The 125,161-nt window shown below is 36.5% G+C and overlaps 3 protein-coding genes and 1 long non-coding RNA gene across 7 annotated transcripts in view; all 4 read right to left on the reverse strand.

Moving 5' to 3' along the window:
* The window catches only part of LOC114459348 (mortality factor 4-like protein 1), a 15,629-nt gene extending 202 nt beyond the window's left edge, over window positions 1–15,427 (reverse strand). The window contains exons 1-12 of one of the 2 annotated variants that reach the window (XM_028441637.1): window positions 15,226–15,427; window positions 11,329–11,375; window positions 11,177–11,244; window positions 8,757–8,843; window positions 8,486–8,566; window positions 8,158–8,183; window positions 7,232–7,320; window positions 5,450–5,551; window positions 5,270–5,358; window positions 4,746–4,918; window positions 3,772–3,856; window positions 1–340 (exon numbers count right to left, since the gene is read on the reverse strand). The exon at window positions 1–340 is cut by the window's left edge and continues 202 nt beyond it. In XM_028441637.1, coding sequence (XP_028297438.1) covers window positions 256–340; window positions 3,772–3,856; window positions 4,746–4,918; window positions 5,270–5,358; window positions 5,450–5,551; window positions 7,232–7,320; window positions 8,158–8,183; window positions 8,486–8,566; window positions 8,757–8,843; window positions 11,177–11,244; window positions 11,329–11,375; window positions 15,226–15,265 — 972 coding nt within the window. In that variant the 5' untranslated portion in view covers window positions 15,266–15,427 and the 3' untranslated portion in view covers window positions 1–255. Of the gene's footprint in view, window positions 341–3,771; window positions 3,857–4,745; window positions 4,919–5,269; window positions 5,359–5,449; window positions 5,552–7,231; window positions 7,342–8,157; window positions 8,184–8,485; window positions 8,567–8,756; window positions 8,844–11,176; window positions 11,245–11,328; window positions 11,376–15,225 lie in introns of both variants that reach the window. The other variant, XM_028441634.1, reaches the window with a different exon arrangement.
* Window positions 15,428–19,332: 3,905 nt separating this feature from the next.
* Window positions 19,333–21,469, reverse strand: LOC114460559 (uncharacterized). 2 transcript variants are annotated; one of them, XR_003673673.1, is made up of 4 exons: window positions 20,164–21,469; window positions 19,755–20,091; window positions 19,441–19,537; window positions 19,333–19,372 (listed from the first exon to the last, which is right to left on the reverse strand). It is a non-coding gene; the product is annotated as an uncharacterized LOC114460559 (long non-coding RNA). The 2 variants fall into 2 exon arrangements; XR_003673671.1 differs by having other exon boundaries at window positions 19,755–21,469.
* Window positions 21,470–32,994: 11,525 nt separating this feature from the next.
* rxfp3.3a1 (relaxin family peptide receptor 3.3a1) lies at window positions 32,995–34,365 on the reverse strand. The gene has a single exon (XM_028440791.1). The coding sequence runs from the start codon at window positions 34,080–34,082 to the stop codon at window positions 33,093–33,095; it is 990 nt and encodes a 329-aa protein (XP_028296592.1). The 5' UTR covers window positions 34,083–34,365; the 3' UTR covers window positions 32,995–33,092.
* A 7,469-nt stretch (window positions 34,366–41,834) lies between these two features.
* LOC114461199 (E3 SUMO-protein ligase PIAS1-like) lies at window positions 41,835–119,659 on the reverse strand. 2 transcript variants are annotated; one of them, XM_028443105.1, is made up of 14 exons: window positions 119,610–119,632; window positions 83,813–83,907; window positions 81,289–81,787; window positions 60,594–60,678; window positions 60,365–60,503; window positions 60,135–60,269; window positions 58,237–58,342; window positions 57,527–57,600; window positions 57,100–57,260; window positions 52,512–52,651; window positions 49,921–50,161; window positions 46,948–47,087; window positions 45,859–45,899; window positions 41,835–43,764 (listed from the first exon to the last, which is right to left on the reverse strand). In XM_028443105.1, the coding sequence occupies exons 2-14, from the start codon at window positions 83,864–83,866 to the stop codon at window positions 43,435–43,437; spliced, it is 2,145 nt and encodes a 714-aa protein (XP_028298906.1). In that variant the 5' UTR covers window positions 83,867–83,907; window positions 119,610–119,632; the 3' UTR covers window positions 41,835–43,434. The 2 variants fall into 2 exon arrangements, with proteins under 2 accessions (XP_028298906.1, XP_028298907.1); XM_028443106.1 differs by lacking the exon at window positions 83,813–83,907 and having other exon boundaries at window positions 119,610–119,659.
* Between the last annotated feature and the right edge of the window lie 5,502 nt (window positions 119,660–125,161).

The following is a 125,161-nucleotide window of genomic DNA, read 5'->3' on the forward strand; positions in this document are numbered from 1 at the left end:
AACTTTTCAATGGATTTCTTTTTTTTTTTTTTTTTTTTAAAGTGATGTAATAGAGAAAACCTTAGAGGGAAAAGAGAACAAGGTTCTGCTAAAAGGAATTTCCTATTTTATTTTCTCTCTGCTGGGACTTCTGTGGAAGGAAGCGTATCAGTTGAAGTGTAAAATCTCATCCAAGTGTGCACTCAGATAAGCTTTGATGGGTCTTTTACATGTGGGGTGGGAACAGTCTGATGGAACTCTGTGTCCTTACGGCTCTCACACAGCTTTGCGGTGATACTCTGGGGGTGCAACCTCATAGTCGCCGGCACTGAAGAGGCTGGAGGAATTCTTTACCAGGTACCTGCACAAAACATGCAATCTATAATCAGCGTGGACCCAAACAGAAACACTTCTTAGAACAAAAAAACATGTCTGTGGACCGAGCTGCTAACATCTTCAGTCACAAGACAAAAGGTTAACCCTTCATCTTTGAGTGTTTCAAATAGGAACTGTACAACAAGGCAAGGCAAATTTATTTGTATAGCACATTTCATACACAAGGCAACTCAATGTGCTTTACATGATCAAACAGTGCAACAGTAAACATTCAACAGTTTAAAAATCAATAACATTAAAATCAGAAGTAAAAACATTTAAAATCATCAACAAACAACAACATGACAAAAAATCTCTTTCTCAATCATACGCTGTAGAGAAAAAAGTGCCTTTAACTTCGATTTAAAAATGTTAACATTGGATGCTGACTTCAGCTCTGCTGCAGTTTGTTCCACTTCTTTGCAGCATAACAACTAAAAGCAGCATCACCATGTTTACTGTGATTTTTTGGGGGATTTTGGGGGAAGACCATTACAATAGTCCAGTCTGCTGGAGATAAAAGCATGGACCAGTTTCTCCTGATCTTTCTGAGTCATTAAACCCTTCACTCTGGAGATGTTCTTTAGGTCAGTAGTTCCCAAACTTTTTGTGCCCAAGGCACACCAAAGGACAAGTAAAAATTTGAAGGCACACCAATTGTGCAAAATAACACGTATCACTCATATGTACGATATCACGGGCGACAGTACAAGAAAGCGCTCTATTTTCTCTCTCACTGTTGCTCTGTATTAATGTTGTCCTACAGCCTTGGTCACAGTCTTATAATTCCCGCCTGCGCAACCGTGGGAACAGTGAAATATTGCGTTCTCTTTTTTTTTTTTTAGGGTTAGGGTTAGTGATCGGATGCGACATCAGCACAAATCATACATACTTTTATTACTTATTTTGTAGTGTGGAATGTTAGAAAAAAATTGATCATTACAAAAAACAGACCCATTTATTCTAAACCAATGAATTACATATAATTAACCTTTTAGAATTAGAATATTCTATGATTCAATGAAATAAATTAACAAATAAAAGATATGGAAATCCAAAATCCCAATATATATTATATCGTAGATTTCAGATGCAGTCCGATAAAATCCGATATTTGTTTTCTGGCTGATATTGGACCCACAACAATACCAAGTCGGGACACCCCTAGCACATACCAATATATAAATCGGGCCATTACTCTATACGTGTCACGGGGGCGCGAGGGTTCCCCATATTTCAAATAACTACTCCTCCTAGTTCTCGTTAGATCGAAATGCAGTTTGGTATGAATACTCTAGGAATGTATATGATGAGATGCTAGAAGCCATTTTTTTTTTTTTTTTTTTAAATGGGGCCTGGGGGCCAACCTCCCATTACTGGTCATTTCCAAATTTATGGGAACATAGTGGTGTGATATATTGTTCCAAAGGTAATTCAACGTAGATTACGATTATGCCCCGCACAATTCGGGCCCACCCCCATTAGCCACGGGGGCCCCATTTTTCAAATAGAAAACGATCAACAAACCAGGTCAAACAGCGGACTCGGATGTCGCGGAGGAGCAGGAAGTGGTGTGTGGGGGATCTGAGAGGGGAGGGAGACCTGGATGAACACCAAAATACAGTGAGAAATCCATAAAACTCTGACCCAGATAAAATAATAATTTTTCCATCAAAAGCCTGGTCTGTGTTGTTTTTGTTTTATAGAAGGAAACCAATTTTGAGGTGTCCCTAAAGCAAAAAAATTGGCTTCAAAGTCCACTCAGGATTTTTCAGAAAAAGCCCGTTTTCTTAGCTTTTTGCTCAGAAACTGGCGATTTGTGTGAAACTTGCCTCTATTCAACTGGTGATCACGGAAAAATGAAACAAGCTAAAAACAAAAAAACTAATCTTTCAGAATTCGATTTCAGATTGTCGTAGTGCAAAATATTCTGTGGGTCTTTAAAAATTAGTCAAAATGCTCTAAAATGGCGAGCAGTGAGGGGGGTAGCTTTTCTGAAAATGGTTGGCAGCCAATGAGCTTGTTGAATCGAGCCATGATCCACACGGATCTCTCTCCACGGTTCGGCACGCACGTGGTCGGATTGGTTGACAGAAAAAAAAATAAAAAACTTTTTATAATGATCTGCACATCATTAGTAATGCCTTGATGGAGCCTGTTCTGTTTGCGACGTCCGTGTGTGTGTGTGTGTGCGTGACAGAGCGAGCATACTTGGGCATGTGTGGTTCGCACTTCTGGTTGTGTATCTGAGTGTGATGTGATTGCGTGAGAGTTGAAGACACACGCGCGCACACACACACACACACACACACACACACACACACACACACACACACACACACACACACACACACACACACACACACACACACACACACACACACACACACACACACACACACACACACACACACACACACACACACACACACACACACACACACACGGAGGGAGAGGAAGATAGAAAGGAACAGCTGTGTGTGCGTAATAGGTTCGTGTGAATGTCATGTTTATGCCTCTGTCCATCCATGTTTTTCATTGTGCGAATTTGAAATTATAAACTCAGACCTGCTTTCTTTTCCTTCTTTCATTCTTTTTTGATGATGTGGGCATAGGCTAATTTTTAATTCACTCTCCATGTTTAAAAAAAAAAGTGTCATGCTTTAATTTTTTTCCCCATACACACCTGTTTAAAGGATGAAGGTGTCATGCCTTATTTTGCACTTGTTTTTATACGATTCAAATGTTTATTTAAGCATTGGATTGACACCTCAAGTTAAATGTTGTTTGTATTTAATGAGCAGAAAAATGTTGCACTAAGTGTTCTACAAAATAATATTTGTCTGGTCTTTTTCTTTTTTTTCTGCTGATCCGAAAACCTTGACTCAAAACCGTGATACGATCCGAACCGTGAGTTTTTTTTATCCGTTGCACCAATAGTATGGGACAGATGTGAACACGGCTAAAGATGGAAAGTCATCTCCTCATGATGATTAAATGTAAGATAATACTGAGGAATAAAAGTTTTCACTGATCACCAATGTTTGCATTCTAGACAGACAATTTACTTCATTATGTGCTCATATTTTTTCTGCATTTCTTCAGCTGAACATTTTTTCAAAGCAGAAACTTTTTTTTGCACATGTCTTTTTCACACATTTGGAGTGTAGGGAACCATGCCTGAATGTCTCATTGTGATACCAACTCAACAGAAACCTGAAACAAAACAAAAAGCTCCATCGTTTGATGCGATGCTGCAACACGTCTGAAATTTCCTAGTGCAGAAAATCAATTTCATGCTACAGTTGTGTGAATGTGTATGAGGTAAATTGGCTGCACGTGGATGAAACATGACATCTGAGTGTTTAGCAGACATGGTGTCTGGTCTGTGATGATGTGCTGTGAGGCGAAACCTACTTGAGAAAATCTTGGAGGTAACTAAGCAGCAAAGCCAGACTCTTTTCATCTAGTGGAGTGTAGGCCAGCATCGCTCCAATACGAACTGATGGAAGACAAAAACACACAAATGAGGAGTAAACGCACAGTGAGGGGCATTCTTTGATTGTTTGAACTCATCTTAGAAAATAAGACTGCTGGGCACTACCATCAAAAGTGTGTGTCTGAAGCTGCTTGACCACATAACTTTCATTGTTGTCTCATAAATCCTCTGGTTGGCATTTACTCAAAAACAAATATTGAAAGTTGAAATTTCAGTTTGAAAGTTTGTTTTTGACCCCATCAAAGGGGTCTGTTGAAAAATGGTCACATGACTGGAACTTGACTCAAAAACAACTTTTTAAATTTTTTTAAGTTAAGTCCTGCCCTATGCTCCTTTAAGACACGCCTAGCCTATACTATGAAATCCCCAAAGAACAATATATGCTATGCTAACGAGCTAATTAATACTCAATATACCTCTATTCACAATTCTCTCAGTCCAACCTACTCATCACAGATTGCGAAGTCCACAGGTGAGATAGTTCTTAGAGGAGGGGCGGAGCCAACAGTGCGTGTTTATGACGCACAATGGCCTAATGACGTTGAAGAATCTCATTTCCAGCACAACTGCAAACTCCAATTGTAATTGCCAGGTTTCAACCCATAGAGGGCACTCACACTTAAATTTTACAACAAAATACACCAAATTTAAATATTTTGACTAAAATTTGTTTTTAGCAGAAAAATTTGGTTTTTGGGTTGTAGTTACTCTTCAAAGAGAGGAGGGAAAAAGAAAAACTAATTTAAGCCAGGATGTTAAATACAAATTCTCCTGCCATGCTAAAATAAATGCGTTTTAAAATGAGTGTATCAGTAGTAGTAAAGAAAGTTCAACGAAAAGTCAGATAAGAAAACAATAATCAGCTCAGGCGTTACACAGTGGTGGTTCATACCAAACAGACGCAGTAGGTGTGGAGCTCCGTACACCTGAGACATTGGCACGTCCGGGTGTTCAGCCAGGATCTCTGCATACTGAGGCCTCTCAAACTTGTACAGGAGCTGAGTGCCGAGCATCACGTTGAAGTATTCCCGAATCCCCGACACCACCTCGTTTACGGCATATTCCCTGAAAGGATGAACACGTTGGCAGTAGAAAATGGTCAGAATAGTCCTAGACTTTTGACAGCCAGCGCTGATAGTTCATGTGATTTCTTGCATTTCTTCTCCAGACAGGAGGACAGTGATTGGCTTGACATTTTTTTGTTATAGCTTGTTTCCAGTATTCCCTGGGATATCACCTCACTCCGGCAGATTCCGTGTAAGCCCCAAAATAAACATCCACTATTCTTTTGCCACAGCTTTCAGTCAGTCAAAAAAACACCAGAAATGTGGAAATATTGATGCATTACAATTTAAAACAAATGACAGACAGCCAGGAAAAAAACACACCAATATTTCAGAGTGTTTTCAATCCTACTTATTATCAGAGGTTCCTTTCGATCTCTTGTAGTTTGCATAGTCCTCCAAAACCGTCTCTACGTTCTTCTTAGCAGGCAGGTGAAACAACTGGAACACAAAACATGGAAAGACTCTTTATTCTGAATAAACCACATGTTTTGTGACATTAACGATAAACTGTGCATGTCTTGTCTTTCACCTGTTTTTGCCGTGTGATGAGGTCCCAGTCGTCCACCAGCCAAGGTTTCAACTCCTCTGGGATCTTAACCTTTACCTCCACACGGTTAGTGAACATCTCCTCCTAAAGATGCAGAAACACAAACCCACACACTTTATGTGGTCACTTTGGTCTTGGTGTTGTATTTGTTTTTTTTTTTTCTTGCTTAGTTTTTCAAAATGTATTACTGTTCAATTGTAATTAATGCTTTGCTCAAACCTACCATACATTGCTCTGATAATTTAAATGCTTGCACTTTTGTGTAATTTTTTGACAAAACTTACATATCACATACCAACTCAATTCCTTTGTCATTTGCACATTTTTATTTATTTTTTATTCTTTTTATTTTAATTTACAGTATGTCCCTCGTACAGTTTTATATTTTTCCACTATCATCTATGTGGGTGTTTATTTTTGTGTCTTACTTTTGTTTGTCGTATTGAATTTTCCCTCTAGGGATCAATAAAGGTCTATTCTTTAAGTTCTTTTAACATCATTTTTCGCAGAAACGTCCTTCCTGAGGTCCATCATTCAACATTCAAATGAGTTTATTGGCGAACATCTTTGCATTTTGTTGGTTCCTTTGTGTGTCTGTGGTTTGACTTTAAAAATCTGTCCTTGGCTTTTCGAAATAAAGAGATATTCTTGTTGTGTAAGTTAAAAGTATTGATACAAAGATGCCATTTTTCCCATTAAACAGCAGTGTACGTTATAAGACAGTTGACCAATGTGGCATCTTGAAATCTTGATATATTTTTTTTACCAACATATTCTATGGAGTGGTCGATTTTTTTTAATTTTAGCATATATATTTTTGAAAGTATGAGAGCAGCAAAGCATTTTTCTCTTCTCCTGTGGATCTATATGTTGATTTTTTTTTAATTAATTTTGGTTCCTTAACTCCACTCGATATTTTAGTAAGATTTTTGTTTTTGCTTTAAATGAAAATGACAATTTGTTTTGAATTTCACAATATTCTGTTTATTGAACGAATATAAGAAATAGACATTTAACTAATTGAAAAATGTCTGTGTGGACCTTTAAGATTTGTATTTAAGCACCCCTGATTTAGAGCTACAAATAAACACAATGCACTTATTTGTTTGTCTGTGTTTATGTGTATGTGTTATGAAGCCAACCTAATCAAGCACTCCAAGGACTGAAAAAGCAGCCTAATTTGCGGAAAACCTTAAATTACAATAAAAGCAACAGTTTTCACAAAGCAGCAGAATATCCTGATCTTTGAAAAGTGTCAATCCTTACGATTTGCATGCAGCATGACAAACAAAGTGACTTTAATAATTAATATAAATGTATTTTGTCGATGTATTTGTAGATCAGAAAGTGGACACTTTGGTGCTCGGAGTTAAAAATTGACAGAGATAAAGCAGTTTAAAGAAAAAGCATAAAACCTAATATTACATTAAAAGCAAAAGAGTTAGCATGCTCTGCAACCCCACAATTACTAAGTGTTTGAGTAAAAATAACGAGCACCAGAAAGAAGCGATTTAACAGGCAACCCTTCCCCTTCTCTTTCAATTGAACTAAACTAGATTAAAGTAAAGAGCTTCTCTGTAGTAGAGGCACACTCTGGTATCAGCGCTGAGCATAAAACATGTGTGTGTGAACGTGTCTAACAGGTAAATGTGACTTACAGTGTGCAGCGCTTTAACAATAAATCATTCTATAGGAGAAGTCCATTTACTCAAACGTCAGTCAACATTATCAAAGCTGTGAACAGCTTCCCCTGCTGATACTAACACTCTCCACTGTAGGATCGACACGAGCCCTCTTCTTACGAGGCCCCAGAGGCGGCTCTGCACTGCTGGTGCCCTCGCCCGGCCCCGGGGCTGAAGGAGACAGCATCACATCTTTAAAAAAAAAAAAAAAAAAAAGGTCTCAAAACAGAAAGGATCTACAGTAAAAAGTGTGAGATTATAACAGCAGGTATAGTTTTTTTCTCTGGTATTTTAGAGATGGATAATGATTGCTTTTAAGAGGTGCTTTTAGTCCTAACAATGGAGCCAGATGAGGGAAAACATCCTTTGTCAGGGCTACATTTACTCCATTACATTTATCTATCCATCCATCCATCCATTTTCTGACCCGTTTCTTCCTGTTTTCCAGGGTCACGGTGGTCTGCTGGTGCCCATCTCCAGCACTCAATGGGCATTAGGCGGGGGTACACCCTGGACAGGGCGCCAGTCTATTGCAGGGCAACACAGACATGTGTTGACATGGATTTAAAGAATCCAATCAACAGTCATGTTTTTTGGATTGTGGGAGGAAGCCGGCGTACCCAGAGGAAATCCACGCAGCACAGGGAGAACATGCAAACTCCACACAGAACAGACCCATTGGAGAGTTCTATTATTTTTTGTGTTATGAAAACAAAATGCGCGTATGATATCGTGATCCAGTGCCACTTGAACATAATGTTTGCTCCTCAGCAAAGAATTAGTTTTTGTAAGCACCTGGTAAATGATCTGACAGAATGAGATAACACAATCAAGGTAAAGATGAATCGGATTGATTATATTATTGTGAAAATGTTGTTGCAATCATAGTTTGTATAAAGGTGATAAAATTAGAGCCAACACTTTTTCACAAAATAATATAATCTTTTACATGACTTTGGGAGAATAATGTGACAAGTTATGTTTGCAAAAAAAATAAATAGTACTCACTTTTTTGTTTTGCCTTTTTGACTTTCCTAGGATAAAGAACAAATCAATGTGAGCAACATGAAACTTTTCTTCTATTATTGCCATCGACTGTGTTGCACATCCACCAAAGACTCCTCTGGTTTATCCCACCTTCTTTGTTTTGTTTACAACAGTGTGCTCACATAGTATAGCGTCTACACCTGCTCATAGAGAGCAACTCTGATAAAAACAACTCTGTCAGCTCAAAACACTGCAATCAACATGCACGGCTTACACCCCCGCTATGCAATGATGCCAGGGTTAAGAATGAATCATGATCCGATATGAGAGAGGAAGAGGAAGCACTTACAAATCAACATTTTTCTGCTGCACAGCAGCAATCTTCTTGCTTGGTGCTAAACCCCTCATCTTTCCTTCAACATAATGGTCCCTGGAAAAAGAAAAACAAGCCAGTGAGTCACCTGTCAAAGATTCTTATACCGACCAATGCTGCATGCTTGATGTTTGCAGGTAATAACAATGAGATTGAGAACAGACATCACTCTTTTGTGACAATCTTACAGAGAGTCTGTAGAGTGGGCTCATTACTGTCACAACAAAATGCTGAGATAGAAACTCACTGATTGGCCTTTTGAAGCTCTTTTTGTTTTGCAAGGTTGCTGTCCACATATTTGAGAACTCTGCTTTCAGGAACCCATTCATCCCAGCTGCAAGAGAAAGAAACGTGAAGCACTAAAAGTCCAACGTGCACATCAAAACAGAGCAGGAGCCACAGGAGTGATGAGGAAATACTGTCAGATACATTAAATTTAACATAGAGAACATAAACTAGAGGTCGACCATTGTGGGATTTTCAAAGGCCAGTGCCGATACTGATTTTTCAAACAAAAAAAATAAAATCAGTCGATGGCCGATATCTAAAGCCGATTTTGGAAGCCAATATTTGAGGTCGATTTACTTTTTTTTTTCAAGCACATTGATGATGAAAGACAATTGAAACACTCATATGATATAAATGTGTATATTAGAATTTTAATTAAATGCACCAATAGAACTCTTAACATTTATTGAACTTTAAATATACCCGTACACAACCAAGTAAAACAAAAAGTACAGGACAACAATATACAATGTACAAGTAGTCGGTTTAAACTAAATACCTGTTTTAGGTATAACCACTCACTCCTTCCCTCTGTTCACAGCCAATACCATTATACCTAAGCTTCACACTTGTCACCATATGCACAACCACATCACATCTCACTCTCACTTTAAAATAATCAACTCTTCCCCACCCTTTCCATTTCCTACCTTGAGTCTCTCCTCCCTGTTCCCTTCCCCCTCACCTAGGTGTAACACTGCCCTCTCTTTTTATATCCACCCTATAATAAAGTGTTTCTTACCCTTCCTTAGGGAGGGCTGGTGATTGTCAAAAATGAATAAATAATATATATATATATATATATATATTTATTTCATGGCCGACCTTGAAAAAAGTCCATATATTGGCTGGCTGATATAATGGTCGACCTCTAACATAAACAAACACAAAATAGCAAAACAGATTTCCTCAAACCATTAAATAGAGTGAATAATAACCACTAAACCAGTGGTTCTCAAACTTTTTTAGCACAAGTACCCCCTCTCTTTTATTTCTGAATCCAAGTACCCTCTTTGTCCAGAATCAACATTTTGCTTAGATTACTATAAAAACATTATTTCTAAATGTTATAATTTCCGCTCATCTCCCACCTGTTGTGGGACCAAGACTGACCTTTGTATTCTAATAAAGATCATTTTCATCATCATTATATTTTTTTTTATCATTTTTAATAAAAAAATCAAAATCAAAATCAAAAAAACATTAGAAATACCCATATTTCAAATGTTATTTTTCTACTTTCTCTCTCGAGTGCCATCTCGTACCCCTAGGGTTACACATACCCCCATTTGAGAAACACTGCACTAAGAGACACAAAGATTGATCCAGAGATCAAACTGGAAACCACGAGTGGAGCCCCAACAAATAATTATGAATGGTGTGCACCACATTTTCCTCCCAACTTGTGAAGACGGGCAACAATTATTATAGCAAAGGACACAATATAAACATTCATGTTAGCTATAAATTATTAACCAATCCAAGCATTAATACAGGAAAGAACAAAGGGTTGGTGAATTTTGAAGCCACATGGATGTCACTTTCTTTTCTTTGTCATTTTTGTATATTTTTGTTGTCCTTTTGTGTTTTTTCCTGTCATTTCAGCTGCCAAAGAAGTAATATTTTCTATAGCACTTGTTGCTTTGTTTGTCTGTTAGTAGGATTACACCAAAAACTACAAAACAAATTTTGACAAAGTTGTAACCAAAGATAGACCAATTTTGGAGGGGATCAGGATTAATATACTGATTCTGGATCAGTTTCCAAAATAAAAAAAAAAAATCCTACTCTTTTTCAATTTTTTTTTTTTTTTTAAATTTCAGTTTGTAATCGACTAATCTTCATAGAATTTTATTCAGTTATGTCGTGTTCATTCCTCAATCAAATTCATCGAGACCACATCAAGATTGCTCATTTTATTCTGACTTTTCAAAAGAAATGGGGGTGCCCATATATTTGGACCTAGTGTATCGTTATTCAAAGCCTTTAAAGTGTGAATGATTAAGGTACAAAGATCAGGATTATTGATCCAGATAACTGCCAGTACTTGTCGGTGGTTTGCGCTCTTTAAATGCTCTTATTTTTATGTATTTATGTTGTCATTTTGCATATTTTTGTTGTTGCTTGTGTGTTTTTCTCATTTTTTTCCAAATTGTTCAGATCATTTCGTGTGTTTTTGGAGAAATGTGGCCCCCGGCCTGCCAGTGTGCTATTCACGCTCAGTCAAACGTATCCAAGGAACACTCCAACATTAAATATGTCATAATAATGTCATATTGTGTCATTTTGACATGATAAGTGGTCATAATGTTATGGAAGAGGTCAGTGTATACTGAGGCTATAAACAGCCTGAGAGAACAAATCATAATATTAGCTCACTTTTTGTTCCATCCACTGTAATGAATAAAGTATTTGATCTGCTTCTCCTTTATGCTGATCTTGACACACTGAAAAGACAAGAAAACACACAGGGATGTTTGAGAGTACGTACATACACACACACACGCGCGCACACACACGCAAACACACACCTTAGCCTCATAAAGCAACGGCCCATGAAAGCACAGGACTCTTTCACCTGCAGAAAAACACAAAGCACACAAAAAGGTCAGCAGGTTTATCACATTTGTGCATCAAAGACAAGAAATTTTCTCTTTATAAAATTATGTTTTCGTAGAGATCGTATTCACGTCTAAGCACAGGAACAGAATCAGCCAAACCGGAAGTTATTGACACTGCTTAAACGTAACCAAATACGCAGCGTTTCGTTCTATTCTAGTAGGTTTGCAGTTAAACAGATCATTCATAGCAAGATGGCGCCACGGATGGCTGCTGTGGTGTGTTGGTGCGCACTTTTTTGTCTTGTTTTTGTCGTAAAATCCGCAACTGGCTGCTCTTATTCAAGAGAAGAGCTCTTGAACGTCAGGGCAACAATCCCCAAAGATTTATTTCCCACTTTCATCGCTTCCTCTGTGGATTTACTGGACATTTTACTCAAAGGTGCGCTCACCTTTGCTCACGCAGTGAAGCGCCGGAGGAGAGGAAAAAGAGCTGGTGCGCTTGTGCGCCTCCGCCAGCGCGGCCGACGCACACCGTTACCGGGGATATTCCTCTCTAACGTGCGCTCACTGTGTAACAAAGTGGACGAACTCCAGCTGCTGTTGGGTAGAAACAGAGACTTCTCATCTTCTGTTCTGTGCTTCACAGAAACGTGGCCGTGTGGAGCGGTACCGGACTCTGCGCTGCAGTTGGCCGGCTTCCAACTTCACAGAGCGGACCGAGACGCGGAGCTCACCGGGAAGAGGAAAGGTGGAGGAATCTGCTTTTATGTGAACAGCAACTGGTGTAACGACGTGACAGTGATCCTCCAGCACTGCTCTCCTCACCTGGAATCCTTGATTATCAACAGCAAACCCTTCTATTCCCCCCCGTGAGTTCGCTTCATTCATCCTGGTTGGTGTGTACATCCCACCGTCAGCTGATGTGCGCGAGGCACAGCGCACACTCACCGACCAGATCCTGTGCATGGAGAGGACCTACCCGGACTCTTTTATCATTGTGCTTGGTGACTTTAATAAAGGGGACCTCTCACACCAGCTCCCCAAATATAGACAATTAATTAAATGTCCGACCAGAGAGGAGAAGACACTGGATCACTGTTACACCACACTAAGCAGTGCTTATCACGCCGTTTCCCGTGCTGCACTGGGACTATCGGACCATGTGATGGTCCACCTGATTCCTTCATACAGACAGAGGCTGAAGCTCTGTAAACCTGTGGTGAAGGAATCTAAACAGTGGACCAGTGAAGCAGTAGAGAAACTCCAGGAGTGTTTGGACTGTTGACTGGGATGTTTTCAGGTCTGCGAACAGTTCTCTGGATGAGTTTACAGATGCTGTGACATCCTACATCAGCTTCTGTGAGGACAGCTGCATTCCATCAAAGACCAGGGTGAGTTATAACAATGACAAACCCTGGTTCACAGCTAAGCTCATAGGGCTGAGGGCAGACAAAGAGGTCGCTTTCAGGAGTGGAGACAGAGCCAGGTACAGAGAGTCGAAGTACAAGTTTGGAAAGGAGGTGAGAAAAGCCAAACGTTTGTACTCAGAGAAGCTACAACATCAGTTCTCTGAGAATGACTCGGCTTCTGTCTGGAGAGGGCTCAGGCAAATTACAAACTACAAGCCCAGAGCCCCTGCTGCTGCTAACGACCTCTGCCTGGCCAACAGTCTGAATAACTTCTATTGTAGATGGGACAGACCCGACTCCAACCCCTCTCACACCTCTGACCAGCCTCACTCCAACACCTTCACCCCCCACATCAAAGCTAGAGTTTCACCACAGCTGCTTACAGAGGTTCTCTCCCCTATCTTACCCCCCTCCTCCCCCCCCCTCCCACAGAGACACCTTTCTCCATCAAAGAGAGAGATGTAAATAGACTTTTCAGGAGACAAAACCCCTGTAAGGCTTGTGGACCGGACTCTGTCTCTCCTTCCACCTTAAAGCACTGTGCTGATCAGCTGTCTCCAGTGTTCACAGACATTTTTTAACACCTCACTGGAGACATGCACTGTACCAGCCTGTTTTAAGGCCTCCACCATCGTTCCTGTCCCTAAAAAGCTGAGGATCACAGGACTTAATGACTACAGACCCATCGCTCTGACATCTGTGGTCATGAAGTCCTTTGAACGGCTCATGCTCTCCCACATCAAGGACATCACCGACCCCCACCTGGACCCCCTGCAGTTTGCTTATAGATCCAACAGGTCTGTAGACGATGCTGTAAACCTGGCTCTCCACTTCATCCTCCAGCACCTGGACTCCCCAGGCTCCTACGCCAGGATCCTGTTTGTGGACTTCAGCTCTGCTTTCAACACTATAATCCCAGCTCTCCTTCAGGACAAGCTTTCCCAGCTGAACGTGCCAGACTCCACCTGCAAGTGGATCACAGACTTCCTGTCTGACAGGAAGCAGCACGTGAAGCTGGGAAAAACCATCTCTGCTCCCCGGACCATCAGCACTAAATCTCCTCAGGGCTGTGTTCTTTCTCCTCTGCTCTTCTCCGTGTACACCAACAGCTGCACCTCCTCTCACCAGTCGGGCAAACTCCTGAAGTTTGCAGACGACACGACCATCATCGGTCTCATCTCTGATGGAGACGAGTCTGACTACAGGTGGGAGACAGAACAACCTGGAGCTCAACGCTTTAAAGACAGTGGAGATGATAGACTTCAGGAAGAACCCAGCCCCCTCACCCTGGGAGACTCTACAGTGAGCTCTGTGGAGCGCTTCTGCTTCCTGGGGACCATCATCAGTCATGACCTCAAGTGGGAGCTGAACATCAGCTCCCTTATCAAAAAAGCTCAGCAGAGGATGTACTTCCTGCGGCAGCTGAAGAAGTTCAGTCTGCCAACAAAGATGATGATGAACTTCTACAGCTCCATCATCCAGTCCATCCTCTGCTCCTCCATCACCATCTGGTACGCTGCAGCTACGGCCAAGGACAAGGCCAGACTGCTGCGTATCATCCACTCTGCAGAGAAGGTCATCGGCTGCAATCTGCCCTCCCTCCAGGACCTGTACGCCTCCAGGATTTTGAGGCGTGCAGGAAAGATTGTGGCCGACCCCTCCCACCCCGGCCATAAACTGTTTCAATCTCTCCCTTCTGGAAGAAGGTTTCGGTCCATCAGGACCAGAACCTCCAGACACAAAAACAGCTTCTTTCCCTCTGCCACCATCCACATGAACACACCCCAAATCACCCACTGAACCCCCACCCACCCAATCACCACCTCCATGACATTATCTGCTGCACTGTATATATATATATGTATATATATATATATATATATCCCTTATTCTCTATCTATCCTTTATTTACCCCTCATCCTTTATATTTATCATTATTATTATTATTATTGTTGTGGGGTTGTTCTTTGTTTTTTTCTTTATTTCTTTATTTTTTTGTTTGTTTTGTGCACCAACTACCAAGACAAATTCCTTGTACTGTCCTTAAAACTGTACATGGCCATTAAAAACATTTCTGATTCTGATTACTGTCATCAGGGCTCTGACCACCATTGATCGTTGTTAAAGATCTACTGGTTTTACATTTAACTTGTGACCGACTTCCGTTTTTATAGGCAGTCCTACTGACTTTAAGTATTTTTTTTTAATCTATTATTTAAATTTTTTTTTATATCTATCGTTAGGCTCCATATATTTTATTTTAACGAACGTAAATAATGTTTTGTTTTCAAGAACATAAAGGTTTATTTTATATAAACGTGCATGGTAACCAGTAGCAACCTCTGACGAAGCCGGAAGCCGTTCATCAGTCAACATGGAAACAAAGCGATTGGAAACACCACCAACAGCAGCGACAACAACAAACCCGCCCCGGAGCTTTTTATATCTCCGTACTGACCTTCTTGAAATTTAGGTTTAGGGTCCTGTTTTGGCGCCATTCACAGACTCAGCTGAGCGGACCTCCGAGTGATCAAATCCGAGCATTTCCAGAGTCCATCTCTTCCGGGCGAAAACACCTCCGACATCGGAGCCAGAGCCGAGAGAAGCCGAGGAGAGCCGAAGATGGGCTGACTGCCGTCAGTCACGTGACCCCGACTGGAGAAACACAAGCTTCAACGGTAGCTCGGAAAATACAGTGTTCACCGAGCGCCCTTTTATAACCTTTGATATTTTTGATAACAGATAAACAAGTGACTCAACGTTCACATTTAAAGGGTCGCTTGGTGCCTTAATTAGTGCTGCCTCTAAAATCACTGAGTGTGAGATTTATCATTATTTTTTAATCAAGCGGCTAAAAAACAAAAAACAAAAAAAAACTTAAAAATCAGCAGCAGCTGGTTTCTTTATTTCTTTATTTGTGAGTCGACACTGAGAGCCTGTGACAAAGGATGGTTCTAAAATGTTTCTATTTTATTCTGGGGGCTAAACAAACATCGATATGTGCAGATATCACTGTTCTATTAACTGTTGGATTAATTTCAAAGTGTCAATGTGTGATAAAGTCTCCAAGCACCAACAGATAACCTTTATCATCATAACCTCTGCATGTTCAACCTTTCTGCTCTTGTGATTAAAACTGATTAAGATTCAGGAAATAAATCAGGCCCACAGGAAGTCCATGATTTTAATTTCAAATTCAAACCAGTTTGAATGACTTAACTGTTGAAATGTCTTAGTTTTTTTCTTTCTTTTGCTTTTTTTTTTTTTTTTAAAAAAAAAACATTTGTTTGTAAATAAAAGAATCACGTATTCAGATCAGTGATGTTGAGAGAAGGAATGAGGGAAGAAAGGAAGGATGAACAGAGATATGACCAATAGGAAGGATGGAAAGAATAGAGAAAGAAAGGAAGGATGGAGGGAAAGAAAAAGGGAAGAAAGGATGAACAGAATGGAGGAAAGGATGACCAATAGGAAGAAAGGAATGGAAGAATTAAGAAAGGATGGGTGGCAGGAAGAAATAAAGGAAGAAAGAAAGGACAAAACAGATGGAAAGAATGAGGGAAGACAGGAAGGACAAATGGAAGGAAGGAATTAAGGATGAAAGTTAAGATAGGATGACTGATAAAGAAGTTAAGAATGAAGAAAGAAATGAAGGACGGATAGAAGAAAGGATGAACAGAAGGAAGGAATGAGGGAAGAAAGGAAAGAAGGGGGGGTGGTGTGTAGATCAGTGGGTTGAGCGCCCGCCCCATGAACAGAGGCTATAGTTCCTCACCTGCAGCGGGTCCAGGTTCGATTCCCGGCCTGGGACCCTTTCCTGCGTGTCATTCCCTGCTCTCTCTAACCCCCTTCCTGTCAAGCAACTGTCATATAAAGGCCACTAGAGCCCAAAAAATCCTTTAAAAAAAAAAAAAAAAAGAAAGGAAAGAAGGATGACCGATGAGAAGGAAAAAGGGAAGGAAGTGAATTTGGAAGGCAGAAAAAATGAATGAAGAAAGAAGGGAATGAGGGAAGGAAGAGAGGATGAATGGAATGATGGGAAAGATGGAAGGAAAGACGACCAATAGGAATGAAAGCAGGGAAGGAAGGAAGAAAAGAATGAGGAAGGAGGGAAAAAATTAAATGGGTGGAAGTATGGGACGAAGTGAATTTAGTTTAGTGATCAGCGGCTCTGCAGATGTACGAGCACCAGCTCTATTTCCTGCTGATGGAAGGAGTAGCTGTGCCTGAATCTGAAGGTTATAAAATTAGCGAGTAATGAATATATTTCACAGGTTTGTTCGGTGGTTCAAATCAGTCGATCAGCAGTCCAATCACATCGCCTGTTACGTGTGAGCACTGCCTGATTTAACAATACTTTTATATCTACAGGAATGATTACCAAGTAGTTTCATTGTTTGTGTCCATGGGGAATCTACTTCTCTGGATTTGGTTGTGTGAATAAAAAAATAGTAATAAAAACTTAATTAAATTTCATTTAGTTATTCTTGTTATCTGTTAGGCAAGCATTCCAACATTATGGTGCCCTAGCATTACTTATTCCAAATGTTAACACTGTTTGCCAACTATCAAGTGTTCAGTTACATCTTGATCTGATCTATGTTGTGTGTTCTATCTTATGGATTCCCTGTAATCTTCATTGGCAGAGGAAGGAAGCTACAGTATGAGTTTAGGTGATGTTATACTAAGTAAAATTGACACGTGCCAAATTATCCATGGTGCATGCAGGTTTACCTCACTATTTACATAATAGAAAAACTAATGATAGTTTAGAACACCTTTTTTCAGGAATCAAACTTTCAACCCTTTGCAAACTAAAAGTAATACCTTTATGTCTTGTTAATCTAGGGATCCCAGATTGTTACAAATGATCTGTTAAAGTGATGCATTACGTATCAGTCAATTGATATACAGTAAATATGGGACAATATATCGTAGGATGATTAAAACATCACAAGATGTATCGTCAAGGGTACGAGTGGTTTTGCAAGTGGGTTTTTTTAAAAAAAATTTCATGTTCCTATCGAGTTGAAAAGGTCCTATCCAGAGCAAGTATGTACAGAGTTAAAGTGAAATAAAAGCGAGGTAATTTTTCCAATGTATTTTGTGTTTTTTTTCCTTTCCAAAAATATCGTATAATTGAGCTTATTGTATCGTATCGTGAACCGTTTATCGTCCCATCTTTAATAAATACATTTATACTCTAGCAGAAGTCTGCTATATTTCAATGCAGGAAAAAGCTAAAATACAGTAGTAGAAATAACTAGAATATTGCATGCAGGTGCTGGCTCATGTCACATTGCATTAGCTTCAGTCTAGTCAAATCCCTGATCATGGCAAGCAAAAAAATAATCCTTGAAAATAACTATAGCGTATAAATAAATAGCAATAATGTTAGGTTTAATTCTACAGGTTTTAGACTTTAGCTTCTTGTATTTCCAAAATAAGTTTGAAACAGTTTATATGCACTTCCTCTTTTTTAGTTATATTGAGAATGTAGTTTTTTTTAAAATGTAAATGTTTTTTTTTTAACTCTCAAAGCTTGTATCTAAATATTTTTCATTGGTTTTCTGCATGTTAAGTTTTATATTTAAAAATTTTCTAGAAGGCGTTTAGGAGTCTGTCATCTTTGGTTTACGTGGTTTGTTATTTTTGGGGGGTTTGTATAATCATTTGAAGGTTAGGAAGGTACTTGTAGGCCAACCTTTTTACATCATTTTATATATTTTAGTGTATAAGTGCAGCTAAGTCATTTTTCATCCAGTTTACAGCTGTAACTTGATAATTTTTCATTTTCATGCTTTATTTTTTTTATCTTAAACTACGAAAAACCAAACATGTATAAAACATCTTTCTATAATTTTAGAATACAGATTTAATTATTTGTGTTTTTTAAACATCAAAAAAATTCACAATTGCACTCAAAATATTGAGGGAAAAGAAAAATATATTTCGACTTTCCAAAATAGTTGTATTTTTGTTAAGATAAACATTAAAGTTCAAAATAAAAACTGTTGTTGTAAATTAACATTAACATACTAAAGTGATATTGAAGATTCTAAACCAAAGATTTTGAATTTTTTCTTCTGGTGAAAAATAAGTTGAGAAAATACTTTTTGTTGGCATAAAATTCTGCTGAATACACAAAAAGGGAGAACTACTACAAGAATGAGCAAACTCCTTAATCCAGGTTTCAAACCACAATTAATAGGTTAAAACTAACTAATTTTATGGGATATGAATGCATGCGTTTTTGGGAGCCAAACGATCTTTACGTTAGGTTTAGCTGATATCAGATAATGTCCAACACTTAATCTTTCAAAATGAAGAGATGGAGATCATAAGTATGAAATACAATCAATTTATTCATTTTTTACAAGTTGGTCAGGATGAGCACGGACACCAACACAAGGCACCAGACAAGTTCTACTGCCAGGATCCATTTGTGAAGAGTTGTCCTAGTATAGATGCTGAAATGTAATGTCTACATATTTTTGAAGTTAGGTTTATTGCTTTTCGCTGCAACAGTGTTGATGAATCAATCAATATGTCTAACTTACATCATCGTCGTGAGCCTCAACCCCAGTCATCACAGCTTCATCCAGCTAAGGAAGGTTAGATTAATTTAACAATGTAAATTTGCACACTCAATTTATTTTTTATGATCACTTACTTCTCTCTGCTACCTCCAAACACTCAGACTTTTTTTTCTCAATTTTCTCCAGGTCCATGGTGGTGGCCTCTTCCGAAAACAGTGTCAAATCATCATCCTATTTACGTAAACAAAAAAACAGTTACACAAAATGTAACCTTAGCAAGAGTAAAAACTGCTAGCAAAACAAAGTTCTTTTTAGCATCTAACCACAAGTACAAAGGAGCAGCAAAACAGTGCAATACAATGTACATTTTGTACAACATCATTACTTGTAAGTGTCCTAGATAGACAGTATGAATAAAAATGTATATAAATGCATATACAATTTGTACCTGATAATTTGAGAGGTCACCCCAGGCTTTCTCCTTAATGGCCACAAACGTAGAGTTGTCATTTTGATGTGGTTCTCAAATTTGGTAAGTATTGGTAGGATGAGGATTTATTTGACTTGTTTGTCAGTTGACATGGTCAAAGTGGACGTGTACCATTATTCACAGCACACTGACATTTCTTGGCTTTTTTGTAGTCATCCTTCAATGTCATTTGGTTGTAGTCACGTAGGAACAAATTAACCTGTGAGCATACATCAGCTAGGACTTACACATGAGAAAAAGGACCTGGATTAAGTAACAGCACAATTAGGTGCTCATCATAATGCAAAAATGGGACCTGGTTAGTTAATCATCAAAACGATGCAAAAAGGACCTGGTTAGTTAATCATCAAAACGATGCAAAAAGGACCTGGTTAGTTAATCATCAAAACGATGCAAAAAGGACCTGGTTAGTTAATCATCAAAACGATGCAAAAAGGACCTGGTTAGTTAATCATCAAAACGATGCAAAAAGGACCTGGTTAGTTGGTCATCAGAACAATGACCTGGTTAGTTGGTCATCAGAACAATGACCTGGTTAGTTGGTCATCAGAACAATGACCTGGTTAGTTGGTCATCAGAACAATGACCTGGTTAGTTGGTCATCAGAACAATGACCTGGTTAGTTGGTCATCAGAACAATGACCTGGTTAGTTGATCAGAACAATGCAAAAAGGACCTGGTTAGTATGTCATCAGAACAATGACCTGGTTAGTTGATCAGAACAATGACCTGGTTAGTTGATCAGAACAATGCAAAAAGGACCAGGTTAGTTGATCAGAACAATGCAAAAAGGACCAGGTTAGTTGATCAGAACAATGCAAAAAAACCAGGTTAGTTGATCAGAACAATGCAAAAAGGACCTGGGTTTAAAGCAATGCAAAACAGGAGAAGGTGATGGCAAAGGCAAGACCTTTTTCAGCAACATATTTAAAGAGATCAGGGTTAGCAAGGGGCACATCAGTCAAAACTGTGGCTGTACAGTCATGTACACATGAGAAAAAGGACCTGGATTAAGTAACAGAACAATTAGGTGCTCATCATAATGCAAAATCGGGACCTGGTTGGTCGGTCCATCAGAACAACGACCTGGTTGGTCGGTCCATCAGAACAACGACCTGGTTGGTCGGTCCATCAGAACAACGACCTGGTTGGTCGGTCATCAGAACAATGACCTGGTTAGTCGGTCATCAGAACAATGACCTGGTTAGTCGGTCATCAGAACAATGCAAAAAGGACCTGGTTAGTTGATCAGAACAATGGAAAAAGGACCAGGTTAGTTGATCAGAACAATGCAAAAAAGGACTTGGTTTAAAGCAATGCAAAACGGGAGATATTGATGGCTAAGACAAGACCCGTTTCAGCAACATATTTAAAGAGAAGATCAGGGTTAGCAAGGGGAACATCAGTCAAAACTGTGGCTGTACAGTCATGTTTGAGTAACAAGGTTTAAGGTTGTGCACCTTCCCCTTCTACTCAAGTCTCAACCACTTACTACTTTTGTTAAGTAATGGCCTCAGGTCAAAGGGATGGAGGATCTATTCAAAACCAGCAATCAGCACAGCCAACACTATGGGACAAATAAGCATCACTTAACTATAAAGAAACATGGGTATAGGCCACTTGCAAGGAGAAAATGGGTTTAAATGAAGACTATTTTACTTGTAAACTGAGGTATTAACCTCAGTTAAAATAGGGTTTAACATTAGCAGACAAGTTGCAACAATAGCTGGAACAAATTGCAACACTAGTCATCAAAATAAAAATATTTAACATTAAATGAGAAACTGTAATTTTAGCTGGAAAATTAAAAAATATTTAACATGAGCTAAGACAAAAATTAGCCGGCAAAAAATAAAAAACAAAATTAGCTGAGAAATTATAACATTAGCCGGCAAAATAAAAATCTTTAACATTAGCTGAGAAAAATTATAGCTTTAGCCAGCAAAATAAAAATAATAAACATTAGCTTAAACAAATTATAACAGCCAGCAAAAAAAAAATAATAACATGAACTGAAACAAATTATAAGAGGCAGCAAAACAAATAATTAGCTGAGAAATAACATTAGCAGCCAAAATAAAAATGATTTAACGTTAGCTGACAAAATGCAAAGTTAGCCGGCAAAAAAAATAAATCTTTAATTACATTAGCTGAGACAAATTATAACATTAGCCGACAAAATAAATATACTTAACATTATCATACACCAAAAAAATAGCCGGCAAAAAAAATAAAATTAGCTGAGAAATGATAACATTAGCTGGCAAAATAAAAATCTTTAACATTAGCTGAAACAAATTATAACATTAGCCGGCAAAATAAAAATCATTTAATATTAGCTGAGATAAATTATAGCTTTAGCCAGCAAAATAAAAATATTAAACATTAGCTTAAACAAATTATAACAGCCTGCAAAATAAAAATAATAAACATTTGCTGAAAAATTGTGACATTAGTAGGCAAAACAATTTTTTTAAATTACATTAGCTGAAACAAAATATAACAGCTGGCAAAATAAAAAAATATTCAAACATTAGCTGCCACAAAATGTAAAATTAACCATCAAAAAAGAAATATTTAACATTAGCTGCAACAAAATGTAAAATTAACCATCAAAATAAAAATGATTTAACATTAGCTGAGAAATTATAGTTTTAGCCGGCAAAACAAAAATATTTTACATTAGCCGAGAAATTATAACATTAGCCGGCAAAATAAAAATATTAAACATTAGCTTAAACAAATTATAACATTAGCCTGCAAAATTAAAATATTTAATATTAGCTGTGACAAATCACATTAGCCGGCAAAATAAAAATATTTAACATTAGCTGAGGCAAATTGTAACATTAACGAGCAAAATAAAAATGATTTAACATTAGATGAGACAATGCAACATTAGCTGGCAAAAAATGTTCATTTAACTTTAGCTGAAACAAGTTGAAAATTTAGCCGGGAAAAAAACATTTTTACATTAGCAGAGAAATTTTAACATTAGAAGGCAAAATAAAAAAATATTTAACATTAGCTGCAACAAAATGTAAAATTAACCAAAATAAAAATTATTTAACAATAGCTGAAACAAATAGCTTTAGCCTGCAAAATTAAAATTTTACACATTAGCTGAGACAAATTACAACAATTGCGGCAAAATAAAAATATTTAACATTAGCTGAGAAATTGTGACATGAGCCGGCAAAATAAAAGTACTTAACATTAGCTGAAACAAGTTAGAACAGCCAGCAAAATAAAAATATTTAATATTAGCTGAGGCAAATTGTAACATTAACCAGCAAAATATAAATGACTTAACATTAGCTGAGACAGAACGCAACATTAGCCAGCAAAAAAAAAAAAAAAAAAAAAAAAAAAAAAAAAAAAAAAAAAAAAAATCACATTAGCTGAGACGTAACATTGACTGGCAAAATAAAAAAAATTTAACTTTAGCTGAAACAAGTTGTAAAATTAGCCTGCAAAAAAAAAAATTCCATTAGCAGAGAAATTAGCTGGCAAAACAAAAATATTTAACATTAGCTGAGAAATTGTGACACGAGCCGGCAAAATAAAGTACTTAACATTAGCTGAAACAAGTTAGAACAGCCAGCAAAATAAAGAAATATTTAACATTAGCTGCAACAAAATGTAAAATTAACCATCAAAATAAAAATGATTTAACATTAGCTGAGAAATTATAGTTTTAGACGGCAAAACAAAAATATTTTACATTAGCTGAGACAAATTTTAACATTAGCCTGCAAAATTAAAATATTTAATATTAGCTGAGACAAATAACATTAGCCGGCAAAATAAAAATATTTAACATTAGCTGAAACAAATTATAACAGCCAGCAAAATAAAAAATATTTCACATTAGCTGAGACAGAAGCTAGATTAGCCAACCAAAAAAAAAAAAAAAAAAAAAAAAAAAATTAGCTGAGAAAAATTATAACAGTCGGCAAAAAAAAAAAATTTACATTAGCAGAGAAATTGTAACAGACGGCAAAATAAAAATATCTAGCACTAGCTGAGAAATTAGAATATTAGCAGGCAAAATAAAAAAGTAACATTAGCTGAGACAAATTGTGACATTAGCAGGCAAAATAAAAAAATATTTAACATTAGCTGAGACAAATTATAACATTAGCCGGCAAAATAAAAGATTTAACATTAGCAGAGAAATTGTAACAGCTGGCAAAATAAAAATATTTAACATTAGCTGAGACAAATTATAACAGCCGGCAAAATAAAAATATTCAACTTTAGCTTTAACAAATTGTAACATTAACCAGCAAAAAAAATATTTTACTTTAGCTGAAACAAAATATAACGGCAAAATAAAAATATCTAGCATTAGCTGAGAAATTAGAATATTAGCAGGCAAAATAAAAAAGTAACATTAGCTGAGAGAAATTGTGACATTAGCAGGCAAAATAAAAAAATATTTAACATTAGCTGAGACAAATTATAACATTAGCCGGCAAAATAAAAGATTTAACATTAGCAGAGAAATTGTAACAGCCGGCAAAATAAAAATATTCAACTTTAGCTTTAACAAATTGTAACATTAACCAGCAAAATAAAAATATTTAACATTAGCTGAAACAAATTATAACAGCCATCAAAATAAAAAATATTTAACATTAGCTGAGACAGAACCCAACAATAGCCGGCAAAACAAAAAAAAAAAAAAAAAATCACATTAGCTGAGAAAAATTATAACAGTCGGCGAAAAAAGAAAAAATTACATTAGCAGAGAAATTGTAACAGCCGGCAAAATAAAAATATTTAACATTAGCTGAAACAAACTAACATTAACTGGCAAAATAAAAATATTTTACTTTAGCTGAAACAAAATATAACGGCAAAATAAAAATATCTAGCATTAGCTGAGAAATTAGAATATTAGTCAGCAAAATAAAAAAAATTAACATTAGCTGAGACAAATTGTGACATTAGCAGGCAAAATAAAAAAATATTTAACATTAGCTGAGACATTGTGACATTAGCCGGCAAAAAAAAGTACTTAACATTAGCTGAAACAAATTGTAACAGCCGGCAAAATAAAAATATTTAACATTAGCTGAGACAAATTATAACATTAGCCGGCAAAATAAGATTTAACATTAGCAGAGAAATTGTAACAGCCGGCAAAATAAAAATATTCAACTTTAGCTTTAACAAATTGTAACATTAACCAGCAAAATAAAAATATTTAACATTAGCTGAAACAGAACCCAACAATAGCCGGCAAAAAAAAAAAAAAAAAAAAAAAAAATCACATTAGCTGAGAAAAATTATAACAGTCGGCGAAAAAAGAAAAATTACATTAGCAGAGAAATTGTAACAGCCGGCAAAATAAAAATATTTAACATTAGCTGAAACAAACTAACATTAACTAGCAAAATAAAAATATTTTACTTTAGCTGAAACAAAATATAACGGCAAAATAAAAATATCTAGCATTAGCTGAGAAATTAGAATATTAGTCAGCAAAATAAAAAAATTAACATTAGCTGAGACAAATTGTGACATTAGCAGGCAAAATAAAAAAATATTTAACATTAGCTGAGACATTGTGACATTAGCCGGCAAAATAAAAAGTATTTTACATTAGCTGAGACAAATTATAGCAGCCGGCAAAATTAAAATATTTTATATTAGCTGAGAAATTATAACATTAGCCGGCAAAATAAAAATATTCAACTTTAGCTGAAACAAATTGTAACATTAACCAGCAAAATAAAAATATTTAATATTAGCTGAAACAAATTATAACAGCCAGCAAAATAAAAAATTTAACATTAGCTGAGACAGAATGCAACATTAGCCAGCAAAAAAAAAAAAAAAAAAAAAGAAAAATTTACATTAGCAGAGACATTGTAACAGCCGGCAAAATAAAAATATTTAACAATAGCTGAAACAAATGTAATATTAACCGGCAAAATAAAAATATTTAACATTAGCTGAAACAAACTAACATTAACAGGCAAAAATAAAAATATTTAACTTTAACTGAAACAAAATATAACGGCAAAATAGAAAGATCTAGCATTAGCTTAGAATTTAGAATATTAGCCAGCAAAATAAAAAATTTAACATTAGCTGAGACAAATTGTGACATTAGCAGGCAAAATAAAAAAATATTTAACATTAGCTGAAACAAGATGTAAAATTTACCAGCAAAATTAAAAATACTTAACATTAGCTGAGACATTGTGACATTTGCTGGCAAAATAAAAGTACATAACATTAGCTGAAACAAATTGTAACATTAACCGGCAAAATAAAAACATTTAACTTTAGCTGAGACAAATTATAACATTAGCTGGCAAAATAAAAATATTTAACATTAGCTAAAACAAATTATAACATTAGCCGGCAAAATAAAAAAATATTTAACATTAGCTGAGAAATTGTGACATTAGCCAGCAAAAAATATATATATATTTATCAGCTGAGACAGAATGCAACATTAGTCAGCGTAATAAATATATTTAACCTTAGCTGAGACAGAATGCAACATTAGTCAGCAAAATGGTGATTTTTTAACCTTAGCTGGAAAATATACAATGGACATTTTAACATACATAATGGCTCATTTTAGATCCACAATGAATCTTACAATACAATAGATACTTCAACGTATGTATAACAGATCATTTTTACATAAGTACAATGGTCAATTATAACTTTTACAATGGATCATTTTTTTTACATACAATTAATATATTAACATGTGAACAATAGATAATTTTAACATAGGTACAATAGATGAATCCACAGCCTATGTGATGAAGGTACTGGAGAGGTTAGTCCTGGTTTTTCTTAGATTGCAGGTGAGTTCTCTTCGAGTCTTGTCAGTCAGTGTGGGTGAGATCTCCGGGCACTTTTTAGGATGCCACTTTCTTAATTTTGACTAGTCACATTTGTAGTCTTCATCCATGGTTCTTTACAGTTTCTTCTTAAAATTAGCACTTTTTTAAATACGCAATTCTTCTGAAAATGTACGATTTACAATTTCTTAATTCTTCTGAAAATTTGCAATTTCAAAGTTATTATTCTTCTGAAAACTCGCAATTTCAAAATATAATTCTTTGTAAAATTCGCAATTTCAAAATTATAATTCTTTTTAAAATTCGCATTTTTGAAAATTTAATATTTTTTTTTTGGTTTTTCATAGCATTGAAAATCGATCGCCATGAACTTTATTAACGACATGGGAAAGGAGTATAGGAGGTAACTTAAAACGAGAGGGGAAAGCTTTAAAACAGTTTTTTGCTTATTTCAGAACTCTGAATTAACAAATAATGACTCTGCTAGTTGGCGCTCAATTAAAAAATGTAAGTTTTGGTGGCAAAATTCGTCAAGTTTTGGTGGCAAAATTCGTCAAGTTTCGGTGGCAAAATTCGTCAAGTTTCGGTGGCAAAATTCGTCAAGTTTCGGTGGCAAAATTCGTCAAACCTAGTTTATATTAAGACAATATACAATATATAGTATAACAATATACAGATGCTTAAACTATGACCTGTGAAAACCTGTGAAAGCAAAAACAGCAGAAACATTTGGGCGGGTTGTGGTGTGTGTACCACAACACCAATTGTAGATTAGCGATGTTAAGTCAGTTTAAACACAAAGCATGACTCTGCAACTATTGTGTTAATGAAACCATATGGTTGTATTAAAACTGTTATTTATGATCAAAAATAAAAGCTATGACTTAACAACAGTGTGCCACTAAAACTAGCATGTGTGCACTACTTAATATCATGTGAATGGGGTCGTAAGGTGCCGGTTGTTAAACCAGAGTGTCAAACATTTAGCAGAAAACATAAATATGAATTTAGGTTTCCTTTGTATGTTGTAAAAGGTCAGTTTAATAAATTAAAAACACTTTAGTGTGTGAATACTGTTCACTAAAAAAGACAAGTGTATTTACAAATAATTTTAATGTTAGTTAATTTTGCTGTGTCTAGCTTTGAAGTGAAATGAGTTGGACACCCCTGGTTTAATAAATAGATTTTCGTACTATGCGGCGATTTGAGAACGACGACCAGGGTTGGCTCACGACCAGGATTGAGCAACGACGTCCAGGGTAGACCGGCGACGCCTCCAGGGTAGACCGGCGACGCCTCCAGGGTAGACCGGCGACGCCTCCAGGGTAGACCGGCGACGCCTCCAGGGTAGACCGGCGACGCCTCCAGGGTAGACCGGCGACGCCTCCAGGGTAGACCGGCGACGCCTCCAGGGTAGACCGGCGACGCCTCCAGGGAAGACCGGCGAAGCCTCCAGGGAAGACCGGCGAAGCCTCCAGGGAAGACCGGCGAAGCCTCCAGGGAAGACCGGCGACGTCCAGAGTTAACTGACAAGTCCAGTTGATCGACGACTAGAGTTAAACGACATTCAGGGTTAAAGACGTCTAGAGTCTACCTTAGTCTAGAGTTAAACGACGTCCAGAGTAGACCGACGTCCAGGGTTAACGACGTCTAGAGTCTACCTTAGTCTAGAGTTAACCGACATCCAGAGTGAACAGACGTACAGCGGCCGTTGGAGATCAGAAAGAGCGACCGTCTGCGCATCCACAGTTTAAATTAGTTTGTCTCATCAGGATAATGAGCTACACCTGTGAGAGGTGCTGCTGCGGAACCGCAATCTAAACCGTTCACTCTCATGCTGCATTCAAGGACCCTTGGAACTCTCCGACCTCATCCAACTCAAAACTGTCTCAATGATATATAAAGCAAGCAAAGCTAAGCGAAGTTAACAAATAATCAATACTTGTATGGAGGTAGCTTTGTGTCTTTATTGTTCAATTAAAAAAAAAAAAAAGCTTTCAATCAAGAAGAAAAAAAAACTTCAATAAAAAAAAACCTTTTCAATCGAAAAACGTTTATTTCAATAAAATATTTTCAAAGAAAAAAAGTGTTCAAATGCAAAAACAAAATTGAGACCCACATAACATATTTAAAATGTTTTTTTCTAAATTTAATTTTTTTTATTTAATTTTTTAATTGAAGACATCTTTTTTTATTTGAGCCATATTATGGGTAGTAGATGTGTCTTTATTATTCAATCAAATAATAATAATAATAATTCAACCAAAAAACAAAACACTTGAACACTTTTTTTTTATTGAAAAAAAAATATATATATATATATATATATATATATATATTTTTTTTTTTTTTTCAATTAAAAAAAGTGTTCAAATGCAATTATTTGGGTCTCAACTTTTTTTCTGTAAAGTAAACTTTTTTTGATTGAAGTTTTTTTTTTTTTGATTGAATAATAAAGACAAATCTACCTCTTATACATTCCTGCGGAAGTTGAAGTGTTTCGATGTACTTAATGAAGTCTTTTTAATGTACTGTAATGTACTTTAAGACTACGATACGGTGGCTGAGAAGTGCAGAACACATTTACAAATACCAAAACAAATTTGCATTTTTGAGTCAAACACTTTTAGAAATGCCACAACAAATGTACAAATTAAAAAAAAAATAATTTACATGAATAGCTGAAAAACAAAATTACAAATAGCAAAACACTTTTACAAATGTTGAAACAGATTTACAATGGCGCATTATAAGTGTGAAAGTGTTTCCGTATTTGTTCATTTATTTTGACCAAAGTATTGTACTGGTGTTCATTATTTTGCACTGTCCTCTCCACATAAACAAATACAGTAAAGTAATGTCTGTAACAAAATGCCGTGTCTTTTATTGACGGTCTTTTGATATTTTCCTTTGATTTGATGGTTTGATGGTCCATCTGTCAAAGACAAAAAATAGTTTCCACAGAATTGTTCAAATCTGCTCCAAAATAAGTGGAGTTCAGCAGAGATCTGAATTATTTTTGGGAGAAACAGGTGGTCAAAAAAGCTAAAGGAATGATGTCCCAACATGATCACATACTGTACTCTAAGTTTATTTTAATGTCCTCAGGCCGTCGCTTTATCGCACCCTGTATAGGACTGGTGTCAAACTCATGGCCCGGCAGCCAAATCAGGCCCTTTGGAGCAACCAATTTGGCCCGCAGGAGAAAGTAAAAATTACAGAGAAAACATTAATCATTGTGTAAATGAAACGCAACAATATTTGCAGGGGCTCACAGTTTTCCCGGTCATCATGCTTATGTCGCATGATTGTAGTCATTTTTATTGATGGAACGGTTGAAAAAAACTCTTAACCCTTAATTAAATAGAAATTGGTCACAAAATCTAGGAAATTTAAAGTGAAGATCCTGTTGGGATTCATATATGTCATATATTGCTTGGATATTGTTAGTATTTTTTTTTTTTTTACATATTTTGGATTTTATGTGTACGTAGAAGTGCAAACTAGGGCACAATAATCTGTTGCAATAACTTGTTTTCTTGTAGAAAACCTGTGGCCCCCCTGAGATCAAACTACGCTGGTTTTGGTCCCTGAACTAAAATGAGTTTGACACCCCTGGTAGGAGAACAAATCTACTGTATATGCAAAGTCTTTTATTCCTTTTGCCATCAGGCTGTTAAACCTGGACAGGAATCTCATGGACTGATATATTTGTATTATTTATTTTGTTTTTCCCCTGTGGATGCTGAACTACATGGTGGTTAAAAACTGATGTGGAAATGAGGATCTCTGTCAATGTACTGACGTTTATTTTTGTCTTTGTCTGCTGTTTTAAATGTATGTATGGCCTGGTAAACTGCAAAACTGAAATGCCATTTGGGATAAATAAAGTTGTCTAAATCTAGAAGAGGAATATAATTTAAGAGGGAAAACTACATTTCAAGACGCAACATACCAGAACAACACAACAATAGCAGGGGTTAAATTATGGAACTGCCCAATGAATGAAATACAACAAAACAGCAACATAAACCAATTAAAAAAGCTTTTTAAATCATATATTGTTAATAAATTTAAGAGCGAAGAACAACAATTTTGCAGACGACAGCAATAATATATAATATGTATTTATAATGGTAAAAAATATATATTAATACTTACTCAATAAACATAATAAAATGTATATATTGGGGTAGAGTATATTATGAATTTAATTATTGTGACACTATATTTTGTATTTAAAATGTAATTAATTAAATTTGTGTAAGAAATATGAATATTATGTACATGCATGTGTATACATCTATGTATGTGTGTATGTATATGTATATATGTGTGATGTGCATGTATGAACTGTATATAAAAAACTTTGTGTAGGATATACAGTATACTGAATGTGTATTGTAAAAATAATAATATTGGTTTGCTAATTCTTTTTTTTGTGATATTATTGAGAGCAGTGATTATCAACTGGTGGGTCGGGGCCCAAAAGTGGGTCGCATACCTTTACTGGGTGGGTCATAAAGAGCTGCTCAAAAATGAATAAATACTTAATGTCTCTCATGGCGTGCTGTGAAATATATAGATTTATGTTTTAAAAACTGTAATTTGGTTGGTTGGATTGTAAAAAAAAAAAATAAATTCAAAAATATCGTGTGTCAAAATGTGGGTCCCAGGGTGAGACTAGTTGAGAACCCCTGGTCTAGAGAACCTTGTTTTTTTGTAATATGGTAGGTGTGTATAAGCTTTTGCTTCAATTTTCACCCTTTTCGGCTAATTAGTTAGACAATTGAGTGTTGTTTGTTCTGTTTTTTTTTTTTGTTTTTTTTTCTGAAGAAATAATGCCAAAATAAAATTCAAGTTGAATTCAAATATCAAATTCAAATGCTGCCTTTCCGGGGGGTCAAAACTCCTACTTCAAAGTGTTGCAAATGCAGCACATCAACAAATAGCACTAAGCGAGCATTAGCATTTACTGAGCATTAGCATTAGCCTAGCAATAGATATTTGCCTAACAATAGCATTAACCTAGCGTTAGTATTAGCCTAGCATCAACACAAACCTAGCATTAGCATTAACCTAGTAATAGCATTGACCTAACATTAGCATTAGCCTAACATTAGCATTAGCCTAGCATTGGCCTAGTAATAGCATCAACACTAAACTAGCATTAGCAATAACGGAACATTAGCATTTTTCTAGCAATAGCATTAACCTAGCATTTGATCTAACCTAGCATTAACATTAACCTAGCGCTAGTATTAACCTATGGGTGAATGGTGGATTAGTGGTTAGCACTTCCTCCTCACAGCAAGAAGGTCCTGGGTTCAAGCCCTGGGGTGGACGCTTGGATCTTTGTCTGTGTGGAATTTGCATGTTCTCCCCATGCTGCATGGACTTCCTCCAGATACTCCTGCTTCCTCCCACAATACAAAAACATCACTGTTAAGTTGATTGAAGTCTCAAAATTGCTCTTAGAAATTCAGGTGAGTGTAAGTGGTTGTTTGTCTGTTGCCCTGCGATGGACAGCATCAGCCTCAGGTAGGCACCAGCAGAGCCCTGTGACCCTGAAATAGGACAAAGTGGGCCTGAAAATTGATGGATGGATGGATAGCATTAGCCAAGCATTAACACTAAACTGGCATTAGCATTAACCTAGTAATATCATTAGCCTAACGATACCATTAGCCTAGCAATAAAACAACCAACAAAGATGATAATTATTTGGTTTAGACTGTAGTGATGTGATGTTGTTTATTATCAGGTGCACAAACAAATGAAAAGGTCAAAACCAACAGATGCTCAGTTTAGAAAATAGAGGAAAGAAGAAGAGGAAGATGTCCTTCTGACATGTCAGAACCTCCACTGATAGTAGGTGGTGAACGGAAGAAGAAAAATAATAATGAGGATGCCTCCTTCACTAATAATAATAATAATAATAATTATTATTATTACTATTATATCAAAATTTGATATAATTATACTTGGGCCAGCATTAATAATTCTGGGGTAAAAGCATCAGGAAAGCTCGTCCATCACCCACACACCCACGCCAGGCTCATTCCTACACATTCACACACACACACACACACACAACTGTTGGAGGAGAAAAACAGACGGTATCCACGCAGTAAACGAACCTACGTCTGTGTGCACGGTTACAAACATCCACGACTTTATTATTACTCCACATAAAACTATTGCACGCATGTAAACAGTACATTTTAAACAATCACAGACAGACGTGGAAAGCTCATGTTCATTGTTCACCATTACGCACGGACTGTGAAGACACTTGTTATGTACAGGTTGGATGTTAACTCATCCAACAAACACTGCATGTTGTAATATTTATTTTTGCACAACTTGTTTAACCAGTCCATAGCGTCACAAACCAGTAAAATGACTTTTTCTTCGGGAAACAGACGTTTTTACGCACGTCTTTTTGAGGTCTCCGCGCGCGTTACCCTCCGCGCAACAGCGCCCTGAGCTTGTTCCTGAACTCCTGCCTCATCAGGCAGTAGATGATCGGATTCAGGCAGCTGTTGGTGTGCGCCAGACACACAGTGAGCGGGAACACGTACGTGTGCACCACATAGTAGGCTTTGTCCCAGTGCGCCGCGTTGAGTTTGACCAGCACGCTCCACAGAGTGATGGCCTGGTTCGGCATCCAGCACAGAAAGAAGGACAGAACCACGATGGTGATGGACCGGGTCACCTGAGATCTGCGTCTGGAGTTGCTGGTTTTCATAGTCCTTCTACGGATGAAGCGCAGCAGCGAGATGTAGCTGATGGACACGATGGACATGGGGAGGACGAAGCCCACCACGATCTTTTGGATGTGGTAAACCGCTAACCAGTACTGCCCCCCGGGGAACCTGAGCAGACACAGCTTCTCTCCGGTCACAAAAGTCACTGTGGAGAAGATGGAGGTCGGTGCCGTGGCCAGAGTCGCCAGAGTCCAGATCATGAGGCTGACCCACCGGGAGGAGGTGCCCGGTCTGTGCGCGCTGCTGCTCTTCAGCGCCGAGGCCACGGACCAGTAGCGCGTGACGCTCATGGCGGTGAGGAAAAACACGCTGGCGTACATGTTCATCACTGTCACCGACAGGATAATCTTACACATGGCGTTTCCAAACGGCCAGCTGAAGTCCAACATGGTGTCCACAGCCCAGAAGGGCAGCGTGAGCACGAACTGCAGGTCCGTCACCGCCAAGTTCAGCACGAAGAAGTTCACTGTGGACTTCCTCCTCTCCTCCCGGACCCGGAGTAAGAAGAGAACCAAGAGGTTTCCGATCAGCCCCGCCGCGCACACCACGGAGTAGATCACGCAGATGAGGAACCGGAGCAACGGGCTTCCGTCTGCGCTCACATCGATGTCCTCCAGCCTCTTGAAGAGCTCCAGCTCAGACACGGTCCAGTTCACACACGCACTTTCGTTTCCTTCACACATCCTGGCCAAAGAAAAATCCCCCCGATCTGGAGCGCTCAGTTCTTTTGGCTACAGATGTGTATGTGAGCACAGCTGGATGGTTTCACGCTCTTAACGCACTCTCACTATCAGTCTGTGCGTAACCAAGCGCGTTCTCCAGCACAATGTCCATCTAAAAACAACTTTTCCGTGCGCACAGCGACCAGACCCCGTTGATCATCATCTCAGCCTCTAACGGTGAAGCTGCAGCATCCAGAGGAAACACCAACTGCATCTACAGAGGCGTGCGTAAAGACTGTGGGTCTAGAACTGGAGAGAAGCTGCTCCAGACGACTCTCTGTTGCCACCATGTGTTCACATTAAAGCGCAGCGGGTCACATGGAGCCATTGATCAGTTCTTTTTTTTTTAACACCAATAGCCCGGTAGGGCAGATATGTAGCAATATTAGTTCACTTCTGGAAGAAAGCATGAAAGTATGAATTCAGAATCAGAAAAGACTTATTCGCAAAGTACAGTTTAAAAACAGTACAAGGAATTTAACTCGGTGGTTGGTGTGAAGAACAAGAAAGAACAAAACAAAACCCCCAGAAATAATAATAATAATAATAATAATAATACAATGTAAAGGATAAGGATAAATGTATACATATTCACAAGTGCTGCAGGTAACATTATCTTTATGGAAACAGGTAATATTACAGGTAATATTGTCTTTCTGAAATAAAAAAAATGAATCATTTGTTACATTCATTTAAATGTTTACCTCCATCAAAAGTTTGGGTTTGATGATCATTGTACACGTTGACAAGTGCTGCAAAAATAAACAAATAATCATCAGAATAATGGTTATGCATGTGTAGTGAGGTGAGTTGCATATTTCCTAGTGTCCTTGAATGCCGCATTACTGCATGTGCCACTCCCTGCTCCTGTGTGGACCTTAATGACGTCATCTAGACCACCTTGGTTTGGTCATGGCTGAACTGTTGCTTGGTTTGGTGTGACAGGGATGTACAGTAAGTAGCTCTTTCTTTTATTAGAATGTCTGTTTAATTATGAAGAACATTAATATTGGCCTGTGTTTGAGAGACTTTACCCTGAGAGTCAAGTGGTGCTGGAACACAGTGAGCCAGGTATATAACTATTAAAAAGCTAACATAATATAGCAGTGAATGTTCACTGTTGATGCTAATTCATTAATAATGCTAGTGTTTTATGCTCCACACTTAACCATTAAGTCACTTGATTTGTTTTATAAAGTTTTTTTTTTTTGTGTTACTTATTTAATTTGCTGTGTTTTTAGTTTGGTTTAATAATTCCTTCATGATTTGGATAAGCCAGTGTTTGTGTTGTGCTAATAATAATATACTTATTTTATATTGTTAAGACTTGTAAATAAAGATTATGATCTGTGTTCATTGTGGGGTTTACCGGGCGTTCTTTAATAGAGAACCCTCTTTAGTTATTTACTTATTTCTCTTTTCCTCTAATTTGAGGTTTAATCGTTAGGCTTAGCTTAAGTTTCTGTTGGTTACAGACCAGTGGGCCTGTGGCCCCGCCCTCAGACTATGTACAGTTAGCAAATGAAGAAATAAATGAAAATGGATGTATTAATTTATGACAAATTTTAAAAGGCGTCTTTGTCATACACAGTTGTGGCTGCAAATAAAGAGCAATTTCACCCTTTCCATGTGTAAAGCGTTGTAGTGGCCATCTTATATCTATAACAATATTTTAAGCTATTTCATGACAATCCTTGTACCCAAAAACCTACATTTTGCCACAAAGATTATGCTTCTATAGTCTATATACAGTATATATATATATACATATTTACAAGTGCTGCAGGTACCATTGTCTTTATGGAAAGGGTAATATTACAGTTAATGTCTTTCTGAAAAAAATTGAAACATTTGTTACATTCATTTAAATATTAATCTACATCAAAAGTTTCATCTGTCAAACTCTTTGTTGCAAGAAAACAAAGGAAATTTTAACAGAATCAAAGTTATGGTAAGATTGAAATTTGTAATATGGATGGCGGCCATCTTGGATCTTGCTCTGAGCACAATTAACGGTATTTTAAGATGTATTATTGAATTCCTTGACCCTGAAAACCTATAATTCACCACTGAGATCATGCTTCAATGTCAAAAACAACCAAAGTTATGACATTCAAATTGGCAAAACGGATGGTGGCCATCTTGGATTTCTTAATTTTGAGTGGGAACCATTAGTTTGTTAACATAAATCCCATTAGAAATGGATGTAACATATACTCAAAAACACCCATGTACAAATTTCTCATGCTGTCTTCCAGAACATATGTTTGACAGATCTGCCAAGCTATGTTTTATGTCAAATCATAAGCCTTTGTTCCACCTGACTGATGGAAATCAGCAAAAATGATGGGTGTCCTGATCCAATATTGATGTCTGTCTGATATCAGCAAAAAAAGAGTATCTTGATGTTATTTTGATGTTGATCATTCTGGAAAAATTGACATATATTTGTATTAGATTTACAGAGGTTGGTTCTGTCGTCTAATTGACTTATTTATTTATTCATTTAAAATGTATGTAAATCATTGGTTTATAATGAATGGGTCAGTTTTCCCCATAATTGCTGACTAATGTTCTCTGAATAGCATCAGTTAATCAAGCCTTTTCTTACAAAATAACACGACTAATAGAAGTATGAATGATTCTATGGGGTGTCAAATGTAAAAACTCAGTCACTATTTCATAGCCAAAACATTTAGCTCACATTTTGCTAATTTCTTTCATTTTAAACGAATTCATGTAAAATAGCATGTTGTGTATCATTGTTAATGTGTAAACATGAAAAATGAATCTAAATGTTAATTTACACACAGAAATCCAGCTCATTCCTGTCGGCGTTGCTGTAGGTATGACAGTGAGCACAAATTAAGTGTGGATGCAGCAGTTTGTAAATTGTCTTTTTTAGCCTATAGGTCATTTATAACAAATTACTTCAATGAGAACAACTGTATAGTTTAACACCATGCCTCTTATTTTGAAAGGCTGAAAGTGTCAAAGAAAACGTTTTTTTTTTAGTCTTAACGCAAGTAGCCGACAGGAAGTTGTGAGAGTTTGGCTGCAGACCTGCACTGAGATGTGACCCATCCCGATGTGAGGAACAGAATGCACCTAAAAGCTGTTTGTAACCCACCATAAAACTAAAGAAAATGATAAACAAGATGAGCTGAAGTCATTTTTGTGGAGACGTGTCTACTTAGACATTGTTGAAACAGTCTTTATTCATTAGAATGTTGTATTTTTCACTCTATATTGCCCTGTAACAATATATTTATTGGAAAGAAAAAACTTTGCGTATTACTTAGCCTAACTACCATAACGACACTAACGGAGGCTAGCTCTAACTGGGCTAACTTTAGGATTAGCCCTAGACATTTTATTTAGATATATCATGACCATGGCTCAGGTGGTAGTGGGTCGTCTTCTGATCGAGAGGTTGGGGGTTCGATCCCAGTACCTGACTATGTGTCGAAGTGTCCATGGGCAAGACACTGAACCCTAAGTTGCTCCCAGTGGTTGACTAGCGCCTTGCATGGCAGTCCTGTCCCACTGGTGTGTGAATGTGAGAGTGATTGGGTGAATGAGCTGATATGTAAAGCGCTTTGAGACTGCTTCAGTGTGGTGATAAAGCACTATATAAAATCAAGTCCATTTACCATTTTACCATCTATGGGATAAGCGTGCCATTATGTGCGTGTGCACTTTTATGCATGTTCACTCAAATGTGCCATTTTCTTGCTCAAAGATCATAGAATTGAAGTTGCACCCATAATCAGGAAGCAGCAGTCACAGGAATAAGGTGGTCGACGCGAGAAAATATGTTGCTGTCGTAATCATATTTGAGTTGAGATCATTTACTTTGTAACTGCCATGAAAAGTCAATACAAATTGTATAATGCAAAATTGTAGAACCATATTACAGTTCAATTATTAAAATGTTTCAAGCTTTCCCACATTTTACCATTTAAAAAAAAAAAAAAAAAATCTCTAGGGGTATATTGACACAAAACAGGCTCAGATGCCCACACCAAAAATATTAAAACCTATAATTTCATTGATTAGGAAGCCTAACGAGGTAGATGATACTAGTTTTTAGTGTATTAAGCTGCAGATTTAGGGCCCTTTTATAGGAGATGCTAACAGAAAGCTAACACAAGAGGAAGGTTGACTTTTATTAGGTTATTTATTTCAGGTTCAGTATGTGATTAATTGTAATTGTCTTTCAGGGAAAAATTAATAATTGGAAAAAATGTCAGTCACCACGAACGTAATTGAGTGAACATAGATATTTGAAGATGTAATTGTAATGTTAAAATGTAATTGACCCTAACCCTGCTAGACATACACATACTCTGTGTAATGGTGTAACGCTCAGTGTGTGACAAGTCATCACATCATGTTGGAAAAAGGAAAAAATAAAAACTGGATCAAACGGCAGAATGCGTTTTATTACATCTAAACTTTTTCTACATAAACAGATAACATTCAATAAGTAAACAATTTATTCCAATGCAGTAATAAATATTCTCATCTGAGCCTCGGTGTCTTTGTACAAACTGGCGTTGTCACAGTCCAACTTTCCACCAAAAGCCTGGTTTTTCTTTTTCTTCTTCTTTACAAACCACGATCCTCAGGTCGAAGCCGTGAAACACAAACTGAACGTTTTAAGGCAGTGAGTGCAGATGTTGAGTCTGATCTGTACAGCTGTGCGACTCTTTGTTGACCTTTTTTTTTTTTTTTTTTTTTAAATTAATTACACCACTTTCCTTTTTCTAGAAAATATATAAATTACTTTATTCTCTCGCTCTGAACGGACACACAGAAGCATACAAATGGATATGGAACAGGTTTCGGTGGATTTTGACGCCTTTTCCCACTGATGTATTTTTACACCAGGCCACGTTTTCCCTTTTATTTCAGTCATTAAAAAAGTCACACTAACATAACCAATGTTTACCTTTAGTAAACATGTTTACCTTTAGTAAACATGTTTACCACTCATCCTTGCATTCAGTTTGGCAACTTCAAAACAAAAATAAGGAGAACCAAACAGAAGCTTCTCACTTAAAACAATAATACAATAAATAAACAGTGACATAAACACGTTTCAGCCACTGTGAGCTTCATGTTAAGTGTCTACAGAGTGCTGCTTAAAGGAAAAGAACAAAAAAAATATTACAATTTCACATTAGAAGTAGTTATTAATCTAAACGTTCAAAATAAAAGCACAAATGTGAGTTTAAACAGACAGTAAATCAGTGGTTCCCAAAGTTTTACTTTTTCCGTTGTGCCCCCCTTTGAAGAAGGAAAAACTGGATGAAAAAGTGGAACCTTAATTGAAAAAGTCACATTTTTTCTTCAAATTTTCAAAATAACATAAAATGTGCAATCCCAAATTTTAGAACAATGATAAAGTATTCTTACTGTCACCCCACAGTTTGATTATTGTTAATCAGCCATATTTGTATTTGATTTCTGAAGTCTCAATTTCATTACAATCCAATCTTTGATTATTAACAATTATTGATTTGATTATTGCTAAATTAATAATTTTCTACAATGTAATTTAAGTCACCAAATTAGGAAGACTCGCCTGGTTTGTATTACTAGTTAAAGAAAATGTAAATAATCTATAAAAGATTTTTTGAAATTTAAGAATTGTTTAATAACCATTGATAATAAAATTGTATAATCGATAATCTTTATTTTAAAGAATGTTCTCAAACTGTCCCAACCATAATAATTTCTTTTTTATTACTTTATTATTGCTGTTCTAAAGTATGCGATTGCACAATTGTATGTTACCTTTATGAGTGTAGAAGATAAAAAGTCACTTCTTTTTTTTAAACCTTTTTCAATAAAGGTTCAACTTTTGACCCATTTTGTTGGGATGGGGGCGTGTGTGTGTGTGTGGGGGGGCGTGTGGGGGGGGCAACAGAAACAGTTTGAGAACCTTTGCACTAAATAACAGTGTTAACATCAGGCAACTCTGCATTCATGTTTTTGAACTGTGGGAGGACAGTTCGTAGACTAAAAACTGAGCCGTTTCTGGCTATATGCAAACTATAATATTAGCCACTAGAGGGCCCCAAAGAGGAGTACTTGGCCTGATCTGATAATTAAATGTATCAGTTTTTATCCATAAAATGCTTTTAAATAAATAAATATAAAACATAAGAATAAAATAAAACACCTTCAAAAGCTGTGACTCAAGTTTTTATGTTTTCACTCTCAATAATTTTAAACACTAAATATTTATTGATTGACATATCGAGGATTGTCACTTATCTTGTTTGAGTGGCAAAACTTAAGATGTTGTTAAAAAAAAAGAAAAAAGGTTGTAACAACTGCAGCGTATTAAGTGTGTAATACACTTTATAAATATAAAAAAAAAGCAAACTTGTTGCCTAAAAAACATATTTAAGTAATCTGAGTCAACATAAGTTTGTTTTCTTTAGAGCAATGACTTTACTTTTTTTTTTTTTTTTTTTTAAAGTAAAGTACAGTTAAGGTTGTAGCAGTTTGTGGAGCATTTATTAAATGTATCTAATCTTGTTATGGTAGATCGAGGGATCCCAGTCCAGGATCGTGAGTAGGGCACAGAGTTAAAACGATAAAATCCCTCCTTTAGAACATTTGGCTAATCAGATCCAACCTGATTAAAATCAATAATAGGCATTGTTTTAATTGTTAATTGTTTTAATAATTGCCCATCTGAAAAATGAGCAATTACTAGATGAAGTGTATAAAACATAATTTGAAACTCTTCGCCAGATTGTGAAAAGTGTTGACATGACTCACAACAGCCTGAATATAATAACAAAGTTTGAAAGCTGGTGATAAAGAAACAGACAAAGGTTGTTATTCTGAATGAAGTGGTTTATATGATGTTTATAACTGAAGACCTTATGCAGCATGAATTTAACCAGGACTTAAAAAACGATTTGATCCATTTATGGAATTTGTAGATGTGTTATAGTTTGGTGTGCACACTGGTTTACTCCCACAGTCCAAAAACATTGAACAATGCACAGTAATTTCAGCCTAAAGAAAGAGAAATTAGGTTAAGAAAAAAAAAGAGAAATTGCTCATAAAGTTTCACACAAATCATAGAAATGTAGAGTTTGACGGTCATAGCTGTTGTAATTGTGCTCTCGCTCACGTTTGGAGATAAAAAGTCTGACCTGGATTAAACTGAATCCTTCAATGTGTGTGAATGATGCTTGTATCATGAAATAAACATAAAAAATAATAATAAAATAAAATAAATAAAAATAACACAAAAACAGTGACTTAGTTGGTAAAAAGGAACCAAAGAGAAAGACACACAGAACAACACATAACAGAGAGATGCTGTAAAATAAGCAGGTGTAGCTTAGTGAGGTTGTTGCCAGATTGGGCAAAAAAAAAGTAATCAAGGTGAGCAAACTGCTGTTATATTCAGGGTTGGGTTCAATTACAATTATGTCCATGTTCAATTATACCTCAATTATGATGACGGTAACCAATATTTTTTTCCAATTACAATTATTATTTCCCTCCGAAAGTTACAATTACAAGTTCAAATTTAATTAATCACAATTATTGAGCTTTTAATAAACAACAATATCAAAGTTAACCTTCCTCTTGAGCTAGCTTTCCGTTAGCATCTCTTATGATAATGAGTCAGTTTTGATCCATGTCTTAAATCAGCTGTAAAATACACTAAAAAAATATCATTTATCATCTAATCTGTTTCTCATCTCTTGGTTACCTTGTTAGGCTTCCTAATCAGTGAAAATATTTTTATTAATATTTTTAGTGTGGGGATCTGTCAGTGCACCCCTAGATTAAAAACAAATTTAAATGGTAAAAAATTATCCTCAAAAGTTTAGCATTTAATTAGATTGGATTTTTTATTATTATTACAATTACAAAGTCAATTATCTGAACTCAATTAGAATCAAATTACGATTACAAAAGAAACAGATTTTTTCACTTCCAATTATAATTACGTCATAAATGTAATTAATGATCAATTACATGACTACAATTATAATTGACCCCAACCCTGGTTATATTCACAGAGAATCAATAAAGAGTGATTGTTTCACTGGTGTTGGTGGAGTGTCAGGAGTGATGGTCTTATAAAAGGGTTGCCAGGTTGGCTGTTAGTCAGTCTGTGTTCAGTTTTGCTACATTCAGAGGGAAATCCTGGCGGCTGGAAATAAACTGAGGCAACATCGAGGTTCATCTTAAGACTTAACGACGGTCGGGCCTCGTCCAACGCGTGCCGTGCATGAACCGTTTCCTCAAAACGTGCACGTGTGACACGAGGCCCGCGTTTGCTTTTCACAGATATCAGTATAACAAAGTATTCTCTGAACTTTTCATCCACAAAAATGTTCAGCAATGTCGAAGCCAATCTGCACAAATCTGCAGAGAATACCAACAAAGGGAGGAGAAAACACACAGCGGGAAGATGTGGATGACATTTGAACACACACACACACACACACATGCACACACGTACAGGCACTAAGCTCGTTCACGTCTGCTACACGACATTAAATCCAACTAAACCCTACGCAGACACACCTGCGCGCTCCCCACCATTTGCTTTCATAGGTACCGTGTGTCACTTCTCTTCTGTTATTTTTTTTTTTGGCATTGTGCAAAAACAAAACGATGGGGGGGAGGGGGGACTCCCAAACTCAACTCTTTCAGTTCCAAACTCCACTTGGTGCGTATTATAAATAGTCTCAACAGAGTCTTGAACAACGTTGGAAATGAGGAAGTCAAAGTGAAAAATCCAAAATGGCTGAAAAGTTCCACCTGCACACTCCCACAGCGTCAACCTGAAGGTCAAAGGGAATGCATATATATTTATTCATATATATTTATATTTTTGACTGATAAATATCATACATAACTTAAAAGTGTAATAAAATAAAAGCACGATAAAGAAGTGTAGATTCGTCGACTTGACGGAGAACACACACTGTGAATCTGAGCAAAAAGGAACGATCTGGAAACGGTTCAAAAGGGAAGAAGAAAGAAAGAAAAAAAGATGATAATAAATCCACGTGGCAACAACTTCCTTCTTCCTCTAAAGCGGCAAACAGACGGGAAAATAAAAACGTGTCAAACTGACGTAGAAAAGTCTGACAGGAAACTCTGGTTGTGTTTGTGTAGCCTTCCTATCCTTCAGGTTTGTGCTGACTCATCAGAGTTCAGCTCTGCGTTCTGATCACAGTCTTACCCTGCAGTCACTCTGTGGTTGGGTCCGTGATTGGATGCGAGTCGGCCACCGGGCGCCGCCTCGGCTCTCCTCCTGTCAGTCCAACGATATGACATCGGGGATCCCGCCGTAGATTGCTGCCACGGCTGCTTCGGCCCCACCGCGCCCCCCCATCATCCCAGGGTGCGCGTGCGAGGAGTGGGCGTCGCGGAGGCTGCTGGAGGACACCAGGCTGCTGCTGCTCCCCGAGCTGCTCACGCCATTGGTTGGCAGCGTCAGCGAGGAGGCAGACGAGGAGCCCGATTGGTCGAGGAACAGCTGGGAGGTGGAAGAGGACGTGTTGTAGGGCAGGAAGCGGTTAAGGAGCAGGTCGTGGTCGTCAGAGGCAGAAGCGGCTGCCGCAGCAGCCATGACCATGTTGTAATGCTGAGGGAGGAACAGAGAGTTACTGGAGGTCAAAGGTCACGCATCACCTCACAGTCTGACACAGCCAATGACGAGTAAATAAATAACAAGTATCATTCATTTAAACCAGTGTTTTTCAGTCATTTTGAGCCAAGTTACATCTTTTTCTTATTTCTAACAAAACATGTCATTATCAATCCACATATATATATATATATATATATATATTTTATTAGTGAATACATTTTTAATAAATAAATATTTAATATTTACAAGGTTCCCACACTTTTTTCACAATGATTTTCCAAAACTTTTTGAAAATATTCTACTAAATTTCCATGATTTAGTTTTGAAGCGCTGTGATCTTTTTCTGTGTATGCATTTCCTGGCTTTTAGCGTACACCAGCTGAAGTGATTTTTATGTTTTATGAATGAGGCGGAGAGTGAATTTGTGTGAATTTGTGGGATCTCGTGATTCCCGCTCAATGATGCTACCGGTATGCAGCACGTTCACTTTGAGATAACGCTCAACATCTTTGGGGTTTAACATTTTTTAAACGTTAAAATAAAATAGGCTATGTTTTCCAAAACTTTTCCAAAACTGTTATAACAACATTCCATGATTTTTCAAGACTGGAAAATAGATTTTTCAAATTCCATAACTTTTCCAGGAATTTCATGACCGTGGGGACCCTGTATTTAAATACGATTAGGTGAAATTTTATATTTTCCCACGTCACACAAGTGGTTGAAAAACCCTGATTTAAACTATCGTAACAGATGAAAATGCAAGATTGACCTGAAAATTATTATGTGGGAAATATCTTTATTTCCTATTTAACAATTTTATTTTGAATTACACTTCCCCAAAAGTCAATTAGTCAGTTAATTTAAACTAATAATTATTTAAGCTCTATGAGCTTTCTGCCTCTTCCTGCACTGTATTGTATATCTATTTCTGTGATATTATACATTGTTTTTCAATTTTTCAAAATAGATACATTTTTTTTCTTCTAAAAGTTGGAAATAATTCTAATGGGTCATTTATTTTATTTTGTTATAAGAAATTTCAGGTGACCCCATTTTATCTTTTAATTCAGGCGACCACATGGTTGCATTCATTTAAAAGTGAAGACAAACGCACACAAAAAACAGAAGGATATTAATTGAAAAATCAGTAAACGTGTAAACTTTGTGAGGAAATGTAATTTTTCCACGGTAAGCTGTCCTAAAACGTCATCATCTTTTAGTGACTTAGAGAGAATTTTACAAGCTTTTATTTCCTTCTTTTTTCGATTATCATAATGCAGTGCACTGCCATCAGTAAGTGGGAATAAATCCCTTCAATCACGACTCCTCATTCGTTGCGATTATGCAGCCGTTAAGAAGCAGTTTCGAGTTAGTGACACAGAAACATAAAACACACATACAGCTGCTCCGTGAGTCCACAGACAAGTTGGCCTGTTTTCAAGTGTGCGCTGTTTGCTCACGTCTTTACAACATCCTGTTTTGGTCGGTGTTTTTTCGGTGAGAAAAGTGTTTTGGCTGAAAACCGAGAACTAACTTTTGGGCCATTTTCGGCAGAAAATTTTGGGTGGTCAGAATTTCGGTGCATTAATATTTATTGTTTCTAGCTATTTGTTTGCTAATATGGCTCAGTAATGTTTTTTTTCGGCTTTCAAATATTCAGCAGCAGCAGCGTCCTCGATAATCCAGTTGACCGTCGCCGGCGGAGAGGAAAGGCTGCTCTTAAAAGGAGTTCAAAGAGAACACAAGGAGGATCTGACTGTAAATACCACTGCTATTGAATTGTGTTAACAGAAGCTTGTGAGTTTTATTTGTCTTCCTGCTGTCACAAAGCACAGACCTCAGAGGCAGACGAGCGCTGCAGCTCTAAAGAGCAATGAGTGGCTCCAGTGAAAAGCTCTCATTTTCAAGTGAGTTTCTGAAGGATGACAGCAGGGAGGAGGTTTGTTTAAAAAGCACAAATCTGTGTCTTAAAGCACAAAAACGCAAGGTTTCTCTACCTGTAAAAACTGCGATATTTCACTCGCTTTAAGTGACTCACACAATGAACCTAACCACAGGAACAAGAACAACTGCTGTGAAACGTACCTGATGATTGTCTCCTTGAAGAAAAGAGAAGAAGTTCAACTCTGCAGAGGAAGAACAGGCAGTCAGAAATAAAAATCAACACACAAGGCTCAGGAGAGCTGACAAAAGAGCCTCAATGTCTAAGAGATAAAGATCTGCTGACAATCAGGAACCTACGGAAGAGGATTAGGGCCAATTTTGATGGAGAAAATAATTTTGGGCAAATCAAGAATAAAGTCGAAATGTCGAGAATTAAGTTTAAATATAATGTCAAGATCAACGTTCAAAAGACAAGATAAAAATTTAGAAAATAAACTCAAAATACAATATTGTGATAAAAGCTGAAGGTTTGCTAATGAAGTATAGCTTAACGCAGGGGTTTCATCTGGTCTCATCCTGGGACCCACATTTTGCCACGATCATTCAATCGTGGCCCATCATATATATTTTTTTTATAATTCAACCAACCAAATTTAGTTTTTCAAAAACATCTGTTGAAAACACACATCTTTTTTTAAAACATAAATCTATATATTTTTCTGTGCAACATGCATTTCATGTCCAACTTGAGAGACAATAAGTATTTATCTATTTTTGACCAGCTGTCCGCGACCCACCCAGTACGGGTCCACGACCCACCAGTTGAGAATCGCTGGTTTAATGCATTCATCGATAGACGGCATTTTGTAAACAGCCACGATCTGCCATTTGTTGTCATGTAGGGGTGGGAACCTCTGACGATACTGTGTTTATCGATATATTGGTCAGAAATCAATCTACGATAATCTATGACATAACAAGAAAAAAACGAATTAAGTGAAAAAATACAATTTTTATTTTATATCTTTGAAAGACAATAAATTGAAAAAGTGTCCTATGAACAGTGACACTATTTTAGTGCAACATTTCTGTAAATAAGTGTTAAAGCAAACCTTTAACTTTTATCACAATATTGTATTTAATATCGTCTTTTTGACTTTAATCTTGACATTTTGACTTTATTTTTGATTTGCGCAAAACTATTTCCTCCATCAAAATTGGCCCTAATCCTCTTCCGTAGAAACCAGATTTAATATTCCTTAGTGTTTGAATCTAATTTCCTAACATTACCTGATAGGTCGTTGGGGGTGTGGTAGTAGGGCCTGTAGTCCTGGATGAGGGGGGGCACGGGGGGGATGTAGCTGTTGTCCATGGACGGCATGCTGGGAGTGCGGCTCACAGGGGAAGCCTGGTGATGGAGGTTTAACACCCTGTAGTCACAGAGAAAAGACAAACAACAGAACAACAACTCATTTTCACAGAAAAAGAATAAGGAAGCTTGGTTTCACGTGTGCTTGAGTTTGTTTTCATCTTCAAAGGGAACAGAGTCCTTTTGATTCCCTGAGGACTGTTTATTCCACCAAATCACAAATTGCAAACAGCTTCGGGGAGAATATAAAAGACTCTTATTCTCTAAAGGTGCTTCAATCAGGCCAGTCACTAATTTCTAATCAGGTAAAGTGTTACCAGCTGATACTGATGCTTGATTACCCTTCACATGATAAATAAAAAAATAAATAGGGGTTTTGATTTTTTTATAAGGCGCTTGTTCTTAAAAAACATTGTTTACCAGATGTGAAAGTCTCATGAAATAACAGCTTTTCTACATTGGTAGACTGTGCTTGATTATTGACAGAAGTTTCTTTCAGATGATGGGGTTTAGCTTCCTCTTACTACAACATGAAAAATAATGTTTAAAAAAGGACAACTTAGAAGTTTTATCTAAACGAGTGCATAACACTGAACTAAAACTAATTACATCCATTATAGAAGCGGAACATAGTCAAAACAACAACTTTGAATGAGAAAAAAATATTTGTGTACTGTTTTATATTGTTTATTGTGATCTATTGTAACATTGACATGACATTGTACTGTTCTGTGACATTTTTTCATTGTGATTCATTGTCTTATTTTTTATTTCTTTTACCAGCTTAGGGACTTCAGATGCAAATGTGCATTTTCGCTAAAATCTGGCACATTTACATCTATTGTTGCTAAAAAAAAAAAAAAAAAAAAGGTGTTCTGCCAAACTGCCTGTGAACTGTCTCTCACTCTCCCCCCCACTTGTGAGTGTGCGCACTTGATTTTTTTTAATGACACAAACCAGTCACTGTGGGTGAACTGAGACAATGGCAGTGCATGCTTAGCAGCCTACAGTGGAAATAGTTCTGTATCCTGAACTGGGAGTGAACTTTGATGTGCAAAGACTCTTTGTATGATTGGATGGACTGCTGGTAAAGCACCTCCAAATAACCACTGGCTTCTTATAAATTACTGCTGCTTGGACAATTCATTCAAAAGCAATCAGGAAACTTAGACTTAAACATTGTTTCACATGGAAACACAAGTTGAATGCATTTCTTGTTAGTTTATCTGTAAAGTTTGGCAAATTGTTTATTGTTTAACAAGAAATGCAAGTAATGTTTACTGAGGTTGATACTTGTTTAATTTAAAGATTTGTTAAGCTTATTTCAGATGCCATGTGAACTGTGTAGGTGAAACTAGATTTGGTTAGTGTGAAATACACATAAGTTAAGATAAAATGGTCAAAAGTAGTTGGTTAAATAAGTAGTTAAAAAATCTTCTACATTGCCTTAAAATGCTGTGGTTTAAAAATACCCGAGTTAAAGTATTAAGTGAAGTTACTTTTAACAATCTGATTTTGGTTAAAACGTGTGGTTAAAAAGAATGATGATAAATATTTGATTTATTTCTTTGTTAAAGCTGGTAAAATAAATACTATATACACATGTTAAATACTGTTAAAATTTGGTTGTTAAATTGCAAGTTAAAATACCAATGATTTAAAAGAATTGATTAAGATTAAAAGTGGGAAAACCCTGGTGAGAAAAAATGTTACTGATTTAAAACTGTAAAAACTAAATTAAATACTTAGAAAAGGTTGCAAAGTTGAAAAGCTAAATTTGACTTCAAGGAATGAATGGTTGTCTATTTTTTCTTGTACTGTGTATTTTCCTTTTGAGGTTTTTCACCTAAGCTGATGTACCAACCTACAAACCATACTTTGAATAAAAAGAAAGAAGTCATTAAAAGTCTGGTTCTTTGTGTGAAGTCCAGGAAACAACATCCAGTAAAGAGAAGTTCCTTTCAAGTCAGGAACAGCACAAAATTGATATTGACTTAACAATAGGTATTCATTAATGTGCACTGTCCCTATCCAATAAATAAACAAAACAACAAACAAATAAATCAATATTTCCAGCAACTTCATTTTATTTTATTTTTAAATAATATGTTATGATTTTATTTATTCAGACAACTTTTTTCCAGGAATTTTATTTTGATCTCCCGACATGTTTCGACTGGCAATTGCCTTCCTGCAAAAACACATCAAAGCGATCACCAGACGCCTCTGAAGAAGACTGCCAGTTGACAGTCGAAACATGTCAGGAGATCCAAGTAAATTTCCTAAAGAACACTTATATAAATAAATAAAACCGTAACATTTTATTAAAAAAAGATAAAAGCACTTGCTGGAATTATTAAGTGGAAATCAAGGAAACATCAAAGCGATCAGCAGACACCTCTGAATAACACTGACAGAAGACAGACAAGTAAACTGTCTGAATAAATAAAACCTTAACCTATTAAATAAATAAAAATGCAAGCAAGAATCCTGAAATTATTAAACTAATGTTTGTGTGTTACCATGGTAACCCACTATCAGAGAACTGATTTCTATGAATGTTTTTAACATAATTGTTAAAATCCGCAGAAAAACAGGTGGAAATAACATCTAATGCAAAAAAAAAAAAAATGAAATGGCAGTCAGAAATGAGACAGCTCTTTTTTTTTAATCTGCGTTGAATACCATCCTAGTCAATTTGTTCTAATGGATGTCGGCCGATCACAATCGGGCCCCGAGTGATTGGAGCATCCTTATCAATCTGCACTCCTGGGAATCAGCTCTGAGTTTTAACGACAGATATTTACAGGAAATCTGCATCTTTCATCATCAAACATCCTCAGTTTTACATCTCCTGAGCTCTAAATGTGAGCAGAGGCGACCTGTTCTCTCACCCTTTGTTGATGAGAGGCGGCGACGTCGGCGACAAAGAGGGACACGCTTTGATTGGAAGCAGAGCAGAAGGAGGAGGAGGAGGAGGAGGGGGCGGTGATTCCTGTCCTTCATCCTCTGACGAGCTGTCCAGCGTCAGGTCGATCACCTCTACGTTTTTGCTGTTGCTGCTGTTGCCGTGTGAGGAGGAGGATGATGATGATGTGGTTCGCTGCTCTGAGACTTCAGATGTTCGACATGAACCTGCAGGAGTAAGATGACGCTTTGATGTCATTGAGCTCAAACCTTTTACTGGGTGTAGCTGTCATTCATGGCCTCAGCTCTCACCTGACAGCTGAATTTCTGAGTAACTTCGGTCCTACTCTTTAAAATAAGTGAGGGTGATAGATACAAATCACCTTCATTAGCCACGTTTACATGAGAGCTTTAATTCCCCTTTAATTCAGAATAAAAGTTAAATCTTTTTTAAACTGACCTTGTAAACACTGCAAATGTAATTCCTAGGGTGTCACTTTAACACGTTAATTGCAATGAATTAATTACAGGAAAAAATAACACTCTAAAAAAATTAATTGCTTCTATTTTTTTTTGTACCACAAACAGGGCAGAACCTTTCTCCATTACACATGTTCCCGGTATACCCATAATACTGATACACCGGCTACAACGGTAGAAGCTGAAGAGTCTTTGAGCTCGTTATTTTTAGTTAAAAAACACAACAGATGGAAAACTAAAGCCCAGTTGTGCGCAAAATGTGCAAGAAAGAGTTTGTGGCTCACAGGAGGTTTTATAGCCTCCAGCGGAGCTTTTCCTCCTCGATGCTAACTATGTAGCAGTTTGCACGGACAACGGTCCTTCGGACGCTACAGTAGTCGTGGCAGACAAAGTGGCCCATACACAATCCACATTGGACTAGATGACAGGGTTCAGAGCCAAAATGAATAAATCCATGAGTGACAAATGAACAAAGTGGATAAATGATTGTAGGACAGTTGACCAATATCAGTGATAGAGGATGTGGGCGGGGCTACTACTACTAGAAGTGATTGCTTGATGTTATGATATTACTTCATTTTGTGATTTTTGATGTGCTAATTTACAGCACTGTGATTGATGGGTCTGTTTTATATATTTTATATTATCTGAAGTAGAAAACAAAACAATAAGTTTGGTGTTCAATAACTGTATTGATCATAAAATTGTTCTGTTTATGATGTGCTAACTTATAGAATTACATATGGATGTGATGTTTTATTTCATTTCTATTATTTGTAGATTGACTATAGTACACATCAATATTTCTCTGATGGTCTAAACTAAAAGTGTCAGTAGCCCTTTGGTCTAGTCCCACATACAGTACAGAGGAATGGAAATGGTTCAAGTCTGTTAAAACAATAAATGACTTTATAAAGTCACTTTGTTACACATCAATCTTTTGATTTGCCACAATAATGTAATTTAAATAAAAATACCTTAAGTTGAGGGCTTCTCTCAGCAATTTTTAGGTGAGAATAAAAAGAGATAATTAGATTAATTAATCGCACAATATTTTAATCTATTGCCAGCACTAGTAATTGCAAGTTAAATCCAATCAAAATAAAAGTGTAAACTAGGGCTGGGCGATTTTGCAAAAGAAAAATCGCAGATTTTTTAAAGAAAAATTTGAGTTTCGATTCGATTTTTTTTTTTTTCAATGCACTTAAAAATGACTGCATACATCAGATATATTGTCAAAAGTGCAACTTTATTGCTGTGATTGTCCTCAAGAGTTAAAATAAAACAATAAAACAATCTCAAAATATAAAGTAAATTAGGCTCTGTCATTCAACAATTTCAAGCTTTAGGATTTAATAAACTCGAAATAATAATAATAACTTAAGTAAATAAGTTTTTGCTACACATGTTCAAAATGTCAATAGAAACAAGGCAAAATGCGAACAGGCAAAATTTGGAAACCTTTTACTTATACCATCATATTGTGAACCAACCTAGGACCCCCACATAAATGAGTCATAATTCACGGACTGTTCAACTATGAACCGAGATATGTATTTTTGAAATGATTTTTCAATTTTTAGTACTGATCCAGAATCAGTATATTGGTCTGGATCCCCTCCAAAATGTAATGTAATCTTCCATGGCGTAAACTCTATCTTTGGTGAAAATTTTGTCAAAACCTGTTAAGGACTTTTGACGTAATCCTGCAAACAAACAAACAAAAGCCAGTGAAAATATCACCTCCATGGTGGAAGTAATAAAACCAAAATAAAGCAAAGAAAATCAGCCCCAGTTTAAGAATCAATGGTTTAAAATAAGCAGAATTCAAAGTATGAACTCTGCTGTGGTCGTCCTCCCCTCTTTGGGGCATCTGTGTGCTGAGGGTTGAAGTATGACACTCTGAGAAGATGCTCTGATTGCTTCTGCACTCGTGTGAGCTACAGTGTGTTGGTTACTATGGAGACAGGCAGTTTACTTGTATGATTGGTGCACCACCAAATTGAACCTGACTAGTCACAAACAGCCAAAGAGGAGAGGTGAATGCACCTCCTCTCTGCTAAAGAGTCACTAGCAGCCTCCCTTTCCCTTTTCTCACCGTCCAGCCCGTTGTTGTTGTAGGCAGCAGAGGAGACCTCCTGCACTTCCTTCTTTGACCTCATGGGGGCCCAGTTGCCATCCTCCTTGAACTGGATCTCATCACAGTCCATACAGCTGTTCAGTATCTCCACGAACAGACTGAGAAAATGCACAAAAGCATAAAAAAATTACATTCAAAAAAGGAAAATAAATTCTGGCTACCTTTACTTAACAAATAATGTCCGCCAATAATGGACCAATCAGAGCGTCAGTGACAGTGAACAACAGGTAAACAAAATGGATCAATGTCACAGCTCTAATGTCTAATCTAATGTGTCTAAATCCTGTAGACAGAGGCACCTCAATCCATTCACAACATTTGAAGCCAGTTTGACTTGTAATTAACCTAAATGATCTAAATACAAAAGTACAATGTTCTTTTGATAATTTGTGTAATGCTGTGTGGCTACAAAATATTTCAAATACTGATAAATCTTTGGGAAACAATTGTCTGATGTCTAAAGTGGTTTGAGTGCTGCACTAAAACTGTGAAATAAACCCAAATCCACTTGAGTGAGCATTTAAACCCTAATGCCTACTGTTACATAACTCTTTTTTAAAAAAAAAATAAAAATTAATATATTCATCATTTGCAGTCACCAGTGAGACCTGGCCAAGAATGGCAGGGCACATTTAGATACAATCACTTTCAACACATTCAAAATAGACATAAAAGATCCAAATAACAATGGAATTTAACAAAAGCAGTTAAAAATTAAACATTTGCAATCATTGAGCATAGATATAATGGGATTTATCATGGAATTACAGACATTCAGTGATACCAGAGTTTGGAGTGTGAGCTCTGACTGCTACATATACTGTCGGTGGAGCAGGAAACCCAGAAGCCCTCTTCCCCATTTCTGTTCTGACCTTAGGAACATTGGTAACAGACTGTAAGCCTTAATATTCAAGACTAAAAGAGATTGTCTACTATATACTATTAGTATCATTAGGACAGAGACAGTTCCCATTGAAGTATACTACCATGTTTCCCAAGATGCATTTCAAACCTATGACGACCAAAACCTGAAGCACACTGGGTTAAATATCTCCGTTAATTCCCCAACTTTTTAAGTGAGAAAGCGATCAAGTAGAATATCAACATGTGCTCATTTGATCCATAAAACTTGCGGAAACACGTTTCATGCTGAGATTTCAGAGATTTTCAGAGACCCACCATTGTGTTACTGACTAAACTTCTGGTTAACTTCAAAACAAGAGCCGTATTTACAAAAGGGAGATGGTTTTGTTTTGAAAAGGGGATTTGGTCCCAGGATGATTTTACGTTCCGCTCGCAATGCATCATGGGGCGGTTGAGTATGACGAATGTGCCCATCGTGCATACTTAAAAAATGTCCCGATATAGCAGAGTTAGGTCCCCTGAAATGACTAGTAATAACAAAGTAAAATATTATAAAATATACTAGTAAGTAAGTAATGTTTATTTTTATAGCACCTTTCACAGACAGAGGTCACAAGGTGCTTTACATATCAACTCATTCACACTCACATTCACACACCAGTGGGACAAGGCTGCCATGCAAGGCGCTAGTCAACCACTGTGAGCAACTAGGGGTTCAGTGTCTTGCCCAACTTCAACTGGTATAGACCGGGATCGAACCCCCAACCTCTCAATCAGAGGACGGCCCCTCTACCACCTGATCCATGGTCGCCTCTACTATACTCAACTACAATTAAAAAAACAAACAAAAAACAATACATAATCACTGGAATAAACATACAGTGCAGGAAGAGGCAGAAAGCTGAAAGAGCTTAAAAAGAGATTTAGTGCTGATGGTCCAGGGAGCAGAGATGGTTTTTCTCAGCTTCACGTGCTGCTTCCTGTCAGACAGGTGGAGTCTATATATATATATATATATATATATATATATATATATATATATATATATATATATATATATAAAAAATTTAAGAGCATACTGGCTACTCTGTATTTTTAACAGCATAACAAATATGATCAAAAAAATAATTTTAGAGGGAGAACAAGTCTCTTGGGTTGCCAGAAATTTGTGATATAAAAATGGAGTCACGAACAGAAAAAGTGTGTGTGTGTAACTTCATGCTGGTGCATTGCTTTTTCCTCAATTTATTCATTTAATTATATGAAAACACAATAGTTATCATGTCCCTGACATTAGACCTTCAAACACAACCTCAAGCTACTAAACATCCCACTTTTCTATAGCTATACATACTTCCTATGGGCACTGCACTAGTACAGTAGTATAAATACACAATCTTTCCATACTCACTAATGTGAACTCACTACATACTCATTAGTATGAATTGTATGTTAGTATGCCATTTCAAACACAGCCTCAGTGGTAAGTTACAGCTGCACAGTTTGTGATAAACCTCAGAGCGCCATGACACACGTGGAGGCGTTCATTGACAAAACACATCATAATCAAAAGATCATTTCACTGAAAGAGTTCATTCTCTGTGGACACTTAAAAATATCACTAAACATGGTCAATCTGCTTCCAATATTAGCTGCACATTAACACAGGATCAAACACAGATCAAAGTAGTGGGAGGTGAAAGGAGTGTCGACACACCTCAGAGCTGACCTCAAGGCTGCAGCCAGAATAAAAGCAGATTTCACAGTAAAACCTTTCCCTCAGAAATTCAAACATGCTGCGTCAGTATTCCAGTGAAGCAGTATCGCTTACATACAGGTGCACCGTGTCCTTTCCAAACACGTCCTTTTGTTTGTCCATTGCCTGCTTTTAGACTATTGTCACCTTCAACAAAGGTTAACTCAATAAGCTAAACAAACGCTGATCAGACAAACGCATGCCTTCCTCCTGACATTACTGCGCACGTGAAGCTATGTTGGAATGGACACTTTCTGATTCACAGCAATGTGAAACATAGATTTTAGAAACCATGTTGGATTATTGGAAAAAAATGGTGACATGAAAATTTCATAGCGGGAGGAATAATTTACGTTGACTGAGATCAATTAGATTTGATTACTTGTAAGTTAATAATTAACATAAATTATTAATTTTACATTTTGCAGCAGAGTGACAAGAATCTAATCAGGCTCAAAGCATTGTGAATTGTGCAGTAATGTAGTTTTATCTATGTTTGTTTGTCTGTTATAGCAGGATTACGTCAATTAAACATTATCATCACACAAGAGGGAGTTGTGCTGAATATCAGAACTGGTGTAATTTGGTCGTAAATAATCACACCAGTGCTGATATTGCACTGGTGTGGATATCTATATTCTGATATTGCTTTTAAAAAACAGTTCTACAATCGCACTGAGGATGATTTGTTGGTTTAATCATTTTTTTTGGCTCTGCCAAAACAAATATTTCCGCAACTGGAAGGCTGTTGCCATGCAACACATAAACATTTTCTACACACAAGCTACTACTACTGCTAGTCTGTCTGCATATTATTTTGTATCATTCCATATCAGCACACCTGGGCCTGTTTTTTGAAAAGGTTTAATTCGGATAAAATTGATCTGGACTTGGTCATCTTTTTTTTTTTTTTGCCATCCATAATCATGTCATCCATTTGACTTTTGAGCTGGTTTTTCAAAGCAACATTGGATTGGATCAATATGCATAACAAGTGCTCATCTTTGATTGATGAATGGCGCTTCAAGCCTTTATAGACCCTGACCAACCTCCTGCATTCTGCCAGAACCAGAACCAGCAAACAGAACATACAACAAGGGACGCAATAATTCTTTATTATTGTCTGTTATTGTTGCATGTATTATTTGACACTTTTAAAGTTTCATTACATTTTGGGGCTGAAATCCACCCTTCTGATGGGATCACTTTAATCAGGATTTTTTGGATCAAAGTAATCCTACTAAAAAGTTCTGATCCAGATTAAAACCAAGATTGGATTACGTGATCTAATCCGGTTACGTAATCCGTTTTTTCCTTCCATTTTCAAGATTTGATCCGATCCAGAATCCAGAATCTGAGTTGATTAATGATTACCTATGAAAAACTGAGCCCAGGTTCATGCTGATGTATCCAGGCCTCTTTCCTTCCCTTTGTCCTCCCATGAGTCTGATGATCATTCATAATTTCAATAAAGCATTATTTATGAAAATATGTGCATCTTTGCAGTACGAAGTTTGCCACAATCTAAAATAGTTAGCAACTCATGTAATGTTAATTAATGGTGATAATGTCTGTAAAAAGCTCCAGTGCTGTGATGCTATCAGCACTCATGGAATGTCTCTAAAAAAAATAATACCACAAATCCCTTTTTAATATGTTTCATTTATTTAGACAACTGTTTTTCAGGAAATTCAATTTGATCTCCTGAAGAAGACTGAAGTTGACAGTCGGAACGGAACATTTCAGGAGATCAAAGTAAATTTCCTGAAAAACAGCTGTCTGAATAATTGAAACCATAACATATTATTTACAAAAAAGATAACATTTTCTTTGTAATGTAACATTTAATAGTCAATAAGTTTTGTTCAGTATCTTTTCCCTCCTTTTATCACTATTTAGTTAAATTTCACAAAGTTTGTGGCATACCCATCGATGATAAGGTGCTCGTACGGCGCCTTCTTGTCGCAGACGGGGCAAACCCAGGTGGGCTTCTTCTCGTTCATCTGAATGTAGAGCGTAGCGTCAAAACACTGCAGGTGTGAGCACGTCAGCGCCCGGCACGGGATCATCAGCCGCATCTTCCCCAGCTGCAGGTACAACCAACACACATGCACACACCACACACACAATCAGAGAGTAGGCAGGACAAGCTCAGCAAGAATGAAGGGCATGCAGGACACATAAATGTCACAATAATGCTAAAACCAACACAACAAAAACACGTTATGGGGCTGAGAGCACCTCTGAGTGGCTGCATCATATCCACTGCTGTGGCTTTTGAGCATTTGTCTCTCGTTTTATTTATTTTTGTTAAAAATGTAAAAACAAGACATGTTGTGGATGATGTATTTACCGGACAAAGCAGCGACACCCGAAGGCTGGTGGTGGCAATTTCACTGTCTGGATCTGCAGTCAGCTTCTCTTTGACTGCACAAAGCAAGAAGAGAACATTTTTATTTATGTATTTTTTAAATTACACAGGAATGATCAACAGTCAAACATGTATATCATAATCATTTTTTTTCTCCCGATACATTTTATCCTTTAAAGTTGAACTCTTTAGAACACGTGTCAAACTCATGGCCCAGGGGCCAAGTCTGACCCTTTGGAGCAAGTAAAAATGACACAGAAAACATGAATCATTGTGAAAATGAAATTCAATATTTGCAGGGGCTCAGTTTTCCCGGTGCTTATATCGCATGATTGCAGTCATTTTTTAATGTTAAACAGTTGGAAAAAACTCATTTTCCTCAAACTATGACATAATATTCCCCTTAATTAAACAGAAATTGGTCACAAAATATAGGAAATTTAAAGTGAAGATCCTGTTGGCAAATGGTAGGATATTGTTGGTTTCTTACATATTTTGTATTTTATGCATACGTAGAAGTGCAAACTAGAGCACAAAGATGTTAAAATTACTTGTTTTCCTGTGGCCCACTTGAGATCAAACTGCTCCGTATTTGGGCCCTGAACTAAAATTAGTTTGACACCCCTGCTTTAGAAGAAGAAAAAACACAAACCAGTGTGATTGTAAATTAGAGGAAAGACTGAGGGTCTCACTTAGTGCTCTGGAGTGGTCTGGATTCCTGATGCCTTTGGCTCTTAGTCTCTGTAACAGCACAGTGGACGACTGCTGCTTTACCAGGTACACTGCCATGGAGTAACTCTGTGGACACAGAACAAACTCTGTCATGGTACAAACACCTCCTACAGAGGCTTAGAGTCTGCTTTTCTTTCTTTCATTCAGGTGAAAGATTCAGGTTTTCAAACTCATACAAGTTTTGTATAAACATTTAATCATTTATAACATTCAAACATTTATAACATCTTATTTCATCAATATATTCTATTTTTGGTCATGTCACAATTTACCTGAAGCTCTTGAGGAACAAATTAACATAGACATTTGTCCTTTAAACAGTCATTCACACACACATTAATAAATGTGCTGAGTTACAGCAATTAACTACTACATTTGAGTGTCAAGCTCCATAGTTACATAAATCAATAAAGTGAAGCTGCTCGAAATAATGTCAAAAGCAATTTGGCATTCTCTACATAATCATTACTAATCCACATTAAGCAGCTTATTAAGATTAGGGCTGTTAAACACGCCAATCGAAGGTCGATTCCAGCCAACCACAAAGTCAAATTCAGCTCCTGATGGTTTTATTTCACCCTGAATACATCCTTAAAGCATTTTTTTATTATCAGATGAAAATACAGCGTAGGCCTCATAAAGCACTAAATTGAAGTTCATTTGCTCAAAAAAAAAGATGTAAAAGTTTCAAATTTCCAGATGAAATAATTATAGGAATGATGAAAAACACTTCTATGCCAGGTCTGGGACTCCACATCCCACTTCCGAGCAGTAATTTCAAACTTTTACATCTTTTTTTTTTTCAACAAATGTTTAGGGCTGTAGTCAACCAAGGAAATAGTTGGTCGACCAAGACCAAAAAAAATGGAGAATGAATGAGCAGGTGTAGAGGAGGATGAGGAGAAAGAAAAGAGAGACAAATATATTGTTTTGGCTTTTTGTGGTGCCAGTTTGCTTTTAAACACAAACCACTTATGATATGAACCTTATTCAAGCTTTGACCAGAACCTGACAAAGCAAAAGTGAAACCTACAGGACATTAAGTATTTATATCCGTGCCCGACCTTAAACCAACAATTAAAATCTATTTTTTCCCTCATACAAATGACATATTTACGTTTGTTTTAGTGGTAAGCCTGCTTTTATTAATAAACAACTGTTAATGTCAACATCAGGTCAGCGCACGGGAAAACAAACACACATCAAACACAGGTGAGCAGTGGCCGCCAGAGACAGCAGTGGATCTATTTACATAATCCACGTATCAAATATAAAGAAAAAGGATTGATTCAACAGCGGATGCTTGTGCTTCAAGCCTGTCTTAATTTGTTCCCTCTCTGCTCCAATCAGAGCAGTCAGTGACAGCGCAACACTTTTTTTATAGACAGCTTTCACATACACAAATGTTCCTGGACACAGAATCATGTTTAGGCATTAAATTAATAATATTTTATATTTAATCCTTATCACCTATAAGTGCATTGCAATTTTTATTTTTTATTTTTAAACGGTATTGAAACTGATACCGTTGCTGATCGACCACTGAAAATCTTGGTCGACCACGTTGGCATCGACCAATTAGTCGACTAAACGACCAAACTTGGCAGCCCTACAAATGTTCTTTCATTTATTGATCTATGAGGCCTACACTGTGTTTTTATCTGATAAAAAGTTTTGGTCTCCAGCAGCTTTACATTGTAATGTGTAATGTGTAACATCTGATATTTTTAAAACAATCACAGAGGACAATCTGTACATGTAAAACCAAACAGAACTGAAATAATTCAGACACCACAGTTCTACCACTTCTCTAAACATTAAACAATTATGAGCAAGTGCAGAAGGTGTCTGGTCTCACCCGCCCAATCTCAGCAGTCCACGACACCACAATGGTATTTGGGACAGTGGTGGACAATCTGACCAGTGAGGTAATGTTGATTGGTCGACTGGGCCTTTTGGGCTCCACGCCGTTTTTGGTTGGAGGAAGATAACCCTGAAGAAATCCAAGCAGAGAATATGTTAAAACAACAGTGGGGATGAAGACTGTGCTTTGTGGGTGATTCTTGTGTTTGGTTTGTTGTTCGTCACCGGCAGATTGCACGGCTTCCCGTTGACTTTCACACACAAGTTGGGAGGGAAATGGTCTTCCTGAGGGCAGCTCGTCTCCGACAGGCAGAACCGCAGCTGAACTTGGACTGAGAAGTCACATTTGGTCCCCGAGATGTCCCTGAGAGCACATGGACACATTGACCACCACATGATCCCATAACTCAAAGATGACACAGCAGAACACATCAATGGCCACCGTGACTCTTACATGGAGCTGCTGATCTGCTGGACTTGTTGTGGCGTTAACGCAAAGGCGAAACACGTCTCCTGAAACCGCTGGCTGTTGTCTGACGCTGAGGAGAAGAGAAGAATACAAAAAAAGAAAATAGAAATATTATAATTATGTAGAGAGATAAAAAAAACGGTTCACAGATAAGGGTTTCAATAATTCAGCTTGACTTCATGAAATCAATCTGACGTCATAGAACAATTTCAGATCTACTTTATTAAATTCCCTGAAGGTGAGCAGCTCAATCACCTTAAGCCAGACATGGGAAACTGGTAGGGGGCCACAGGAAACACACAAAACTCATTACAAAAAACAACCAAAAAAAACACAAAAATGACTCCAAAAAACTACAACTACAATGCACAATAAGACTCCAAAAACACACAAAATACCAGAAAAATACATAAAAGGACAACAAAAATTACTCAAAAACCCCAAAACTGACAACAAAAATACACAAGAAAAGCACAGAATGATGGAATAAATCACAACAAAATAATAAAAAAAAGACAACAAAAATGACCCAAAAAAACTCAAATCAACAACAAAAACCAAAAATGATGAAAGAATACACAAAAGGACAACAGAAATACACAAGATGACTGAATGAAGTGATAAGGGACAACAAACAAACTATAAAGAACAATTACACATAAAATCTTTCAAAAATATACAAAAATGACAAAAATAACAACACACCAAAAAAAGACACTAAAAAGCTTTGTTCTTTCCTGTATTAATGCACTGATTAGTCATTATTTTAAATGCTGACATGCATGTTGATAATGTGGCCCTCAGATCAGACACATTTTTGTGACAAAAGTCTGCTTTAAGGTCAGCTGTAGGAGCAACAATCTAAAAGATATGTCCTGATGTATTTTGTGAGGTGTCTTTCATTGGTAAGAATATTAATGAAACAACAAAATGTTTGAAAAGAATTATTTTACTTATAGGGTGTGAAAACTATAATTGGTGAGTTGCTGAAGCCCCTTCATTAATCAATCAGTACAAAGAATAATCACAGTAGGTTTAACTATGATGCTAAAAAAAGCTCCTTCAACAGTATTTTCAGCGACAGGGATCTACAGGGACACAAAAACTATTAGCCTTATACTTAACAACACACACACACACACGCACGCGCACGCACACACACACACAAGTGATTTATAGCAAAGATTAGTGACAAATCTTTGAGCCAATCAGTGTTTGATGTTCTCTAGTTACTTCCTCCTCACCCATCAGCATGTCTCATCCAATTATGTGTCTTAAAGTTTTATTAAGTGCAGGAGGACACTAACCAGAAACAGCTTGGGCTTTGTAAAAAAAATTGGTATTGAAGATGTCACTGTTGAACCTGAAATTGCAGAAAATTGTAGAAAGACACATTTTTGAAGACAAAAAAGAAAGGTGAATAAAAAAAAAATAAATCCAGCAGCACCAGATTTGTCTTTCATTTAAGTAACTGGAAAAACAAAAAAAACTTAAAAGAGACCATGAAGTAGTTCATAATTTCCTCGTGTCAGTCATATTTATTTAATTCCATCATTTACTCTATGTTGAGGTTTCATTTATTCAGACAACTTTTTTTCAGGTAACCTGACATTTTTCGGCTGCCAACGATCAGTCTGCGTCAGAGGTGACTGCTTTGATGTATCCATACAAGTTATTTTATAAGTAAAACATCAAAGCATCTACTGATCGCTTTGATCTATTCTATTTATTGACCATATATGTGCATTTTGTGTGATGTTTGCACTTTAAGAGAAGCAAAACAATGTTGTTATATCCTTTGTGCAATTACAATAAAGATTATTCCGATCTGATGTAATTGTTTAGCAGCTGCTAATATTGTTGAAAACCATTATAGCACGACATTTGAAATATTTAAATTGTGAGGAGGTTACTGCTGAACTGGACATTGTGGGTTTAAGATAAGCCATGCTTATTATGCTCATCTAAGATGAAGAATATGAATCTAAACACATCCAGGCTTTGACATCATGAGAGACTGCAGACAACAGCCTGAAAATATTCCTTCATTTATATCTACCTCGAGCTATTAGGATATGATACTAAGTTCTGTTTAATTTGCCCAAGTTCACTTTTTTCCATTTGTTAGTTCAGAAAAGCAGTCTCTGTGAAACATTTGCAACATCCATTGAAGCAGGCAATTTGTTTTTCACAATTTGAACGTTCCAAGAACTCATGAGGCTGTATGTCAGTGTAATCAGGTAAGTTCCTCATTCATGAAATGACTTGCTAAGGAACACGTGGAGCTCAAAGCAGAGCTCACGCTGAGGTGAGGACGAGGGTGCTCTATTTTTAGGCCCTCCTACAGGTGCTAGAAATAACTGGTGCCACTAACTCAGCCTCCATTTAAGACACAGCAGGTTCTCCGTGTCAGAAAAGTTGGAGTAGGAGGTATAAACGAGGAGCTCGGAGGGCTTTAAAGTAGCTGTGTTTATGATGAAAAACTGAGGAAAGTTCAACTTTTTGGCTCTTTCACAGTGAGAAAAACTACAATCTAATCGATATCATCACAGCTTAAGGCAATCCGATTATTTTCAGAAATCAAGGCAGAGTGACTGCATGAGAACAGAGAGACCAGAACATATTGTTCTTTGTAGTCAGGCCTTGAGCTGTTAAATGCTTCAGTGACTTTTAAAAAATGTTAACTTTTCCAAGAAAACAATTGGTTCGTATCATTTGAGCTCTGGTTGAAATATTGTCTACAGACTTTTAAAATGAAAACAATCGCACTAAGGTATCAAAATAATAGAAAAATCCCCTTTTGTCACTGAATACATTTCAAAAGATATAAACAGAACAAGGTTAGTTTCAATCACTACTAAATCTTTTACATACTGTCATGGAGAGAATTTTGTTTATATTGTACTTTTGTAGGTATTTTGCTTGTTTCTTTTCAAACTGGCCACAGAACAAAGACAAAGAGAAAATAAGATGGCTGAGAATGGAGCCCTGTGGGACACCACAGGAAAGAGAGCTACTCTAGGAAAAGAAGTTCATCATCATCTATGACAGTGTTCTGCTTGTCAGGGACAGCTGTGTTAATACGTGAGATCCCAAAAAAGATCAACACAACACAGAGCAACGCACCCACTTACCTGGTAATGTCATAATCATAAAGGTCAATAAACAAAATATACCATATTAAATGTTGGCTAGTTTAAGTAAGAAGCAGCTATCAAAATACTCTGTGATTTCTAGTTGTTGGATGTACTCAAATCATGTCAAGCCTTTCTGTGTAATTTACATAAAGAAAAAAAGCTTTTTAATGCTAAACCAAACCAAAAACAATCAAAAAGATGTATATAAAAAAAAATATATATATATATATATATTATTGACATGAACAAAGGAAAGTTTACAACAAAACGTGCTGATAGTTTTCTATTTAAATTAAAAAAGATGAGAGATTTAACAAAACACACAAAAGGACGGCAAAATAAACAGCTTGATACTCAAATACACAAACTGACAACATTTTTCCCCAGAAACTAGAAAAAATAATAGAAAAATATACAAGATAACAAAACATACAAAAATGACTCCCAGAAATAAATGACAAACTAGATTGGACAAAATGAATATTAAAAAACACAAATCCTCTGATCTTTCCTGTATTATTACTCTGACTGGTCAACATTTTAGTGTAATGTGGCCTCATTTTTCTGACCCCTGCTGTAATAAAAGATCCTAATCTCTGTAACAGTCCTGTTGTCAGGTTTGGAATGTGTGCTGTTTCACTAAAAAGATAAACAACCTACACAGCACCAATTAGAGGAGGTAACGTAGACCAACACCAGTCTCCTTGAGTAAGAAAAAACATTTCCTTGCCCTGTTTTCCTTCTAAAAGATGTCTAGAGAAATAGACCCACAGCTTGGACAAAGATTAAGGTATTTACATCTTGTTTTTCTTTTTGTATAAATGTAATCACACTTGTAAAACTTTGGCCTGTAATGTACAAGTGTTAATAATATCCACACATTTCTTAGCCCACTGCTAAATATTTTGGACCCGATGAGGAGAAACTGAAGAGGGAGACAGAGCTATAAAAACATTAACCTAACCAGTGTTTGCTTTGATTGAGTGAAACTGTGCTGAGCTTTCAGTGAAGAAGCAGAGAAATGATGAACACATGAATACATGAACACCAGCACACACTCGGCAGGACTGAGTGTGTACAGCGGTGTGTCATCCCGGCATGTCGGAGATGAATGAAAAAGTCTGTAGTTAGTGCGGATGATTACTGGGTCAATCCGACTCCTCCTCTCATCAGCTTTTAAAGCAGCCATTAATTTCCCCAGTAATGACCCGTCCCATCTCCCACACAGTGTATAATTTGTTTGGCGTGCATCTATTATACTTTAGTGCAGCCAGCGTTGTGTGAGCAGCAGCCTGTGCACTGGCAGACGAGTGTGCTTTCGAACAACGCTCTTCCTCCTCTCTGGGCACACAGGTTATAAATAGAAAGTGCTCTCTCACTCTCTCACTCTGTCCTAGCCTGCTCTCTCTCTCTCCCTCTATCACTCCATAAGTCACTCCCTGTGTGGCAGTGAGTGTGTTTCTGTGTGTGTGGTTCGGAGATACGAGAGGGGAAGGAAATGAGCTTTGATTGATGTCTTCCTCTTCCTATTTTATTCCTACACACTATCGCACACACAAACAAAGCCGCAACAGTGTTTTTTTTAAAGATGCAAATGTAATGTTTGATAGAAATTTAACGATTCTCCAATGAGGATACTGAAGGTTTAAAATGACTGCATTCACATTTTCTTAGCCAATAAAAATGGTAAACTCTTGTGATTCCGGTCACATGTTATATAGCAAAAAAGACATGTGCTGTCTGAAATTGAGATAAGAAGATTGGACTGCTTTGTAGTGTTGTAGTACTTAAGACCTGTCTTGGTTTGGAGACCTTATTTTATTGTAAGGTCTTGTTCTTGTCTTGGAGTCGAGAGCATTTTTATTCGGTCTTGTCAAGACCAGTAGAGACCAGCACTGATCTGCTATTCTTCAACTTCATTAAATTGATAGTCCGGAGAAGCACTTGGAACTGTATTGATTAAATAAAGTTGGACTTCAAAGATTTAGCATTAGCTCACTGATTGTTCTTCCTCCTTGGAAATCTTTTTTAGTGCCTTATGTGTCAGAAATTCTGACATCAGTCTATCTAATTTCTAGTCAGAAATACCTCTGAACACTTACTTTAGGCCTCATTCACCTGATAAATAAACAAGAATTAAGTCTAACATATTTGATTTAAGAAGATTCAAGATTTTTGTATGTTGTGCTTTGAAAGAGTTGCAGACTCCTTGTTTTGGTCTGTTAAATGTATTTAAAATAAAGCTCAAGTTAAAGAAAAAATGTTCTTTAACTGTTTTGTAAAAATGATTTTCATGGTCTCGGTCAAGTCTTGGGCTGTGTCCGAAATGGTATACTAAAGTACTACTCATACTAAGTCTGACGTGAAAATTTTTATGGAGTGCGTTCACATTAGATAGCATGGAAAGATTGAGTAAGTAAGAAATACCCAGATGTATACTATATCGGGACGTTTTTGAAGTATGCACGGTGGGCACACTAGTCATACTTAATGTGTGAGCGGAACGTGAAATGATCCTTGGACCAGCTTCAAGCTAAAAATCAAACTTCCTCTTCAAAACAAAATCCTTGCTTCTTGTCTTCCATTAGTTTTTAACACTTTTGTATTTAGGGCTCTTGTTTTGAAGTTAACCAGAATTTTTGTCAGTAGCATGTTTGCGGGTATGTCGCCATGACATTTGGTTTTCGTGAGTTTTATGGATCAAATGACCACATGTAGATATTCTGACACGTAACTACTGGCTCCTTTTTTTCCCTTATTTTTATTACTACAATTGACATTCAAGGTCCAGTACTTATTGGGAGGACTCAGTTTAATTGTGACGGGGTTAAAGGACACGCTCATTGGATTCTTTTCAGACTATAAAGTGTGCCTTAAGAAGTGCTGTACACTGAGGAGTGTTGCTCTTATACATAAAAGGTTCTTTGATCTCTCATTCTTTTCATTCAGGCCTCCTATGAAATGAAGTCACATGCAATAAACACCGTTAACTTACAAGACTTGTATGTTGCTTTGCTGTATTGATGTCACATTGGAGCTTTTTGTTCAATTTAAAGTTTAATGAAAGCTTGCTTTGATGTGCGGTTGATTTTAACATCTCTATCCTCAGGATCAGATTGGATTAAAAGGGCCAGCAACTGTATAGAAATTACATTAGAGCATTTTATAGAGTTTTAAAAATGATTTCAAAGTAAAAGTTTGAATTTTGAACACAGTTAAAACTCAAGAGAACTCAAGGCCTGATAGAAGTATATAGTTGACAGTGCGCATAAACAACGTTGATCTACTAACCTTACAACTAAGATTGTGTTTGTCAATCTGTTTAGCACATTTACTTAAAGTGAGTATGTAATCTGGCATCCCTGCCAGAATGTGACAATTATGGGAGGAGGAGATTAGTGATGGAAATTTTCTCTTTTTAGAGAACCGACTATTTCGGCTTCTGAATATTTTCTGTTGCCATCATAATATTATTAACAAAAATAAATCAAATAACTATTTTGAGGAATAATGTGACCAAGTACTGTATGTATAATTCATGAGTCTTCTTTCGTATACGTAACATATAACAGAGTCCTACAGTAATACATTCTCATATTCTAAAAGTGCCAGACTACTCCCTTGCACTTTTCAAACACATTTATTAAAATAGGTTCCTACTTTTCTTCATGAAAGATGAAATAGAGTTAATGACACTACGAGCAGATCTGTAATTACAGAGAACATTTCTGGCTCTGCCACTAATCCTTTCTAGGCTTAATGGAGCTTATCAGAATATGAACATTAATAAAAAATAAAAAAAAAACAAGGATGTGAATATAAGATGCAGGGATAATTACAAAAAAATAAAGACAGCCCCTATCGGTGAAGTCCACAGAAGGCATTGGAGCTTCTGCCTTAAAACTCTTTTGACCAGACCCTCATCTCTGATTAAGAAGGGTTGCAGAGTAGATGAAGACAAGAAAATAAGGAAATGCTTCTTTGATTTTTAAGAAGACTTATGTGCATGACATCAATTCAACAAATCTCACTTTAACCATGGATGGAGGAGTGCACATGGTTAAAAAGAATGTCTGCTACTAAACCCTGCATGGCTTCTGTCCTTCAAGGTACACGTGAGACCCCGGCTGTACCTGCCACCAGGCTGCATTATGCATTATTTCTAAAGTGCAAACTGAATAAGGAAACGTGAGGCAGATGGTGGGAGGAGTGACAGATGGAAACGTGACCTTCAAAAGGTTGATGTTTATCGTGAGGAGAATATAAATCAAGGTCAGTCCCAGATAAACAGGTAATTATCAAGCCTGTCATTTTATTAGAAAACTTGCTTCAATTTCTCCAGTTTTTTAAACTTTTCATTCATTTAAAAAGTTTTTAAAAGTCGCTTTGGCTGTAGTTGGTTTTGTGGACAGCCAAAAAGTGATCGAGTGTCTGCTACTTCATGTGATCGAGTGAGTATTTATAGAAGAATGGTGTTATTTGTAGAAACGGCCTCACTTGTGTGTGTAATAAAGAGACAGATACAATGAATCACTGCCTCTCTATGAATATGATCATTCTGAGAAAGAAGGTAAACCTAGGCTATGTTCATATGTGACTTGTATCTGATCTGTTAAAAACAGTTTGAACAGCACAAATACAATTTTTTTTAAATCTGACCCAGGCCACTCTTACAGTATACAGTATGTGCTCTTAAGTTCAATACGCATCTGATCATTTGCCATGTGCCATCATTCTACCATTCAACCTGCAATAAACGTCACAATTCTGCTTACCATGAGGAGCGGCAAGGATAAAAAAAAACAAAAAAACGACCATAGTGGGAATATTAGTGCTGACTTCAGTTGTACAGACACTTTATCAGTGCCCCACACATGCTGAGACAAGACTCTTCCATATTTACTTCTATTAACACAGTGCCCTCCTGCGTGGTTATGTTTTACTTCGGGATCTCTTTTGTGAATGGTGGTCACTTTAAGGTTGCATTGGCAGATTTTTTATATTGCATGCTACATTTTTCTACATTTAAGAAAATAAAATCTAAATAAATTTGGGGGTTTAAATTTTAATATCTAATGCAGATCACAATATAGATCCTGCAGTTAGTGTAAACAACTGAAGTGAATATTCCAACAACAACAAAAAAGAAGTTTGTTGGCCATTATGCATTTTCATTGCAATAAAGATATATATTTTTTTTAAAGTGACAAACTATTGAGCGGTTGAAAACTGATTGTTGTGCCTTGTTAAAGTAACAATAGAGTATTGTCCTATTGTGACAATCGAGTTTGGTTTCTTTTATTTTTTTAATTCAGGGGTTTTTAGGAAAGAAATAAATCCTTTTTTAACTTTTCAAATTCAAGAGGAATTCAAAGGCTTGTAATCCAACAATATCCAGTGTTTTATAACCCAGAGATTGGCAGACTGCCTGACTTAGCTTGACCTAGATTTATGTTCCAGTTTGGTCATATTTGTGGCATCTACAATTTCTCAGTCAAATTTCAAGCTAAAGTATTAGAAAGCCTAAAATATCATCAACTTTGCCAATGAGTAAGAAAAGTAAGATTATCGTTGCAATGATTATTTGGACCCTGTCGTCAGACAAAACTCCAATTTTGATTTTGGCTTCGGTTTGAACAGGACTAATGAGCTAAACGTCAGGGAATGTGCTGGGCTTTGTGCGCCTGTCTGCAGCACAACAAAGTACAGCTGGAGCTTATTAACTTGTTAGTGGCTTTGCTACTTTTTCTCTCGTTGGTACACCACACAAACACACTCACATTCACACACACACGCACAACAAATGGTCTGATTTGGATATCTCACCCACAGCACAGCAGCAAACTTATAAGCCATGCTGCTTCCCTGTGTGCATACAGCCAGGCTTTCAGATCGCATTACATTTCCTTATGCTTCGCTATCTCTGTGGATGCGGTGCAGCAGGCCTTTTTACAACATCTTTAGAGCTTTGCTTCATGCTATAAAAGCCACACCCAAGTAAGTGTACCATAAAACACAGCAGAGAGAGACAATAAAATGTATAGCAGCAGTAGAAAGAACTGCGGCGCTTCGGTTTAAAATTCAAGCCACAAATATTTGGAGTTGTTCGAAGACGTGTTGGTTTAATCACATTACATGTGGGTAAGACAATGTACCAGCAGAGGGGAAGAAAAAACAAACATTGTTCGTTAGTCTCTGAGAGATAGAGGGCATTTGTGCAGAATGTTTATATTTGTGCAGCCAATGATGCTTTTGTTGACGTTCATTTGTGGTGAGAAAGATGCGATGTTTACAGTAAGATAAAGATTAAGCTGAGGTCACGCAAGGCTCAGAGTAAGAACTGGAGCATCTCAGATTGTGTTGAGGTTTAAAGAAGACGGTTAACGACCATCAACTGCAGCACATGTCTGATGATAATGTTCACAGTATCTACTGATTCCAACAGGAGACGCTGACTTACATGTCAGCTATGTGGCAAAACACCATGTACAGAGCCAGTGATTGTTGCTGATTAAATGTGCTTGTTCAAGGACATTTTAGAAGGGTGAATAAAACCTTATCATAACCCTAGCACAAAGTTTGGCAACAGATCAATCCGACTTGGGCCAAATTTAGTCGGTGAAAGGTCACAACCAACCAATGACTTTGTGTGTAAGGTACATAGTAACTGAAGCTTTTTGAATGCTTAAAACGCCTTAAATCATCATACAGACATTATGCCAATAATGACTGCAAAATGACGAAAGACAATGTATACCTCTGTAATTACCAGGGTTGGGGTAAATGACAATTTTCAATTACCCGGTATAATTACGCTTACAATTATCCATGTTCAATTACAATTCAATTATGATTATGTAAACCAGCAGGTTTTCCCAATTACAAATAAAATACAATTACTGAATTGTTTTTCCCCTGAAAGTCAAATATAATTAAAGCTGCAAGCAACAACTACACGCATGTCGGGAAGTGGAGCACATTGAGGTGTGTAGCATGTGGGGGTGTGGCAGAAATTTTGAAGTGTTGCGACGTGGCTGACCATTTTCAAGGATTATATCACAAACTTTCCTGCAATGTTCTGTGTAAATATAATGCTTATGACTTCCTTTTACCAATAGGTGGCTAATTACTGCACTCCTTAGCCAATTGCTGGAGAGCCCACCCCCACGCCCCACCCATTTTGGAACATTGTAATATTAGATATTATTGTTTGTATTGGAGAATCACAAGGCTTGAGGTTACAAATTAGTTAAACTTCATGTTTCTAGAGCAAAAGGTGTACCCAGGAGGACGAGAGAAAAAACAGATTTTTAACATTTTAAGGAGTGGCCTGACGATTCTCTAATACAAACAAGCCTATAGATTTGTGGGATTAGGTTTGGACTGCAATGATACCGTTAATAAATTATTTCTAACTGATGACATCACTGTATGTTCCAAAATGGGTGGGGCATGAAGGTGGGCTCTGCGTTGTCTTTCCTTCCCAACTGTTTAATGCAAAAGGCAAGGTGTTACTGTTCAATTCAATTCAACTTTATTTTTATAGCGCCAATTACAACAAAAATCATCTCAAAGCGCTATCAAAATATAAAATTTTGTAATAAAAATCCACATGTGTATGTAACCCCTCCCCTGTCCGCTCCTACATTTTAACAAAAATGGAGCTATGCATGTTAACCAATCACGTGTGGTTGAAAAAAAAAAAATTGCAAGTACGCAGATATTACAACATTTGATGTGGAGCGCGCTTGTTATTTTGATCGCACATGCACACCTACTTATAAAAGCTGTATGATAGAAATTTGCTCAGCAACAGGATTTGATTTCAGCAGCATGTTCACACCTTCAACTTAAAGCCTGAATGCCTCAAATACCATGTATTATACAATGAAACAGCTTGTGGTAACATCTGAAACATTTCTAGGCCTTCACCCCAGCTGTTCATCCAAAGAAGTAATCCCAAACTTTTTATCACTGCAGACTGTCAAAATAAATTACACGAATAAAAGACATTGCTCTATTGGAGAGATGACACCAGTTTCTGAAAGCTAAGGAGTTGCTCATTATGGTGATCTCACTCACACATGATGGAATCCATAAAGATATTGCTTTGTTTTGATGAAATCTTCAGACATGCAGCAGAAAGAGACCAAATACGGTTGGATTTAATGAAAAAATGTCAGTGGGAAAAACCCTCCTGGATGATAAAACTCAGCTAAACTTATCCTACAGAAAGTTATGGTCAGTTATTTATTAAATTATTTATTATTTATGTATATTTAAAGATTATTTAGTGTTCTGTAATCCTTGAGGTTTTTTTTTTTTTAATGCCAAACTTTTTATCACTGCAGATTGTCAAAATAAATGACACGAATAAAAGACATTGCCACTGGTGCTTTTTCTGCTTTCCAAAACGTTTGTATACTAATTTTATGCTGACCTAACAGCAAAATTCATCTTCCGAAATTGCACTTACCGGAAACCAAAATTAGATAACACGCTACTTTTCTGCTCTTTAAACTGCTATCAAGTGCAACCCAGAAATTAATTTGTGAAAAAAAGGCTGAAAAACTTGGCAAAGCTGAGATATGTCAAGGCCACAGACACAAAACACTTGAGCTGCAATATTTACAAGCTTGCAACGACACACACACAACAGCACACAAGGAAAAGGAAACAAGTAACAGGCACAAATATTTTCATTAAAAATCCATATCCAAAACACCTCACAAGGGAGACAACATTCCTCAGCTGTGCACAATAAAATGAGCGCTTTATGAAGCATGTGTTGTGTGCTACAGGATGTATAATGACGAATGTATGATCAATACTTTTAATTGATTTTTGAGGTAAGAAAAAGCAGACATTAATATTCAATCGTAGATGGCGAGACATGAATATAGAGTGACCCTACGTCCAGATTTACTCGGATATGTCCTCTTTTTAAATCTTATCGGGACCGTCCAGAAGGACTTTATAAATAGATGAAAATGTCTGGGTTTCCAAGGGACCCTGAATGCATCTTGGGGAACACATTAATTTAAATGACCATAACTCAGCTAATATTTGCTCTATTGGAGAAATGACAACAGTTTCTGAAAGCTAAGGAGTTGCTCATTATGGTGATCTCACTCACACATGACAGAATTCATAAAGATATTGCTTTGTTTTGATGAAATCTTCAGACATGCAGCAGAAAGAGACCAAATACGGTTGGATTTAATGAAAAAATGTCAGCGGGAAAAACCCTCCTGGATGATAAAAGTCAGCTAAACTTATCCTATAGAAAGTTATGGTCACAGTTATTTATTAAAGTATATATTTAATGATTATTTAATGTTCTGTAAGCCTTGAGCTTTTTTTTTTTTTCTTTCACTGTTTTAATTTCTAAGACAAGGTGTTTGTTATTGTTTAAATGATTGAGATATTTTAAGAAGGTTTATATGATATTTTTCAAGGACAGATTGTAATAATGCATAATGACGGGGATTGAGTTGAGTCAACACTGATTTCAGATTGTTTTTAAGTTTGTGTCAAAAAAAGAGAAATTAATTTTTAATTCTTTTGCCGTTACAAGGTCAATTTCCAAAATGCATTAATTCAACAGCGAACAATTTAAAAAAAAAGCATTAATTTCATGAGACTTGTTTTTAAACTCCTGAATGCAGAAAAAGCTAAAAACATGAGTTCAGGAAAAACTAAATAACTTATTGTGGCTCTACTGCTGCATCAGTGTCACGTGTTATCACTTCTACTCATAAAGGATGGGAGTGTTGTAGAACGATGCTTTGATACTTGCCTTGTTTACTAATAAACAGATTAGTCAGCTAAATGGAAATGGAAAGGTATTGTGGGTAAAATAGGTTTTCTACAATTGCAAAGCTTCATCACTGGATTGACTCATCTTTGAACAGAGCAACTGACATTTCTACAACCTGACTTTCCTCCACAGCCATCCTCCTCTCACATAATAAGCTATTAGGCCCAAAATGCTCATCAAAAACGAAACGAGCTCACATCCTTTTGCACAACTTATGATGATTAAATCATGTATAATGCATGTGCATCACAATGATATTCATAATGGGAACAGAGGCATCATTATCTGTGGATGGACAATGATGAAGATGAGAATGGAGCACAAGCAGCAGAGGGCCATGATAATGAAGGAAAATGAAGGTGCAGCCCAGACTATAGGCCAGCAGTGACTGCACATGGGGGAGGTGTGCGAGAGAGAGAGGTAATGACAGGGGGAGAGACTGGGGGAGGGAAAGGGTGCAACATTTACATGTGCATAAAAAAAACTGATTACTCTGGGGAGTCGGGTTTAATAAATAGAAAACCACTGAGCGGATCTATAGCTGGAAAAGTTGTGATTTATATTGATGTAGGATTAACTAACCTGACAGGATGTCTTATTGTTTTATTAAAATATAGTATTAGACTAAAGACTGACACTATCCCACACCAAGACTTGCCTAAGAGTGAGACAAGACTAAGGCTAAGTGATAAACTGATATTCAAGATATATCGAGTTTTTCTATTTTGGCGATACAAAAATTACAATATTGTCTATATCAAGATATATATTTTTTTTTAAAGCTTATTTTGTATCAAAATGCCTGTTTTAGGAGTTGCTGCTTTCTCTACTTCTCAGAACAGCTTGAAAAGCACAGTCAGATTAATTTCTGAGTGCGCCCTACCGCAGACCTTCCCCTAAACAAGCCACACCACAGAAGTCACTCACACATGCTGTCCCTTATAGGAGAAAAAGCCAAAAGTATCAGCAATTTTAACCCTGAATTGCTTTTCTGGTAAGACTTAATTTGAATTAAAATTACCGAGAATTATATTGTATATCGCCATTTTGAGAAAAAGAAATACTGAGCTATGAGTTTTGGTCAATATCGCCCAGCCCTAGACACAACCAAGACTTTTGGGAGTTGAGACCGAGTCAAGATCAAGACCATAAAATATATTTTAAAAACCATGAAAGGTTCAACAGTTAAAGGGCACTCTCTCTTTACTTTTTGTTTTCTTTTAAATAAAATTAACGGACAAAAACAAGGAGTCTGCAAGTCCTTTAAAGCACAACTTGCAAAAATCTCAAATCTTAAATTTGTTCAACTAAATTCCTAGGGAAAAAATGGCGATATACAGTATAAATCTCAATAATTTTAACTCAAAGTCTGACCAGAAAGAGAATTCTGGGTTAAATTTGGTGATGAAAAATGTCACACAGGCACATTTATTAACATATAGCTGCACAATATTCTTACTTTTGGCCTTTTCTCCTTTAAGGGACAGCATGTGTGAGTGAGTTCTGCAGTGTGACCTGTTTAGGGGAAGGTCTGGGTTAGGACGAACTCAGTAATCAATCCAACTTGGTGGAAGGTCTGAAGTGCTAAGCAATCCATCAAACTGTGCTTTTCACACTGTTGTGAGAAGTAGGGAAAGCAGTGACTCCTAAAACAAGTATTTTAATTGAAAATAAGCTATAAACATAGATCTATCGATATAGGCGATAGTATGATTTTGTATATCGTCAAAATACAAAACTCAATATATAGTATCCTGAATCTCGATATAATGCCCAGGCCAATCGTTGTATTCATTTCAAAGCACAACATACAAAAATCTCAAATCTTGAAAAAAAAAAGTATTTGTATATATATTTAAAAGCCACTGATAAGTCCAGAAATATCTGCAAATAAAATGTTTATTTGTCAGGTGAATGAGGCTTAAAGTAAGTGCTGAGAAATATTTCTGACTAAAAATTAGATGAACTGATGTGAGAGTTTTTACAGGTATTTGACACAAAAGGCACTCTAAAGGATTTCTAAGGAGGCAGAACGATCAGTGAGCTAATGCTAAATGTTTGAAGTCAAATTACAACATTAATTAATCAGTGAAGTTCCAAGTGCTCCTTACTAGAAGTTTAAGAATAGCAGATCAGTGCTGGTCTCAACTGGCCTTGATTGAAAATCCAGAATCTGGCCAGTTCGAGACCAATACAAGACCATCAAAATGTGGTCTTGAGACCAGTCTCAAGTACAACACAACTGGGATATGTTTTTTTTATTACACAAAAAGGAGAACAATTTGAAAAAAAAAAACTTGGAAGGAGATTCACATTTAGAGCTTTGATGCTGTAAACAAAAATTGGATAATAAATCATTAAAACCAGCAAATTAAAAAAAACAACAAAAAAAACCATTATGTCACTGTGTTGTTTTGGTTCCCTAGTGAAATATCTTTACCTTTACATTATTCACATTTTTCTTAACACCTTTGAAAATGAGATTCATTCCAGTCTAAAAAATCCTAAAAGAAAACCCAGTTTTAGGTGTAACAGAACCATTACTTTTACAGTAGTGTTTTGATGCTGTCATTTGTAAAATGTCAGCGTGAATACTGGTTAAACACAACCAGCCAAACACTCGACATTTTCCAGCCAAAAAAAAAAAGAGGGAAAGAGACATATCTGGCCAAACCAGCAGCAAACAATGGGGGAAGGGAATCTGAAAAATAATGAAAGTAGGGAAAATGAGTAGAGGCAAGGCAAGAGGAGCCTTGCCTCTACACAATAGAGAAGAAATAGAGAACGAAGAGTAATCAATTTATCTGCCGGAAGTAAACTGAGCATAGATCGAGCAAGGAGGGGACAAATGTCTTTAAATTAAACAAACTAATGTCAGTTATTGATAAAGAATAGCTTTAAATTAATCAAATGTCTTTAGTGCCTGCCGACATAGACGGCATAGATTCTTTAAAAACTCTCCAACTTATTATTTTTTTTCTATTAGACATATGGAAAAGATACATTATCTAAAGGCAATTCCATTTCCAGAGTTCATTGTGCTTTTTTCTGTATCTGTTATGTGCTTTACATTCAAATCAGTCAAGGGTGTGTTCTGTGGGTACAGGTGTGTGATTTCATCAGTCTACATGCAAATTTTGACCAAGGACAGCTGGGGAGAGACGAGACGAAGGTAGACAGGGGAAGGCAGGAGATGATCAGGTTGGGAAGGAGTGGGAAGAGGGTAAAGACAGCGTGTGATGACAGACAGAGCTGTAGACCCTATGTTTGTACATGAAACTGAAAACAAACTAATGACGATATGGACTCTTACTCCATTAAAATGCTAATGCAGGAAAATGTAGATATTTCCATCTATTTGCAATACATCCAAGAAGCCATAGTGTTATTATACTGAGGGCAGATGGCTTCTGGATGCAAACCTAATGCATTAAAACATCTAATTTACATAAGGGGGGAAAAAGATCTGTACTAAAAATAGGTACTGATATGAAAAAGTTCACGGTTTCAAAAAGTCAAGAAAAAAAAAGTTAATAGTTGGATGGGAGACCACTGAGAATTCCAGGTGCCACAGTGGGGGACAGTTGCTCCAGTGGTATCTGTCATTGTGACACTTCATCCACATGAATGTAGTGTGTGAGTGAGTGTTGGTGGTGGTCGGTGGGGTTGATAGCGCACTATGGCAGCCTCACCTCCGTCAGTCTGCCCCAGGACAGCTGTGGCTGCAATAGTAGCTTACCACCACTAAGTGTGGAGTGAAAGAATAATGCCATAATTCTGTAAAGCACTATGATAAAGCTCTATATGAAAGCCAATGCATTATTATTATTATTATTATTATAGTGACATAACGGCCGTTAGGGTAACTGCAGTCAGCAGCCAAGCCAGCACGGGAGGGCACGTGAACTCATCATAGCAGCTCAGCTGATACTGTGACTAGAGGATGGATACCAATATCCGACGGCTAGGGTCGGGTTCGGACAGATATTTAGAAGTGATGGTCGGGTTCGGTCACATAGTGTCCTTGCTTACAGCGTTCTTTCCATTCCTGCTGCAGTAGCAGTGAGCGCACCTTCAGCGATGCAGGTAGGACCATGGAGCAGAGGAGAACAACCTTCAAGCATCCACCATTGATACAATCCTTTTTCTGCACAAGAACATAGATTATCCTTAGCTTTGATACATGGATTTGGTAAATATACTGAACAAAAATATAAACACACCACTTTCGTTTTTGCTCCCATTTTTGATGAGCTGAACTCAAAGATGTAAAACATTTTCTATACACACGAAAAACCTTTTTCTCACAAATGTTGTTCACAAATCTGTCTAAATGTGTGCTAGTCAGCACTTCACCTTTGCAGAGATAATCCATCCCACCTCACAGGTGTGGCATATCAAGATGCTGATTAGACAGCATGATTATTGCACAGGTGTGGCTCAGGCTGGCCACAATAAAAGGCCACTCTAAAAATGTTCAGTTTAATCCCACAGCACAATACCACAAATGTTGCAAGTTCTGAGGGAGCGTGCACTTAGCATGCTGACAGCAGGAATGTCCACCAAAGCTGTTATCCGTGAATTGAATGTTCATTTCTCTACCATAAACCATCTCCAAAGCCGTTCCAGAGAATTTGGCAGTACATCCAACCAGCCTCACAACCACAGACCACGTGTAACCACACCACATCCAGCATGTTCACCTCCATGATCGTGTGAGACCAGCCACCTGGACAGCTGCTGCAACAATTGGTTTGCATAACCAAAGAATTTCTGCACAAACTGTCAGAAACCATCTCAGGGAAGCTCATCTGCATGCTCATCGTCCTCATCGGGGACTCGACCTGACTGAAGTTTGACGTCGTAACCGACTTGAGTGGCCAAAATGTTCACATTTGATGTTGTCTGGCATGTTGGAGAGGTGTTCTCTTCACGGATGAATCCCAGTTTTCACTGTTCAGAGCAGATGGCAGAAAGCGTGTGTGGCATTGTGTGGGTGACCGTTTTGCTGATGTCAACATTGTGGATGGAGTAGCCCATGGTGGCGGTGGGGTTATGACATGGGCAGGTGACTGTTATGGACAACAAACACAGGTGCATTTTATTGATGGCATTTGGAATGCACAGAGTTACCGTGACGAGATCCTGAGGCCCATTGTTGTGCCATTCATCCATGACCATCACCTCATGTTGCAACATGATAATGCACGGCCCCATGTTGCAAGGATCAGTACACAATTCCTGGAAGCTGAAAACATCCCAGTTCTTGAATGGCCAGCATACTCACCAGACATGTCACCCATTGAGCATGTTTGGGATGTTCTAGATCGGCGTATATGACAGCGTGTTCCAGTTCCTTTCAATATGCAGGAACTTCACACAGCCATTGAAGAGGAGTGGACCAACATTCCACAGGCCATAATCAACAACCTGATCAACTCTATGCCAAGGAGATGTGTTACACTGCGTGAGGCAAATGGTGGTCACACCAGATACTGACTGGATTTCTGACTGACGTCACGTTTGCAGGACTATGCAGGAAATTTGGGCCTCGAATTGCAGCACAAAACACATCACACAGTCTGTTCAAGGCAATAGGGATAAATGTGTGTGGGCTCTTTTTTTTTTGGTTTGGAACGCTTCAACACCCATTAGCATTAAAAGAAATGAATGTTTATTTTTTCCACAAATCCTATGCTCCTTTAAGAAACAATTGCCCTTAAATTACAATACAGCAGTGTCTCTTTTTCAGCTTTCAATCATTAGGAACTGTAAGAGTACATGTTTTAAACCATCTAAAAATTTAATAAATATCAAAATCAGAATGAAGAAGAAATGTATCAGTGCAGTAGAATGACACCCACCCGAATAAATGGGACCCCCTTGCACATATAGTTGATGGTGTGCCAAAATTGATTCATTTATATGTAGTGCTCGCACACCATTTTTAAAATTGGTCTCACCGTTAGAAATATGGGTGTGTGAAAAAATATGACGACAATTCATCATATGAACACATTGCTCGGCCCACCAGACACATTCTCCAGCATTAAAATTTATATGCAACAGCATAAATACACTAAAATCCACCATTCATTTATAATTCATACTGATGCTATATACAGCAACTAGATCAGCGTATAGATAAGCCAGAAACACTCCATGTATAAATCATCAGTACATGCTGATCTAATTGCTTTGATGTCATAAACTTTTTAATATATCAATGGCAACACACAATTGTGCCTTTACATGAGCAAAGGGGAAGATTGAACTCTTAAAAAATGCTTCAACTCACACATTTAAATGAAGGATGAAGAAGGATCATTATTTTTGTCTTACACCTCCCCTTATAGGAACTACGTGTGGCTCTTTTTTTACTTGGAACTTACGTAAGTAATGTGTCACAAAAATGTATGCAGAAGCAGCTCAGTGCCCAGTAGACACAACACAACATCTATTTCTACCCCAAAGGTGGATTTATCAGTTTCTCGTTTGCCGGCTTCTCCGTTTTGTTTTGCGTAGCAGTGATGTCACAGATAGTGCTTTAATATTAAAAGCACTTTTAAAACACCTTCATATAAAGTCTGCTGTGCTTAAATTCAATGCGTTATTTCTAGTGATGCACCGAATATAAACCATGTTATAAAGTTCATTACTTGAATGGGAATAAACCAGTGTGCACAAGAAATGATGCACTCCGCAACTCTGTGTGCATCTCCAAGAACATGCTTGGATACTAAATAAAGCAGAGAAGCTCTTTCAGCAGCTTTGTCAGTTATAGGCCTGTACATTATTATTTAATGTATGAGTGTGGTCAAGTTAAATGTTTTTTTGTCTATTTCATATGTTTTCATTGATTTATTCTGTAAAGCAATGATATTCATTTATACAATTGCAATGTTTTATTTTAGTGATAAATGCAATGGGACTAATCATTTGCATAATAATTTATTTTTGTGTTTCGGTTATCAGCCTTGGTTTTTGCCAAGAATTTTCATTTCAGTGGATCTATAGTTATATCCTTGTATTGATACAATCACTTGATTACCTTTTAAAACTATTTTAGATCGATTAATGTCATCCGGAAGGCAAACTAGCCGAGCACAGATCGATGTAGTTTGATCGTAGGAATATAAATCGATCTAATGAATGAATCGTTACACCTCCTCAGTATTATTTGACTAAGATACACTGATAAATACACATAACTTCAAGCATCGATACACTGAATCTGCTAGGTTGTAATTAGCCTACAAATAGAAGAAAGAAAAAAAAGAGTCCGCTGAGATTCTAACAACTTTCTTGGTATAGAACCAGGGTTCATGACACCATTACTATATCACACATGTATTTACTATAACATACCATACACTTCAATCGAGGGTGTGTGCTTAAATCAGCTCCCCATCAACATTCATATCATGTCATATAACATCATGCCTCATTGCACAGCCATCAAACCAAAGACCAACTTCCCATACAGTTGCAGGAAATAGCAGCAAAATGTAGCACAAAATGTAGCACAATAAACATCTACATTGCCAGTAAAAGACTTGTTTTTCTAAGCAAACAGAACATTCTGTTGGAAACAAGTGATTAAGCTTATTACTGATCAACTGAGAAGGTTTATTTGAGATCTCTTACAGAAATTAATATCAGATGCTACAAAGATTAAAAAACGTTTTGAGAGTTCTGTTTTGGATCTGTTTAGTTTTGTTACCTAGACTGGTGGGCTTGATGAGTTCATCCAGCAAGTCGTAGAAGGGCAACCTCTGGAGCTTCACATCTGGATGGACCGGATGCAGCGTGGCTGAGGTGGGCAGATGGTGCGTCAGTCCGGTCAGCTCGTGTTTCCCTGGACCGAGCAGCGAGAGGGGCAGTAAGGCAGCGGGTGACGGGGCTCCACCGTGATTGGCGTGACCCTCGTATGCCAGCTGTGTCAGGCCTGCAGGCAGCGCTGCCGCGGCCCCTCCTCCGACCATACCCGCCGAGGCTGGGTGGTGTGCTCCGGACAGGGACAGCTCCGGATGAGACACCATCTTTGCTGGAAAGCGTCGTCGGTACAGCTCTTTGACCTTCATGTGGATGGCGGGACTGCAGCCGGCTTTCAACAAATGAAGTGCCTTGGTCAGCAGCTCGTGCTTTCGTCCGTGCTTGTTGCGTCCGGCGTAGCCCAGCAGCACCTGCAGCTCGGATACCCGTAGGCTCATCACCATTTGCTGAAAAATGAAACAGATTGAAAAAGATGATGAGAGGTTTACTGGTGACGCTGACACTAAAAGATAGTACAAATACCATGTCACAGAGATAGCCAACGAGGCATGTTTTACAAAGACAGAAGATTCCTCAAGAAAAGTTAGCTGTTTGGTGTCCTAGAAACAATAATTTTCCACAATCATGGAAAACAGACGGAAAAAAACGGAATTCACGTTCTAAAATGGAAAACAAAGCATTTGAAAAACACAATCTGAACTTTATTTTTCTCTCTCTCTCTTTATTTAGAATCAAGCCCCAGCATGACAAGGAAATGCCTCACATGCAAGTTTTAGGAAAATATCATATATTTACGCTATTTTTCACCAGGAAACAGGTGAACGAATGTGTACCAAGTGTGGTAAAACAATGTGTCCTGTTCCACCCATAATTCCGTTCAAAATCTTGCAATACGTGTAACGGTTCGTCTTGTGACCATGTTTTCCTGTGATTGAAAATGAATACAGAGCTTCATCTGCAGTTTTTTTTAATGTGTTGTGATAAACAAGCGGTTCAGATTATTATGACTGCAAAATCTGAAAAGGCACTGGTACAAAGACTGGGTTAGCTGATGGTGTATTAGTTTAACTGGTGGTCATTTTACCTGGTGACAGGCCACGACAGTAGCATCTCCAATCAATTCCATTCTAATATACAATTTTATTTGTCCCACAGGCTACTCAGCACATTCAGTTTACAACACACAACACTCAACAATACATTTAGCAATAGAAAATAACACAGCTGTGCAGGATTTTGTGCAAAACGTAAGGGTGATTTGACGAAATATAAATGTTTTACAAATAATGTTTTGGCACCATATCACACATTTCTATGGGATTTTTTTTCCTCTAGCAGTGTGGCTAACGTATATCTCGCAACAGAATCCTGAACGATATCAGCGTAATTGTTAAATTTTTGTAAATCTGAAATATATAAAATGTAAAATCAATAGCAGCCATTGACTTTATTAAACTTGTTCTATTTAGCAAGTTTGGTAAGATTTGGGGAAATTAGATAGCCAGTAAATTCGTCTGACCAGGAAAGATGGTGAAACAGAAACAAAATGGAGCGGGTAATCCTATTGATGTCCCAAAGATAATGAAATAAGTAGACCCTGAAAAGGGGAGGCCCTATCGGTGTCTCAAAGATAAAGTTCATAAATCCACTTCTAACCTGGGGGGTACTACTTCCTCACGAAATGTGCATCTACGCCTGGTAATAGAAGACGTGAGGAGAACAAGCTCAGAGCTGGGATTGCCTGTACTTAGCCTGTGTTTAAAGACTTTACATACATATACTGTAGGTGCCACATGCAGAGCAGCAGACAGCATCGTTTCAGGTTAACGTCAAGGAAAGCTACAAATTGCTAACAAAAGCAAAGCATGGCACTTGGTTAAATCCCACAGAGACTGAAACAGAGGGAGGTTGCTGTCATCCTTAATAGAGTGAGAGCAGGTTTGCAGCACTGACAAAGAACAGCAGTGGAGAGCTGTGTCATCACTGATCCACTGGGGTGTTCCTGATGTTTTAAAATGGATAAACAGACATTTTGCATCAAAAGTAGTCAAAAATAACATAAACTGTCTGACGGGTATTCACAAAGATATATTCCTCTTGTAGCATCGACGCAGAAGAAAGCTGTCAGTTTAATGTATGTGATTTATATCCTCAGTGATCATCCTCAGTCCTGATTTATAGGAAGCCACAGATCACCAGTGTAGATGCATTGTTACTCTCATTTCAGCTGGGAACACTTAAAGATCACTCAGGGAGGAAGGGTAAAAGTGAAAAAAGAAACTTGTCTTTTTTATGGCCAGATAATGATTGTAGCGTGATTTGTATTCATATTTTAAACCTTGCTGAGACTTGAAGTTTCTATGTCATGCTCACTTGTCAGTTTGCAGTCTTCCTCCTGTCAGAACAGCATTGCGATGCACCGCAGGGCGCGGAATAAAAGTGTCTGTATGAGATGTGTTGAATATACAGACCTTTGCATCTGTCTGAGTGAGACGGGGCAGGAGAAGCTGGAGACAGCAGCTCATTGCAGGTAGTCCTGCACTGAACTGCAAGGAGCCGGGTCAAGCTGAAACACAAGTGTACCCGTCATCTATTCAAGTTCTATGCCCACTTATCCTGTTGGAGGTGTGAGGTTTTTCCCTCTATCTTCTTCTCGGATCTTTTAATTGAACAGCTCTGAGGACAGAAGACAAAAGTAGTATAATTTGATCTCAATGTAATTTACGGTATTCTAGTTTAACAGGCCTACTGTTCCTGAAAACTAACAGCTCACACACAGAAGCAAGGGTGTGTCCAGAGACTTGGGTGTAGATACAAGTTTTCTATTTTGGCGATATAGAAAATTACAGTATCACCCATATCGATATATGTTTATATATGTTTTCTTCTTCTTCTTTTCTGTCATTTTGTTTATTTTCTGAGTTATTGTGTGTGTTTTAGAGACAAACTGTGTATTTTTGGGGTCTTTTATTTGTTTTTGGAGTCTTTGTCAATTTTTCGAGTCAGTTGGCATATTTTTAGAATGATTTTGTGTGTTTTGGTGTCAGTGTTTTTAGAGTCAAGGGGCATTTTGGAGTAGTTTTGGTTTCATATTTGTTTGGTTTATTATTTTTTTTAATCTTATGTGTTTGTGTCTTTTTATAGATCATTTTGTATCAAAATACTGATTTTAGGTGTCACTGCTTTCAGTACTTTGTTGGTTAGATGGTTTTCTGAGTGCGTCCTAGCCCAGACCTACCCCTAAACAAGCCACACTACAGAACTCACTCACAGGTGCTGTCCCTTAGAGGAAAAAAAGCCAAAAGTGGCATATATTGTGCAGCTGTTTGTTAAGAAATGAGCCTGTGTGGCATTTTGCATCAGAAAATTTAATCCAGAATTGCTTTTCTGGTCCGACTTTATTTTAATTAAAAAAATAAAAATTTATATTGTATATCGCCATTTTGAGAAAAAATGTTGAGATATGAGTTTTGGTACATAATATCGCCGAGCACTACTTGGCAGTATACATTTTATCTTCTTGGCCTGGGCGTACCCCGTGCAAGACGTTTGGGCCAGTTATCAGTCACACCAAAGGCCAACCCCTGCAAATGTGATTTCTGAGCTTTTATGTGCTATCAACAAAATGGTGGATGTTAGGTCAAAGTGACATGCAGCTAACATGCAACAGGTCTTCAGAGATAAGAACTGGTAGTTATCGTGAAGCAACCTAGACAATTTATTTCAGAGGTCATGAGATACTGAAGCCTGGTATATTCTGGTGTCCTTGTGACATGAAAATGTGACTCATCTTAGCATCTATTACTGTTGTTGTTGTTGTTGCTGCTGCTGCCGTGATGTCTATGATTTTAAAAGAGGAGCAAACCTTACCATCAACAGTCAAACGCCACCAAAGAAAGAGAACAACAAAATGTAAATCTCGTGGATTTCTGCCACCATCATTTCTACAGATCATTCATTTTCTGTCACTCTTCTAAACATTAGTCTGATCGATAGTCAGCTGGTATTTTTGTGAATCGCTGTGAAAAACAGCCATTTCACAGAAGCTCGGCTCAAACTTCCTGGTGTTCACCGGTGTTTGTTTGCAGACCAAACACGGCGTCTTGTGTACAGCTGGCACTGCACATTATATGCATAACACACACATGCAGTAGCATTTCCTTCCCTTCACAGGACTTGTCTTGCATCCATTTCTTGACTGCTCATTCTGAACCCAAACCACTACTTAACCTCAACCACACACCACGTCTTCACCCTAAAATCTGATAAATTACAGTATGACTACTTCCTTTTGTTGCCTCGAGAGAATGAAGTCGCCAAAATCTGCCTGAGCAAACAGATTCATGCTTCTGCTATGTAAATAAACAACAATAAAGCTCACTCATTTCATACCAGTCAGGACACAGGCCTGTGCTGTATTATTCTCACAGTAAAAGCCAAAAACAAGGGGCAGACGCCCATATGTGAATGTGAGTCTGACGCCTTTGGTCTTAACCACACTGCAGTTATAAAAACACATCAGTCAAGCACAGACTGCTGTTGCAGCAGGAAGCTCAATCACAGGTGCAGCGTGCAGGCAGCAGCCGTCTCTCTCTGTGTTTCCATAGTTCAGGCAAACACATTTCAGGAGCTTTTGATTCACTCCTTTGACTTGAATCACAGTTGTTTACAAAAATATGAACCAACAAAAATAGATTAATGCATATGCACATATATGACCACTGATATAAAAGATACAGGGAGGAGGAGTCATAGAAAAATAATAACACTGGTTACCAGGGTTTGGGTCAATTACAATTACATCTTCAATTATTCATGTTCTATTGCAATTAATTACGGTGATGGGCATTATTTCTAATTACAATTAAAATCACAATTATTATTTTCCCCCCGAAAGCCAAATACAATTACATTCTCAATCCCTGAAGTTCAATTACAATGAATCACAATTACTAAATCTTTAATAAATAATTCCATAAAATAAAAATAAATTGATAACGGGTCAGTTTTGACCCATCTTTTAAGTCAGCTGTTAAATACACCTAAAAATATCATAGAGCTGAGCGATATATTGAGATTCAAGATATATATAGTTTTCTATTTTAGGGATATAAAAAATTACAATATTGCTTATATCGATACATATTTTCCTATAGTTTATTGTGTTTTAAAATACTTGTTTTAGGAGTCACTGCTTTCCCTACTTCTCAGAACAGCATAAAAAGCACAGTTTGATGGATTGCTTAGCATGTTCAGACCTTCCACTAAACAAGCCACACTACAGAACTCACTCACACGTGCTGTCCCTTAAAAGAGAAAAAGACTAAAGCCGCACATATTGTGCTGCACAAAAAGACAAAAACAAGCAGAAGGCAGAAATAGGTGGTGAGGGAGGAGCAGGAGGAGAGAGATGGATGAACTGCTCTGACTCGCTACCTTTTCTCCTGTATCTCTTCCGTCAATCCCTCTCCATCCCAGGGCGGATGGCCTCTGACATTTTCCTGGTCAACAACATCTGAATGCCACAGAGCTCTCAGTTTTGTTTCCAGAGTGATTTATAGTCCATCTGATTATTTACCATCCATTTGTATTATAAATGGACTGCACCACCTCTATTGCTGTAAAAGGGAGGAGGGTTTGCTTCTTCCATAAGACACACACCCACGCCTGTCAACATTTTCCACAGTAGAAGATGATGGACGACACAGTACTGATAGGAAAAAAGTAGAGAGTAAAATGTTTCTGACAGCCTATTTCTGAACACCCTTTGAGTGTTGCAATCACTGAAGGATAATAGTCATGATAACATGTCAGATCAAGCACATCTACTCATCATTATGGTCCAACTCCAAAGTACAGGATACAACAATAGCAGAAGGTGCATCAATGAATTTTTTTTAATTCGAAAATTAATCATTCAGAAGTAAATAATTCGAAATTAAAGTATTCTGCTTTGTGTTTACATGGAAGTGGTAATTCAGAATTTAGATTTACATGGAAACACGTTGAGTCGCCTTTATTCAATTCTGCTTTAAGTCTGGGGGTTGGGAAAGCACAAAACACAAAACAAACCCTTTCTTTTCGGCCACAATATAAAAGAAGACCACAAAAGAATTATTTTCATTAATCATGAGACAGTTAAAAATTGATTCAAAGATGTCACGATTCACATCGATATTCTGAAATTGAATCGCAGTACTTTATTATTATTATTATTATTATTATTATTATTATTATTATTATTATTATTATTATTATTATTTTCTTTATTATTATTATTTTACAGCAGAGGGCGCTATCTAATTAGAATTTAAAATTCAGGACGCACCACCATGTTTTAAATCAGAAGTGTGGAAGCATTTTGGCTTCCCCAAGACAAAATGAAAGAAGTGAGAAAGAAAGAACATGTGAAATCCAAGGTAAGAGGAGCATAGAGAGGAAAGGGAGAAACAAGAGAGAGAGAATTAAAGCCATAGTTTGTTTATTTATATTATTCTTTGATATTGGATTTGTTTTAAAGTCCAATTGTTAAGGCACAAAATACATTTTCAGTTGCACTTTTAAAAAGAAAAGGAACACTATGCAGTTTTGCATAGTTTACTGTAGAGCCAGAATTTAAATGAATAGACTTCTTCATTTGTACTATTTATTTATTTCACTCAGGATTTTATTTTAATTAAATTGCATTATTTTGCATAGTTTATCAAGGGATTTTTTGACAATGAAAGATAAAAGAAAATAGTACAGTATTTTTATTCTATTTTTTTTTCAAAGATGAAAGTATTTTTTAGTCATCATTTATCTACAGTCTGATTTTGTAAAATAAAATGTGAGAGAATCGTATCGTGCACCCAGTATCGTGAATTGAATCATATCGGGAGTTGAGAGAATCGTTACATCCCTAATTTTCACTTTTATTTTGATTAGAGTTTTGAAGCAGCAGCTCGACAGATACATACTGTTTCACTTTCGTGAGCTAAGCAGGAGAAGGGAGATGGTGTAAAGAAGAAAGGAGGCAGAAGACCGTACTTTGCTCAATCCCAGCCAGCATGTAATGCAATGGCTGCTCTACCTCCACTATACAGAATGTCGAGTGGAAGAAGAACTTTTGGATGACACGCGCAGGTCTTCATGTCCCCCAATGAAGCTTGTTTCATTTGTCGATGTCTGTGTGTGCATGTGATTGTCTGCATGTTTTTGCTTCCATCCATCCACTCTTTTCGTTATACCTATGTCTTCATAGAGTCTTATTCAATAAATAGTCTCGGCTCGAGTCCAACGCTTGTTTTCGTGCGGCCATCTTGGTTTATGTGAAAGTATACAAGATGGAGGAATTATTCAATTCGGAATTAAAATCAGAACTAACCAGCCGTTTCATTCGGAATGGCCATTTTCTGTGGGGAATTACAGCTCCCAAGTTTATTTGTTTATTGGATTGCCATTAGCTGGTTGCTAATCATCTGGGGTTCATTAAAAAAAAAAACCGCAATTCTTGTACATATAAGAAGAGAAAAATATTAAGGATAGTTTAAAACATACAGAAATGTTACAGAAAAAGGTTCAATATAAATGTAAATGTAGCCAATGTGAGCCATCTCTGCTCAAAGACGTTCTGCAGCAACATTTGTGCCATGTCACATTTTCCTGCATGCCTAACGCACTTGGAACGTTACAGCCAACCACAGGCAGCAATTTGAGATCTTGATCATGTAATTAACTCCTAGGTACCGAACACTGGAACCGAAAGACACTGCGTATTTTGATACCGAGTAGCATCAAAGCATTTTTGTCGGTGCCATACAGCTCTAATTCCTATGAAAATGATTGGAAATAAGTATGACGTGTTCATCGATTCCTCTGCACATGAAGAGCACTGCATGACTTTTCTAACGTTTTAATGACTGATGAGTCAGTGCAGAAATGACGTGTCTAAGACCGTACAATCAAATTAGGAATTTAAAAATTGCAGTGCCACAACTGTAATAACCAACTTGGAATGCATGATGACAGACGTGTAATAATAATGATAACGATTTTGACCTTCTCTTCATAACTGCTGAATGCTGTCAAAAACAAACAATAAAAATATATGTAAAATTCTAATTCCACTGCACTGGAAAGTCAGGTTTAATGTTGGTGTGAGAATGTGCTCCGTGTATTGTTTTACTAAAACAACTTGACATGTAGGTGAAAAAGGAAGCTGCAACAAAGGAAGGCAAGAGAAAGTGGGTAAGGAAACACAAAGAGACCAGCCAATGGAAAGACAAACAGCAGCTCACACACCACTGTGGTTTTTTTTACAGCCACACTGGAAATAATTGCCTTAAATGTGCCAGTCGATTGGATATAAAATGTATGAAGAGTAGGTTTTTATACCACAGAAAACAATATGTCGCTGGATCCAGCTGTATTTTTCTGTCAGGTCACAATAGCCTCGAGTGGGAAACCTCAGAATGTTTCATTTCTGAAGGCAAGAACACCCAGAAAACAGGTGACAAACTGTTCTCAATATCACAGATGCATCAAATCTTCCACATTTTACAGACGAGAAAACACAATATGCCTTGAACGATAACAACAACAACAGGAAATTCTCCTCAGTATCTCAATTCAAATTTAATTATTATATTTGTATCAATTATTGACTTTACTCAACCTTGTACTTTAGGGTATGGACGAAATCCACATCAGACGTCTGATTTGAATTAATCAGCTGAGTTTTGAACACTCAGTCTACAGTCTGAGCCCAGACTGCAAGTGAGCTATAACACTGGGTGTATGCTAGTATTTACTGTACTATAAGTGACAGAGTCAGGGTGTGGTAACACTCCAGGAATGATGTGCGTCATTCGAGCTTTCATTACTACTAGCTACTAAAAAAAAAAACCCCACCAATGCTTAAACTATGATAAATATGTTCAGAATTTAGCAGTACACATGAAATGTTTCTGTAATGACTGCAATTTACTGAATTCAATATTTTTTTTATTTTTCGGAGAAGCAGACACTAAATTTAATAGTATGACTACAAAGCCTTTGCAAGGACTTAACTCAAGCACAACCTGTAATAATATAACGTAGGAAAGTGGTAAGACTGGTAAAAAAAAATAAGCAGAGTGCTTTTGATGAACAATGGAGATGAAATCTTGTTTGTTTGGCACCGCAATTACGTCAATCCGTCCAAAACCATGCAGCCAGAAATCCTTGAGTTTGTGGCCAATCTTCTCAGAAGTTGCCATGTAATTTGCAGGAATGTAGGAATTTTATGTGATTATTCGTGAGATATTGCCAGACTTTTTAAAACTTGTGCGTTATTGGAAACAATTTGTGGAAAAATTACAAGTGATTTTTTTTATTACTGAATCATGTAACCTTGAACACAGATGTAGCTTCACAGAGCACTCGTAATATCTAGTTTACACTTCTCCTGCAACACAATTAATACATTGTATTAGAGCTGGGGAATAAATCGAGAATCAATATAGAGTAAATTACTATATCGCCTATATCGATATATTCTTTTTATTTTTAGCTCATTTTGTATTAAAAGTCGTTGCTTTTGTTATTTCTCAGAGCAGCCTGAGAAGCACAAATAGATGGATTACTGATTGTGTCCAAACCCAGACCTTCCCCTAAACAAGCCACACTACAGAACTGACTCACATGTGCTGTCACTTAAGGGAGAAAAAAGCAAAAGTGGCACGTAATGCGCAACTATTTATTAATGAATGTGCTTGTGTGGCATTTTGCATCAGCATATATAACCCAGAATTATGGTCCAACTTCATTTGAATTGAAAGTATTGAGATTTATATCGTATATCACCATTTTGAGAAAAAAATATCGAGATATGAGTTTCAGTCCATATCGCCCAGCCCTTCATTGTATATTCCTATAAATGGTTTGTGTCAATAAAAAAAACCTTTGCGTATTTTCTGTTATTTATTTTAAGCTTATGATAGCATACAGAGTTTATTTAATTTTAGTTTTTCAACTTGAATCTTAACCAGAAACACTGAAAACCACTTAAATTTAATCCGGAAAAAAACAATCAAGGGAAATACCCTGTAACGCTGGATCACTGTACAAAAATATTTACTGCAAGCTTAACACGAATACTTTTAGTCCACTTCCATTCTTTAGATGATAAGATCATTGACTGTACATTTGATTGGCCTGACATATTAAAACAACAATATCATGTGAATTCTGTGGTGCATTGCGCTGAACCTCGGCCAATAATCCAGCCACAATACCCGACCAGTTGTGAGCATTTATCCACATCATATTTTTGCACTTCAATTCACTCAGGAATTGCATGTGCAATCAGTCAGAAATTGTGGGGAAAATGTGGGTATTTTTTAATTTACTAAGCTGAGCAAATAAGGAAACGTGGGCTCATTGGCTTTTATGTGATCAGTCAGTTACAGACACAGACCCCGGGATTAACTGAGAGACTCCAGTCCACCTGCAATGTTTTTTGGTCGGATGAACAAACTCAGACAGAGCCAAACACCAGGATTCCAACCCCCAACATTTGGCTGAGACGGAGCATTGCTGACCTCAGAGTCATCATGCAATAATTAATTCAAACCCCCCAAAAGCAACATAACACCATCAGTCTGCAAATAGAAATTAGAATATTTAGCAACAACAAATGGTCGATGATGTTAGGGATGGCACAAATCGATAAATTCAGTTCTTTTCTATGAGGTGAATCTGAGCAGTTTCACAATTTTCAAGCCTTCAGACAACCAGCAGATTGTTGTCAGACAGGGGAGGGCGGAGGGTAATAATCTGCAGTGTCCAGAGCTGGGGAAAATGACCGATGGACCGATGGATGATGATGGGGGATGGGTAGAAGAGAGAGAGAAAGCAGCTGAGCTTTCAAACTAAATGAAATTCTCCACAGCCCTGGTGAAAACAGACGGACAGGGAGGAAGCGGTAAGGAAAGATGGCAGGAACGTGGTGTGCCTGGATGAATGAAGCATCTCTTAAATGAAGATATTAACATTTGTTCTACTGTTTGCTTACAATACTAACAAAAAAGCTTTATAAAATTGATTTAAAAAAATGTTACAACTTACCCAAGCATTGTTGATTGGAATAAAATTTGCAGTCGAAAAATTTGTTTTCAGATGAATAAAGTTTGAAAAAGAAAACAGCATTAGAATGGCGAAATGTAGCAAAATCAAAAAAATCAACAATAAGTTGGTTCAGAAGTCAGAGATGCTTTCAAGGTTTTCCAACTGAATTAAATTTGATGAAACTTAACGGTTTTTCTCAAAAAGCCTGAACAGAGTGAATGTTAATGAAAGTTTTGGAATGTTTTCTTTTGTCTGCCTATCAAAGGCATTATAAGAACGTAGTTAAGGTGAATGTAAGGTTAATAAACTCAGTGCTAACAACACTAAAGCTGTAATTAGAACAGCAGACGGAAAAAAATGTCTTGATTGTGGCTTTGCTTGCTGAGGGGAACAGTGAAGTTTAGAGAAAAGTTGCATTTAAATAAACATGAGTCATATAAACAACTACATTTTTAATTGAATTTGTAACATCTTTAGATGTCAGAAGATTGTAACAAACTTTGGTTGGTCACAGCATCGCTAAGTGCAGAGTAGCAATGCTTCTCTTGCTCAAACTGGTTTATCTTGGGGTTAAATTTGCCTCAGTCTTATGTCCACAACATGCTCACCCAGTGTCGGATTTTATGATTGTGATTCAACAGAGAAAGTAAGACAACTCAAGCTATGGCAGTGATCCAAATGTCACTCGGTAATACAATCTGTGCAGATAATTAACAGGATTTATTCCTTCACCTGACACCTGAAATAACAACCATTTCTTCTCTCCTCTGCAATAATATTTTAGTCAAAGCCATGAACACAAAGTGTGTTCCCTCTATGCCTGGTGGGAGTAAAACAAAAATGGAATAAACCATTGGTAAGAGCAGTGTTTCTCAAATGGGGGTACGTGTACCCCTCGGCGTATGCAACGGTACTACAGGGGGGACTTGAAAAAGAGACAGAGATGAAAATGAACAAACAAAAGCATTAAAAATATAGGGTTTTATAATGTTTATTTTTAGTTAAAAACAATAATCAAACAGAATATTACCAGCAACTCACAAAAAGATAACAAAAGCACACAAAATAGGAGAAAAATGTAGTGCATAATAAAAAGAACAGACAAACAACAACAAAATACACAAAATGACACCAAAAACACACACACACTAAGAGAGAAAAATACTTACTATTACCAGCAACACACAAAACGGCAACAAAGACACATTACCGTATTTTTCGGACTATAAGGCGCACTTAAAATCCTTTAATTTTCTCAAAAATCGACAGTGCGCCTTATAATCAGGTGTGCCTTATGTATGAAATTAACTACTGTGCTTCAACATACTGAACTGAAAAAGTGAGTGTATTGTTCTGTATTTTGTGTTAAACCTGAACAATGTTGAGAGTTATTGTTAATGAATTGAATAAAGTTTGACTTATCTGACTATTTTATTTTGCTTAATGCGTCTTAATAATAATAATAATTATAATGATAATAACAAACCGGTGCGCCTTATAGTCAGGTGCGGCTTATAGTCCGGTGCGCCTTATGTATGAAAATAGACCCAGTCAGACCCGTTCATTGATAGTGCGCCTTATAATCCAGTGCGCCTTACAGTCCGAAAAATACGGTAAATGACAGAAAAATACACAAGATCACTACAAAATAAATAGACTAAAACTACAGAGAAACATACAAAATGACATAAACAACCAAAAGACAGCAAAAAAAACACACAGTGAGAGAGAATAATTGAAATAATACCAACAACACATAAACAACAACAAAAATATACTGAACAAGAAGACAGTCATCAACATTCCCCGCCAGATTGGTTGTCATTATAACTCACAACCTTTTCCTAAATGTCCTAAATCTAAGAACTTGGATGTATACATAAGAAAATATTAATGGAACAAGGGCAATAACTCCAGAAAAAATTATTGCGCGCTTCTCATTGTCGAACTCCATCAAGGTATTGATACCCTGAAGCCACACACCAAATTTGGCTATCCTATTTTACACAGATTCTGAGAAAAGCTGTCCCCTTTAACTCGGACGGATGGACCTCAAATCTAAATCCCCCTTTCACAACAAAACACACAAAATAATGATAGAAATTATCTTGATTAGAACATGAACTGAAAATATAAGAGTAAGTCTTGGTCCCACACCAGGCAGGAGATGACCAGAAAATATAAAAACTATAAAAATAAATATAATCAGGAAGCACTAAATACTGTTTTATTCCACTTATTTACAAAATGAGATTCTTTACAATGTGTGTTATAACACCTTCATTCCATTGTTATGCGCTCCAGTTGTTTTTTCACACAATTCTGAGCAAAATGTTGTAGTCGGAGAAAGGGGGTACTTGGATTCAGAAAAGAGAGAAAGGGGGTACTTGAGCCAAGAAAGTTTGAGAACCACTGAGTTAGAGGATTAGGTGTTATTAAAACATGTGCCTAATGCTCAAACAAAAGCAGCTCTATCATACTGTATATATATATGGTCGCTGAAACACTTCAGGTGATCATGACCTCAGTTGTAAACACACACCTGTTAGCGGTGTGGAGCCATAATGAAAGGAAACAGGCAGCATGGAGGCCTGTTTGATGAGGGGAGGCAGGTTGGGACTGGCCGCTGGCCGAGAAGCCTTGAATGGACCGTTTTATCTGTCAAGAGCAACAGTTGATTCCAAAGCAGCAGACCAGCTGCCATTGAAGTTCAGCAGTACTTAAAAAGATTTAATGCAGGTTATTACACCTTCCCCTCTGTTAACACTCATTAACAAAGTGATGATCATACAATATTACATAAAAAGAATAACCCTTGATTAAGCTTTTTTATTTTATCATGGGTTCAAATGTTTGTTTCTGGTCTGTTGTTATATTTTGTTTATTTTCCTGACCCAACCTATTGTAATTTGATCTTATTGACCTTATTTAACTTCCTGCTACTGTATATTTGACAAGGCGCAAAACCCCCTGTGTGATACTAACAAAAGATCCTGGAATGAATATTTTTTTTTTTACTTATTTTTATTGGAAATCTTCAATAGAGGTCAAATACAACAATAAAGAAAAATACAGTAATATCTATAAGATAGAACATAGGTACAATGTACATTACTCCTTATATCCATAAAATAGACAGCCAGCATTACAATGAAAATAAACAGTTTCTACACAGACATATACACATGTATCTTTTTTTTAATGTAGTAATCTAAGCAAATCAATCTGAAATATATCTTAGAATTAAGGACCATTTATCTATGAATACATCAAGTTTCATTTGCAGTCTTGCTGTTATTTGCTCCATATGGTACACTTCTTTTAGTTTGTTCTTCCACTGAGTAATAGTGGGGGACTGAACTTTGATCCAAGAGACCGTAATTATTTTCTTAGCAGTTAAAAGTAATATTTTAAGTAGAAATCTGTTACCACTTAATCTTATATTGTTAGAAAAAATTCCTAATATTATGGAAATTTGCTCTAATGGGATTTCCTGGAATGGCTTTTTGAGCAGCCAAAATATTTAATTTACAAACAAATTAAAGTCACAAGAATGATTGAATGTTGTGTTAATTCTCAACTCTGATCTTTGATTGTCTAATTCATTGTTAAGTTAAAAATAAAGAACATTGACTTTTAAAACTATTGGTTCTACAATAGGGTCATGAATAAAAAAAGTTCTATTAGTATTGTCTATTAATATTGTTCTTCTTTACCTTGAAATGGCAACTATGAATATAAAAAAGAAGAAGTAGGAAAACAGATGTGTATCCCTTTCTATGCTTTGGGATAACTAAAGGTTCTCGTTTCCCACCACCAGTCAACTTCCAATCTCGACATTATTCTATTTATCCACTAAAATGTCAGTTTTTAAAAGGTACCTTTAAGCATATATTCCAATTAAATGTATGAACATACAGTATGTATGTATGAATTGAGCTTTTTTATTTTCCTACTTGAACAGTACAAGTTGAGTTAAAAAGGCTAGTATTAGCCAAGCTTGATGACAATTAATAGTTGAGGTAAAGTTGGACTTTCCACTGTGGGAATGCTAATTTTATTTCATAATTCTACAAAATATACAATAAACCAATGGCTCTACATTAACTTTTAAAGGACACTTGTCTTGTAGGGCATCCAATCTATGGTACTTGCCACATGGAAAGCTAAGACTTTGTTCAGAAAACCAAACGACTATATATCACAGATAACAATGGTTAACCCTTCTGTTATCAGTAATTAGACAACATGTACCTTATTATTGTTTGATCATTTTGCCCTTGGAAAATTCACTGATGTTGTTTTTGTTTTATCTTCAAAAACTAAGAGAGAAACTGCTATTATGAACTGGATTTTAAACATTTTATTATTTCAATGGTTTTATTCTTTCTGTTCTTGTTTTACTGTGTGCCTCTTGGCTAGATCTCCCTCAAAAAAAGAAGAAAGAAAGAACACTTTGTTTTAAAAAGCATACTGAGTAACCCTTAATAAACTTAAAAGGATTTTTCAACACATTTATAAATATAATCCCCACTTTAAACGTATAAAATATATTTGAGTACATTTTTAACTTATTAAAAAAGGAGACTACATAACAAAATACTGTTAATTTCTACACTAAAGTTTAGTTAAAAAGACTTGCCATCACGCCTGTGAGCCCTTACTTGAAAGAAAAGTTTTATAAAAATGTAATGTGGTATTATATGATTAAGTCCAAAACATATTCATATTTTTGCCTAAGAGGAGGCACAGCTGTCAAGCAAATCACAATTAAGTACACACGCCATTGAGGGCCAGAAAGAGCGAGTTGGCATGCTATAGATCAGGCAAAGGAAATGTTAGCATGCAAGTCGACACACACACGCACAGATAGAGGAGATCATTAAACTCACAGGGATTCATTGCATGTGCCGGCCAAATGGCTGGTATGTTTGTGTGCAAAACCTCAGAAGCCTCATCTAATCACATGACCATCTCATGACACGCACTCAGCGGTTCTTTTGGCATGTGAATAGATCCCAGAGGCTGAAGCCAACTCAACACCTTTCAGTGCATGGGGGTGATAATAAATTAAACAGCCTTTGATTATGATGATTAACATCACTTACGCTCATGAAAAGATTAGCTAAATGATTGAAAAGCCAATTTCAGAAAAGCTTTTTTTTCCATTGCCTACGGTGACACAAAAGCCATAAATATTTTCCTCCTCAGATGACGACACTGACAAGAAATGCAGCGAAACGAGCTTCAAGAAAACACCTTAATATTGGACTAAGTTTGCAAAAGGCGAAAGTGCTGAAACTTAACATGTCAGAGCAGATGAATAAGTTGTTATGAAGAGCAAATATAAATCTAGTGTTAAGGTTGTGGAATTAATCCAAATTCGATTACGATTTCGATTTTTACACTCAACAATTACAAAAAATAACATAATCGAGAAAAAAAACGATTATTTAAAATATATATATTTTCCTTTTTTTTCTTTCAACTATACATATGTTTTATTTGCTAAATAAAACAACAAACTTCCACGATTCAGGATATCTACAAAGGATAACGCTTGGCACGCACCGATTATTAATACTAACTTTGAGTTGTTTGATGCACACACATGAAAACTCCTCTGCCCTGTCCCTCTAAAAGCTAAAGTTAAAGCTAGCCTCCAGACAAACACGAGGAAAGTTGTCGCTAGCGGTCTTGAAACATGGCATTAGAAATGCTGCAAAAATGCTTGGTAAGGCAAGTCAAATGATGATTGATGATGAAAACCATCACGTTTTGTTTTGTGCAAAAAGTGAACATACTTGATTTTAGTGTTTGAAGGATTTTATTATAAAAAATAATTAACTTTTTGGTTGACAAAAATCGTTTGAATAATTGTGATTCCAATTATGACTAAAATATTCGTGATTATAATTTTTTCTATTTTCGAGCAGCACTACCTAGTGTAATTCTGTCCGCATCATTTGTTTGTGGAATCGATAAGTCAACATCGTCAACTATTTTCATATACCAACAAAAGCCAGCGTAGTTTGGCCAGAGTTTACCTCAGCTTTGTGTTGGTGTGTTTACGAGCAATGACCCTTCAGTTCACCTGCAGGTGTTTATTCTCTGCTGAATGGCAAAAAACCTTAAAACTAATGCTCAACTGAGGCATCACTGGCTTTTATACTGAACAAGAACAAACATCAAACTTTAGGCACCTGCATATTGTGATGTCAGATTAACGTTAGCATGCAGCGCTCGTTGGCTGGTTTTGACGAGGTGAACAGAAATGCAGTTCTGTTGGGTCCCTGGAGCCTGGGAGATGGTGAGGCTAATAATGTTGTGCCAAATAGTTTCTGCAAAGGTTGTGTGCTCAGGTTGTGTAGGCGTATTTGGGGGGGGGGTTCTCTTGCTCAGTACCTGGCCATTATATAAAGCTCTCACTCTGGGCTGGAAGGCTGTGAACAGAGTGCCAACTCCCTCCCCATCCTCCACCTCTTTGTCCACCCATCCCCCACCCCTCAGCCTTCCAGCTTCTCTGAGTCGGACTTAACTCTGAAATACCTCAGCCTGCTGTTTTCTCTCCCTCCTGCCTCTGTACAATCAAAAACACCTTGTTTATTGAAAATGAAACAAAAGACGGATTTTGGGACAAAAAGATTAGATGGGGCCATTCCTTCCCAGTGAGGGATGAAAGCACATAGCCCAGCTAGACAGGTTGCAGACTTTTCCCTTTAATCATTAGTCTGGTAAATGCTTAGCTATCACACCTGAAGCAGAGTTCTAAGTCCCAGCTTTTCACAGGCTGAAAACAAATCTATAAGCTGGCCAGTTCACAATAAACTTTAAAGTGATCTTGTGCCAAATCGGCCCAATTACATGCTGCCAGTAGACATGAGACAGGCCTGCTTGCTGTCATGCACATGCAAAAAGGCAAGAAGTAGTTTTATTTTTTTATTTATAAAAAGGAAGAAATGATGGCAATGAGGTAACAGGAGGAAAACTCCTCTTAGGTTACCATTGATCTCACCTCTGTATAGAGGATAGAGACGATACGACAGGAAACAAAGACACCAGAATCCCACTGCAGGTCTTTGATTATAAAAAAGACGAGTAGGAGTAGAAAGAGAGCGAGGGGCGACACTCGCCCTCATCTGCACCCTTTCAATCGGCTGAAGTTGGCAGAGGTCGGCAGACACCAAGAGATGAAGGAGAATAGCAGAAACGGTAGCACAAGACTGCAGGCTGTGCTACAATCATAGTAAAGAGATGTTTTTCATCATCATCATTCTGGCCTTTGTACAGTGAGGCTGTATCACGTCCTGAGCTTCATTTGAAGAGGGAAGACATCCTTGATGATTGTGTTCATAGTATTAAATTTCACGGCTCATTTTCTACACTGGGTCATATCTCAGAACAACTGCCTAAAAGAAAATGAATAAGTTACTTTAATGATGACACTTGGGGTGTCCCGTACTGATATTTTTATTGGTCTGATATCAGCTAATATGTGAGTATAGGTAGGGCTGTCAATTTAACGCAATAATTGAAATTAATTCATTACTGGAAAAAATAACGTGCTAAATAATCTAATCGCTTGATTTTAAAACCTTTAAAATCATTGCACGCGTTTCCAGTAAACCCATAATACTGATGCACTGAGTACAATGGTAGAACATGAGGAGAAGTCGTTGTGGGCATTCATTTTAATATCGCTTGATCAAGTCTTTTCTAACATTCCACACTAAAGAAAAAGGAATACAAGTATGTATGATTCCTGTTGATATTGTATTGGAACAATATTTCAGTTTCAGTTAGTTTTAGTTTAGTTTGTTTGTTTCAGTCTGTATCACATTGGAAGTGGGAAAAGTTGTAACGGGACACATCTATATAAACATGTACAGAAGATTCAGTCCCTGCATTAAACCACGGTGCAGCTTGCTTTAGGACACACTTAGTTTTTCCTCCTGAATCATGACTACAATACACAAAGCAGGAATGTCTTCAGTCATTTTGTTTTTTCATTTGTACATGAAGCCGGTTAAAAACACAGGAGACATATTAGCTGCTCTCCCAGCACCACTCAGTTTAATTTACACGCTCATGTCAGCAGAAAAAAGGCGAGCATATCAACCCTGACACTTCGTCGCATCTTCTTTTAGGGCTGATTTAAGATGTTGCACATCCTTTTTTGCATCTTTCTGCTATTACTGCCATCTCTGCAACCATTGAGTAGAAGAATGAAGAAGACCCCAGTGTTTAATTATATCCATTTGTATTTCTTTTGATACTTAGGCACATCACAAAAGCCCTGTAGCTCATTGAAATGTTTTCTGGCAAACTGTGGCTGCAAAGATGCAAAGATTTGTCCAGCTCTGCTGAAAACTGTAAAAACTCATTTCGGGAAATAATTTGCCTCAGAGGCAAAGCTGATTGACATTGATGATCCCTCGCCTCAGAGGTACAATTTGGATATTAGTTGAACTGCAAAGAAATGGAGAATGGTAATGACAGTTGACTTGAAATGAGGCTGTACATCAGATGGCTGTGTAGCACACGTTTCCTTTGATTCAACTCATTTCACTGATCAATGTATAACAAACAAACCTAGTTTATATATAATTATATATAAATATAATATCTTCAGTTTGATATGAAAATGAAAGGTTATTTTTTTCAAAATTCCAAACACATTGTACAAACTTTCCTGATCCCATTGAAAGCTACCATTTGAAAAATGTGACAATATCCATTATCAAAAATACTAATAACAATAATAGATTTGAAGTCCTTTAGTGTTTTAGGAAACAAGTAGAGGACTTTTTCTGTTCAGATTTACAATTTTGTGCACCAAACAAACTAAAGTCCTTCCATTAACACTCAATTAACATTTTGACTAAATGAATACAAGTACTTTTTACCTGCAATACCCTGATTTAGCAACAAATGATCACATGTTTGGAGATTTTTCAACAACAAATAACTTTATATTACCCAAAATATAAAATAGACATTCCTGGATAGTAGGGCTACACAATTTTGACAAAAAACCTAATTACAATTTATTTAAATTCTGCTTTGCCAAATATTAGTTTTTAACTCTTGTGAGGAAACAAAATGAACACTAATAACAAAACACCCATATTTAAACACAAATGTATGTCAAAAATAAAGTATGATACAATTAGAAGGAAGAATAAGTTGTACTGTGAAGAAACAAAATAAATACTATTAAAAAAAAAACTATAATTAAACAAAAATGTAGGTCAAAAATAAAAATGTAATTTAAAACAATGAGTAAAATATAATTAAAAGGTAAATATAAGTTGTACTGACATGGATTATTCTGACTGCTCCTTTTTAATTATTCATGTCATATAAAGATGTTTTTAAATTTTAAAATTCAAATTCTTATTTTTGTGCATCATCAGTAACTCAGTTTCAGTGAAAAGAAACTTGTTGCACTTTATTTTATGATGGCAGTGTGGAACATTGCCTTTTCTTTTTTCAGTGAAAATGTGCAAAAGCACTAATAATAAATAAATAGCTAATAAATAGTTTTGACTAACTTTGTCCTCTGAATGATCAATATCTTCTGACGAACATATACAGCAACTTGATTTTTCATCTCTACGTTTAATTTTGATATCAACTGGGTAGAATATTTTTGATATATCGTGATATTGCGAAATATCGCGATATTATCATAGTGTGACCCACATATCGCGATACGTATCGTATTGCAACACCCTTGCCAATACTCACCCTACTGATGAGAGGGGCTACTGTACAAACTGCACATTACAGTAAAACAAATGGCTATTTCATCGAATATTGTAGTTTTGAGTCAGGAAAGTGTGTGGCGCAGCAGAAGCAGACCTAGGTTTCCCCGCACATCGGCCGTTATCTTGCCTCGGCTGCCGGCAGCGTTTAGTTCGAGTAGTGACTTGCAATCATTTTATCTTACAGCTAAAACGTTGCGATTTAATATGGCAAAACAGGGGTAAATCAACATAGTTAGCATTGTGGTCACGAGCCAGTGCAGCCGCAGCAATCAGAGGCGCAGCTCACTAATTCTCCTTTTGTACAATTTATCATTGTTAAGTTGTTTGATAAGCTTGATTTTAATATTTGTGTTGTTTAGATATTGGTTTAGTGTTTTTAGTGTTTTGTTAATTGATGAAGTACTGGATCGATAAAAAGTATCGATAACAGTAGTAGTATCGATAAATCCTTAACGATACCATCCCTAATGTTGAAGAGGTAAAGCCACAGATTTGTTTGCTTTATTGTTGAAATCTGTGCTTTAAAATTTATATTTGATATTTATTTAAAGTTTAAATAAATCTGAAATTGTTTATTATGAAACAGATTAATTTATTGCTTGTGTTCATTGAAAAATACATGACAAGAGGCCCTTGAAAAAAATAATCGCACATTAAATCGCAATCGCAATATTGAGGGAAAAAAATCGCAATTAGATTATTTTCCAAACTCGTTTAACCCTATATAATTATTTGTGCTGATATCGTATCGGATTGATATTGGTATCGACCTGATATTGGTATCGGCCAATACTCAAGGCTGCAATATCGGTAACGTATCAGAAGTGAAAAAGTTTTATCGGGACATCCCTAAATAATTTTCTGAATCTGAGCAGGTTTATTAAGTTTGGATCAACTTAATTTATATTAACCTAATTTAAATGATCCTGATGACATCATTCCAGACCGCAACGATTAAACAAAAATAAATGGATGCAAGGATGTATTAGTTATTTCACCACTAGGGGCCAGAATATTTTAAAGTATTAGAAGTTATCATTAACGTACGATGTTTCAGACTCTACAATCCCTGGTATTGATGGTCTCGTCCACAACAACAGAACAGCTTTTCCCACAGATCTTCTGTAGCTCTGATGAGATTTTGTTGAGCAGATGAAGCTGATTAAAGCTGATGCTGTTTTCACAGAGCGCAGCAGCGCTACAGGAGAACCGGATGGAGCTTTACAGACACGTTAAAGTTAAACGAGCACTGGTTGGCTCTGATTTAGGAGTCAGTGATGATTTGCGTAGTTTTTTGCCAATTTAGACTTTTTTTTGGGTGGTATAGATGGTGGTTGAAGTGGCCAGGATAAGAGTCGGGAGGACATTTCTGCATTAAAAAAACGTCCTTTGCCTCACTCAGACACTCGCTGCATACAAGCGTGTATCCTGTAACCATTTCTGATTGGCCAGCAGCCCAGGAAGGCGATTCTGAATGACGAACAACAGGTATATCACTCAAATGATAGAGACGAAAGAAAAACCTCTGCATCTGAGTTTAGGTTATCGCTGTAGTGAAAACCTCAATATTAATGCGATTAAAGTTAATCGTTCAGCATTACTGGATAGTTTGTTTGTCCTTGGTCCTTGATTAAAAAAACAGACAATTGAGCCATTAGTGGTAAATAGGAAGCATCTGAAGTGAAGCACAGATTAGGATAGGGGTTCTTGTTTTTTAGTCGCCCGTTTTCCAAAAGTCCTAAACAAGTTATTTATGCAGAAGGATGCCACCTACCGACACTTAACAGTAGGTGAGAATTTAGTACTCAGTCTTTCAATATAACAAATGTAGTGTTTACCTGTCTTTTGTAAACTCTTGTAGACTCGTTTTGTTGAGTCTATTTTTAGCTTGTGCTCTAGCATCACTACCCTCTAGTCATTCCTGTTTTATCAAATATTGTTTTGCTCTGACTGTGAATGACTGTGATTGTGATGTTCTCACTGTATTATTTCAGGTTGAAACTGTTTCTTCTCTTTCCATCAAATAAATTCAAGAACAAGAAAATGCTATACTTGATTTGATTCATGGCCAGCCAGGTTGAGACCTACTGGGTTAGACAAAACCAGAACTAAACTTGCTGAAGTTTTTACATTTGCACATTATTTATTAAACATTAGGGATTTAGCGATTCACTCAACTCCCGATACGATTCGATTCACGATACGATTCTCTCACGACTTATTTTACAAAATGGGAATGTAGACAAATTTTTTTTTTTGGCAAAAAACTAGAAAATACTGTATTATTTTCCTTTTATATTTCATTGTCAAAAGAATCCCTTGATAAACTATTCAAAACAATGCAATTTAACTAAAAATAAATCTTGAATGAAATAAATAAAGGAATAATAGAAATGAAAATGAAGCCTATTAATTTAAATTCTGGTTCTATAATAAACAATGCAAAAATGCATAATAGTTCTTTTTCTTTTTAAAAGTGCAACTGAAAATGTATTTTGTGCCTTAACAATTGGACTTTAAAAAAAAAAAAACCGTGATTACACTGATTTACGTCATATTTGTTTGGACCAGCAGAGGGCGCTGGTAACACAGTGGTCAGTTGGCATGCAGAAATTCTTGCAGTGAAGAAGAGAAGCTATGCTAGCAGACAGAGCTAATAGAAAAACGTGACTTTCACAGATATTCAAGTAATATTACAGATATTCTTTCGGTGCTAAAGGGGCAATGAATCATTTATTAACATATTTAAGAGTAGAAGGCGGCCAGAAAGAAAGTATTATCAGACTCCGCCCGCCGCCTACACTTGTACACTTGCCCTCTGCTGGTTAAAAAAAGTACTGCGATTCAATTTTCAGAAAATCGATATCAACCGTGATACCTATGAATCGATTTTTAACTGCCTTACGATTAATCGTTACATCCCTATTAAACATAGAGCAGGCTACAATTGAGTGGAGGTGATCCAGCAAATTCCAACAATATTCTTTCCAACTCAATCCATTTAATGCATTTGCATCACTTCTCTGAAGACAGATTCCAGCACCATACTTCCTATAGATGAATTAATGTTTGGTAAATCAGGGTCTAAAGTGTCTATTCCTTCAGGTTACATGTCACAAGAGAGGCTACGTCATGAGCCCACGTCTAATAATAGCTTTTAAAGTTGACTATCGGAGACATGCTTGAAACATCTTTACCAGTTGGCTTTGATTGTCACCTACAACTTCATTACACAGTCTGACTGCAGGTGTGGTGACGTGACATTAAACAGACGTTAAAGGAAACAGGCCAACACCTGAATGTGAGCATTTCTTCTTAACACACAACATGATCTCATCCTGCTGTTATTAGTCTTAATCTCTGGGGACACCCATTAGAAAGGTTTTCCTTTAAAATTAGTGCAAAATCAAGAAATCTTCGATACTAACAAAAATATATTGCAATCTTATCCCTTTAACTACCCATCAGATTTTGTACTGAAAAACATGTGTGTTAAATAGTAGGGCAGTAGTCAACCAAGGAAATGGTTGGTCGACCAAGACTATGGCACACGTAGCAATTGGTTGACCAATTTGCTTTTAATTAGAATTCCTTTATTAATCCCTGGGGGAAATTGCTTATGTTACAGCCACAGGAAAAAAAAAAAAAAAACATTGAACAAAGACGAAAGAAAGAATAACGTAAAAGACTTAAGAAATAGGGATCAGATACACACACATTACAGTAGTAAAAAATAAAGTAGGATAGATAATACTAATAATAATACAGACCATTTTTGATATGAACCTTATTCAAGCTTTGACCAGAACCCAACAAGGCAAAAGTGAAACCTACAGGTCCAACGGACATTAGGTATTTATATCCGTGCCCGACCTGAAACCAACAATTAAAATCTATTTTTTCCTCATACAAATGACATATTTACATTTGTTTTAGTGGTAAGCCTGCTTTTATTAATAAACAACTGTTAATGTCAACATCGTATCAGCGCACGAGGAAACAAACACACGTCAAACACAGGTGAGCAGTGGGTGCCAAAGACAGCAGTGGATCTATTTACATAATCCATGTATCAAACATAAGGATAATCCATGTTCTTGTGCAGAAAAAGGATTGATTCAATGGTGGATATTTGTGCTTCAAGCCTGTCTTAATTTGTTCCCTCTCTGCTCCAATCAGAGCAGTCAGTGACAGCATTCACTTACACAGCTGTTGCTGGACATAGAATCATGTTTAGGCTAGGGATGTCACGATAAACTTTCTCACTTTTGATATGAAACCAGTATTGTAGCCTTACGTATCGGCCGATACCGATATTGATCCGATACAATATCAGCACAAATCATACATACTTTTATTACTTATTTTGTAGTGTGGAATGTTAGAAAATGTTTGATCAAGTGATGTTATTCAAACAGAGAACAATAGTCAGCAACAGTAGGTTACTTTGTTGGAGTGTGAACCACAGTCAACTATGGACAGAAGTGTTGAAGCGGAAAATTTTATCGGAGAGCTTATATCGGTGATTTTAGATGCAGTCCGATAAAATACGATATTGGTTTTCTGGCTGATATCGGACCAATATCCGATATCAATATTGGATTGGGACACCTCTAGTTTAGGCATTAAATAAATCATATTTGATAATGAATCTTTATCACCTATAAGTCCACTGCATTTTTCTTTAAAACGATATTGAAACTGATACCGTTGCTGGTCAACCAATAAAAATCTTGGTCGTCCACGATGGCATCAACCAATTAGTCGAATAAACGACCAAAGTTAGCAACCCTTTTAAATAGATTAGAGCAGGGGTATCAAACTCATTTTAGTTCATAGGTGGAAAATGATGATAAGTAAAGTATGTAAGGCACTGACAATAATAACAAGCAATAAGTAAGAGATATCAGTCTGCAGGACTTTCACTGAATGTTTTTTGATTTTGTGACTTAATTTTTATTTAATCCAGGAAAAACTGTAAGCGCTGGCAAAAACTGTCAAGTTTCATTGAATTTGTGTATTTTGAGAGACTACAAAATCTACAACCAAATTACCGGTAGTTGGTAATTTACACTTTACATTTATTCTTCGCATTTTTTCTATCATTGTTACTTTCTACTGCTGGCAAAATTGGATGCCCTAAAGTGGTTGGATTGGCCCCCAAGCCTTGAGTTTGACATGTAAATTAGGGCGACACTATTTTGAGCTGGAGACCCAAGATTCTTCGTTAATTCGTTTTTGTTCACTTTTGAAAAGAAGAAGCTAAAGATTGCAGAGGCTGAGTAGTAAAAATGCATGCCTCGCTCTTCCAGCTGGAAACACTCGGTCGAGCTCCACGCTGCGTCCTACCCGTGTCCATCTCCATCCAGTGTGACACGTTTCCACGGCAACAGCACTGTGTGACAAAATCACCACGGGAGTGAAGAGAGAAGCTCTGCTCAACAAAGACACTAACAAGTTTTTACAGATAAAGATGGTAACTTAAGCTTCTACAAAAGACCTTAACCTGACAACGTGCTTAAGATGAACCTATAGAACACATCATGAGACACGCAGCAACAGATGAAGCAGCCGGGCTGTTTGAATTCACTGAATCTTGACAACAAGGAGGTAAAAAAGGCTACAACATCTACAGCAGCAGTTTGTTCCAGCTGGGCCAACATTAAACATATTTGACTTCTCTGCAACAGACGAGACACAGAGCATCTGTGTCGAGTTTAGCACCGTGGGTTTCAAACCATCTGCTGTGCACCACCAATGCTCCCCACTCCACCTTTCCCTGATCTCATTTCTGATGCTAGGAGCGTCGTCACACACATGAACAACAGTCTCTTTAAACTGGAAATTAAGTTCAGCTTTAATGACAGCAGCGATAAGAAAAATAGGCAGGTGTTGGGAGGATGTGAGGGTGTAGAGATGAAGACCTGTATCATTAAGGATTAACCTCACCACACGCTCTACAAATAGACTGTCTCCATCAATAAGCCACCATTGCAAAGGTAGATATTTGTATTGCCAGGTTGATGCAGACGAAGCTACACAGACAAGAGCAGACAGTTCAAAGACGCGGAGGCAGATCAGCACCGCTTTGAAACAAAACGCAATAACACAAGACACATCTGGGGGGAGCAGGGGGGCACGACATCACAGACTTTTATGAAGACTTTCTGAGATGACGGCATCACACTTTTATGCACCAAATCACTGTTTCAAGTGTAATATTACACTGCCTAGGGCAACCCAAAACAAACCTCACCACAACATTCAGAGAACAGAGGCAAACGAGCCAGTCAATCCCAATGTAGGTAGTGCTCTTTATAGTAGGGCTTGGTTTAAAAAGTCTATTTATTGATTTTCCTTTGAATGGCCAAATAATCTTATCAATTCATAAAACTCTAACATTAAGAGATGTTTTAATGTAGTGCTATGGGCTCATATCAAGATATTTTTTCCTCAAAATAGCAATATACGATATAAATCTCCATAAATATATTTCAAATAAAGTATTTGCTGATGCAAAATACCACTCAGGCACATTTATTAACAAACAGCTGCACAATATATGCCACTTTTGGCTTTTACTCCTATAAGGAACAGCACGCGTGAGTGAGTTCTGTAGTGTGGCTTGTTTAGGTGGAAGGTCTGGGTTAGGATGCCCTCAGAAATCCATCTATCTCTGCTTTTACTGCTTTTCTGAGAAGTAGTGAAAGGGGCGACTCCTAAAACAACTTAGTTTATTCTTTGTTCAGTCATTAAACACAGAAAAGGAAAAGCAAAAAAAAAAAAACATCAATACATAATGGCAAAAGCAGTTAAAACTGAATGTTACTTATTGATGCCTTACCACAAGTATTTTAAAACAAAACAAACTATAAAAAAAAATAGATATACAGTATATCAATATAGGTGATATTATAATTTTCCATATCACAAAAATAGGAAACTTGATAAATCTTGAATCTCGATAAATCGCCCAGCACTACTACGGGCACAATTATGAATGTCAACTGCACAAAGTTAGAGTTACTTTCTACAATTTACAGCACTAGATCTCTGAGAATCTCTTCTATCTTCAAGTAAACTTGGTACTGTGTTCCTTAACCGAAATGTCTGAATCCATACTCAGCTCTAGTTTTAAACGCCCTGTCTGTATAATATCAAGAGATTTTTTAGTCACTGTCCATTGTCCAGCTGAAATTATCAGAAAAGTTTTAAAACCTTAATTCAAACTAAGAAATTGTACTAAACAATCGAGTACCACAATCAATTATAAGTGAAGATAATTTAGATTTGAGAAGCTGTGGTAAAATATTTGAAAAAAAAAAAAAAAGTGCTGCATTTGCATGCTGACATAGCAGAACTCTGCAGTTGCCTCATTAAGGTTTGTTTTTCACTCCTATTCTCGACTAGTTTCAGTTTATTTCTGCCTCTCGTGTACATTTTTAGTCAGAGCTTTTATAGAGCACTTCAACTTTGGGCATCACACACGGTGCTGAACAGACCAGTGCTGGATTTCCTTTTTCTCCAACACTGCCGCTATTTGATGTTGGCACCTGTAAAAGCAGGAAAGGACACTAAGTATGCAACAGTACAGCCCAGCCTGGAAAAACAACAGTGTTTGGTTTTTTTTAATGTTCGAATTACTTTAACAGAAATATCAAATGTGAAATGATGAAAGTATGATGATAAAAGCTCCTGAGACTGATGCATTCAAACTACAAACGTAAAGAAAATAAATCAAACTTTAAAATTTCATCATTATATGGTGCCTCAGTAGTTTTACACTGATGAAAAACCAAATGACCTAATCATACTCTCAGAGAGGGAATGCAACTAAATTTAAAACAAAATCTATCAAATGAATATTATTATCCTAGAGCAAATTACAGTAAAAATACTGGCAATAAACACATTATTATAACGTGGTTGGCATGTTGTTTAGTGTACCTACCTATTCTATTCATGTCGTATAAAATGCATATTACTAAAAAAACACACACACAATTGAAGTACTTTAATGCAGTGTTTTTCAACCTTTTTGAGCCGAGGTATATCTTTTCATTGAAAAAAACTCCCAAGGACCACCACCAACCGAAAATGTTAAAAAATGAAACTTGGTAGGCTACATTAAAAATATACAGTCTTTCTAATAAAAAGTGCAATTAACAATCTGCAGTCATTCTTATCAAAGAATTACTGTATATACTAATACACGTTGTGTGATGGATAAAATTAAATATGATTAGAACTACAACTGAACTTTATTAACAAAACATTGTTTTGTTTTATATAATGTATTTTTTTTACATTATATAAATTTGCTTTATATTTATATAATAATAGGGATGTGATGATTCACTCAACTCCCGATATGATTCGATTCACGATAACGGTTTCATGATACGATTCTCACACAATTTATTTTACAAAATGGGACTGTAGACAAATGATGACTGAAAAATATTTCTTTATTTAAAAAATACTGTATTATTTTCCATTTATTTTTCATTGTCAAAAGAATCCCATGACAAACTATTCAAAACAATGCAATTTAACTAAAAATAAATCTTGAATGAAATAAATAAAGGAATAATACAAATGAAGAAGAAGCCTATTAATTTAAATTCTGGTTCTATAGTAAACAATGCAAAACTGCATAATAGTTCCTTTTCTTTTTAAAAGTGCAACTGAAAATGTATTTTGTGCCTTAACAATTGAACTTTAAAAAAAAACCAAAAAAAAAAAAAAAAAACAGTCATTTCACTGTATTTACGTCAGATATTTGTTTGGACCAGCAGAGGGCGCTGGTAATCCAGTGGTCGGTTGGCATGCATATATTCATGCAGTGAAGAAGAAATGCTATGCACTAGAAGACAGAGCTAATAGAAAAACATGACTTTTACAGATATTCACGTAATATTACAAATATTCTTTCGGTGCTAAAGCGGTAAGGAATCATTTATGAACATGTTTAAGAGTAGAAAGTGGCCAGAAAGAAAGTAGTAGCAGATTCCTTTGAATTTTCTCTTTATTTAGGTTTTTGTTGTGTTTTTTACCACATTTTTTTTTATTGGAGCAGCCACAGCTGGCAATCTGCTGCACTGTTTACATACAAGATGGGAGGATGTTGAAGCGTATTCTGATCCAATATCTTGTTCAGTCTGTCTGATAGCTAGTTTACTTGCAAGTAAACCTAACCCTTGTTCTCAGGAAAACCAAGGATCCCTTCCTAGATAATAATGTAATCTTTATTAATAACCGTAGTGAAATTATTCTCTGCATTTTACTCATTTTCCCGGAGGGGTAGCAGTGGGCTGCCAATTGCAGGTGCCTGGGGAGCAGTTGGATTGGGGTTAAGGGACTTGCTCAACATTGGTAACCCTCCGCTTACGAGCCCACTTCCTTAACCACTAGGCCACCACTCCCCAATTGGCACCAGAGTTTAGATTTTGCATCATTTATTATTAACTACATATGGCTGGTGTTTGAAATCAAAAAGCCATTTGTTGGAGACTTACCAGTGATCCTAGGAAAGCTTTGGAAGTGGCTTTGCAAAGTCTCCAAGTTGGTCAAACAAATTTAAGAATTATGTGGCATTACCGAGTCCAGCTTGGCGGTAAATTAAACCATAGCAAAGGTCATTCTTTGTTGTGCTATTTTGATATCTAACCTTTAGCAAGTATTGTTGTCTGCATGATTGTATTTTAAAAAGCATGACTGAAAAGTGCTCTTTTTTTAAGGATTACCACGGTTTACGATCTTTCTCCTTTTGTCACTAGAGTGGACAGCATTTCATTTGCAGAAGAACCTAGAGAGTAAACTTTATCCAAACTTCATCATTAATCCTCAATTTACATGACAGAAGTACAGACAAAAAGACTCGTTCTCCTTTGAAATGTGTCAAAAATTAACATATCAAAGTCTACAAGCAAAGTGACAAGATAAGTTAAATCTAATTTACAAGAACCTGTTAACTTTACTACGTGTGAAACTTCACCACTAGATAACAAAAAGGTTCAAACAAAGCCTTTGTCATCTGGTCTCGAAAGCTCTATCATCAGAGGAAAAGAAGTCTCTTCTTAATACTGATCGCTGCTATAGCCAGTGATATTTTTAATTGTTCAGGTAATCAGAGGAAAAAGATACTGTAAATGCTTGTAATATCTGGATGAATCAAACAAACAGCACAGGTATCATGAAATGACAATAACTTAACTCAGATGATTTCCTGGTCATCACTGTTTTTGTGAAACTGTAAAATATTCAAGAGTTGTTAAAATATTATGTAGTTTTTAAAAGATTTGTAGGGCTGAGTGAAGGTCTTTTGATCCATTTCTGTGCCGAGAATAATATTGTTCCAATTTTGAAGAAAAAAAAAACTTGACTAATTATAATACAGCAACAGCATTCTGGTCTTGTATACATTGTAACTTGCTTTAGGTCTCAGTGAGGCATGAGACAATGATAAGGATACGCTAGTATGGAAATAAGAGGTGGGTTATGGCTGTTCGTGCTGTTTTAAAAAAGCCTAAATACACACCAAAGATAGTTTTGACAGGGTTCAGAATGCACAGTGAATTGCAGGGTGCTGCATGTGGAGCTGAACAGATCGGCAGCTATACTATTCAGACTGGCCATGCTGGATTACATTTAAATGGAAGAAGGTGACCTGGTCTGATTAATCCCATTTTCTCCTACAGCACATGGACATCCTGGGGTCTTTGGATTATCATTATTCCACATGGGCAACAGCATGGGGTATATGGGAATGAAAGCTAGCAGAGCCAGAGGAAGCTTTAATTAAGGGTGGGCGATATGGACCAAAAGTAATATCTCAATTTTTTTTCTCAAAATGGTGATATATAAATATTTTCAACTCAAAGTCTTACTAGAAAGACAAATCTGGGCTAAATTTGCTGATGAGGTCTGGGTTAGGACGCACTCAGCAATCCATCTAACTTTGCTTTTTATGCTGTTCTTAAAGGTAGCGAAAGCAGCGACTCATTAAATGAGTAATTTAATCTAAAATAAGCTATAAGATAAAAATATATTGATATAGGCGATACAGTAATTTTCTATATCGCCAAAATAGAATACTTGATACATCTTGAATCTTGATATATTGTCCAGCCCTAGCTTTCATAACTGCTTCTCTGCTCTCTATGTTGAACAACTGTACGTAGATATACTTCACATGTAAACCACACACAGCATTTGATGAAGATACACTACCGATTATGACAGTACCAATTAAAAAAGGAAAAAACAAGAGAACATCTCGCCACCATTGCTAAAAACTGAACGCAGGGGGTGCCATCGCTACATTGGGCAGAAAAATTACAACGTCGGGGACCCCTACGCTCAACAGCGCTGATGAGAACCCTGCTAAATCCAAGCCTATCTGAGTCAGTCCTCTGTGTTTTTAGTCTACATCTTAACGACCTTTGTACCTGATATATATACATCTATAATATAATATCTTTGGCCATTTTTTGGTCAATTCAAGCTTCAGTTTATCAAATAAACGTATCTTGCCCAGTCTCCTATCTGTAAAACACAAACTTCTGGAATCACATCCACATGGTCATTATTTTAGAATCAATATCAACCAGTAACAATCCAGCCTTCAACATGAATTATTGAGATTTACCAAAACCATAAAAGCTGCTGCCTTGATTAACATTTGAACCCTTGAAAAAAAACGGGACAAAAAAGGTTAAAGAGGGGCGAAAAATTGACTGCTATGTATCCAATTATTAGTCATTGCTATTGCTATGATCTGACATGTTCTTCATTGGAAGTTCTTATTGTATTTGAAATTATTACCTTTGCTGAGGAAGGAATATTTTTACTGGCTTTTATTTGATTGTTTTGTCTGTTAGCAGGATTACATCAAAAATGCATAACGGAGTTTGACAAAAAAAAAAATTAATCAAAGATAGACCTTATAACATGGAAGATTCTATTACATTTTGGAGATGATCTGGATCAATATACTGTTTCTGGATCAGTTAGAACTAAAATTCCACAAGAACTTAAGGTCATGAATTTCGTAAATATTCAAAAATATCAACTTTTTATGGGAATTATTTATTGGAATTATCTGGAAATTGGGACTAAATAACTGATGCTGTTATTTGATATTATGCTAAAATATGTTTTTTTCATTCATAATGTTTCCTGTCAATTCCTTATTGAAGTTTCCAACTTCAAAAATTCCCAGAATTTTGCAACCCTAGTTAACATGTTGTGTTGTTCATGTATCAATCCGAAGCTACAGTGTATGTTTGGATAGGATACAGTTATTTAAATTTACTTCTAATTTCTGGGTAATTCCAATTCAAAAAATTCCAATGAGAAGTACATTTGAATATTCCCAAAATTCATGACCATAAGTTCCTGTGGAAATACACCAGAAATGTTCTATCCCGATGCCACCTCTGACAAAAACAAACTAATACAGAAATTCTATTGTTGGACTGCTCACAATCACAAGCATCGACTGTCAGTCAGGGAAACACCAACAAACTACACAGCATTAAATGTGGCTCTTATTGCCAGGAACAGCATTACAATTAATATAAAAAAAAACCAATCTAAAGACAAAGTATTCATGAGACAGCAGCGGTGTTTCATTATTCGGTAAAACCTTCTTATTGAATTTCATTATATGTTGTTTTTCTAAACATTCATCCAACTCTTTTTTAATAACTGTGGACATCTCGTGGTCCTGAGAGCTTAGCTGTTTAAAAAAGCTTCTCATTATTTGAAGATCACACCATTTTCTATTTTGTTGTTACAATAATGTGTGAAACGAGCACTCAAGAGTGCAAACCTCTGCCAAGCATCAAATATTCTCTTTGCCATGAAGATAGAGTTTCTAAAAAGCCAATATCCAATGTATCTGCCGATAACCGATAAAGCGATTAATAGCTGATATATGAAGTAAGAACATTGATATACACAGGATATATACTGTACATCAGAAGTGTCAAATACATTTTAGTTCAGGGGCCAAATACGGAGCAGTTTGTTCTCTAGTGGGTCACAGATTATATGCGGTAAAATAAGTCACTTCAACATTATTGTGCCCTAGTTTGCACTTCTACATACACACAAAATACTAAATATGTAAGAAACCGACAATATCCAAGCAATAAGTGACAGATATCAGTCCCAACAGGATCTTCACTTTAAATTTCCTAGATTTTGTGAGCAATTTCAATTTAATTGAGGGAAATATGTAATAATTGAAAGAAAATTGAACGATTTTGCACGTTTTTTTTTAACAGTTTAACATTAAAAATAACTACAATTGTGCAATACAATCACAGAGAAAACTGTGAGCCTCTGCAAAAAATGATGAGTTTCATTTATGCAATGATTCATGTTTTCTCTGTCATTTTTACTTTCTTCTGCAGGCTGAATTGGATGCACAGGAATGTGTCAAACTCATGGCCCGTGCTGTACATGAACAAAATTCTTATACTAACCAAAATATGAATCAAGACAAAGAAGCAAAATACTTCTTTGAATTAAGGAAATTTCATTCCTAACACTGTCAATATAAGGACTTAAAGCCAATAATAAATAAGAAAAGTCAAACATGTGCAAACTTTATTTCTGGAATACAAAGTTAAAAATAAAGTTGCAAAAATCAAACAGTAAACAGTCAAATAAAAAAAGGCAAAATGTAACTATAATGAAATAGTGACTTCTCCCAGTGTTGTCAATACTGACTTGTAAACTGAGGTTTATATGATTTGGCGTATAGGCTCCGACTCTGCGCATTGTATATCTCTCTAATTGAGTTTGCCTTTAAGTCAGCCCGCAGGGAATAAAAAACCCCACCATGTGAGTTAATAAATACAACATAAACAAGAAGACATCCCCCGCCAGATCCGTTGTCATTATAACTTACAACCTTTTCCAAAATGTCCTAAATCTAAGAACTCAGATGTATACATAAGAACATTTTATCACATCAGAATATAAAATTACTAAGGGCCGCAACTTCGTAAAGAATAAAAGCATGCTTCTAAGTTTGGAACTCCATCAAGGTATTTATACCCTCAAGCCTGACACCAAATTTGGTTATTCTCTGTCCAACAGTTTCTGAGAAAAGCTGTCCCCTTTGAAGATACCTCAAACAGAGTAAAAAAATGGAACAAGGGCAATAACTCCTGAAAAAATAATTGTGCGTTTCTCATTTTCGAACTCCATCAAGGTATTGATACCCTGAAGCCACAGACCGAATTTGGTTATCATATCTCAAACTGTTTTCGAGAAAAGCAGTCCCCTTTACCTTGGACAAATTCACGGATGGGGACACGAACCTCAAACCTATATCCCCCTTTCACTTTGCGGAGGGGGATAATAAATAAATGGCCAGTTTAAGTTTCCTGAAGTACAGGTTTATTTATTGAAAGTAATTAATTTTTGTTTATTTTAATTTTGATACAATATTTCCCTCGTTTGTAATTTATATGGGCTGCCACGGTTAAGCACGTGTCCTCTGGAAGTGTTATTTTATTTTATATGTATTTTATTAGGTTTTGATTATTTGTATCATACAATACACCATACACAGGAATAGGGCTGGGCGATATGGACCAAAACTCATATATCGATATTTTTTCTCAAAATGGCAATAAACTATACAAATCTCGATAGATTTAATTCAAATGAAGTCTGCGATAAATTTGCACACGCAATATGCCAAACAAGCTTGTTTATTAACAAACAGTTGCAAAAAAAGGTGCCACTTTAGTCTTTTTCTCCTATAAGGGACAGCACGTGTGAGTGAGTTCTGTAGTGTGGCTTGTTTGGAGGAAGGTCTAAGTTGGGACACACTCAGAAATCCATCTAACTCTGCTTTTTATGCTGTTCTGAGAAGTAGTGAAAGCAGCGATCTCTAAAACAAGTATTTTGCTATAAAAAAAAAAAAATGTATATCAATATAGGCGATGTTGTAATTTTCTATATCGCCAAAACAGAAAACTCACTATATGTTGAATCTTGATATATCGCCCAGCTCTACACAGGAATGTATATGAATTTTGCTTTGCTTCAAAGTAAATTAAAAAGGTATAAAATGAAAAAAGTAGCTAAAATGTACTTAAAACATTTAACAACGGAAACTCTTTAACGGACCGAAGCCATCAGAACCGAATCAAATCGTGAAACGTGACCAAAACACCAAAGTACGTATTGAACCGTGGGCTGACTGTATTGTTGCATCCCTAATACAAACCTTGTTATCCAACCTAACTGTAACATTACCCTGTAAATCAGCTCATCTATTTATCATAAAGATATCATTAAAATGCTAACATTTTGATTTGCAGTTCGCAGTAGTATTAAAGCTGTTGTTTATGACGGAGCAGCAGTACTGATTGATCTGCTTGTGTATTGGCCAGTGTGTCCAGATCCAAAGAAACAGAGCAGTGGGCAGGGTGGAAACACAGCAGGGGGAAAACCTAAAAATAACCCAAGACTGTGATCAATAGCTGCCTTAGATCTTATCCTATTGTGTTTTAAGACTATAAAGACTAGAATGTGTTATAGGTAGCTACAACTATTCCAACCCTGACAAAGACGCAGCAGGTTTCTACCCCACAGGGTTCAAAACCACTGTTGTCGTCGTGTCATTCATTAGATTAAAAAAAAAGGACTGTACATGAACGTGAAAAAGGATGTGAGATGGTTCTGCCAAAAAGCAACAAACCACAGTACGGGGAAACCCACTCTGTAGTCATCAAAGATATTAAAAGTAAAAAAATGTGACAGCCCAAGTCAGGTATTTTGATTGACCACAAGCTTTGCTGGAAACTAATGATAGACCAAAATGAATTTTTTTAGGGTCGTTGTCACCACAGCATAAAAAAATAGCTTTAAAGTCACTGACAGGGTTTTTTTTTTTTAGAAAAAAGGCTGTTTTCTCAGCTTTTTGCTCTGAAACTGAAGATTTGAGTAAAACTTGCTCTATTCTGATTACGACAGATTACGGGAGAATGAAAACAAGCCAGAAACAAACAAAAAAAATGTCTGGTGAAAGTAGAGGCTTCAGTCTTTCGGAATCAGATTTCAGATAGTCATTGTACAAAATATTCTGTGGGTCTTTAAAAATCAGTCAAAATGCTCAAAAACGGCTGGTACTCAGGGGGGTAGAAATTCTGAAAATGGCTGGCACTGAATGAGTTAAACATGCAGGTTACAGAGATCACACTAATCCCTTTTGTTTTTTTAAATCCCAACTCTTAAAATTTTTCGATTTAGAAACTTTTAAAACGGTGTTCACAGCTCACAAAGCTGTGCTTTAGAAACTACCAAATAATCCACAAAAACTGTTCAAAGCAAGAGACAATGGTGACAATTTAAGGGGAGAACTTAAATGTATTCATTCAAAACGTTTATACAACTTCAAAAACCTTGAGCGTAAAGTAAGTAAAATATATAATTAAATATAAGTTCCAGATATTGGTCACTCAGTGCTTAGCATGCAAGTTGATTAGAAGAAAAAAGACTTTTTACCAAATCAGAATCAATTTATTCCGGATTAAACCTTTTGAAAAACCAGGCCCTGGGCTACAATGAGTTTGACATACTTTGATTCTAACATCCAAGCCAATCATAACGGTGCAGGAGAATCAACAGGTAAACAACACTGATACCAGAGGCTCAGAATGGCAAACCAGTATAAACTAAAACACAGCTGCAGCTGAACACATGCAAACCAGTTCAAGAAAAGGAAAGTGTGTAGATTTAACCCATGATCAACATCACACGTAAAGCCGCTGTCATGTTTACACTGACTAAACGTGTTCTCTCATAAATAACCAGAGCGTACTTCCCAGTAAAACCAACATACACACTGGTATCAGAGAGAGAGACCCTAACGAGTTATATGTTTGTATCAACAGGTACAGTGTGTGTTATTATCAGAGTCCAGCTATGAAAACAACAGACTAAACATAAACACTGCTGCACATTTCCATTTGAACACATGCCGCCAACAGATAAACAGAAAAAAGTGGGATTTAACTCTGTACCAACGACGGACGTAAAGCCACTGTCATTTAAACAGTGTCCATGTCTGCAATTGTTTCTAAATAGACCATATCGGACCAGTAAAGCCCAGTCTAACAGACACACACACCGGCTCCAGGAGAGCACCGGCTCGGTGTCACTCCGGGTCTCAGCAGCTGGAGTGAGAAGCGGGAGAAAACCGTTCGCTCCGACAACCAGCGCCGCTACATCAACACACACTTCTGTGCAGCCCCACAGCCATAAAGCCAGGAACCGGGACGGGCTCAGCCCCCCGGAACCCTAGCCAGCCGACAGCCGCAGCGTGCCGCGTTCAAACGCCCTAAAGCGGGTAAATTATCAGCGACTTTAGGCGGCGCCTTACCTTCAGTTCCGCACTCTCCGCCATCTTGAATTTGTGTGCGCAGGCGTAGACAGGCACGGTCACATGACTGGGACGCGCAGAGCAAAACGTGAACGCGCATAGACGCAAAAATTATGGTGCGTTCACGAACACAAAGCAGAACTCGGAAAATAAGTCTAAAAGCAAAACAATCAATTACATTTTTTTTTTTATTGCTAACAATAATTTTGTTCAAAACATGCTAAACAGAAGTCCATGTGAACTAAACTGTGAATCACTTTTCTTTGCTCTCACGTCAGGGTTGGGGTACAACTACAATTATTATTTTTTCCCTGAAAGTCAATTAGAATTACGTTCTCAACTATTAAATTTCAATTACAGTTAATCAAAATTACTGTTCCTGAAATAATAAACACATAAAACGTAACCTTCCTTATGTTAGCTTTCTGTTGGCATCCCTTACGATGACGCGTCAGTTTTGACCCATGTCTTAAATCAGCTTTAGAATATATATATAAATAAATATATATGAAAATAAAGGTTTTATTTTTTTGGTGTGAATGTTTGAGACTTTTCTCTGTCAGTATACCCTTAGATTTAATTTTTTTTAAAAAATGATCTTCAAGAAAAGTGACAGGTAAACTTGATACGAAACATATTTTAATAATTGTTACCTATAGAACTATAAGCTATAGAACTGTAACTTGGTTCTAATGGTTCCCATATTATAATTTCCATGCCATTAGATTGCAGGCTACAGATTTTCGGTGCCAATTCAACAGAAATGTTCCCTGGTTTGCACTTCCACGTATAATATACTGTAAGTGATAAAGTATGTGAGTATAGAAGCCCCTCCAGGATCTTTATTTAAATATCCCTGATTTTGGAAATTTGATGAAATTTTGTGAAATAATTTGAGGACTATTTGCCAGACTTTGGAAAAATTGAGAGTTCTTTCAACAATGTCAAATTAAAAATGACTGCCGACATGTTTGATATAAGAGCTAAAAAACCGAGTTCTGTAAATATTGTGGATTTTAATTGAATTTTTGTATTTGGAGGGGCTGTGATATCTACAACTGAAATAGTTGGTAATTTGAAAAATGTTCCATGTTTTTTCTATCATTTTTACTTTCTCGAGTGGGTCGAATTTGACACATGTGAATTACTGCATTGGTTCCCAACTTTTTCTCTTATTTTGTACCCCTTCATTATTCATTCATTGTGTTGCAGCAACTTAAAATTGTAGCAATTTATAAAAGTCTTCCTGAAATTCTGGCCAATTTAGCATTTTTTTAAATCTATTATTACGGTATATCTGAAAAACTCTACTTTCTACATGTACAATATTTGAGTACAGGCTTCTAAAATGACTGGAAAAGTTATGTAATTATAATGAAATTGATTGGTGAATGCAACCTGAAATCTGCTCACAAACACTTAATATTTCAATGTACTGTAGGCATAAAGGTTTTTGATTACTGAGCTGAAATTGAATATTTTGTCGTTATAAAACAGTATTAAACTCCAACTACGCAGTATTGTTGAATATATTATAATGATGTAAAATTCTTGTATTTTTTATGTTTAATTTAAAGGTGCTCGTTTTTACACTTTGGACTGCAATTTTATATTTGTGTAATATAAATGTCTGTATCTTTAATACATTAACATCTTGCAAATAAGTATAACAATCTTTATTACATTTTGGTTAACTTTAAAGTCCTAAACAAAAATATTGTAGAAAGTTTTTCAGACATCTAGAAGTTCTAAATACCTTTTGTGAGGAAAGAGTGCCAACAACTGACCTCTATATTTAGATTAATATTTTACAGATTGATAAAGCTTGTATGCAGGGTTTATACTTACATAACCAAACCCATTTTCTTCTGAATCTACTTTCTCTGTTTTATATCGGCCTTTATCTTTTCCAAACATGGTTTAAAACATTTAAAGTGGATCTTTTCTACAGTATTTTATATATATTTTTTTATATGAAAAAGGTTTCAGACACTATGTATAAAAAAAAAGCTGCTTGTGAAAGAGTTTAACCTTCAGTTATGTCAGTAATGAACTTTATAATACAACTGAATGTCTTTTGTTGTATAAAGTAGACACACACGTTACACACTGTGAACAATGAAGTGGGAATTGTGTTTGTTTTTAACCATTCATCTCTTTGAGGACTAAAAGTTAGGCCACTGAAAGAAAATTCCACTGTTCTACAAAAAGCTTTTGTTAAGACTTTAAAAAAAATAAAAATGTTTTTGTTCTTTAATGCTTAACCTTTTAACTACCAGGTTGTTCACACAGCGCTCCGTTTAGAAAACAACCTTGAAAGTGATGATTCAGTGTGAAAATATGTAACTGATTAACAACAACAATTAATGTGTTGATTTGTTATCTTTGTAGACAGAGGGCAAAGCAAACAAACAAACAAACCTCTCGCTTTAGCTTATTTGTGGTCAAAAGTTTCCATTTCTTATTTACATTTACAAAAATACATTAATGTTAACATAAATTGTAATATTTGTCGACTTGTTTTTGATTAGACCCATTTGTTCAAAATAAAAAAAAATTTCAAATTCATGGTTTTCAACTTTTCTCATTTGTGATGATTGTTAATCTGGTGCTATTGCTTTGTAAAAGGAGAAAATATTAAAATCATGATATATTATTTCATTTATTAGGTTATTTAGGAGGGACAGAACAGAGAGCATTGTTACATTTATAATAGCAACCGACATGGGCCATCTAATCATAACATAATCTGATCGCTAGAGCGAACATGGGCTCGTCTGTAAACGGTCGTATTTTCTGGTTCAATAAACAGGAAGAGATTCAAATTCTAATGTAGCTGGTTATGATTTACAGTCCGCATAAACAGGACTGAATCATAACATAACCAAACCACTAGAGCGGACATGGGCTCGTCTGTGAACGGTCGCATATACAGACCTTGGAGTCGCTGTTAGCTTACCAATAAATGGAAAGAGATTTGTCACTTTTATAACAAGTATTGTTGTTAGGCCACTGGGAGTGAGGCCCAAGGCCAAGACAGGCTGACTTGATGATACTGTATCATGTTTTTCTGCAGTCAGTGCCTTCTCCTCGTCCTTCTCTCTCTGCTCTGTTTCAGGTGTCATGAAGCTGATGATGGCAGTTCCTGATCTGTGGTTCACGGCTCAACTAGTCTGGGACACTCTGATGTTCTATATCTCTATCCTGTTCTGTTGGTCCTTCTGTCCACTAACCCCAACCAGTCGACGCAGATGGCTGCCACCTCTGAACCTGGTACTGCTGGAGATTTCTTCCTGTTTAAAGGGAGTTGTTTCTTCCCACTGTCACTAAATGCTTCTTCATGTGGATCTTGCTGGGTTTTCTCTTTCTTATTATTCATTTTATATTTTGATAAGTGCATTGAGATGACTTTGTTGTAAATTGCGCTATACAAATAAAGTTGAATTGAATCTAGCCAAAGGCTAATTTGCAGACCAACGCCACACCATAGCAATCTCCCATTATTGCCCTTTTCCAAAATTGGATATTTTCTGAAAATGTCATCAAAATCTCTCCCTCAGTTTTTTTTTTTGATTGTTCACATTCAAATAAATAAATGCCACCATAAACATAAGTTATAACCTCCTTGGCAAAAGTAATAAATATTATCACTTAAGCTTGATGTATGTTAACAATTGGTGGATCAATGATTTTTGTGCAATAATATAAAATAACTGTTTACCTCCTTTTTACACAATCTTTTTTTAAAACATGTTTAAAGTATAAGACTTATTGATATTTCAAGAAGTATTTGCATTCCAAAGCTTTCTTTTACACTATGATCAAAATGTATTTTGTATTCGGCTTCACTTTTAAGTGTAGTTTGGCCCTTTTTAAGTACAGGTTTGATTTGTATTTATAGTGATTATTTGCCAGCTGTAGTTTCCAATATCATAACAGAGAAAACCAATCTGCCCATTAGACATTACACGTTTTACTGGGCTTTAGGTTGTGCTGCAAATGGTACTCTCTGTCAAAGCTCTGGAAAAGTTATATGGATTATTACACATTTGAAACAAAAAACAAACAAGCAAACCGAAAGAAAGAAAGAAACCGTGGTGTTAAACACATAGTATACTTAGACTGACTTTATGGTAAAAAAAAAAAAAAAAACCTCAAAGAGGATTAAAATTGTAAAAAAAAAAAAAATCTTTAAAAATACAAAATAAAAGGATCCAAAGTATTTGATTTCACTGACACTTTTAAGTTTGATTTTGTTTTTGTTGAATCTGTGAACCCAAGATTTCAACAATCAAAGCATGCAGAGAAACCCTAAATCAGAGGTTGTCAAACTTTTTCCGTTCTTGACCTTATTTTCATATCACAAATGTCCAGCGACCGCGGCCCCAAAACATTCTAGAATTAGCTTTTGGTCATGTTTATTAGTGTGTTAAAAAGACAGAGTAGACATGATTATTGACAAGATGAGCCACCTCAGATATTTTTATTCTGCGTTTTATATGAGCAAGATTTATATTTGAGAAAGTTTGAGTATATAATACAGTTATTTCATATTCATTGTGTGTAATGTGTTAATTTGAAAAATATATATGTATATATATATATATACATATATAAAGAATATAATATATTTTTTTCTTCCAACCAATTACTAGACAACTCAGGTGACCCCATTTTAATTCCAGGCGACCCCACATGGGATCCCAAACCCAAGGTTGAAAAACACTGCCCTAAGCAGTACCATCAGTACTTTCACCTACAAACGTGCAGAATAGGGACCTCTGGTGGAAAACTAGACTCCTCATTTCCATAAGTGTGCTCGTATTGTTCAGAATGATGATGAAATCTTTTTTTAATGTGCATGTGCTAAATAATTAAATGAAAATGAAAAAATAAAAATAAAACCGAAACATTTATGAATTGATTTTAAATCTCCACCCATCCACGCCTCTTTTCCTCATTCTACTTTTGTCATTTTAATAAACTGAGAGACTTATTATTATTATTATTATTATTATTATTATTATATAATTGTAAGATTAACCTGTGAGTGGTTTATTGTGCACAGATTTGAGAAATAGAATAAATAATGTTGGAGCTTTATGCATGAAGAAAATTAAGATGTTGATATTTGCATTATATATATATATATATATATATATATGAAATGGGACACATGACTTACCCTGAAGATGAGGAGGAAACAGATTTAATGTTGTTAGAAAAAAACTAATGGGAAGAAGTAAAAGGAAAAAGAAGTAAAAAAAAAAACAAAAACAAAAACAAAAAAACAAAAAAAAAAAAAAACAAAAGGAATGATAAATGTAAAAACAAAAAAAATTATGATAAAGTTATGCAATATTGCCACAAACTAACTCATTTAAAAGAAGATTTACAGCATTTGGAAAACATAAAACAGGAACAAAGACAAATAAGAAGAGGATCAGGAAGAAGGAAATATGAAGAGGATTTACAACATTTGACACAGGATCAATAACTTCAGAGGAAATAAAAAAGAAAAGAAAGAGAAAAGAAAGAAGGAAAATAAAAAA

This window comes from Gouania willdenowi, chromosome 3 (genome assembly GCF_900634775.1).
Source record: "Gouania willdenowi chromosome 3, fGouWil2.1, whole genome shotgun sequence".
Lineage (NCBI taxonomy): Eukaryota > Metazoa > Chordata > Actinopteri > Blenniiformes > Gobiesocidae > Gouania > Gouania willdenowi.

Excerpts from the sequence above, each read along its gene's own strand:
- rxfp3.3a1 (XM_028440791.1), bottom strand. The coding sequence starts at position 34,082 with ATGTGTGAAGGAAACGAAAGTGCGTGTGTGAACTGGACCGTGTCTGAG.
- LOC114461199 (XM_028443105.1), bottom strand. The coding sequence starts at position 83,866 with ATGAGCTGCTGTCTCCAGCTTCTCCTGCCCCGTCTCACTCAGACAGAT. Across the intron at positions 81,788-83,812 it reads TCACTCAGACAGATGCAAAG|CAAATGGTGATGAGCCTACG; the intron begins GTCTGTATATTC and ends TTCATTTTTCAG. Across the intron at positions 47,088-49,920 it reads CCGCCTCTCATCAACAAAGG|GGTGTTAAACCTCCATCACC; the intron begins GTGAGAGAACAG and ends CTGTGACTACAG.